Source organism: Salvelinus alpinus, chromosome 10, assembly GCF_045679555.1.
Source record: "Salvelinus alpinus chromosome 10, SLU_Salpinus.1, whole genome shotgun sequence".
In the NCBI taxonomy this organism is placed as follows: domain Eukaryota; kingdom Metazoa; phylum Chordata; class Actinopteri; order Salmoniformes; family Salmonidae; genus Salvelinus; species Salvelinus alpinus.
The window spans coordinates 29,526,531-29,659,849 of NC_092095.1; the positions used below are offsets into that span (position 1 = coordinate 29,526,531).

General features: G+C 41.5%; 2 protein-coding genes across 2 annotated transcripts; both read right to left on the reverse strand.

Annotated features, from left to right (window-relative positions):
• Nucleotides 1–6,608: 6,608 nt before the first annotated feature.
• On the reverse strand, nt 6,609–109,372 carry gpr158a (G protein-coupled receptor 158a). Its single transcript, XM_071328800.1, has 11 exons — nt 107,768–109,372; nt 90,886–90,991; nt 63,374–63,476; nt 60,076–60,302; nt 54,767–54,835; nt 33,461–33,570; nt 31,168–31,412; nt 16,442–16,580; nt 12,907–13,012; nt 12,667–12,813; nt 6,609–11,718 (listed from the first exon to the last, which is right to left on the reverse strand). The coding sequence occupies exons 1-11, from the start codon at nt 108,658–108,660 to the stop codon at nt 9,832–9,834; spliced, it is 4,032 nt and encodes a 1,343-aa protein (XP_071184901.1). The 5' UTR covers nt 108,661–109,372; the 3' UTR covers nt 6,609–9,831.
• Nucleotides 109,373–114,028: 4,656 nt separating this feature from the next.
• On the reverse strand, nt 114,029–121,662 carry LOC139532917 (patched domain-containing protein 3-like). The gene is made up of 4 exons (XM_071331076.1): nt 120,940–121,662; nt 116,160–116,281; nt 115,887–116,032; nt 114,029–115,773 (listed from the first exon to the last, which is right to left on the reverse strand). Exons 1-4 carry the CDS (start codon nt 121,660–121,662, stop codon nt 114,029–114,031), a joined length of 2,736 nt encoding a protein of 911 aa, XP_071187177.1.
• Nucleotides 121,663–133,319: the final 11,657 nt, after the last annotated feature.

Genomic DNA, 133,319 nt, shown 5'->3' on the forward strand with positions numbered 1-133,319 from the left:
AAGTTGAGCACGTCTTTTGACACTGTCAGTTCTGCAAACATTGTAAGAACTTGTGACACTCAAGAGCTGCACTGTGAAAAGGTTACTGTGCATTTTCCAGTAGCTTAACGGCAGCTGGTTCACAGAAAGTTAAAGTTACATTTTCAAAAACTTATTGTCAACTAGCTGCAAGTTGGTTGTACATTCCACAGTAATTTATTGTAGCCAATCTGTCACACTCAGTGACCTGATGATGTGGCAGGGAACTGAGTATAACAATTACATGGTGACTAACTATTAAAACCTCTTAATGGGGAGGGGGGGTTCTACTAAGCTAACATTAGAATTGTTTTAAGATGGTCATACCATGGATAATTAAGCTATTTGATTTTGAATTTTAGGACCCCTGTATGTATAAAAATATCTATAAACATATATTTTGTCTCCAATCTTTATTAAAAACATAAACACATTTGCACAATGAGCAGTTGTCTCTCAAATACATCTTTACACTTGTTGGTTAGCTAGCTAGCTAATGTTAGCCATTTTAACATTGACATGAAATCAGTCAAAACACCTCAAAACAAGACATGGTATCAAGAACATGATGAAACGAGCTTAAACGAGCCACATACGATACCCCACATGGTAGTTTCTTGTCATTCTTGCTAGCAATCTGGTAATCCAGAATCATAGCAGCATGCCCACTTCTGCCCCATGGAAGCGGACACATAGTTTTCGTTACATTGTCAGCTAACCAATCTATATCTAGGAGATACAAAAAAGCTCAGAAAATATATATATTTTTCTTAACACATATTTAACCCCTTTTTTTGTTGGCACAAAACTACCTCCATACTTCCATTCATTTGTATGTTTTACCTTCAGATGAGTCCCATGACACTTGTGTCCCATGACACTTTTTTTTAACACCATCATGTTTGTGGGAGTCTCCCCTTTCCATAGAGTGGTCATATAGTTTGGACGCTACAGACTTTTTCATGAGAACACCGAGTTTTAGGATGTCTCCTGGTCTGACAAACAGTGCTGTAGCTCCGCCACTTTCCACCGCAGATGCGGAAGGCTGACATAGGCGGGTGTGGTGGATTGAGACGCAGCCCATGCAAAAACCTGATATCTGTAGCTTAAACAGAGATGGTAATGGAGATTTTTTTTGTTATGTTAATTAGATTAAGGGCCATACATACTGTTCTAAATTCTTCTGACCAGCACTTGAGTAATTAACATATTTTCAACACAATTGGCTGGAAATGCTCAATGCCTCTGTAAGCTTTGCACGTGCATGTGCATCAATTGACTCTTAAGAATTAATGAAATGTTGTATGGCCCTTCAGTATCACATGCACTGATGTCCGCCTTTAACAGTGCTGGAGAACTGACATTGCACAAGCTTAGTGTTTATGAACAGAATACAACAGATCACATTAACTGGGATGACGTTCCCTCTCATTGGAGACAAATAAGAGCTATCTGAAAGCCATGCCTCCAATAAGCCATGGCTGTAATATTCTACCACTGCTACAGTATGCTGCCAAGTAGCACGTAATGTTACATGTTGTCAACAGAAGAGTCAGTGAAGGCACAGTAGGTTACTGGCATATATTGCTAGTTGCAGCCAGTTGCATGTAAGTTGTTGTGAATTGTACAATACAAATTCACAGTAACAAGTTGCCATTATATTACTGGAAAATGCACAATAAACTCTTTACAGTAGTATTTTCAATTTGATTCCAGAGTGCTGAGGCATGCGTTGAAATCGCTAAGCTGTTTATTTCGAAGCAGTGTGTCGATGCTTGTATTGCTTTATCAGAAGCACGTGAACAATGACGTCCAAAGCTTGGTTTCTTTGAACAACCACCTGATTGGTTTGGTATTGGTAGAAAACAAGAAAGCTACACTGTGTTTGTGCGCTACGGGGTGTGCAATATCATCTGTAATAATTTTGCTGTTCTAAAATCTTCTGACCAGCACTTGAGTAATTAACATATTTTCAACACAATTGGCTGGAAATGCTCAATGCCTCTGTAAGCTTTGTTTCTCCATCACTACTTTAACGTGCAGGTCATTAGTGACCCATGCTCTTACAACATTTGCAGAACAAACAGTGTCAAAGGAGGTGCTCTACTTGAATTGGCATAACCGTCAAACACTTAAACTGCTACAACACTTCCACTGACGGCTGGCACAAATACACATATATTTGACCACGTCCCCAAATATGCTAATGAGCCCCACCTGTACATTGCCCCCATTAATCAAAGCACAGTGATGATCGTACCTCATATTCAATATTATAATATTGCGTAGAAAAATGTCCCATTATACCTATAATGTACCAAATTGTACCATGTGAGTTCATATACTGTATATACCTCTGAAGTGTACCTTTGACTTTTGTAATCCCAGGGAACAACACTGTACCCTAACCATACCTTTATTTTTTAGTGCATTAGTACACAATCCAAGCAATAAGTATGAATCTGGTGGTACTGCAGAAACATTGATGCACTCAACCAAAAGGTTGCAAGTTCAAATCCCCAAAGCATTCATGTATACTCTATGTCCAGTGTGCTTGAGTACTGCTAGTCTTACGTTGATGTAACGTTCGTGGTGATAATTAGACTGTTATTTACTTGATTTTGGGTAGCTTTAAGCAAAGTGCAGGAATGCATTCTTGCCAAAAGTCAGTAGCCTTATCTCTTTGTTTACTCACAGACCTGGTGGTGTAGTAGGACATTTCAAGTTGCTAGCAACCAAGCGGTTTGTAGTTCAAATCCCAGTTGAGTTCCAAGTGTGGTTAGAGTACACTACCACTATTGAGGTTGGAGTACACTATTTTTTACACTATTACATTCACGAAAATGGTTCGCTCCTACAGACAGTGAGTCACGTGGCTTGGCTTGCTATATAAAGCAGACAGAAAGGCATTGAGGCATTTAGTTACTGTTCAATTGAACATTAGAATGGGCAAGATGAGAGACCTAAGCGACTTTGAGCGTGGTATGATCGATGGTGAAAAGCGCGCTGGTTTCAGTATCTCAGAAACGGCCTCCTGAGCTTTTCATAAACGACAGTGTCTAGGGATTACCGAGAATGGTGCGACAAACAAAAAAATCCAATCAGCGGCAGACCTGTGGATGAAAGCAGCTCGTTGACGAGAGGTCGAAGGAGAATTACAAGAATCGAGCAAGCTAACAGTCGGGCCACAAACAGGCAAATAATGAAGCAGTACATCAGTGGTGTGCAGAACCACATCTCGGAACGTACAACTTGTCAGCCCTTGTCACGGATGGGCTATTTCAGCAGACGACCACACCGGTTTCAGCTAAAAACAAGAATGAGCGGCTCCAGTGCGCACGAGATCACCGAAACTGGAGGAGTGGAAAAACATAGCCTGGTCCGACGAATCCCGCTTCCTGTTGCGTCATGCTGATGGCAGAGTCAGGATTTGGCGTTAGCAACATGAGTCCATGGCCCCATCCTTAGGTGTCAACGGTAGAGGCTGGTGGTGTAATGGTGTAGGGAATTTGTTCCTGGCACACGTTAGGTCCCTTGATACCAATTGAGCAATGTTCCAATGCCCCAAAGAATTAAGACTGTTCTGGAGGCAAAGAGGTCCAACCCAGTACTGGATGGGTGTACCTAATAAACTGTCCACTGAGTGTATGTATAGTCAATCTGCATTATGTCCACATTACTGGTGGCGCAGCAGGCACTTCAGATACCTAGCAACCAAGAGGTTGTGAGTTCAAATCTCCAAGCAAGGTTCAGTCCCAAGTTATCCAGGGGATATTGACACAATGTTCTAAAAACATTCTAGGGGATTAACTGGGAACTAGATAGAAACTTGCAAGGGACCATCTGTTTAAATTGAAGTAATATCAATGATGAATTTTAAAGTAAAACATTCTCAATGACATTAGACATTTGGGTTTTCACATGCTCAAATGTTGTCACGTGTAGTTTCATAGTACCATGTCAAAACTTTACACACGCACACACATACTAGACAGGCATAATCACATGTCACAAACAGTTGCCTATGAGCTGTTGTCGTGCAGTAAAAGGTTTACTGTAATAAACAACATTGATGAATTTAATTGGGAAAAGATTCAACATAATATCAATGGTATAATATACAAACCTTCTTATCTACAGATTATGATGCATCTCAGATTAATCCAGCAGATTGATTCAACCTACTCAAACAGTATAATGTAATGATGTTGAATTGAATGTGAATTGCATGACATTTACCTCCATTGACTTTTTTTCTGATCATTCTTTATAGGCCTAATTAATTGCAATGACACTTTGCCATTCCGTCACAGAAACACAACACTGAACATTCATTTTTCCACAACATACAGTAGAATGAATAACCTCGAAGACGACCTATAAGATATTGATAAGAGAAAACCAATAACGTCTACTAGTCACAGGCCATTTCTCATAGTTTACTATTTCTTCAACCAATATTTCTACATTTGAGATCCCTGTAGCCGAGCAGTAAAAACCTCTTCATTGGTCAGGCAGGCACACATAGTGCTCTTGAAAACAGAAAATCAATCCTAAAATGATTTCTTTATATTCTTTCAGGGTGCGTTTAGGTTACATTATAGCTCATCATATTTTGAGATTGACAGGGAGGGGAAGCGCAACTAGGTCTTTAGTCTCTTAATAATACTCCGGCGCTAAAACGCCAGCATACTGATTGATGCTATGAACCTACGGTGAATGGTTCTCAGGAACCTGGACATTTAAATTGAGGCCTTGGGATTCTGTTCAGAGCTCTAGTCAATCTATTGTTGGGTTTGACTTTTTATTTATATATTTTTTCTTTTTAGGGGGTTTGACTTGATGGGTTTGCATTGATTGGCTCTAGACAATCCATTGAGGGTTTTTTGACTGATGTTTGACTATTTTTCTCCTTAATTGTTAAAAGAGAAAAGCATAGTGGCTTGATAGTGAAACGATTGCTTTCATTTCGGTCAGTACAAAGTAATTTGAAATACACACATTCGAGACTGGAAATTCAAATGGCTGTTAGCCTGGGCATCGGGCAATAGTATACTTGATTCAATAGATTTCAAGCTACTGTAAGAGGTGTAATCCAGCCAGAATGTGATGTCATCTTATCCTGCTCTCTCTTTCTGCAGGGGAACTATTGATCTCTGTATAAAGCCCTGTTTATACATGGTCCTAACATGTGTCCTTTGTCCTGATCGTGTCTACATTCTTATTGTGCCCACGTTTTTAGACAGGTGTAGGCAATCAAAAAACACATTTTGATTTGATTGTGATCAGATCTTCGTGCCCACAACTAAAGGTAGTCAGGCATACAAGTGTGGACAGATCTGGACAGTGAAACCATTTAAATCATCATTATTCCACCCTGTAAAATCCTTGACAGTTTGCACCAATGTTCATCAATTATGTGTGAAATAATTGACTTGTGGCATCAATATGTGTGATAATAAATATTATTTTGAAAGAATATATATCAAATTACCTGCATACAGGAAGGGACCAGCAAATCTGGTCACATCGAGGACACAGTGGACAGATAAGAAACACATTTTAATACAATGTGTAGACACGTCTGAAAATGTGTGCACAATCAGTATCTGGACAAGATCAGGATACAGGACACATAATAGAACCAGGTATAAATAAGGCTTAAAAGACCACAACATCCCATAAAAGCATTGCAGGAAAGCAGCCAGGACATGCATACGAATATCCTAAAGTGGTTATGGTGGACAATGCTTTTAAAGGGCTGCATTTCTCAAAGTCGGGATTCAGAGACAGTAAAGTAACCTGAGACAGGGAGGGAAAATTACTGGCCCGGCACAATGCGCCCTGGGAGTGTCCTGTGTCCATCTTAGACTGGAGCCACTGCTAGTGTATTGTATGCACACAATGGTGGTGGGAGGAAAAAGGCTGAGATACTGTAATTATCAAATCCCAGTGTGGCTTCATCATCATACTGTGTGGGGATTTAGCTGAAATAGGTTCTGTGGATGCTTTGAAGGTGGAGCACCTGTTGAAATATTTTGAGAGCTATTGAGAATGTGCGTATAAACTCAAGAATTTGCTTCTATTAATTTCTAACACATTTAAATTATGGCAGCCACCTGTTCAGTCTTAAGAATTAAGCATGCTTCACTCACATTATACAGTTGACAAGTAGCCTATGTCTAATTAGGATCTCCACTCAATTTCTCTAACACAGGTTAAATGCATAATTACATTAACTCAGTATAAAATGGCAGGACATAAGGAACTCTTGATATGTTTGTTTTCCCTCTGGTTTCTTTTCACCCCAGAGACTCCCAATTGGAGATTTTGAATGTCAGTTATTTCACTTCTACATCTTGTTATCTTTGACAAGATTTTGTCATTCAAGATAGGTAAAATACACACTGAGAGCAAAACAAAATGTTTGAAAAATGTCCCTGTTTAGTTGAGAAATACCTTGAAGTTTGCTTTTCAGTCTTCTATTATTCCATCAGAAAATATGGCTTTAGCCTAAGTAAGCTATCAACAGATACACGTATAGCCTACGATATCAGACCATTCTTACCTGTAAAACACCAATCACACAGTTGAGTTTCATATAAATATTTATTGCAGAGGAGGTATTTTTATGTACATGCTATCACAATATAACACAATATAAATCTACCAAATATTCCCATATACGGATGCTATAAGCTTGTCATAGAGCAATAAGTATAACAAGCACATAATACAGTGGGTAATGGTACAGTATCACTCACTAAACAACTTGTAACAGTCCATAAAAGATACCGTTTTTTTTTTGTTCTATCAAGGGCAGTGAAACATTGGTCCTACGAATTTCTTGACATCATGCAGAAGCCACGAGAGCAATAGTTACAACGTTACAGCATTGAGTAGTAGTAGTAGTATTTCCCAATCAGTGACTTGGTTTGGTCACAAGAGAAGTCAGGTTAAATCAAACAAGCTTACGGATGGAAATCACCCATGGTTAAAAAGTAAAATCATGAGATCGAAGAATAGTAACAGGACACAATATTCATGTTGAAAAGGTTACAGGTAACAATGGGTCTTTAGTCATCATTATGTTCAAGAACCAAAGTATGTAGGACATACTGCAATACAATGACCATTTCCAGAGAGACTGACAAAATAGACACAGATTGATACACTTTGTTACAAATCCATGAGCTGATTCGACTGCCACAAGGTACTGATACACATATCATTGAAGGTTATGTGTATCTAATGTGACTGTTAAGACCTGTGTGATGTTCCTTTTTGTTATTGGTACTTAACAGCACTTTCACGCCATTTGAGAGGTATGAAGACACCCAATTATGAATGGTATAAAACATAATATCCTTTTAGCTTCGAGAGTTGTTTGTAGTGATCTTACTATGGCTGAAATGACCAGGTATCATATGCTCAAGAGCCAATGGGTTCATATTATCAGTGTTTGAGGGGATACTGTTGGCTAGGGGCAGGCTAGGTCCCTGGGATTGTCTGAAGTTGGCATTTAAGAGCAGATATTACAATGTATGTGATGGTTGATACGGCTAGTTCATAAATATCATCAAGGTCCATCAAACCATTACAATCAAACTAGGCAGGGTGACATTTCCTTTCAGACACTATTCCAGCTGCCCATTAAGCAAAGCCTGTGACAAATCTCAATCTCATGCTCTAAGGCTGATAGTCTGGGTTTGACATATTTCAGACGTGGCCCCATGAGGTCAATGGTAGATATAATTCTCTGTAGAGGGAGACAGAGATAAGACACAACATCTAAATCATGTTTTAAAGAGTCTGGATGTGGAGTAGCTATATTATGATATGCTGTACCTGTTTGGCTGTTAAACAAAATCAAGTGAAATATTATAAAGAGATAATAAAAGCATTAAAAGTATTGTTTGAGAATTATTTTGCTTTTGAAAACAAGTTAAATCTACTTGTTCGAGTGTTACCGAGCAAAAACAAGATAATGTAATAATTTGAATGAAGCAGAAATTTGTTACCGAGCAAAAACAAGATAATGTAATAATTTGAATGAAGCAGAAATTTGATTACCTAATCACATGATCACATGTACAGGCATCATACCCTACAGTAATCCATGCCAACTGTAACAAACAACTATGATGGCTGTACAGGAATCATTACCAATGACAACATTCAACGCAGTCCAAAATACCATCTAATTTATGAGTACACTGTTACATTAATGTTATATTGATATATTATTTCCATTACATTACTTTTCATCAGATGTTGCTAAGAACCAGAGTGGTTACTAAACTACAAGAAATTATTACTGTGATGTAGCTATTTTGTAACTCAGATATTCCTGTAAACGTTCATCTTTAATTGATGCATGAAAGCAAAATTATTTTTTTGCTTGCTCAAAGAATTGAAGCTTTTGGAAACGTTAGACATAAAGTGTGAATAATGAATAATACTTTTGAGTATGAATAATGAAAACCAGGTGTGAATTTATTCTGCCAAGAATGTGTAGAGACAGTGTTAAGCAAAAGTCCTAAGACAATAAAACGAGCATTATACTTCAAACACTAGAAATATACTGTATGTAAAAAAATGCTAAAACGATCACAAATACAGGTATATATTCTTTCCAGAAAGAGGAACAATTCGACACACATTAATGCCATAATGCCTCTCCCCATTGTATCATTTCAACTCTCAATGTGCTTTTGGGAACGCAAAAGCTTAAAAGGATGAGCTAATGCTTTTCTAAAAGTGAAAAAAACATGCTGAAGTATTAATAACATAAATTAATTATTATTTGCTTCAGTTGACAAACCATTGGGATCCCACCCCTCTCGTTACCTCACTCCGCATGCTGTTTATATAATACACCTTCACAGAATGCTGAAGAACAATCCCTGTTCCTCTCAGGACTTTATACAGACTGAAAGAAGACAGTTCTAGTTAGTTAGGCACATACAGTAATACATTTCTGCAGACTTGGAAGCATTAGACATTGCTGAGAACTAAAGGAAATCTAAAAACTCAGCAATTTATACATGGATGTACACGTGGTGACTTGCTAAAACCATGAGGCTGAATAAAGTATGTGATGAAAAACATTTTCCCTAAGGTTTTCGCTAAAGTGCTATAAGCTGATTCCCTCACTAGCAGCGCCTTGGTCTGGGCACACAAAAGTTATTAAGTTGTTTGTCATGACACGATTCTTGTGAGTTCTTCCACTATTTTGTTAAAGATGTTCCCTATATCTTTGGCATTCTATTATTTGTTCAACAAGCCACTCTGACTTTAAACATAGACATGGTAGTTCATGCTCAACAACTAGTACATTTCAGTTAATAAAACCTGCAGGAGAACATCTATTTACATAATATCGATTAACCTTGTATTCTAAGTGTGCCATGTTAGTGTGTGGAGGGCTTTTTATGACCAAAAAAACAAAATGCAAATGTCCACTGAAATGTCCACTCATAAAGAATATGAGAAATGTCTATTCAACATTGCACATAAAGTGAATTGGAAGTTGCATAATTGTACGACTAAGATTTATCATTCAGAATACTCTGTAAGAATCTGGAATGCTTAATATGATTTTGTTGCTTTGTTTTTGTAAGTTTATACATTTTCACACAAAAAAAGACAAAACGGGGGAAAATATTGGAAAGGAAGGCAACTTGTGCAACTTGATATTTTCGTCGAAGTCACCATATTCATAGTAAAAGTCTATATTTGAGGACTCTAAAGTGGAAAACAATGTATACAACAACAACAACATTTCCAGTTGTCCATAAATGTTGATTTATGTCAGGCCTTTTTCCCTGCAGTACTGTCGTCAAAGTCCCAAGGGCATACATCAGCCTTTTTCCCGCCACTTACAACCCCCCCTTTGGGATTTGGATTACTCTGTTTCGCTGCAGAAGTACCCTTGTCTGTTCCTTTTTTCTCTGATGCATCCTCATAATCCCACGGACAGACTTCAACCGGCTTCCCTTTGACTGCTCCAACATTTGCACTTTTCCGTTTTTCTACCATTGGCACTTCCTGACTACTCTCCACGTCCCAAGGGCACACCTCCGTCATTTTGGATTGGCTCATATGTTTCTCTGTGGATTTACTTTTGTCCTTGGCTTTCGCTCTAAAGTTGTCATCGTCAGTGTATTTTGCCTTCTCTTTCTCCTTCTCAAAAGTTCTTGTGAAAGGTGTGCCCTTCTTTTTGGAGGGGAATTCCTTTGTTTTGGAAACTGTAGTAGGACTAGGAGTTTTCTCAGAATTGGGAGATAGCGCTGGGGTGTCATAATCCCAGGGACAGACGTCAACCTTTGTAACTGGCTGGAGGAGAGAGCTGCCTGGTGATTTGCAGGGTGGTTCTGACAGAGCACCTTTCCCTTTGCTCTCCACTAGAGTAGTGCACTTGTTGTGCCTAGTCTTGTCAGGTGAACAAGCTACCTCAGCCATCTTGGCAGGCTCCTCTTCAAAGACCCAAGGGCATACGTCAACCTTCTTTTTAGAGCTCTCTGCTGCAGGTGGAGGCTGGTTAGACTGGATATTCTTAGCAGGTTGAGGAACCTGACTGGAGAATTGCGGCTTGGATCCCTCCACTGGGGCTTTGCTCTCACCTCCATCCTCCCAAGGGCATATGTCTGCTCGCTGGATGTCTTTAGAATGCCGGGAGCTTGTGGAGGACTGGTCACTACCTTTCTGCTTTTGCTGTTGGGGCTTGACACCCTTGGTTCCATTTCCATGGACTGTGGTGGTTTCCTCGGGTGCTATGGAGACATGCTTCTGGACCTTGTTCTCAGAAGGTGTTGGCAGGTCCTCTACTTCCCAAGGACACACCTCTGTGAGGTCTTGTATTTCCTTGGCCTTCGATGGGTCGGAGCAGATGGATGGCTGGCTGCCACTCACCTGCTGCTTCATGATCCCAGTTTTCGCTGCAGTCTGCTTGTACTCCACGGACTGGCTACTGATCATGTGAGGATAGCAATCGTCTTCTGAATCTGGACTTCCCTTGGTTTCTTTAGCGTTCTGTTGGACCTTCTTGCTGCTGTCTTCAACAGTTTGTGTCTTCCCTCCTGTCAAGCCCAAGGTCTTCTCTTTGGCGCTGGCGATGACGCTCAGTGACTTCTGTAGCATGGACGTTCTTGGGTGGATGGGCTTCTTGTCTTGTGTCAGGTTATGAGCACTGGCCGACTTGCAGACCAAGGGAACGTTCTCAGTCAATTCGCTCACAGCATCTATCTTCTCATTGGACTTCTTCTTAACCAGCTTTTTGCCTATCAGGGTGTCTATAAGGGATCCATCAGTGGTCATAACCTCCATCTTGTCAGTAGCAGAGCTGCTGGAGTCCTCGCTCTGGTCGCGGACATGGTCGTAGCTACTGTGCGACTTCTTCAGGGTGAAGACCTTGCTCTTCAGGGACTCCTCTTTGGCAGGCTTCCCCGGATGAGAGGGGTCGAAGGTGTTCTTCCTCAAGACGCAGATGCTGTTGCGATTGCTCCCATGATCGCCCCCTTCCTTGTCTTCACGGCTGCACTGCCGGTGTACCGTCTCTGGGATCTCCGTAATGCGTCTCATCAAGGAACGACCCAGTCCCTTCCTGGAGCTGCGCTTCTTCTGTAGGTGAGGGTTGTTGGCCAACATCTTCTTCCTCTTGTAGATCTCCAACTGGGAGTACAGTTTCTTCAGCTCCTCCTGGACATTTATGGAAAACACATAATGACAAGAATAAGACAAAAAAATAGAGCTATTAAAATGAATTAATTGTTTTAAGTGTTTTAACGATGCATCAATTGCATACAGAACATGCACATTTGAATTTGAAACACGAACAGTGCTTAAACTGCAAACAGTGCTTCAACGATGTACTACAGTGTATAACATGCTCTTTGACATGAATAAAAGACAGGTTTTGGACAGTATTAAAGATGCAATAGGCAGAAATCGCTCCGCCATTTCCTGGTTGCTAAAACTGTAATAGTTCATCTAATTTCAGTTTATGTGAAAAAACAAGCAGTCATTGTATAGAGAATCATTGTACCATCTAAACTGCTGTGAAACATATTTTCCATAACCATTTTTCCCCAGCTGTTTAAAGTTGGTGTACAAAACCGAAAAGATGCAAAAATTAAACCTAAGCATGGGTAGCATAGAAATAGCGCTATATAAGAGATATACCACTTCTTAGACTTGGTTTCAATGCGAATGACAGATCTATAACTCAACTTCTATGTGCATTTGGTCAGGTCGCCAAAAAAGGTTACATATTGCCGCTTTAAAAAAGGAAACTGGTGTGTGCTTTATTGTTAGGTCTGAACAGCCTTTGAGCATTGGTCTTGAATTTAATGTATTGACTGCTCTCTCAAGCAGGATTTTAGGAGATCTTATCTCTTGCTCTGATAAATAGACTTGGACAATGTGCTCAAGTCTTTGGAAAGAGAATTCTTCAACTCTAACAAACAAACGGAAACCTCTGCTCACGTTGATACGTTTTTCCCAAAGACTGTTGCTAGACCTTACGTCTGCCAAAATCTTTATTTTTGCCACAGTCAGAGGACAAGGATTCAAAACGTACTGTATCAACAAGGTTATGCAATTGAATGAGAGAATTTATTTTAAAAATGGAAAGGGAAAGTTGCTCACCCGGATGTCCTCCGGATCCAGACTGTGTTCGCTCCAGGCTGATGTTATACTGCTGTTGAGGTAAGATCCAGAGCGACCCATGTCCAATTCATCCTCATAGGCCTCAGAGGCAATATCATCTCTCATGTGAGTACCATGAAACAGAAACTGTAGTCGACAAAAGAGAGTGCAATGACTTAGTTTGATTTGGTTTCGATGTATATTAGCAAAGTAATGCTATGCTCAGAATGAGAGGTTTACCTTGGGGACAATCATTAGCCCCAGAGTGACAGTTACAGTCAGGTGGGTGTGAGCAAACCATAGTAGCAGCATCCAGTCTGGGTGGAGCTCAGGTGCAAGAGTAAACCTGTACACACAGAGAGAGAGAGAGAGAGAGAGAGAGAGAGAGAGAGAGAGAGAGAGAGAGAGAGAGAGAGAGAGAGAGAGAGAGAGAGAGAGAGAGAGAGAGAGAGAGAGAGAGAGAGAGAGAGAGAGAGAGAGAGAGAGAGAGAGAGAGAGAGAGAGAGAGAGAGAGAGAGAGAGAGAAATTTAGAAATAGAGAGCAAGAGAAATAGCGAGAGAGAGAACGATAGACAGAGAGAGAGAATGAGAGAGAGTGAATTAGTGAGTGAGATAAAGAGAGATAAAGATAAAGAGAGAGTGAATTAGTGAGTGAGAGAGAGAGAACGACAGAGAGAGCGAGAGAGAGAAAAAGAAAAAGAGAGAGATGGCAAGCAAAGAAAAGTTATTTAATTGAGTGTGAGAATGTACAAAAACATAACTGTAATAAAAAACACATTACAAGACATACAGTAGGACCCGGTTCTATATTTAGCAGAGGTTGTGTTGGGTTACAGATGAGATTCCCATTTGAATAATGCTATGCAGAGTCATTAATCATAGAGCTCATTGAGAAATCCACAGAGGGCTGGCATCTGCCTCACTGACAGTTTGCAGAGAAGAAATTGGGCCTGTTAGCTACAGTACACAATGTCACCGTTAGCATGTTTTTATTCGATAGCTGATCCATACATGTTATATTTAATAGATTGTGGCAGGCAGTGTTATTTCTTTCTAGCTGTAAACCTAACCCGTAACCAAAAATTAATTGGCAGGAACATTATTGCGTGACAGACAAAACTGCTGATTCTAAGCATCACACTAAACACATAATGCATGTTGCAGAATTTAAGTGAATGACAGTGGTTTTTGTGTACTGTATCAATAAGAAATGTATTTTTGTGCTGCAGTAAACCTCTCAGACACAGACAGTGTGAGAGACATAGACAGGATATAAGATGTTCATTTTAAACCAAACTCTGTCTGGGCGTGAACATATTTAATTCCACTGCTTGGAGTGGTTTATCCATGCTGATTACTGCCTCAGTAATCCATTTCCCATCAGGGAGATTGTCTTCACCTTGGATTGTTACAGTATAGGACACTGATTCGCTCTGATTTAGAAGAAGCAGCTTGATAACTTCCCACTGGGCACACACTGGTTGAATCAACGTTGTTTCCATGTCATTTCAATGAAACGACGTGGAACCAACATTGAATAGAGCTTGAAGTTATGTCTGTGCCCAGTGGGTTCCTTGGTGAACTGTACTAAAAAAAGGCATTTTGAGGCAGCAACAACATTGATTACAGATCCAGTGCACATCTATTTTCGACTGACTTCTGGACTGACGATCAAGGAGAAAACATATAAACAGTTTCCAGAGTGATCAAAATGTAATTGTGGAATAGTGCTTTAATTACAGTAGCTACAGTGTTGTAATTCAGCTTGGTCTCATTAGACATAACATAGTACATGTAAATCCGGGACACTGAAATGAGTATGATACTGTATGTTAAGTTTGGTATGGTTACATAAGACAGAAGGTTACTTAAGGCAAAACATTTTTTTTTTTAACTACTTAGCATATTAAATAATCCTTCCCCTAACCCTAACCTTAACCCTTTTAGCTAACCTTCACCTACCCCTAGTCTTAAACATTTAACCAAACTCCTAACCTTAACCCTAACCCCTAACCTAGCTAACGTTAGCCCGCTAGCTAACATTAGTATTAGCCGCCTAGCTAACGTTAGCGTTAGCCACCTAGCTAACATTAGCCACAACAAATTTGAATTCGTAACATATCAAACGTTTTTCAAATTCGTAACATATGGTAAATTTAGCAAATTAGTAACGTATTGTACAGTTAGCAAATTCGTAACATATCATACGAATGGATGATGGATATCCACAAGTTAATACAAATCATACAAAATGTAACATATCACACTAAATGGAGTGTCGCGGATTTACGTACAGAATAATACCAAATGCTCTGAGACCAGGTAGAGTGATTAGGAGGCATGTCCTGTTACACAGTAATTTAACCACTTGAAAGCCTACATCCCAGTAAATGGCATCCAGCAGTATCATTACTTGGCAGGACTTGGTGAATGGTTATTTAATGTACAGTTAAAGTAGTGGTAGCTAAAAACCATGAGGGGAGGCTAAAGTCTAGAGAGAACAGGTGGTACATTTTCAAGAGTGTTTCCCAAAAAACCTCATTAAGAAAACATTCAATAAAATCATCGGTAGAGCTGAGAGTAAATTTGTGGATTATGAAATAATCACAAATAATGATCTGAACACTTAGAACAGAGAGTTCGCTAATTGCCCCTACAGATGCTACAGGAAGTCTCCTTGACTTAACTGGCCACAGTGGGACCACATGCAGGTTCTATGAGTAACAGCCATAGATTGTGTTAGCTCTAACAAACCCATGCGATACTCTCTGGTGACAAGCTCTCAGCATTTCCCAAACAGACAAGACACATTTTTGCATTTTACGTTGGGCCTCGTCTTGCTTTAAGCTGCTGAAACAATCCCAATGCCATAACAGAAGTCGAACGCCGCCATAAACACACGCTGGCTGTCAAATTCCCAGCTACTACAGGTAGCCTAGCTCTTAGAGTGTTGGGCCAGCAACTGAAAGGTCACTAGTTTAAATCCTTGAGCTGACAAGGTGAAAAATATGTTGATGTGCCCTTGAGCAATGCACTTAACCCTAATTGTTTCAGGGTTGCCGTTGATAATGGCTGGCATTGACCGCATTCTACCAGGGTGTCTCAGGGGGAGTTGGGATATGCAAAAAACACATTTCCACAGGACAAATATAACAGACCGGTTAAAAGGTAAACCTCCATGCCTTCCCATCCTATTTGTGGGAAACATTGGCGGGCAATTTTTCTGTCATTTCTGTTAACGTCTAACTGAAATGATGCTGCCAATAGCTCTGAATATCTATGGTGTGTCAAAACATAAATCATGTTGACGTGCCTAATGACTGAATAATCTGATGTAGCTGAGCTCTCAATAAGTAGGATTACAACTGGGAATGGGTTTGGTGGTGTCAGCTGAAACGGTGCGACGTCTAACTTAGGATGTCTAGTACTTGATACATAGGCTACACGGAAAGCAGAGGGCATATTCATAGTCTTGGATACAATAACAAAACTCCCCTTTGAAACGCATAGAGATACTGAAGAGAGATACTTGTGAGAGAGATACTATAGAGGTACTTGTGGCTCATTGAATATCATTGCAAATTGGTGGACAGCAATAGGCAAGCCAACAGTGAGTGACAAGTAAGTGTCAGATTGTTTACATATAAAACATATTAAAGTCCATGATGTATAATATTCAATGCATATACTTATCTCTAAATATAGCTCAATATGAGAAAAATAAATACACATCCATACTGTCATATCTCTCCCCACCACAGGTTGGAATCTTTACCTAATAACGTGGAAGATGGCAGACAGGACGAGCTCGTTGTGGAGGGCGATGGCCATGTAACGGGGCTCATGGAAGGCCGACGGCACCGTCCTCACAGTGTAACACAGATACACTCCCCACAGCAGGAACAGGAACTCCGCTGTGGGACAAACATGAAGAAGGACGTGGAGAACTTCAACACAATGGGAGCTACATAGCTACTGTAGGAGAGGCATTAAAGCGTAAATCGGCAGTAGCAATAATAACAAAGCCCCCTCGCCGCCCCTGTTTCGGTAAAAAGCTGAGTTATGGGGCTGGAGAAATGTAACCACAGTCAAATTCATAGATAGAACTATGGATGCAAGGACTGACATCCATGATATGAAAAGGAAAGTTTTAAGCATTTTTTGACTTTTCTATATAGTGTTTGTTTATATGTACTTTGTTTACAAACATTGGAGTGAAACAAGCTTATCACTTGAGTTCTGGTGGGATACAACAGTTAACTAAACTCATGAGACATTGATAAGGTATATTCTTCAAAACGTAGCAACTGCTGATTGTCCCTTTAAAAATAGATAGATTGAATACTTGATATACCCAGGGGCAAAGACATAAGAGTAACAACAAGCAATACATACAAAGCCTGTGCATCATGCTTGGAATGCAAAGGAATGGGAGGTTTCACCCTTAAATGCTCCCCTCCTCACCTTAGCAGTATTACTATCAACATCGACCACCCATGCACTCCACAGTTGACTGATTTCATGGACTCAGGGCAATATAGATTGTCTAACACTGGCATGTTGAAAAATGACATGTTCAATAAATGCAATGAAAATGCAAACCTGCTCTGACTGTATTCTCTAGACACTCCATGACTTGTCCAAGGTTTTATAAATCTTCCCCAATCCCCTTTGTTTTCTGGGTGTAGCTTAGCCGGCTTGACAGCAATAGACGTCTGCCGTTTCCATGAATAGTTGTCACCATTATTTTAACATTCACGTTGCTTGTCTGCATGAATGGAAGTGCTCCAAGGTCTGACAGAGGCCTACAGTATGTGCCTTACACAGCAGGATAAACACTATTGAGTGCCATAGCTCACTCAAAATGCCATTTGTTATGTTTATCTAAGGACTAAGATCCATCAAGAGCTCTGACAGGCTGTAATCTACCATAGCCCTAGGTAGATATTTAGGTCTACATCAATAAACAACAATACAAAATGGCCGCCCTGTGTGTCCTACTGTATAGTTGAGTCGTTCCGCGAAATCAGTCCCTTTAGGGTAGTGTAACTCACCTTATTTTAACATTCTGTCATAACAAGCACATGTTCAACTTATTAATAAGTAAAATAAAAAAATGACTATAGTAAGTGTCTAATAAGTGCCAAATAAAGTCACAGGGTTGACTGTAACAGGGTTGATGATTTAATCTTAAATCAGCCATGAATCCCCTTGTTATAGAGGGAATGCAAGCTTGTTGTGTGCAACAGGGAGGGGCAATTGAATGTACAGCTTCACAAAAAAATTGATGTGTTAAAACATTTCTAGTCTGTCTATCTATGGGTAACAGGGTTGATGTGTTATGCTCGGCCCGCTCAGTTTTTCACCACAAACACAAGAAAATGTCCATAAAAGAGTTGAATCAACTCACCCGCTTTTAGATTATGCTTTGACTATTACAGTGCCTTCAGAAAGTATTCACACCCCTTAACTGTTTCCACATTTTGTTTTGTTACAAGGTGGGATTAAAATGGATTGAATTGTCATTTTTTTGTCAATGATATACATAAAATACTCTCTAATGTCAAAGTGGAAGAAAAATTAGAACATTTGTAAAAAAAAATATACACTGCTCAAAAAAATAAAGGGAACACTTAAACAACACAATGTAACTCCAAGTCAATCACACTTCTGTGAAATCAAACTGTCCACTTAGGAAGCAACACTGATTGACAATACATTTCACATGCTGTTGTGCAAATGGAATAGACAAAAGGTGGAAATTATAGGCAATTAGCAAGACACCCCCAAAAAAGGAGTGATTCTGCAGGTGGTGACCACAGACCACTTCTCAGTTCCTATGCTTCCTGGCTGATGTTTTGTTCACTTTTGAATGCTGGCGGTGCTCTCACTCTAGTGGTAGCATGAGACGGAGTCTACAACCCACACAAGTGGCTCAGGTAGTGCAGTTCATCCAGGATGGCACATCAATGCGAGCTGTGGCAAAAAGATTTGCTGTGTCTGTCAGCGTAGTGTCCAGAGCATGGAGGCGCTACCAGGAGACAGGCCAGTACATCAGGAGACGTGGAGGAGGCCGTAGGAGGGCAACAACCCAGCAGCAGGACCGCTACCTCCGCCTTTGTGCAAGGAGGTGCACTGCCAGAGCCCTGCAAAATGACCTCCAGCAGGCCACACATGTGCATGTGTCAGCATATGGTCTCACAAGGGGTCTGAGGATCTCATCTCGGTACCTAATGGCAGTCAGGCTACCTCTGGCGAGCACATGGAGGGCTGTGCGGCCCCACAAAGAAATGCCACCCCACACCATGACTGACCCATCACCAAACCGGTCATGCTGGAGGATGTTGCAGGCAGCAGAACGTTCTCCACGGCGTCTCCAGACTCTGTCACGTCTGTCACATGTGCTCATGTGCTCAGTGTGAACCTGCTTTCATCTGTGAAGAGCACAGGGCGCCAGTGGCGAATTTGCCAATATTGGTGTTCTCTGGCAAATGCCAAACGTCCTGCACGGTGTTGGGCTGTAAGCACAACCCCCACCTGTGGACGTCGGGCCCTCATACCACCCTCATGGAGTCTGTTTATGACCGTTTGAGCAGACACATGCACATTTGTGGCCTGCTGGAGGTCATTTTGCAGGGCGCTGGCAGTGCACCTCCTTGCACAAAGGCGGAGGTAGCGGTCCTGCTGCTGGGTTGTTGCCCTCCTACGGCCTCCTCCACGTCTCCTGATGTACTGGCCTGTCTCCTGGTAGCGCCTCCATGCTCTGGACACTACGCTGACAGACACAGCAAACCTTTTTGCCACAGCTCGCATTGATGTGCCATCCTGGATGAACTGCACTACCTGAGCCACTTGTGTGGGTTGTAGACTCCGTCTCATGCTACCACTAGAGTGAGAGCACCGCCAGCATTCAAAAGTGACCAAAACATCAGCCAGGAAGCATAGGAACTGAGAAGTGGTCTGTGGTCACCACCTGCAGAATCACTCCTTTTTTGGGGGTGTCTTGCTAATTGCCTATAATTTCCACCTTTTGTCTATTCCATTTGCACAACAGCATGTGAAATGTATTGTCAATCAGTGTTGCTTCCTAAGTGGACAGTTTGATTTCACAGAAGTGTGATTGACTTGGAGTTACATTGTGTTGTTTAAGTGTTCCCTTTATTTTTTTGAGCAGTGTATATATATATATACACTACCATTCAAAAGTTTGGGGTCACTTAGAAATGTCCTTGTTTTTGAAAGAAAAGCAAATTTTTTGTCCATTAAAATAACATCAAATTGATCCGAAATACAGTGTAGACATTGTTAAAGCTGTAAATGACTATTGTAGCTGGAAACGGCTGATTTTTAATGGAATATCTACATAGGCGTACAGAGGCCCATTATCAGCAACCGTCACTCCTGTGTTCCAATGGCACGTTGTGTTAGCTAATCCAAGTTTATCATTTTAAAAGGCTAATTGATCATTAGAAAACCCTTTTGCAGTTATGTTAGCACAGCTGAAAACTGTTGTACTGAAGCAATACACCTGGCCTTCTTTAGACTAGTTGAGTATCTGGAGCATCAGCATTTGTGGGTTCGATTACAGGCTCAAAATGGGCAGAAACAAATAACTTTCTTCTGAAACTTGTCAGTCTATTCTTGTTCTGAGAAATGAAGGCTATTCCATGTGAGAAATTGCCAAGAAACGGAAGAGCTCGTACAACTCTGTGTTCTACTCCCTTCACAGAACAGTGCAAACTGGCTCTAACTAGAATAGAAAGAGGAGTGGGAGGCCCCGGTGCACAACTGTGCAAGAGGACAAGTACATTAGAGTGTCTAGTTTGAGAAACAGACGCCTCACAAGTCCTCAACTGGTAGCTTCATTAAATATTACCAGCAAACACCAGTCTCAACGTCAACAGTGAAGAGGCGACTCCGGGATGCTGACCTTCTAGGCAGAGTTGCAAAGTAAAAGCCATATCTCAGACTGGCCAATAAAAATAAAAGATTAAGATGGACAAAAGAACACAGCCACTGGACAGAGGAACTCTGCCTAGAAGGCCAGCATCCCGGAGTCGCCTGTTCACTGTTGTCGTTGAGACTATAAAATAAAACACTAATATATCTTGAATATATAAGTATTCAACCCCCTGAGTTAATACATGTTAGAATCACCTTTGGGAGCGATTACAGCTATGAGTCTTTCTGGGTAAGTCTAAGAGCTTTTTACACCTGGATTGTACAATATTTGCACATTATTCTTTTAAACATTCTTCAATCTCTGTCAAGTTCCTCTGGTCAAAAATAATATCCCAAATGCCCCAGGGCAGTCATTGGGGACATTGCCTTGTGTAGGGCGCTTTCTTTTGGATGGGATATTAAACGGGTGTCCTGACTCTCTATGGTCACTAACGATCCCATGGCACTTATCGTAAGAGTAGGGGTGTTAACCCCGGTGACCTGGCTAAATTCCCCCCTCTGGCCCTCATACCATCATGGCCAACTTATCGTCCCCAGCTTCCAATTGGCTCATTCATCCCTCTCCTCTACCCTGTAAGTATTCCCCATTTCGTTGCTATAAAGGAGAATATGTTCACAGTCAATTTACCTGGTAAAATCAAGGTAAAATCAAAATAATAAAGTTGGTTGTTGATCATTTCTAGACACCATTTTCAAGTCCTGCCATAGATTTTCAAGCAGATTTTAGTCAAAACTTTAACTAGGCCACTCAGGAACATCCAATGTCGTCTTGGTAAGCAACTGCAGTGTATATTTGGCCTTTTGTTTAAGGTTATAGTCATGCTGAAATGTGAATTTATCTCCCAATGTCTGTTGGAAAGCAGACTGAACCAGGTTTTTCTTTAGGATTTTGCTGTGCTTAGCTCTATTCTGTTTTTTCCCCCCAAAAAAACTCCCTAGTCCTTGCCATTGACAAGCATACTCATAAAAGCATACCCATAACATGATGCAGCCACCACCATGCTTGAAAATATGAAGAGGGGTACTTACTCAGTGATATGTTGTGTTGGATTTGCCCCAAACATAATGCATTGTATTCGAGACATAAAGTACATTTCTTTGCTATGTTTTTTGCAGTTTTACTTCAGTGCCTTATTGAACACAGAACGTATGTTTTGTATTATTTTTATTCCGTACAAGCTATTTTTATTTTCACTCTGTTGTTTATGGTTAGTATCGTGGAGTAACTTCAATGTTGTTGATCCATCCTCAGCTTTCTCTTATCACAGCCATTAAACTCTGTCACTGTTTTAAAGTCACCATTTGGATCATGGTGAAATCCCTGAGCAGTTTCCTTCCTCTCTGGCAACTGAGGAAGGATGCCTGTATCTTTGTAGTGACTGGGTGTATTGATACACCATCAAAGGGATATTCAATGTCAGTACTTTCTTTTACCCATCTACTAATAGGTGCACATCTTTGTAAGGTATTGGAAAACCTCCCTGGTCGTTGAATTTGTGTTTGAAATTCACTGCTCGACTGAGGGACCTTACAGCTAATTGTATGTTGTATGTTGAAATGCTTACAAGCGCTTAACCAACAATGCAGTTCAAGAAAGAGTGTTAATAAAACATTTATTAAATAAACTAAGGTAAAAAAATCCAAATCAAAAAGTAACACAAGAAATGTACATAACAATAACAAAGCTTTATACAGGGGGTACCGGTAGAGAGGCAATGATCGGGGGTACAGGTTAGTCGAGGTAATTTGTAAAGTGACTATGCGGGGGGGGTCAATGTAAATAGTCTGGTTGGCAATTTGATTAGATGTTCAGCAGTCTTATGGCTTGGAGGTAGAAGCTGCTAAGGAGCCTTTTGGTCCAAGACTTTACAATCCAGTACCGCTTGCTGTGCGGTAGCAGAGAGACAATTTTTGGGCCTTCCTATGACACCGCCTAGTATATATGGCCTAGATGTCAGGAAGCTTGGCCCCAGTGATGTACTGGGCCGTACGCACTACCGTCTGTAGTGCCTTCGGTCAAAGGCCAATGTAATCAATGGCCCATGTCAAATCAAATAACATTTTATTAGTCACATGCGCCGAATACAACAGTGAAATTCTTACTTACGAGCCCCTAACCAACAATGCAGTTTCAAAAAAATATGAATAAGAGTAAGAAATAAAAGTAACAAGTAATAAAAGAGACTAAAGATGCCAAGCTTATAGAGCTTATAGAGACAGGTGAGTGGACCGGATATACGTCATCAGATATCTCATCAGAGCGCGCAACAGAACATTGTACTGTCTACACTCGGTGTGTTGTTTATATTAAAACAAATCCCGAACGAAAGTTTTGTTGCTAAGGATGCCACGACGTGGTTAGCCTTTACGGCTGGGACTGCAAGTTTGTGTTCCTTTTATTGCGTGGATTCCGCGAGTGCTAGCTGGCTGTACTACAGACACCTGTCATCGTCGTGGGAAAGACTCATTGTTATCTTTTCGTAAAACAACTGGTTGCCGTAAAGAGCCGATCTGGATACTAAGGAGATCCTGAGGGAAATCGACGAGTACCAACAGCTTTACGCTATGGAGGAACAACATACTCCATCATGGAAAGATCCGACCACCTCACAAAATAACTTTAACCCGACAAAAAAAAGAAAACCTACTCAGATTTGCTACACACATATCTTGTTTAAATTTTCTAACATCTGTGGCATTGGCTCACAGGCAAACAGGCAAGGGAATAAAACAAATATTGCTAGAACCTATTTCTTGAATTCTAAATATCTGTCATTTGAAAGCTTTAGTTTTGACCTTCATAATACCTCTGATGGCAGTAACTTTACAAGCACTAATTATGGTAAATACGACTGGATTTTATTTATAAATGCCTGGATTTTTTCAATTTCGGTAATTGTCTTATAAAATGGATAAAAAATTTGGTATAGCAACCCCAGGAGTAAAATAGTAAGTAACGGCTACTTCTCAGAGAGTGTTGTATTGTCAAGAGGAGTTAAATAAGGGTGTCCGCTGTCACCATATCTATTCTTTATGGCCATCGAAATGCTAGCTATTATAATCAGATCCAATAACAACATTAGAAGATTAGAAATTCAAGGCTTAAAAACAAAGGTGTCCATGTATGCCGATGACTCAAGTTTTATATTAAGTCCGCAAGCTAGATCCTTGCAATGTCTCATTGAAGATCTAGATAACTTTTCTGTACTCTCTGGACTAAAACCTAATTATGATAAGTGTACAATATTACGTATTGGATCCTTAAAAAATACAACTTTTACATTACCCTGCAGTTTACCTATAAAATGGGCTGATGGTGAAGTAGAGATACTCGGTATTATATTATAAATAAGCTCTCAACAATGAATTTCAATAGAAAACTAGTAAAAATAGACAAGATCCTGAATCCATGGAGAGGTAAATATCTGTCTATTTATGGAAAATTGCCATGATTAACTGTAACGGCTTCCGTTGGTGGAAGGAGAGGAGGACCAAAATGCAGCGTGGTACGTATCCATAATATCATTTAATAGAGAATGAATACAAAAAAACAAGCGAATAAATGAAAACCGAAACAGTACCATATGTTACTAACACAGGAAACAATCACCCACAAAACACAATAGAAAACAGGCTACCTAAATATGGCTCCCAATCAGAGACAACGACTGACACCTGCCTCTGATTGAGAACCATACTAGGCCAAACACATAGAAATATAACATACAGAACAAAACATAGAAAAACAACATAGAATGCCCACCCCAACTCACGCCCTGACCAAACTAAAAAAAAAAGACATAAAAAAGGAACTAAGGTCAGAACGTGACATTAACTTCTTAGTCATATCTCAGTTTACTCGCTGCCTACTCCGGATGATTCGCTTATCAAATCATATGAGCAAAAAATATTTTGCTTTATCTGGGATGCTAAACCAGACAAAATAAAACGTGCCTATCTATATAATGAATATGAATTGGGTGGGTTGAGATTATTAAGTTTAAAAGCACTAAACCTCTCTCTAAAAGCTTCACTCATTCAAAAGTTTTATTTGAACCCTAAATGGTTCTCAAGTAGATTACTAACAAAAGCTCATCCATTGTTTACAAATGGCCTTTTTGCCTTTGTGCAGATTGCCATGTCTCATTTTCGATTAATTGAAAATGATACTTTTTTCAAAGTATCTCTCTTTTTCAAACAAGCATTGCAGAGCTGGCTACAATTTCAATTTCATCCCCCTGAAAAGGTAGAACAATTACTACAACAAATATTATGGCTGAACTCAAATGTGCTGGTTGATATAATACCTGTATTTAAGGGAAAGATGCTTGAAAATGCTATTTTGTTCTTATGATATATTGTAAATTGGAATGGTAGAGTTATGTCCTTCATGGAGTTATCAGAATTGTACGGAAAGGTCTGCTCAATCCAAGAGTGCAACCAATTGATTACAGCATTACCCCAAAAATGGAGGAGGCAGGTGGCAGCGGGAGGAGGTAGGGAACTGGTCTGTCTGCCCAATATAAAGGATCAAAACTGGCAGAGGGATAAACATAGCATAAATAGGAAAGTATACCAGTTTCATTTGAGGACCAGGATGTTGACAACTGTGCCATACAGATTGCAAAATAGTTGGGAAGAGATTTTTGATGTACCTATTCCATGGTTAAGGGTGTATGAGTTAATATATAAAACAACGCAAGATTCAAGACTTCGTGCTTTTCAGTTAAAATTATTAACAAAATGTTGAATATTTGGGGCATAAAATCATCAAAGCTCTGCAGATAGTGTGAGGATACAGAATCAATAGACCATTTGTTTTGGTATTGCCCTCAGGTAGCCTGTTTCTGGTCTCAGGTTCAGGAATGGCTGAAAATGCATAGCATTGATCTAAAATTGACCCTAGAAATAGTACTGTTAGGAGATCTGGAGAGACCGGGTCAGTCAATTACTAATATACTAATACTCTTAGTAAAAGTATTTATCTTCAACTTGCAATCTGTGGATTCTATTCGATTGGATAGATTGAAATTGTACGTTAAACATCACAGCATAGTTGAAAGATATGTGTTGCGTAGAAACCCGAAGTGGGTGGCCAGGAGAGATAGATGGGATAGGCTGAGGGAAAATGAGGGTTGGCATGTGGAAATGGAGACAAGTGGGAGTGGAGTTGCTGTGTGGGAGATGATGATGGTCAAAGATTTAAAAATATATATTTTTAATTAAAATTAATAAGAGCAGCAGTAAAATAACAATAGCGAGACTATATACAGGGGGGTACCGGTACAGAGTCAATGTGCGGGGGCACCGAATAGTCAAATTAATTGAAGTAATATGTACATGTAGGTAGAGTTATTAAAGTGACTATGCATAGATGATAACGTCAGAGAGTAGCAGCGGTGTAAAAGAGAGGTGGGGGGGCAATGCAAATAGTCTGGGTAGCCATTTGATTAGATGCTCAGGAGTCTTATGGCTTGGGGGTAGAAGCTGTTTAGAAACCTCTTGGACCAAGACTTGGCGCTCCGGTACCGCTTGCAGAGAGAATAGTCTATGATTAAAGTGGCTGGAGTCTTTGACAATTTTTAGGGCCTTCCTCTGACACCGCCTTGTATAGTTGTCCTTGATGGCAGGAAGCTTGGCCCCAGTGATGTACTGGAGCGTACGCACTACCCTCTATAGTGCCTTGCGGTTGGAGGCCGAGCAGTTGCCATACCAGGCAGTGATGCAACCAGTCAGGATGCTCTCGATGGTGGAGCTGTAGAACCTTTTGAGGATCTGAGGACCCATGCCAAATCTTTTCAGTTCCCTGAATGACTGTCTTGGTGTGCTTGGACCATGTTAGTTTGTTGGTGATGTGGACACCATGGAACTTGAAGATCTCAACCTGCTCCACTACAGCCCCGTCGATGAGAATGAGGGTGTGCTCGGTCCTCCTTTTCCTGTAGTCCACAATCATCTCCTTTGTCTTGATCACGTTGAGGGAGAGGTTGTAGTCATGGCACCACTTGGCCAGGTCTCTGACCTCCTCCCTATAGGCTGTCTCGTCGTTGTCGGTGATCAGGCCTACCACTGTTGTGTCATCAGCAAACTAAATGATGGTGTTGGAGTCGTGCCTGGCCGTGCAGTCATGAGTGAACAGGGAATACAGGAGGGGACTGAGCACACACCCCTGAGAGGCCCCTGTGTTGAGGATCAGCGTGGCGGATGTGTTGTTACCTACCCTTACCACCTGGGGGCGGCACGTCAGGAAGTCCAGGATCCAGTTGCAGAGGGAGGTGTTAAGTCCCAGGGTCCTTAGCTTATTGATGAGCTTTGAAGGCACTATGGTGTTGAACGCCATGCTGTAGTCAATGAATAGCATTCTCACATACTGTAGGTGTTCCTTTTGTCCAGGTGGGAAAGGGCAGTGTGGAGTTTGCATCATCTATGGATCTGTTAGGGCGGTATGCAAATTGTAGTGGGTCAAGCGTTTCTGGGATAATGGTGTTGATGTGAGCCATGACCAGCCTTTCAAAGCACTTCATTGCTACAGACGTGAGTGCTACGGTTCGGTAGTCATTTAGGCACGTTACCTTAGTGTTCTTGGCCACAGGGACTATGATGGTCTGCTCAAAACATGTTGGTATTACAGACTCGGACAGGGATAGGTTGAAAATGTCAGTGAAGAAACTTGCCAGTAGGTCAGTGCATGCTCGCAGTACATGTCCTGGTAATCCGTCTGGCCCTGCAGCCTTGTGAATGTTGACCTGTTTAAAGGTCTTACTCACATCTGCTGCAGAGAGCGTGATCACACAGTCTTCCAGAACAGCTGGTGCTATCATGCATGTTTCAGTGTTATTTGCCTCGAAGCGAGCATAGAAGTAGTTTAGCTCGTCTGGTAGGCATGTGTCACTTGGCAACTACCGGCTGTGCTTCCCTTTGTAGTCTGTAATGGTTTGCAAGCCCTGCCACAGCCGATGAGCGTCAGAGACGGTGTAGTACGATTCGATCTTAGTCCTGTATTAACGCTTTGCCTGTTTGATGATTCGTCGGATGGCATAGCCAGATTTCTTTTAAGTTTCTGGGTTAGAGTCTCACTCCTTGAACGCGGCAGCTCTAGCATTTAGCTCAGTGCGGATGTTGCCTGTAATCCATGGCTTCTGGTTGGGTTATGTACTTGCGGTCACTGTGGGGATGACGTCATCGATGCACTTATTGATGAAGCCAATGACTGATGTGGTGTAGTCCTCAATGCCATCGTAGGAATCCCGGAACATATTCCAGTCTGTGCTAGCAAAACAGTCCTGTAGCTTAGCATCTGCATCATCTGACCACTTTTTATTGATCGAGTCACTGGTGCTCCCTGCTTTTATTTTTGCTTGTCAGAATTATGGTCAGATTTGCCAAATGGAGGGCGAGGGAGAGCTTTGTATGTGTCTCTGTGTGTGGAGTAAAGGTGGTCCAGAGTTTTTTCCCTCTGGTTGCACATTTAACATTGATAGAAATGATAGAAAGACGGATTTAAGTTTCCGTGCATTAAAGTCCTCTTACACTAGGAGCGCCGCCTCTGGGTGAGCGTTTTGCTGTTTGCTTATGGCAGAATACAGCGCATTGAGTGCAGTCTTTGTGCCAGCATCAGTCTGTGGTGGTATGTAAACAGCTACAAAAAATACAGATGAAAACTCTCTAGGTAGATCGTGTGGTCTACAGCTTATCATGAGATACTCTACCTCAGGCGAGCAAAACCTCGAGACTTCCTTAGATATCGTGCACCAGTTGTTATTTACAAAAATACATAGTCCGCCACCCCTTGTCTTACCAGACACTGCTGTTCTATCCTGCCGATACAGCTTATAACCAGCCAGCTGTATGTTGATAATGTTGTCGTTCAGCCACGACTCCGTGAAGCATAAGATATTACAGTTTTGAATGTTAGTAGTTTAATATTCCACGTCGGTCATCGATTTTATTTTCCAATATTGCACGTTTCCTACCAGAATGGAAGGAAGTGGGGGTTTAATCGATCGCCTACGAATTCTCAGAAGGCAGCCCGCCCTCCGTCCCCTTTTTCTCCGCCTTTTCTTCACGCAATGATGGGGATCTGGGCCTGTTACCGGGAAAGCAGTATGTCATTCACGTCGGGCTCGTCGGACTTGTTAAAGGAAAAAAAGGATTCTGTCAGTCCGTGGTGAGTAATCGCAGTTCTGATGTCCATAAGTTATTTTCGGTCTTAAGAGACGATAGCAGCAACATTATGTACAAAATAAGTTTAAAAATAAGTTACAAACAACACAAAGTAACCAACAAAAAACACAATTGGTTAGGAATACGTAAAACGTCAGCCTTCTTCTCCAGCACCATCTTGTAATGTCAGCCTTCTTCTCCAGCACCATCTTGTAATGTCAGCCTTCTTCTCCGGCACCATCTTGTAATGTTCAATGTTTCTTTCGAATAATAATTAAACAAATAGTTTCACCACATTAAAACAAGAGTTCAGTTCACTTCACAAGGTTGACCTTAAAATTAGGGACAGTTTATTGTTTTTTTCCATTAAAATGAATCGCATGAAATAAAAAATAGTCTTCAGAAATCACTTTGTGAAAGCAACAAAATAACTAGGGCTTTACAATGATGATGAAAACTTTGAGAAATGTTAGGGTTAAATTGGTTAAAATCTTCCTGGAAGTCATGGAGAGTACACAGAGATACATTTCAAAATGCTGCAATTTGGCACTTTAGCAAGTCTTTATTTACAGTATATCTCTATTTAATATAACAGGCTTTTAAATTCCAATATTGATGCACATTTTCTACTTAAAACATCAAACCTTCTTATTGAGGAATTTAACAGTTTTTCTTATTTGTGTTGTGCTGTATTTTACTTGTTTTATGTTGTATTTGATTTTTGATTTTGTCTTATTAAATTGTATATGCAGGACTCCCTTGTGAAAGAGACCCTGGTCTCAGTGGTGACTCACTGTTTGAATAAAGGTTAAATAAAAAAAAATAAAGGGACTCACTTCGTGGAACGACCCAGTTGCTGACACACAGCTTAGTAAGTCAAATTTAGCTGGACTTTTCCTCCAGTTTTTCCCCTCTTGAACACAAAGATGTTTGGCTTCAACACAGCGTGTAATGGTTGCCCTGGGCTACACCTGTTCCACAAATGCAAAGCAGGGCCAGCGTTCTGTTTTCCTGGACCTTGGAGCATTACTTGGACCTTAGTCAGCATATGCTTAAAACGAGTCTGCTTTTCACTCTCAATTTGGGCTGACTTGCAGGCTACCTAAGGAGAGTTCATGTCTGTTGTAGGAGCACAGATAAGCGTGTAGGCCAGGGATTCCCAAACTTTTTTGGCACGCTACCCCACTTTGATATTTAAAAAAAATTGCAACCTCACCATATAAAAATGGTGATGTTATCAAAGGCCAATGTATACTTTTTTAATTGGGGCTATAACAGTCTATTACAAATCAGTCTGGTATGAGTATGGTTTGAATTGACTGAAATGCATCAGAAAGGTATTGGGAAGTTCAGAAGATCATCAGGCAATAGTCTTGTATTACTGTATATTCTGTGTAGAATTCCCCCCCCCCCGTCTGATTTAGTGCCTGGTCTTGTACGCTCTGTACTAATGAGTCCTGTGTGGCTTGAGGGTTATCAGAAGACACATATGTGTTCCTGAGAGTCTTATCTTTCAGTGATGGGGTCATCACTGAAAGATGGGTTGGACAATCCTTTTCTCATCAATCAACTTGAAAAAAACGTATCGTTAAAAACTGGAAATCAACCAATCCTGCATCGTTAACACAATGAGAAGATGAAATGCTTTATTATCTAAATGTTGAAAGTGCGTGGGCGACGGAGAGGAACAAAATGGTGCAGTTTGAGGCCATGTGGTAGAGAGTGATACGGGCGCTGGAGACTGTATGTTGTCGTTTGTATGTTTATGTTTTGTATTATAATAAAACAAATTGAATCAAATCGAACAAAATCTAATAAAATCAAACAAAATTGGAATAAAATTAAATAAAATTCCCCTCCATGACTTCCTCCATGACTCACCTTCTGATTATAAAAAAATTAAATGTTCAAAAGATAGAGCCACATTTGTAGCAAGGAAACCGAAACCGCTGTTTATTACAACCACATCTAGCGGCTGCTGGACGTTACTGACGTGACTTCGGTTCTATGAACCAAGTGCAATTTTCCCCAAAACAACGTGTTCATATAAAATATTTATGTGTTTTCTCTCTCTCCCACCCTCTCTCTCTCTCTCTCTCTCTCTCTCTCTCTCTGGCCCCTCTGTCTCACTCTAAGTGAGGATCTTCACACATTTAAGCCATAAAGTACATGATTGGCCCTCGTATCTTTAACAGGAAGCAGTAAAATCACTATGTTTCTGTCTCAGTTGGTGAGAGAAAGGCGCTGGCAATTCCCGCAAACATCACATACAAAAACTGCACTCGCTTGCAGAGTCTGCTAAGTGGCATATATTATTATCGCCAACACAAAAGAGGTTTCCAGGTTAAATATAGATTTAAAAAAAAAATCACTTACCGACGGCCATCATGTAGTCCCAGCGATCTAGCAGGCACATGCTGAACTGGAGCCCATCGGGGTCGGGGGTGTAGCCCACCTCGATGAGGGCCAGGTTCCTGTCCAGGTTCTGGCAGACGGCCGAGGTCCAGGCCACCAGGAACCAGCAGACGATGAGCAGGATAATGGCCAGGAGACGCAGCACCCGCCAACTGGTCATGTAGGGGATCCGCTGGGCCGTTCGCGACAGGAACACCTTCAGGACCCTGGGGAAATGGGACAGCTCAATGTCAAGACATACAAGGAAAGGTGCTGCTGTGATGCTGCTTGTTGATTTTATTGTTGTGGTTTTATTGTCATCTTCATCTATGAATTACCATAACATTCGTCATTATAGTCACTATCATCATTCTCATGAGCATCGTCATGCAATGATGTCAATGTAATGATGTAATGTAATAGGGGCATTGCTACGTCTCTTAATTCCCTTCCCTTTCCTCAAATGAACATCCATGGGGGCCATCAGAGACAGAGAGGTCCTGTTGAGTGTTTAACATCAGCCCCATCCTCATTATTAGCCCCAAAACTTCCAGACACATTGATGAAGTGTCCTGTGCATCCCCCCTAATGAGCTCCTCTCAAAAATGGATCTGTGCAATGTGCTCACTTTCCCCTCCATGACTTCCTCCACGACTCACCTTCCGATTACTCTCGCCCAAATTCATCTCCCCTCACCATGATTAAGAGCTTCCTTAGGTATTTTTGCCACCTTCACTTGCTGAGAACACTGCCGCTGTCGCCATTTCCGATCACGCTCCTGTATCTATTTAAATACGTCTGCCCCATGTCTCATTATCAACTGTTCACAGGGGCTCACCCTCCACCTCTCCTCCTCTAGACCCCTCCCTCTCTCCCACAGCTAGCTTTGACTAAGGGGTTTCCCTCTTTCTACCAGCATTACTCCCTCTATTTGTTTTCTGCCTCCTGGCCTGTCTCAGCCATTCGATAAAATGTAATAAATTGAGACCATTTGGGCCAAAGTGCTCTCTGTTTGTTTTTTCTCCCCTCTCTTCCTCCCACACTTTAACTGGGCAAACTCTCAGTCTCGCTTAACGAGGTAGTGATTTTTTTCTAAAGTGTGGCCTGATGAACAAGCCAAGAAACGCCACTAGCTGCTCCCCGTACTTCATAAGGGCTCTTACTTTCAGGAAGGAATTAGACATCAGCTGACCTATAATTGCGTTTATTAAAGAGTATCACAGTGGGTCAATAGGGATGAACTGGCTTGTTTAACGCGGTTGAAACAAATGTAGGTGGCTTGTGGATAAAACAAGAGGTTGCACTGTAAATGTGAATGCACTTACAGAACTTAATATAGACTTGAAGTGCCAGAGCACGTATTCCATTAAATTAGTGTAAATTACTGTAATTGTATGTGCCAGACTTTGTCTCATCTGCAGTGAAATATCTTTTTAGTCCAGGAGTAGGCTTAATCTACTGTAGGTCCAGGAAACCGGCCCTTGGGGTATATCCTTTCCATTGTTTTCCCTTTCCTTTAGTTCATTACCATTGTGGATGAGACAGACTTTGAAAGCTGGCAGAATGGCCCTTACAGCATTCCATTTGATACATGTTCAGAGTAAACCAGATCCTTGAGTAACACCCTGAATTCTAAAGCTGGCAGAACACAGGCAGGATGTGATTGGCTATGTTCAACCTTTGCTTCTTTCTTCCAGTACACAATCAACTACAGTAGAATCCTTCCCTTCGTCTCTCAGTGCACGTCTTTCTCTGGTGTTCCCAGGACATTGGTATGGGGTTGTCCCTGTCAAATAGGACAGCCCCAGTCACCTAGAGAGGGATGTGACATTTAATAACATGGCTATCTAGAAACTGCCAGTGAATCACCCTGTTTATTTATGAAAATGAAAAAAAATCATAAACAAACAAGGTGATTCATTGGCAGTTTCTAGATAGCCATATTACAATGTGTGTGTGTGTGTGTGTGTGTGTGTGTGTGTGTGTGTGTGTGTGTGTGTGTGTGTGTGTGTGTGTGTGTGTGTGTGTGTGTGTGTGTGTGTGTGTGTGTGTGTGTGTGTGTGTGTGTGTGTGGAATATACTCTGTTACACGTGCGCATGCATGAGTGTTTTCCACTGCATGCAACCCTGTAAAAAGCCAGCAATCAAGTGCTTTCCAGAGTCCCTTTCTTGGGACATGACTCTCATCCTAAAGTAATTACTCAGCAGGTAGCAATATAACATCATTTATCCCATGCCTGGTTAACGGTAATGATTAAACATGGTAAAAGAGTACCTGTAGAGCTTTAGGGTCACTGTCCCATAGACTGTGGTGAATCCCAACAGGCGAACCCATCTCAACAAGATACAGCGGAATACACTCGGCTGGAAATACAGAATGACCACCTGCATGCAAACAGAGAGAGAACATAAGTGTAAATTACAATAATTTCTGTTGATGTGATTATGCTGCTATGGTGTCCATATTAGGACAGTCACATAAAATAAAATCATACCAAATGGTATTGGTAACAAATCTTGTCGTCCTTGACCTTTAAAGGATGGAAGGACTGCTAAATAACACAAACCTTATTTTCCATGTACTGTACGGGATAGTTTGCAAAATGCCAAAATAAGTTCCTGGAAAACCCCTGCTGTTCCTGTTATGCTTTTGAATGTTAATGTGGTCATAGGTCAAATAAACATAGAGTGAAGTGGTGAGACATGGCCTACATTCAACTTCTAAGGGTGACTTTTAAAGTACAGTCGTGTAATCTGAATTGTGTCCATTCAACCAACAAGCCAACAATTCACCTTCTGTATGAAGTGCCTTCAGAAAATATTCATACCCCTTGACTTATTCCACATTTTATTTTACAGCCTGAATTCAAAATTGATTAAATGTGGGTTTTATCTCACCCATCTACACACAATACCCCATAATGATAACGTGAAAGCAGGTTTTTAGACATTTTAGCAATAAAAAATAAAAAAAATAAATCCAGAAATATCTCATTTACATAAGTATTCACACCACTGAGTCAATACTTTGTAGAAGCCCCTTTGGCGGTGATTACAGCTGTGAGTCTTTTTGGGTAAGTCTCTAAGAGCTTTGCACATCTGGATGGTACACTAATTGCCCATAATTTTTCAAGTTGATTGTTGATCATTGCTAGACAGCCATTTTCAAGTCTTGCCATAGATTTTCAAGCCAATTTAAGTCAACTGCAACTAGGCCACTTAGGAACATCAATGTTGACTTGGTAAGCAACTCCAGTGTAGATTTGGCATAGTGTTTTAGGTTATTGTCCTGCTGAAAGGTGAATTTGTCTGCCAGTGTATGTCGGAAAGCAGACTGAACCAGGTTTTCCTTTAGAATATTGCCTGTGCTTATAGCTGTATTCCGTTTAGTTTTATCCTAAAAAAAACTCCCTAGTCCTTGCCGATGACAAGCATACCCATAACATGATGCAGCCACCACCATGCCTGAAAATATTTAAAGTGATACTCAGTGATGTATTGTGTTGGATTTGCCCCAAACATAATGCTTTGTATTCAGGACATAACATTAATTTCTTTGTTACATTTGATGCAGTTTTACTTTAGAGCCTGGTTGAAAACAGGATACATATTTTGGAATATTTGTATTCTGTACAGCCTTCCTTCTTTTCCCTCTGTCATTTAGTTAGTAACGACATTATCCATCCTCAGTTTTCTCCTATCACAGCCATTAAACTCTTGAACTGTTTTAAAATCACCATTGGCCTCATGTTGGAATCCCTGAGATCCCACTGAAGTCGGTTAGGACCGCGAACTGTAGTCAGGTCAAGACCCTGATGAGGACGACGAGCACGCAGATGAGCTTCCCTTCAACGGTTTCTGACATTTTGAGCAGAAATTCTTCGGTTGTGCAAACCCAGAGATTCATCAGCTTTCTGGGTGGCTGGTCTCAGACAATCTCGCAGGTGAAGAAGCCGGATGTGGAGGTCCTGGGCTGGCATGGTTACGTACTACCAAATTCTCTAAAATTACGAGGGAGGTATGGTAGAGAAATTAACATTCAGTTATCTGGCAACAGCTCTAGTGAACATTCCTGCAGTCAGCATGCCAACAAAACTGAAGACATCTGTGGCATTGTGACAAAACTGCACATTTTAGAGTGGTCATTTATTGAACCCAGCACAAGGTGCACCTGTGTAATGATCATGGTGTTTAAACAGCTTCTTGATATGCCACACCTGTCAGGTGGATGGATTATCTTGGCAAAGGAGAAATGCTCACTAACAGGGATGTAAACAAATTTGTGCGCAACATTTGAGAGGAAGAAGATTTTTCTGCATGTGGAACATTTCTGGGATCTATTATTTCACCTCATGAAACATGGGACCAACACTTTACATGTTGCCTTTATATTTTTGTTCTGTGTATGTAAAGTATGTACAGTGGGGTTTGAAATTATTGACACCCTTGATAAAGATGTGCAATAATGACTCTATAAAATAAATAATTCAAATACTGAGCTATATTGTGTGAAAAAAAGAGAAATTATAATATTTTATACTAAAGAGATTTTGTTTAACAAGTAATACTTTTTTCTCAAAAAGGTAGGGGTCAAAGGGATCCAAATTATTGACACCCCTAAAGATTCTGATAAATAAAGTAGTCAAAAGTGTAGTATTTGGTCCCATATTCCTAGCACGCAATGACTACATCAAGCTTGTGACTCTATAAACTTGTTGGGTGTATTTGCAGTTTGTTTTGGTTGCGTTTCAGATTATTTTGTGCCCAATAGAAAATGAATGACTCCAAAATGTATTGTGTCATTTTGGAGTCACTAAATAAGAATATAATAAGAATTGAATATGTTTCTAAACACTTCTACATTAATGTAGATTCTACCATTATTGCGGATAATCTTGAATGAATCGTGAATAATGATGAGTGAAAAAGTTACAGAGGGTCAAAGATCATACCCCAAAGACACGGGGAGGTTAGCATGTCTTGGTGGTATGATCTTTGACCCTCTGTAACTTTTTCACTTATCATTATTCACGATTCATTCATGATTCATTCAGGATTACAATTGTGTTAGCATCAAATATTAGAATTTCCCTCAAAAGCGTTGCATACAATATTGCTCAGTATTTCAATTATTTATTTCATACAGTCATTATTGCTCAACTTTATCAAGGGTGTCAATAATTTAGAACCCCACTGTATGTATGTATGGCGGGATGGACACACATACGCACACACACAAACTCATCGACACTGTACCCGTAGCTGGATCTGTGTTGACATTCATCTCTCTCATATATTCTGAGGGCGTACACTCTCCCTCTCACCCTCCAAAACAAGGCAGCGGGCACCAGACGAGGGGCTGTAATTGAAAAAGAGGCACAGCTGTGCCTTGGCCTCCTGCGGACCTCCACAAGCATCTGCTGTCGGGAGTCTTCCTGGTTTAGCCCTTAGTAGTGTGTGAACGGGGGAAATGCTCACTCTGTATAATCCAATAAAGCCTGTATGCTCACTGCCAATGTGAGTCCATCGGATTGATTAGCTAAAACTGCTTCCGTGTAGATTAATTACATCTCGGCCGTGTTTGAAGTACTGACTGTTTGGTCGTAATTGAGTGCTATGATGGTTAGGAGAGGAAATGAGAGGAGAGGAGAGAGTGAGAGACGGAGAGTGAGAGACGGAGAGTGAGAGAGAGAGAGAGAGAGAGAGAGAGAGAGAGAGAGAGAGAGAGAGAGAGAGAGAGAGAGAGAGAGAGAGAGAGAGAGAGAGAGAGAGAGAGAGAGAGAGAGAGAGAGAGAGAGAGAGAGAGAGAGAGAGAGAGAGAGAGAGAGAGAGAGAGAGTGAGAGTGAGAGTGAGAGTGAGAGAGAGAGAGAGAGAGAGAGAGAGAGAGAGAGAGAGAGAGAGAGAGTGAGTGAGTGAGAGAGTGAGAGAGTGAGAGAGAGAGAGAGAGAGAGAGAGAGAGAGAGAGAGAGAGAGAGAGAGTGAGAGAGAGAGTCAATACTTTGTAGAAGCACCTTTGGGAGCGATTACAGCTGTGAGTCTTTTTGGGTAAGTCTCTATGAGCTTTGCACAACTCGAATGTACAATATTTGCCCATGAGAGAGTGAGAGAGAGAGAGAAAGAGAGAGAGAGAGCGAGCAAAAGAGAGAGAGAGCAAGAGAGCGAGAGGGGGAGAGAACTAGTACTGGGTAAATACCATTGGTTGTTGATGTATCAGGAAAAGTATGGGGTGTTGTAGTCAAAGTTGAATGTTCTGTAGGGGTTCTATATCGTTGACTCTGTGTTCATTTCCTACCATCGCCCCAGTATAGGTCATCTGGCCATAGCCCTAGACAGTATGTCTGTCTGACTCTATCCCCAAACAAACACAGTGTGTTACCCCAGACACTTGTCTGATGCCCAGTCCCAACAGTCTATACTGTGAGCAGACTTCCCGCTGGTCACACCAAGTCATTCAACGTGGAAATATAGGTAATATTTGGTTGTGACGTTGATCAATGAGATTTCAACCTTTATTTGCTGACTTAAAAAGACAGTCAGAAGTTTGTTGAATGTATGATGTGTTATCACTATGCTTTCAACCATCTAAAAGCACAACCAAATTCCAATGGGAAAACAATGTCAGATTTTTGGTCTAGTTGTCATCTAAATGTGTATCACTGCGCTTTTCAACCATTTAAAAGCAAAGCAAAGTTCAAAGATATTTTGTATTCATACAACAACTTAATGTGTTATCACTGTGCTTCATCTAATGGTCTAACCAAATCACCTGGATTGCAGTTGAGATTACATAAAAAGTACATGGTGCGATTGATTAATGCTTTTTTCTGCTCAGATTATTATAGCAATTGTGAAGATCTCCACAGACCTTTGCATGCTATCTTGACCATGCACACTTTCTATGATTACATAAGAAGACATGTATAGTTACTGTAGGCTAACCTCAAAATGTGGCAATGTATGTGTTACTCATTTTAAGGTTAAATAAATACTTTTACATTAGTTTGTAAAATAGCCTTAACTTAAGGCTATTTACTATATTACAAAAGTGATATTGAGTTGTGTTTGGTTGTCAACGCAACCAAGTATCAACGTTTGAAGGAGATTTATTTTTTGTGACACTGACTTAGTCTGGCTTTAATTCCAGTTTGTCTACAAATGAATCATTGATATGTTGGATTCACGTCTCCATCTCAACCGAGAATCAAAGTAAAGAATGGGACTAAATCAAATCAAACGTAATGTTCAGTGCATTTAGTCCTATTCTTTAACTTACATTTTTGTGGTTGAGATGGAGACGTGAATCCAACAAATCAATTGTAATTTTTTCAAATCCAACGTATTTTCCACGTACGTTCCACATCAAAATTGGTTGAGAAATGACATTGGAACGACATTGATTCAACCAGTTTGCGCCTAGTGTGTTTTAATGAGTGTATGGGGTTTAAGCTTCCTGCACTTCTGTAGGATTTGTACTACACTGTTCTTCAGTGTACTAAATGCATATCTACATTATGGATGTATTGTAAGTCTTTCTCTACAAGCATCATTTATTATGACTCTCTTTAAAGACGTTTATAACAAAACTTAATTTACTGCCCAGTAATCACAAATCGATCATACTAAAACCACGAATCATCGCAACAACCACCAAAATTGCCCTTTAGACAAGGAAAGCGGTCTTTCGTCTATGTTAGCTATAAGCCCCGGAAACCCACTGAAATGATGCCCAGCCTAGCAGACAACAGAAAAAAACACTGATGATTGTCCAAAAAACATCCATAACCTAAAAGAGAGAAAATAAACATTTGAAGCGACATAATTATCTGTGCATTGCAGATGTGGGATAGTTCATGTTAATCCGATTAGCAGAGGCATTAATATTTCCCCCCAGGCAGAGAAGCAGTAGGCTAGTGAAGCTGCACGCAGGCATAGTAACCTTCGTGCTCACTAGGTTTGAGTCAGTCAGAGGACAGCGAAGGACCCCACTGGAGATGGATGAGTCCCACATCATCAGCAGCAGCTCAGAAGCAGAGCGACAACACTGGGCAGACTCAACTGAATTAAACTGGCTAACAACACACAGAACAAAGTAGATTGGCTCCAACCAAAACCTCCACCCCACTAAGTGGGACAACATTAACTACAGTTACTCTTCCTGAAATAGACCTGCTTTGATTGAAGCAATGCAAAGTTGGCCACTTCCTTTAGTTGAGAAAGTCCTTTGGGGACCAGTCTTGTAATTACAGAGCTCCAGGCTCTTAAGTCGAACATAGGCCTACATACTGTCTTAGTGTTGATGGGGGGGAAATCTGTTACATATCGGGATATTATTTTTGACGATAAATCGCAATGTATCATTTTGACAATATCGCAATATTATTTTGGCGCTCGTTGGCTCTGCCTGCTCCAAAACTGCAGTATTTTTCCTTCATAGCTTATTTTTCCATCTTATTTTTAAATAGGGAGCCAATTTGTTTGGGACTCCCGCCCATGGCCGGTTGTGGCACAGCCCGGGAATGAACCCGGGTCTGTAGTTTTCAGCCATTTTATTTCCATGACTGATCAAAAACTGTTCTCATGGCTCTCTCTTGTCCCTCTGCAGCAATATGTTTGGAACATCAAATCGAAATAAAATCACAGTATCCAATCGTAATACATTTGTATTATTTTATGTATTTTCTCCCCAATTTCAATCTTGTCTCATCGCTGCAACTCCCCAACGGGCTCAGGAGAGGTAAAGGTGGAGTCATGCATCCTCCGAAACATGAACCACCTAACCGTGCTCCTTAACACCCACAGCTTAACCCAGAAGCCAGCCGCACCAATGGGTTGGAGGAAAGACCGTTCAGCTGGCGACAGCCTCCAGGCACCAGACCCGCCACAAGGAGTCTCTATGGCGCAATGAGCCAAGTAAAGCACCCCCCGGTCAAACCCTCCCCTAACCCGCAAGTGATAGAAGAGAATGTGCTAATAAACAAGTTCTGAGAGAGAGAGAGAGAGAGAGAGAGAGAGAGAGAGAGAGAGAGAGAGAGAGAGAGAGAGAGAGAGAGAGAGAGAGAGAGAGAGAGAGAGAGAGGGAGAGAGAGAGAGAGAGAGAGAGAGAGAGAGAGAGAGAGAGAGAGAGAGAGAGAGAGAGAGAGAGAGAGAGAGAGAGAGAGAGAGAGAGAGAGAGAGAGAGAGAGAGAGAGGAGAGAGATAGAGAGAGAGAGATAGAGAGAGAGACAGACAGAGAGACAGACAGAGAGACAGAGAGAGAGCGAGGCAGGCACTGAGCAACTTGCTGACGCATGCCCAGGTCCATTGGGAATTAACAAGGCACAAGAGGTCACATGATTTGTAAAATGCACCATGGGAAAACACAGATCATGACACCCTTTTAGATAAACTGCATAAATACCCACTGAATCCGTGATGGCGTGATGTGGCTGTATAAGGTTTGCTTCTGCAGGACGCCACAACTGACACTGCACCGACTTTACTCGTACACTGTAATAGTATTGATGATATGATCAATGATTTACCTTTTTTTCAGCAATGTGACGATGACTACTGTGAGATATATCAGGAGAATGAAGTGTGTGCATACCTACATCTGTCTATGGTATTATTCCCCACAGTATTGCTAGTTGAGAGTTGTTTAATGATCATCATACAGTGAGTGTACATCAAATCAAGAACACCTTTCTAATATTGAGTTTGCCCTCGGAACAGCCTCAATTCGTCAGGGCATGGACTCTACAAGGTGTCGAAAGCATTCCACAGGGATGCTGGCACATGTTGACCCAAATGCTTCCCACGGTTGTGTCAAGTTGGCTGGATATCCTTTGGGTGGTGGACCATTCTTGATCCATACGGGAAACTGTTGAGCGTGAAAAACCCAGTAGTGTTGCAGTTCTTGTCACAAACCGGTGCACCTGGCACCTACTACCATACCCCGTTCAAAAACACTTAAATATTTTGTCTTACCCATTCACCCTCTGAATGGCACACATACACAATCCATGTCTCAATTGTCTCAAGGCTTAAAAAATAATTGCTCATAGTTACTCATACAAGAGAATTTTACAAGGCTCTAATTTCCTATTCCAAAACCATGAGAGGAGATGACTTGGCCGAAACACAAGGTCCAAAATGTCTCCCTCCTGGATTCTCCACTCTACTCTGTAGCTACGTCTCAGATATCTAATATGATATCCTCTACCCCCCACACATCTCTCTCTTACCATCGCCATGCACTGCTACCTACTTACCTACACACACACACACACACCAACACGCATACATACACAAACACACACAATCTCCTATTCAGCAGAGAGCCATTAGACTAGCAACACACTGTTGAACTGCACTTTCCTCAGACTGCATCAGTTCTGGGAAAAGGAAAGCCCTGATGCTTTGACAAGTGGGTGTTAATTCCAGTATGCATAAAGAGGAGCACAATTCCTCTCCCTTCCTCTGTTTTAAAACCTTCTATTAATAATCAATGCTGAGTGCTCGGAACCTTGGACTCCGCTCTGGCGGAAGAGGGAGGGGATCGGGTGTTGTTTGTGTGTGGGAGATGTGTATGGGTGGGGGGAGGGGTAGTCTACCTTATACTTTTCTAACAGACATCAATATCCTGGAGACCATTATCAACATACACTCATCTCTAGAATGTCTACCGTGGCCATCAAGGCTCCATTTACAGTATAGGGCGATTCCATGCCAGCGTGGCCCAGTAATATTATGGGTATCTCAGATTGTTCTGGAAATTCTCACATAGAATTCTCTCATTACGAGACAGGATGTTTGACATGCATTTTACGTTTTTGTCCCAATTTTTGGGGGGAGAAGACCATGATTAAAGTGGCCATATTAGGCCCTTTTTAGACCTATACATGCCTCCTGTAAGACCTGATGATCTGTGAAGCGTACAGGATACAGACACCATCTTCGTGTCATTATACTCCTTTTAGGGTGCTCTAACATATGGAGTAGGTCTACATTCTGAAATGCAATTTTTCACATTAATTTATTCAACAATAAAAATATTCATATGAATATCTCAAAAGTACCTTATTTTATTTAATCTTTATTTAACTAGGCAAGTCAGTTAAGAACAAATTCTTATTTACCATGACGGCCTAGGAACAGTGGGTTAACTGCCTTGTTCAGGAGCAGAACGACAGACTTTTACCATGGCAGCTCAGGGATTTAATCTAGCAACCTTTTGGTTACTGGCCCAACGCTCTAACCACTAGGCTACCCGCCGCCCCTGGATTTTGTAAATGTTTTTGACACAATGTTTCAAACAATATACTCTATAAGTGCATCACATTTCCAGAGTGGGCTCTTTGCTACTTTTCAAGTTCTAATACATGTTATGAGCACCACCAACACAGTGAATGGGAAGATGGATTTAAAGGAAACTCTCTCTGCTGGTGATTGTCTGGATGTGTAATCGTAAAGGAGGGCTGTGATTGTTAATGACCCATAATGTCAATTCTACGACAAAATGGCGCACAAGTAGCAGAGAGCCCACTCTGGAAATGTGACATGTTTGAAGAGTATGTTTTTTCAAACCACATGTCTCAAAATAATCCGAATCAAAAAGGGGTACTTTTGAGATATTCATATTTATAAGTATAATGACGCCAAGTTGTTTTCTGTATCACGTATGGTTCACAGACCATAGGGTCTTACTGGAGGCATGTATAGGCTTGTGGTTTGTGATACAAATGTAAAAAGCGTATCTAACATCCTTCCCTCCCAATTCAATTTCTATGTGAGAATTGCCAGAACAATCGGAGACACAAAAATATTTTCGGGCCTTCCTGGGGCGGAATCTCCCATAAGCTATTAGGATGACTACTAATTGACTATCTACATGTATGACAGGATACATGGTTTGTTCTCATAATTACTCTCATAGCGTTTTCTTAGGAGTTCTTATACTCCGTCCATTGTGATTTCACCATTTCTATACTTTTAAGCACTTATCTACCTTAAGTCTGTCCCTAGAGCACTATTTGTTCTTCTTTCTACAGAACACAACAAGAGCACCGGTGGAGTAGAAAACCTGTCAGTAAGTGTTTGAACACAGACACGAGTGGAGACAGGGATGAGTTTGACAATAACACTTTTGTCAATCGACACAGTCTGAAAGAGCCCACAGCTTTCACTTAACGTGCTAGACATCGACACACGCCAGCTTCGCCCCATTAAACCACCTCAGTCTGTTGCTCAAACATTGTTCAGGGCAATAGAAGCTCGGCAGAGGGAAGTAGAGAGAGAGGCAGCGAGTGAGATGACAGAGTGAGAGGAAGAGAGAGAGAGAAAGAAAGAAAGGAGAGAGAGAGAAAGATCATAATGCACCATACATGAATCATGCTCTCATTCCAGTGTTAATGACCACCTTTCCTGAATGAACACTCCTATTGTTGCTCATCACTGCTCATCACTGCTCATCAGTGCATCATAGTACTGGGATCTCAAAACCAGCCTTTGTCAGTTGAAAGCGTAGTTAGAATGCATTCATATCTTTCTATTCCAGCGGGAGTGATTCGGTTTTTGCACCCGTGTACATTAGCTGGGATTCTTTGACTGCAGTGCTTCCTTCACAAAGGCCTGTTGGTCCTAAGAACGTCATTGTGCTACAGTACAGTAGAGAGCCCTGCTGACGAGCTACCTGTGTCAGATTGTACAACTCGAGGCTTGATACAAATAGATAACAAACGTATTGATGGCAATAAGCCTATAATGCTGACTTTACTGTTGTTGGCCTCCCAAATCCACTCGCTTTTCTCAGCATCCCAGTCACAAAGGTGGGAATGAGCAGACTAAGAAATCTCTATAGAATGAAGCTCATTCAAGCACCCATAACGCTCATCATTGCCAGCTTGTGTCTCAGAAGAGTGTGTCCCTTTTGACACGAGTGACGTCATTCAGCCACAAAGCCGTGGCATAACTGCCATCATGGGTGTTGTTGCTCAAATCAAATCAAAGTTTATTGGTCACCTACACAGTTTAGCAGATGTTTTAGCAGCAAAATGCTTATGTAACTGGCTCCTAGCAATGCAGTAAATGTTAAACAATACACAATAATAAAACAATAAAATGTCTAAACAAATCCAATTTGACATTTTTAGCAAAAGCTCTTATCCAGAGCAACTTACAGGAGCAATTAGGGTTAAGTGCCTTGCTCAAGGGCACACAAACAGATTTTTCACCTAGTCGGCATGGGGATTCGAACCAGCAACATTTCGGTTACTGGCCCAATGTGCTTAGGCTACCTGCCGTCCCAATTAACCACCAACTAGCACTGTAACAGTAATCCAAACGCACCAGGGTAGTTCCCTTCACCTCATTTCTCTCAGTAGTCTACTGAGTAGGACTGTTCCATGTTGTTTTTTAACAGCAATGTGTGAAACCCTGGGTTTGTCCCAAATGACACCATATGCCCTACGAAGTGCACTACTTTTAACCAGGGCCATATTGTACTATATAGGGAATTGGGTGCCATTTAGGACTTAGCCGTGCTACAGTGGGAGGTGAGGAGGGAGCTATTGACCACATGAGACACTGAGATAGAGTTCTGAGATCACAACAACATGGCCTTTGACCACCAGAGAATGGGCCGCTAATAGTTTATCGAATCCCATTGTGACACAAGGGGGGGGGGGGGGACTTTTTGGCAGGACGGACACTATTTGGCATGACAGGCCTTTATGTAATTGACTTATAGTCTGTAGACAATAAACATGTAAATGAGATGGAGAGGTGGTATCGATAGATGCTTGGAGGGGGGTGAGTACCTGAGGGGTCGATCCCCCACATGGACCCCTTCCTTCCTGTCAAGGTCAGGACGTGTGGCCCCGGGTATTGATCTCCCGTCAGCTATTTGATTCCACTGCTATTTAGTTAGATAAAACAACTGAACTGACTGTGTGTGTGTGCGTGCGTGCGTGCGTGCCTGCGTGTGTGTGCGTGCGTGCCTGCGTGTGTGTGCGTGCGTGCGTGCGTGTTGGGGAGGTTGTGTGTGTTTTTTTTATTTTATGTGTTTCTCACAAGAGATTGCAGGTGTGATTACTGACTGCGACCATCACTTAAATCATTCAACTACTGTATGTAATGTCAATACATTTACAATGAAGTTCCGCTTCATCGGTGAACCATTCCAAAAAGCTAATATTTTCATTCAATCTCAACCACTGGTAACTAACCGTTGAACCCCTGAAGGATTTCCTATGTCACAAAGGTCAAATGCCAATAACCTCATCACCATAATACTAACAGGATTAAAACCTTATCAGGTGCTTATCTGAGACCCCATTAGAATGCCTGCATCCCACCCCCACTTATATAGTAGGTACAGTGCCTTTGGAAAGTATTCAGACCCCTTGACTTTTTCCACATTCTGTTACGCTACAGTCGTATTATAAAATGGATTAAATTTTTTTCAATCCTCAGTAATCTACACACATTTTTTTTTGAAATACCTTCTTTAGTATTCAGACCCTTTGGTATGAGACTCGAAATTGAGCTCAGGTGAATCCTGCTTCCATTGATCATCCTTGAGATGTTTCTACAGCTTGATTGGTGTCCACCTGTGGTAAATTCATTTGATTGGACATGATTTGGAAAGGCACATAGCTGGTCTATATAAGGTCCCACAGTTGACAAAAAACAATTTTTGCTTTGTCATTATGGGGTATTATGTGTAGAGTGATGAGGAAAATTTTTCATTTAATACATTTTAGAATAAGGCTGTAACGTAACAAAATGTGGAAAAAGTCAAAGGGTCTGAATACTTTCAAATGCACTGTATGTGACTGTATACAAGGTTTGAAGTGATTATGCTTCAGTCAAATATTATATCTGTTTGGGCAGTCTACAAATTATGTGTAATTATGTTCCAGCCCCCTGACCATCCGTTCAAGAAACAATTGTCCCTTTGACCTCTTATTCACCTTTCCCCCATACACGTAGTAACCCTATAGTAAATTCTCTGGCGTAGAAATACACCAAATAGAACTGTCGCCTGTTCTTTATTCTGCGTAGTAGCTTGATTTGAATGAATACAATACAATACAATGCATTCCATAAAGGATATTGGGAAATACACAGAAGTCCAGCTCTGGAGTTGTGACCTGAGCTCAAAAACAATCTTTTGGTATTTTTTGAATTAGTCCTCTGTTGAAACATACAGTCTCAAAGTATTTTGCATGTCAGCAGTCAAGGTTTCAACATATTGGACTTTCAAGACGCAAAGTGTCACCAGTGACACTTTCCTTCTTTTTTTCCTCCTACAGGGTAGTATCCTTACTTTCAGTTGAAAGGGAGCATGTCTTTAGGGAGCCAGGCAGTGCTTGAAATCAAATCTACTCCCAAAAAATGAAATTTCATAAGCTTCAAATCGCACCTTGGTTCAGCTGCTTTGACTGCCTGTCTCCTCTGCAAGCTTATGACATTTCATGAGTGTGAGTTTTGGTTGAGAAGATTGAATTCAGCCAAGGCAGTGCGTGATGGTGTGTGGTGCCAATAAACAGGCATGGCTAAGGGTCTGAGTGACTGGGTTTACTCAGGTTCACATGGGCGAAAAGGGAAAAAAGCCTCCAGAAGGACGTAATATTGTGGGCTACAATTTTTCTCCACTCTAACATTTTTGTATGGGTTGCATTCAAGACAATATAATTTTTATTGATCTCAGGTTATCAGTGTCAGAGTAGCCTAGTATGTTTGGTCATTTTTGCCTTCTTAAAACAAATGTTGGTAATTTATCGAGTCAAGTAATATGACATAGAATTGCAAGAAATGCATTTATAAAAAGAACATTTTCCTCCTAAAAAAAATAACAATCCTGAATGTGTACAAATCCGAGAAACGTCTCTAGTTGCCAGAATGTTGCTAGAACATTGCCAGAACCATGCTCCAACCAGCAGACATTAACTAGTTAATGCAAGACGGTTCGCTATGTGGGGCATTCCGATCTTTTCATACAACGATAACTGTCAAAAAAACAAAAAAAAATCCCTTTGAGCTATTTAACATGTCTGTCTGTTTCCATCTGAGAAGGAGATAATGTGAGACTGAAGCCTCAGGAAAGTATCATGTCATTACACCCCTTCTACTGCTTTGACATGCCCACTGCCATTCCATCCATCCATCTCTCTCAATCCTCTCTTTTCTGGTCATCATCACCCCTCCTCTGTCTCATCATCTCGTTCCCCTCCTCTGTCTCATCATCTCGTTCCTCTCCTCTGTCTATTCCACTCTAATCAAGTAAATTCCTTAAAGGGAGAGAGGGGTGGGAGGTGGGGTTGGTATGGGATAGGAGCAATGAATCTGTTTTGATATGAAAGCTGACAGCTACTCCCCAATGATATGATATGAGAGGGCCCAGTGGCTATGGGCGAGGTAATGGTTTCTCCCCCTCGTCCCCCTGAGGTTGGCCTTGTGTAAATTACATCCAACTTGGCCTCCCACAATACCTTCTCCTTGTCACCGCTATTTCCTGTGAGATATTCCCTCTCAATGAGACATGGGACATGGGACTGTTTGTGTTTGTATGTGCCGCAATTTACAGTGTGCATACAGGATGTTAATCTGGACATTTTGATATGTGTCACCAACGCAGAGGTCCCCAAGTTACTCAGAACTCAGCTGTGCACACTTCACATGTTGTCACATTACTGTCCGAGAGGTGAAAACTCAACTCAACACTCCAACCCTCCACATTACGAAATCAGCGGATGCATTTTAAACAGCCGCCCTGTATGGCCTCATTGAATATGAAAACTACGCTCAGGAAGAAGAGGAACGAATTGAGAGGGTTGAAAGATGGCGAGTCAAGATAGCGCCGGAGAACAAGGCTGACGTTTTACATATTCCTAACCAATTGTGTTTTTTTTGTTTGTTTCTTTGTGTTGTTTGCAACTTATTTTGTAACTTATTTTGTACATAATGTTGCTGCTACCGTCTCTTATGACCGAAAATAACTTCTGGACATCAGAACGGCGATTACTCACCACGGACTGGCAGAATCCATTAACGAATTCGATGAGCCCAACATGAATGATATACTGCTTTCCCGGGAACAGGCCCAGATCCCCGTCATTTGCGTGAAGAGAAGGTGGAGAAAAAGGTGCCGGAGGGCCTTCTGAGAATTCATAGACGATCGAATGAACCCCCACTTCCTTCCATTCTGCAAGCAAACGTGCAATCTTTGGATTAAATCGATGACCTACGTGGAAGATTAAACTACCAACGGGACATTCAAAACTGTAATATCTTATGCTTCACGGAGTCGTGGCTGAACGACGACATTATCAACATACAGCTGGCTGGTTATAAGCTGTATCGCCAGGATAGAACAGCAGTGTCTGGTAAGTCAAGCGGTGGCGGACTATGTATTTTTGTAAATAACAACTGGTGCACGATATCTAAGGAAGTCTCAAGGTTTTGCTCGCCCGAGGTAGAGTATCTCATGATAAGCCGTAGACCCCACTATCTACCTAGAGAATGTTTCTGTATTTTTAGTAGCTGTCTTACATACCACCACAGACTGATGCTGGCACTGAGACCGCATTGAATGAGCTGTATTCCGCCATAAGCAAACAGGAAAATGCTCACCCAGAGGAGGTGCTCCTAGTAGCCGGGGACTTTAATGCAGGGAAACTTAAATCCGTTTGACCAAATTTCTATCAGCATGTTAGATGTGCAACCAGAGGAAAAATCTCTAGACCACCTTTAACTCCACATACAGAGACACGTACAAAGCTCTCCCTCGCCCTCCATTTGGCAAATCTGACCATAATTATATCCTCCTGATTCCTGCTTACAAGCAAAAATAAAAGCAGGAAACACCAGTGACTAGATGAATAAAAAAGTGGTCAGATGATGCAGATGCTAAGCTACAGAACTGTTTTGCTAGCACAGACTGAAATATGTTGCGGGATTCCTCCGATGGCATTGAGGACTACACCACATCAGTCATTGGCTTCATCAATAAATCCATCGATGACGTTATCCCCACAGTGACCGTACATATATGCCCCAACCAGAAGCCATGGATTACAGGCAACATCCACACTGAGCTAAAGGCTAGAGCTGCCACTGTCAAGGTGCCGGAATCTAACCCGTAAGCTTATAATAAATCCCGTTATGCCCTGCGACGAACCGTCAAACTGGTAAACGTCAATACAGGACTAAGATCAAATCGTACTACACCGGCACTGACACTCGTTGGATGGGGCAGGGCTTGCAAACCATTACAGACTACAAAGGGAAGCACAGCCTAGAACTGCCCAGTGACACGAGCCTACCAGACAAGCTAAACTACTTCTATGCTCGCTTCGAGGCAAAAAACACTGAAACATGCATGAGAGCACCAGCTGTTCTGGAAGACTGTGTGATCACGCTCTCCGCAGCCGATGTGAGTAAGACCTTTAAACAGGTCAACATTCACAAGGCTGCAGGGCCAGATGGATTACCAGGACGTGTACTGCGAGCATGCGCTGACCAACTTTCAAGTGTCTTCACTGACATTTTCAACCTCTCCCTGTCCGATTCTGTAATACCAACATGTTTTAAGCAGACCACCATAGTCCCTGTGCCCAAGAACACTAAGGTAACCTGCCTAAATGACTACCGTAGCATTTATGTCTGTAGCAATGAAGTGCTTTGAAAGGCTGGTCATGGCTCACATCAACACCATTATCCCACAAACCATAGACCCACTCCAATTTGCATACTGCCCCAACAGATACACAGATGATGCAATCTCTATTGCACTCCGCACTGCCCTTTCCCACCTGGACAAAAGTAACACCTACAGTATGTGAGAATGCTATTCATTGACTACAGCATGGCGTTCAACACCATAGTGCCCTCAAAGCTCATCAATAAGCAAAGGCCCTGGGACTAAACACCTCCCTCTGCAACTGGATCCTGGATTTCCTGACGGGCCACCCCCAGGTGGTAAGGGTAGGTAACAACACATCCGTCACGCTGATCCTCAACACAGGGGCCCCTTAGGGGTGTGTGCTCAGTCCCCTCCTGTACTCCCTGTTCACTAATGACTGCACGGCCAGGCACAACTCCAACATCATCATTAAGTTTGCCGATGACACAATTATGGTAGTTCTGATCACCGACAACGACGAGACAGCCTATAGGGAGGAGGTCAGAGACCTGGCCGTGTGGTGTCAGGACAACAACTTCTTCCTCAACGTGATCAAGACAAAGGAGATGATTGTGTACTACAGGAAAAAGAGGACCGAGCACGCCCCCATTCTCATCGACGGGGCTGTAGTGGAGCAGGTTGAGAGCTTCAAGTTCCTTGGTATCCACATCACCAACAAACTAACATGGTCGAAGCACACCAAGACAGTCGTGAAGAGGGCACGACAAAACCTATTCCCCCTCAGGAGACTGAAGAGATTTGGCATGGGTCCTCAGATCATCAAAAGGTTCTACAGCTGCACCTTCGAGAGCATCCTGACTGGTTGCATCACTGCCTGGTATGGCAACTGCTCGGCCTCTGACCGCAAGGCAATACAGAGGGTACATCACTGGGGCCAAGCTTCCTGCCATCCAGGACCTCTATACCAGGCGGTGTCAGAGGAAGGACCTAAAAATTGTCAAAGACTCCAACCACCCTAGTCATAGACGTACGGCAAGAGGTACCGGAGCGCCAAGTCTAGGTCCAAGAGGCTTCTAAACAGCTTCTACCCCCAATCCGTTAGACTCCTGAACATCTAATCAAATGGCCACCCAGACTATTGGCATTGTCCCGCCCCCCACCCTCTTTTCCACCGCAGCTACTCTCTGTTCTTATCATCTTTGCATAGTCACTTTAGTAACTCTACCTACATGTACATATTACCTCAACTTACCGGTGCCTCCGCACATTGACTCTGTATCGGTACCCCCCGTATATAGTCTCGCTATTGTTATTTTACTGCTGCTCATTAATTACTTGTTACTTTTATTTCTTATTCTTATCCATATTTTTTTTAAACTGCATTGTTGGTTAGGGGCTCGTAAGTAAGCATTTCACTGTAAGGTCTACTACAGCTGTTGTATTCGACGCATGTGACTAATACAATATGATTTGATTTTGATTTGATTTGACTGGTCGACCTAAGTCAATGTACTGTGTTTGTCCAACCCTCTTTCATGCTCTTCCATCTATGTTCAATCTCACTCTCTTAAGTTCCTCTTTCTCTGTAAACACACCAAGTACCACAATAGCACAAGTTTACCTACCCCCTAACGTTCTACTCAGAGAGCATCTGTGGGTTTTGGATGAGCCCTACGCCTCAGCACTTTGCAGGGAAGCAGGGAAGCAGGGAGGCACACGATCTGGCGGTGGGGGTGGGCGGGGGGGGGGGGCTCCAAAACACGCCACTTCACCCTCCACCCACAACAGATCCACTTAAGGCAGATTGAAAGTGTCGGAGCAGCTGGGATGGGAAGCAGGAAGGGGGAAGGAGATGCCAGGCGGGCCGTGTTTCATGGCCTGACAGGTCAGGATGCATTATCCCTCAGACATACTGTTTCTCATTAGCCCCCTGATGTGCTGTGACGCTATGTCTGTCTGCCCTGCACTGCATGGGGACTGGGGAAGGCCTGAGATGGAGGAGGAGAGGAGAGACGCAAGCAGACAGGTGGAGGAGGAGGAGAAGGAGGGAGTATGAGGTGGAGTGTGTGTGTGTGTGTGTGTGTGTGTGTGTGTGTGTGTGTGTGTGTGTGTGTGTGTGTGTGTGTGTGTGTGTGTGTGTGTGTGTGTGTGTGTGTGTGTGTGTGTGTGTGTGTGTGTATGAGTGAGAGAGAGAGAGAGAGAGAGAGAGAGAGAGAAAGAGAGGTAGAGAGAGTATATGCATGCATGATGTGGTTGTTGTGGTTGACTGTGTATATGTGAGTGTGTGTGCATGTTTGTGGGCGTATGTGTGTGAAGCAACAGGAAGGCAGCAGAGTAAAAGCCCAGAGTCTCTGATGGGGTACCCAGGCGGGGGGAGAGGGAAAGACGGGGGGTCTCAGTGGCAGCCTGCGCTAGCACACACACAGATGGGCTGGGAGAGGGAGCAGCACAAAACACTGTGGGGGAGGAGAAGACAGGAAACGAAATAAAGAGAGATGGAGCTACCAACAGTGAATAAAGGGAGGAGAGAATGAGTGAGTGAGGTTGTACCGCGATGGACAGCTCCCACAAATTATTCTATCTGAATATATCCCCCCTTGATTGAGAAACTTGGTGGCATTTTGAAAATGATGAGAAATAGCAATCCAAACCGTCACTTTACTCCAATCTCAGGCTTTCGAGCCACCTGAATAAGAGACAAATACATAGCCGGAAAGCTAATGCACAGATCACATGGAGAATCACAAGTTATGTGTCTGTTCCCTCCTCTCTCATCTCCACACAGCCAAACAGAAATAGCCAGCTTTGGCACTCCCGTAATTTCCTTTCTCTCCTTTTTTCCGCTCGCTCCCTGTCTTTCCTCCTGCCTTATTCTGGGCAGCGACTGAAGTTATTGCATGTGACACACTGAGGAGAACGGGGGAAAGGGGGGGAAATTGCATTACTCCAAAGAACGGAATGCCAAGAGAGCACTGGGATGAGATGCATCTCCTTGCTCCTTAATAACACTGGAATTATTTAAAATAGAAGCAGCAGCAGCGGTGGAATATTTCTGAATCTATATTTAGATTGGGAGTGATGCGACTCGCCCTAGCAGGCAGGAAGGAAGGCTCATGTGAGATTCACAAAGGAGACATGCAAAGGGATCAGGCTGGAGATCAATATAGCGTGCTACGTAGACAATGGACTCGTGCAGAAAGGAACAATTTTCATATAAAGGAACTGAAAGACAGCATATCAAAATGAGACAAGGAGGTCTTGTGGTGACTTGGATTTCAATACATAAAATATGGGTATAAATAATTTGCTCAGTCTTCCAATATGTTCAGTATTCAATTGGGATGGCTCATTTTGATAATGGAAGATGTTTGCCAAAATGGTGTTACATAAGAATTGTGGTCCATTCCATTTCAATGGAAACACAAGACATGGAGCAATTTTTCAACCACTATTTTCAATTCATTTGTTGTTGTAATTTCCATATTTTAATTTCCATCTGAGAAATGCCCACTTCCTGCTCGTTCACCAATCCTCCAACAGGACTGACTGTCACGCCCTGACCTTAGAGATCCTTTTAATCCTTTATTTGGTAGGTCAGGGTGTGACTAGGGTGGGAAATCTATGTTTATATTTCTTTGTTGGCCGAGTATGGTTCCCAATCAGAGGCAGCTGTCTATCGTTGTCTCTGATTGGGGATCATACTTAGGCAGCCCTTTTTCCCACCTTCAGTTGTGGGATCTTGTCTTTTTGTGTTGCAGGTGTTGCACTCCTAGCTTTACGTTCGTAGAGTTGTTTATTGTTTTTTGGTGGAACATTTAATACTAAAGAAAATGTACGCCTACCACGCTGCACCTTGGTCTTCATTTAATGACGTACGTTACACTGACGTTGTCCATCCAATCACAGACGACCCCATCCCCATCCAACCAACCCCTGCTTTCGCTCCCTATTTCATTGCAATTTCAAAGATGATTACTTTCCTTGTCACTGGCTAATTGCATTGATTAGCGAGCGGCTCTAAATCAGTTCACTTTAATTTACCCTTCGTGGCTATGCTAAGCCCATAGCTCGCTGCGATCACCACTAAATTGCAATCACCCAGAGGCCCGGGGCACCACTGACTAAGACATAACAATACATCTGCGTAAATCCATGTTATGTGGAGACGCCCTGAGGCTCGGTCATCTGTGGAAATAATCGGACGCTTGAAATAGAAGCTCTGGTTATTTGGTTATTTTCATCTGCCTCTAAATTGTATCGTTTGCTCTTAATGCTACTTAATCTAGTATAGTTGATCGTTTCTATGAGTTTCTACAATTAGAATGGTGTAACGTCTGTTATGAGTGATGTAACACGTGTCAAATAAGGTTATAGACAGTTAATGTCAACCATCCTTATTGTGAAGAAATGTGTTAGCGAATGTAATGTAATTGAATAGGAGACTTGCTAAGGTCTGAATAGGTGCTGCACACATTTAACATGAGTGGCTGGTCAACAGATGGTATATTTCACAGGTTGCTGGGTTCATTGGGCAGATTAGCAGCGTACAGTTAGCAGGAGGTCAGAGGAGAGCCCCAGGATGTTTGTCTCCGCCAAACAAAGTAACACTGTTTAACTCTACTCTGTAGAAACCCTCCAAAACGAGGCACTGTGATTTATGAACGCTTTTCTATTACCTGACCAAGTCAACATTCCACGGCAGCCTTCATGCCACATTAGTCTTGTCATACAAGACGAATGTGTGTTGTTGAATGAATATATAGTCTGGATCAAAGGTTAAACTGAATGGCAACTTTTTGTCACATACAAACTTTGTCGTAAACTTTTAAATAATAAGGGCAGAGGCCAATCATACTAGAGATAGTAAATAACCCCCCTCCCACGCACGCACGCACGCACGCACGCACGCACGCACGCACGCACGCACACACACACACACACACACTGTGACTCACCGGAAAGTAGAGAAGCAGTGCTCCAGTCAGGATGGCCTCCAATAGAACTACCCCAGAGGCTCTGATACTCTGGAACACAGGAGACAGAAACAACATTTAACAAAGGTTTAATTTGAATAATGCTAAAACTACGTATTAGTAGGAGTCAAGACGACCTGAATGAAGCCTACTTTCATAGCTACTTTATTGAGGGAAAAATGTACTCACTATGACTGTGATATGTGGTTGTCTCACCTAGCTACTGTACCTTAAGGTGAATGGACTTATTTTAAGTCGCTCAATAAGAGTGTCTGCTAAATGACTCAAATGTAAATGTACTAGTGCATTCGTAAACAAACAAAATAAATAACAGCTGTATCCTAAGCCTTATCAAACCTCATCAAATAAATGTTTGCCCCACAGAACTAGAACATTCTACGTTTTTCTATGGTTTCCCATTTCATGGATATTTCCAGGCTCCTCTTACAGTACATCAGACATTCAGCCATGCATTCTTTGACAGTAAACGGTGCTTGAGGATGCTTTCAAGGGGCAATGGACAGCTGTGCCATGGGTTTGCAAACATACAGTATAAGTGCCTATACACAGCTTACTGCTCTTGAACCTTGAGCAAATGATAGTGCTGCTACCACGCATAGAGTGGCAACAGAAGTAAAGTCCCTTTTGGAGGATAAATGATGATTACATACAGGGACATTCAATATGACATAACTCCAAATTCTAGAAGTTGTATTCGTGAGAAAAGACATTGTTTCGTCTTAACCCTATTAGAGCTAACTCATCCCAAGGTGTGTGTGATCCAGTAAGGAGATGTTCTCCTGTCAGTGAATCTGTCAACCTACATCCTAATCCAGAGATTTCTCACGCTCAAGACAAAGTCCTAAATGAAGCCAATTAATTGACAGAACCCAACTGAGGGCTTAGGTGTTGTGCTCCAATCCAGAAAGCTAATGCGATTATAGAGCCAAAAGTTCCACAGCCAAAAGTTCACCAGGCTATGAATAATGAACTGGTTCAGGACTACACGGCTCTACTATAAAAAGTAAATGTCATGTTGTAGATGTAGATGTAGAACAGCGAAGTTGCCTTTAATACTGTCAAATCTAAGTAATGGCCTTGCCATACTTTGCCAGTATCAAATCAAATCAAATGTTATTAGTCACATGCGCCGAATACAACAGGTGTAGACCTTACAGTGAAATGCCTACTTACGAGCCCCTAACCAACAACTCAGTTAAAAAAATATATATGGATAAGAATAAGAAATAAAAGTAGCAAGTAAAAGAGCAGCATTAAAACAATAATAGCGAGACTATATACGGGGGGTACCGGTACAGAGTCAATGTGCGGGGGCACCGGTTAGTTGAGGAAATATGTACATGTAGGTAGAGTTATTAAAATGACTATGCATAGACGATAACAACAGAGAGTAGCAGCTGTGTAAAAGAGGGGGGGGGGGGGGGCAATCCAAATAGTCTGGGCAGCCATTTGATTAGATGTTCAGGAGTCTAATGGCTTGGGGGAAGAAGCTGTTTAGAAGCCTCTTGGACCTAGACTTGGCGTTCCGGTACCACTTGCCGTGCGGTAGCAAAGAGAACAGTCTATGAGTAGGGTGGCTGGAGTCTTTGACACTTTTTAGGGCCTTCCTCTGACACCACCTGGTATTGAGGTCCTGGATGCCAGGAAGCTTGGCCCCAGTGATGTACTGGGCCATTTGCACTACACTCTGTAGTGCCTTGCAGTCGGAGGCTAAACAGTTGCCATACCAGGCAGTGATGCAACCAGTCAGGATGCTCTCGATGGTGCAGCTGTAGAACCTTTTGAGGATCTGAGGATCCATGCCAAATCTTTTCAGTCTCCTGAGGGGGAATAGGTTTTGTCGTTCCCTCTTCACGACTGTCTTGGTGTGTTTGGACCATGTTAGTTTGTTAGTGACGTGGTGGAGCTCTCAACCTGCTCCACCACAGCCCCGTCAATGAGAATGGGGGCGTGTTCTGTCCTCTTTTTCCTGTAGTCCACAATCATCTCCTTTGTCTTGATCACGTTGAGGGAGAGGTTGTTGTCCTGGCACCACACGGCCAGGTCTCTGACCTCCCTATAGGCTGTCTCGTCGTTGTTGGTAATCAGAACTACCATCATTGTGTCATCGGCAAACTTAATGATGATGTTGGAGTCGTGCCTGGCCGTCATGAGTGAACAGGGAGTACAGCAGGGGACTGAGCACGCACCCCTGAGGGGCCCCTATGTTGAGGATGAGCGTGGCGGATGTGTTGTTACCTACCCTTACCACCTGTGGGCGGCCCGTCAGGAAGTCCAGGATCCAGTTGCAGAGGGAGGTGTTTAGTCCCAGGGTCCTTAGCTTATTGATGAGCTTTGAGGGCACTATGATGTTAAATGCTGAGCTGTAGTCAATGAATAGCATTCTCACATAGGTGTTCCTTTTGTCCAGGGGAGAAAGGGCAGTGTGGAGTGCAATAGAGATTGCATCATCTGTGTATCTGTTGGGGCGGTATGCAAATTGGAGTGGGTCTAGGGTTTCTGGGATAATGGTGTTGTTGTGAGCCATGACCAGCCTTTCAAAGCACTTCATGGCTACTGACGTGAGTGCTACGGGTCGGTAGTTGTTTAGGCAGGTTACTTTAGTGTTCTTGGGCACAGGCACTATGCTGGCCTGCTTAAAATATGTTGGTATTACAGACTCGGACAGGGAGAGGTTGTAAATGTCAGTGAAGACACTTGCCAGTTGGTCATCGCATGCTCGCAGTACACGTCCTGGTAATCCGTCTGGCCCTGCGGGCTTGTGAATGTTGACCTGTTTAAAGGTCTTACTCACATCGGCTGCAGAGACCGCGATCACACAGTCTTCCAGAACAGCTGGAGCTCTCATGCATGTTTCAGTGTTATTTGCCTCGAAGCGAGCATAGAAGTAGTTTAGCTCGACTGGTAGGCTTGTGTCACTGGGCAGCTCTCGGCTGTGCTTCCCTTTATAGTCTGTAATGGTTTGCAAGCCCTGCCACATCCAACGAGCGTCAGAGCCGGTGTAGTACGATTCGATCTTAGTCCTGTATTGACGCTTTGCATGTTTGATGGTTCGTCGCAGGGCATAGCGGGATTTCTATTAAGCTTCCGGGTTAGAGTCCCGCTCCTTGAAAGCGGCAGCTCTAGCCTTTAGCTCAGTGCGGATGTTGCCTGTAATCCATGGCTTCTGGTTGTGGTATGTACATACGGTCACTGTGGGGATGACGTCATCGATGCACTTATTGATGAAGCCAATGACTGATGTGGTGTAGTCCTCAATGCCATCGGAGGAATGCCGCAACATATTTCAGTCTGTGCTAGCAAAACAGTTCTGTAGCTTAGCATCTGCTTCATCTGACCACTTTTTATTCATCTAGTCACTGGTGCTTCCGGCTTTTATTTTTGCTTGTAAGCAGGAATCAGGAGGATAGAATTATGGTCAGATTTGCCAAATGGAGGGCGAGGGAGAGCTTTGTACGCATCTCTGTATGTGGAGTTAAAGGTGGTCTAGAGATTTTTCCTCTGGTTGCACATCTAACATGCTGATAGAAATTTGGTCAAACGGATTTAAGTTTCCCTGCATTAAAGTCCCCGGCTACTAGGAGTGCCGCCTCTGGGTGAGCATTTTCTTGTTTGCTTATGGCGGAATACAGCTCATTCAATGCTGTCTTAGTGCCAGCCTCTGACTGTGGTGGTATGTAGCCAGCTATGGAAAATACAGATGAAATCTCTCTAGGTAGGTATTGTGGTCTACAGTACACACATTCTTGAGGATTCCACATCCATGGCAAGGAGGTTTCGTAAATGTTTTACTTGTATCAAAGAATATCACTGTACCCAAGATTATTCTATCTCAGAGATGTTATTATTTTCCTGTTAGAAGCCTGGGGGATTTGGAGAGTGTGTGGGCATTGGAGAAGCTAGGCAGATCTATTTATAAGCCCATAGCATCGAGGACAGCCATGGAGAAACTGAATCTTGTTAAGAGAAATCAGATCCCTCCACGTACCAACTCAGTAGCCTTGTGGTTAGAGTGTCTGCCCTGAGATTGAACGGTTTGGGGTTCGATCCCTAGTCAAGTCATACCAAAGACTCTAAAAATGGGACATAATACCCTGCTTGGCACTCAGCATTAAGGAGATGGATCGGCCCAACGAAAGTCTAGCATCCTGTCCAGGGGGTGTACTTGTACAAGCTGCCTCATGCTAGAAAAATAGGTAATAGGCTCCTGCCCTTTAAGCTGTTCTGGCTCTGACAAGGCTTACTTACCAGTGAGGCCTAGACTAAACCCTTGTCTTAGACGCAACATAGTTATTATCATCTACCTAAGGTATGCACCTACAGCACTGTTCTCAATTTCATTGTACTAACATTCTCCCTTCATAACATATGCTGAACATCAGGGCCCATATTCTTAATGCTTGCTGAGTGCTGATCTGATCAGTTTTCCCTTTAAGATCATAATGAATAAGATAATGTCGACAGGGTGGACCTGTTCCTAGATCAGCACTCCTACTCTGAAACATCTCATGGATAGAAGCCCAGCTCTATAGTGAACTTCCCAAAACGTTGTAGCTAAGATCATCTCATAGAGTCTAAGAGTGAGACATTTGGTTGGCAAGGGACGAACGCTGATCTTAGTGCCACGAATGTCTTGGAAAACTCACTCCAGTTCAGTTGAAACTAAAGACACAACTTTTGAACTGGTGCAAATGCCAACTAAACGTGTCAATCGGCATTAAAGCTTAGAGTTGGAACCTTAGTTCTGCCATCAATGTGCCAAACTGTACCAGATTGCGTGTGCCAATGAATCATGTATAATCAGATAGAATCAATTATTATTTGTGGTGCTCTGAACTGTCAGAAGAGGTATCCCCATGAATAATACACTAGTTGAATGTTCCTGAGCTACCCATGGCCAAATGGTCAAAACACGTACAATCTATACAGTAAAATATCCAGCAAATATCATTCTGTTCAAAAAGTACAGTACAGTGTGTGCCCCTGTTCTCATTCAGGTTCAAGAACAAAGAAAAGGAAAAGGATAAGATAGACCCAGTCATCCATTAATGAATAAAACAATGTAGGCTAATAGGATAGAATAACATGTATCAAGTCATCCATGAACAAATACATCAACATAGATGACGAATTAGGATGGAAAATAACATGAATAACATGTATTAAGTCATGAACTATATGTCAATATATCATATATCAATGTAATAGATGATGAATAGTGATTGTGATCAAGGTAAAAGGGGATGAATGACGGCTGAATAGTGCCTCACCTTGTTCCTGCGGAAGTGGTAGATGATCACCATGCTGACAAAGTCCACCAGCATACACAGGACCTGGAAGGAGAGCACGGCCATGCGAAGGGCGCTGTCGCTTCGAGCAACACAGGGCGTGTCATCCTTGCAGTAGGCACAGCCCTCCTGACAGGGCAGGCAGTCGCTGGACGACCCCTCGGCCAGGTTAGGACTCCCGTCTGAAGCTTTTCCCTTTCTGCCCCAACCTGTGACAGAAAGATTTCTTAAAGATTTTTTACCTGGGTCATAAAAACAATTTCCAATAAAATGGCACTTCAACACTCACCTAAATGAGGTACTTTGTAGTACTTTATGGTAGCTTTATTTGGTAAATTACTTAGTGCTATTCTTTAGCTCCTTTGTAGCAATTAGAGGGAGCCAGACTCCTCATGTCAACGTAACCTTTCACCCTGTTCAAGTGGCTCTCCTTAAACGTGTTAAACATAGGCCCTTCTCTCTGATTATGGCTGCTCCTCCTGTGGTTTCCTGTAGGTCTCTACGTGGGTGTTCGCACACCATCTGTGCCAGGCCTTTATATCTCTAATATCTTCTCTGGCTTCGGCATCATCATCATCATCATCATATCATCTCACCTCCATTTATTGGAATTTCACAGCTATTTTTAAGATAAGACCCAGCATGGGCATAAATTGCACCCTATTCGCTACATTGTGCACTACTTTTGACCAGATCCCAGGCCCTGGTCAAAAGTAGTGCCCTCTAAAGGAATAGGGTGCCATTGATTAACTTCCACATCTTCGATCATTGATGACATAATTTTCAGTGTGTAAAAAAATGATTTATGTTGTGTACCATTGTATATAACAAGGAGGGGTGGCATACTGTTTGTTGTAATATAGTGTTTCTGTCAGCAGTACATACACCTACACCTGACATTGCTAAAGCCATAGCTAAGTAACGGACACTTTAAACGTCGCTGAATGTTTGATTGGCTGTATGAATGAGGGCATAGAAACACATCTTGTTTATAATGTTGAATTCATATTGAGTCTAAATGACTCACTCGGCTCTTGTGTTAAAGGTCCAATGCAGCCATTTTTATCTCAATATCAAATCATTTCTGGGTAATAATTAAATACCTTGCTGAGAATGTTTTCAATTAAAATGGTCAAAAAGAAACAAAAATAGCTTCTTAGCAAAGAGCAATTTCTCAAGAAAGAATATTGCTAGGACTGTCTGGGAGTGGTCTGAGTGAGAAGGGGAACACTGAAAACTAGCTATTATTGGCAGAGAGGTTTGGTACTCTCTTTCTTATTGGTCTAATAATGATGTCCCCAGGCAGGCCAAAACTCCATCCGAAGTTTTTCAAACAGCATTTACACTAAAAAGGCATTATCATAATTTTCACAATTATTATTATTATTATTATTATAGTATTATTAAAATATTATTCCAACCTCATAGTATGGAAATATATATATAAAACACAGGAAATCAAGTTTTTGACTGCACTGGGCCTTTAAGTAAACAGCCTTTTTAAAATTATGACAGTATCCTCTGTAGAAAAATAACAAAAAATAGGTGCAGTGAAATGTGTTGTTTTACAGGGTCAGCCATAGCAGTACGGTGCCTCTGGAGCTAGGGTTAAGTGCCTTGCTCAAGGGCACATTGACTGATTTTTCACCTTGTTGGCTCAGGTCTTCGAACCAGCAACCTTTCGGTTAATGACCCAACGCTCTAAACGCTAGGCTACCTGCCACCCTATGACAGAGTGAAAGCCTGGAGGATGAAACCTAAGCTCTCTCTGGTGTCTGTACTGCACCTAAACATCAAAGCATATGTGTGAACATGAAAAGTCAACACAGTTTCCCTGGTTCAACGATTGGCATATCATACCAGTACTCCGCAGAGAATACTCATGGCTAAAGCACAGAGAAATGTGCAAGGCTCACATGGACAAATTCAGGGGACATGGGAAATGCTGGTGGGCTCAGATAATTGTCTCAAGAGGGGTGTCGATGGAGAGAGCGAGAAACCCTTTAGTGATGCCAGTTTGGCAGCGATATTGGGTAAAACTCCAACCATTTCTCCCATTTACTGGGACTTTGCTCTTAACCAAAGACTATTTTAGAAATCTATGACTCTGCACATCCTTGATCTCCTGAAAATACCTACTTATCTCCCATTGGTTTGATGGTATGACTCATAGCTGTCTCTCATTTGGCTCATTGCTTCTCCTGTTGACTCAGTTTCTCACAGTCTGAAAGCGAACCTAACTTCATTGGACGCTAAAGCTATGGAAATGTAAGGAATCGAAAAGGAAAGGTGAACAGTGGCGGTTTCCTCTACAAAGAGTGTTGAGGAAGGAGAATGTTCACTTTGAGATTAAGACAACAGTTGTTGTTGGCCCGGTGGTGGGCAAAACTTCTGAAGAACATGTCTGTAAGGCACGTGCCTCTGTTTGCTCTAATCAAATTACCCCCCCCCCCCTTGCACATAAACGCACATCGACGCACACACGCACAGACACATCCACCCCTCTCTGAATGAGAGAGAGCTTAACTTCGTGGTGGGAGCTCTTGCTGTGCTGTCATATGCAAAAAGGGACGCGTGTGGGTAAGGATGGAGGGATAAAGGGAGGGAGGGAGGGATGGAGGGGGGGACTGATGCAGACACAGAGAGACATGCAGAGGTCTGGGTGGGATGAGAGGAGACTGAGGGAGAGAGCTGGGAGGAGAACACAGGAGTGTGAGTGGGCTTCAAGCCCGACCAACCGAATACCACAGGGGCTTTATGTCTGCAAGGGCCTATTCTAATTAACACAATGGAGGGAAGGAAGGAGGGTCACAAAATGACGATTCCACTGTATCTTGTTCCTTAAATAAAGGATTATAAAGGACCACATGGTGCCAACACCAGGCGAGGTTTAAGATAATGTCGTCATAACAACGGTAATGTCGTCGTAAACAACGGTAATGTCGTCATAGCAACAGTAATGCTAATGCTACTAACACTACTGAACATGTCGCGAGAGAGCGCTCAAAGGGTCAGACAGCTACATCTGCTAAATTCCTCTTCCTGATTAGGAGCCATCATATGCGACTGGAAGGAACAACAGAAAGAAGAAGAACTTGAATACATTTGCATGGTCAACACATCACCGACTTGCAGCTGCTACGAATGAGGATCGTATTTTGTCCGAGTTTTTGAGGACCATGATTCGCCTTCAGTCCTCACCATGCTCCCATCCCAAGTGATGTCACACATCGCAGAGCATGTTTGCAACATGTTGGCAAATATCAGTAATGTTACTTACTTTTGAAGCCATTGACCGCCACTCTGTTGGGGTGGTAGAAGCCTGTCTTGCACTGGCATTTGTATTTGTCGAGCACAAACCCATGGCCTCGGATAGACATGCACTGTGGATAGAAAAAAGGACAATACAGTTTTGGCATTTACTGTAGGAACAGGTGTCGATATATGTTGAATAAAATGGACAATATATGGATTTACTGTATATGTGTTCATCTTGAGAAGCAGTTGCTCTCAATGGTAATTCTATTTACATTTAAAAAACATATGTCAAAGAATCGCACTCAATTCTCTCAGCAATTAACCAATGAAAACACTTACAACAGTGAGCACAAACCTCCAAAGCCTCGTCTTAATCAATGAACATAATGGGAAAACCAGTGAAATGCTCCATATTAAATTAGGCGAGGCTGTTTCATTTGATTGAGCTGATAGGAAACAGAGAGAGGACTGTTAGAGAGAGCTCCAGAGGAGCGTCAAGGGGCATCCTTGGCAGACTTTTCTCGGCATTTGCCAAATTACAAGATGTAATTAATATCTAAATTAAGAACAGGCGTATTTGCAAGGATTAAAAGAGAACTATTAATTCTATGTCTCGGGGGACCTGATTCCATCTTCCATTCCGCTTCTAAAACATCTGGGTCACAGTGAGACAAAATTGTATTTTCTTTTAAGAGTACCGTCTGATTTTCAAACTGAAACAAGATTTTATTTTCTCAGCCCAGATTATTAATATAACTTCAGTTGAGAATCCCAGGATAACAAGAGGGACCCAGACGAAGTATTGGACTCCACCAGATACTTAACATGATGTGAAGTGTTGAAGTGTTGGTGACCTGTGGTTCAAGGCCAATGGCAGTGGCACCGTCTACTCTAAATGAAGCAGCGGCTATTGTGACTGGACTTTGCATTAAGAGGTCGCTATTTCTGGCTGTCTCTCAAGGAGCTCTGAGCCGGGCCATCTGCATTTACAAATCTGAAAACAGTCAACCAAGCCCTCAGACAAATCCTTTGAGACTCTCCTTCCCGACCATCTGCAATCGCAAGGTAATTACAGAGTTACCGCTCAATGGACGCTCTTCTCAGACAAAGCACTGATGTCACCAAGCCACCTAAATCAGCACTACACAGCTTTTTTAAACAAAAGTATTCAGCAGTATGGTGGCATAGTGGTCCTTGATTCAAGCCCTGCCCGAGATGTTTTGTTTATTTTTAATTTAACCTTTATTTAACTAGGCAAATCAGTTAAGAACAAATTCTTGTTTACAATGACAGCCTACCAGGGAACAGTGGGTTAACTGCCTTGTTCAGGGGCAGAACAACAGATGTTTACCCTGTCAGCTCTGGGATTCAATCCAGCAACCTTTCAGTTACTGGCCCAATGCTCTAACCACTAGGCAACCTGCCATCCCAGCTGGCTATCTGCCACCCCAGTAATATGGTGTCAGAAGTGGGAGGTGCATTCAAATCAAATTGGTCATATAGGGTACAATGAGATTCCCTTTACATGGCGTCAAATCCTAACTTCAGTGCAGCGGCATACCCAGTTTGATCTCAGGCCTACCCAAAAAATGTCCCAGAAATTATTCAATATAAATTGTGTTATCATTTATTACATTTTTAAAAGGAACGCATGTGAGATTTATTTTTTATGGGTCATTTTATTATAATGTAACAAAGAAATAGCCCGCGACAATCAAGTTTGCTTCCGACTATTGGTTACATTTAAAATAAAATCATTCCGTGGTTTGCCTCAACAACCTGCCAACGTCACATGGCTAAACTTTGTAGCGCATAAGCTAGCAAGCTCTACAACGCTAGCTTACTCAAATTGACTCACCAGCTAAGGTCATTTAGTAGTTCTAGCAATGGCAAACCAAATGTCGATCGCTATGTTTTTCAAAAAAGGAAAAGGAGTGAGGAAAAGGAGTGTGTGCCAGAAGATAATTTGGATCAATCTACCGATAGCTTCCAGAATGAGACATTAACAGGTGGATAGAAACAACCGTAATCGCCATCACAACCGCCAATGCCACGTTGAGCCAGGCATGCTTGCCTACCCCACGGCCTCCTCTCGTTCTTGATGCTGCGGGCGGGGGTGAACCTTCAGTAGGTCCACCGACATATTTGTTTGCCGTTGATGAACCAGCCCGTCCACCAAAGCTAGCAAAGTTCCCTTCAAGTATGATAAATGGCAAATCACGCTGCTTCTCTTCAAGGTGGTATGACCAGTTCGTGTGGATTGAGTATAGTAAAGCAAAATATGCAATTTATTGTAAGTTTTGTCGGCACTTTCCTGGGGCAAATGTCGAATTCAGATTTATACAAGATTTAAAAATGTAAAAACTGGAAACTCATAAGAAATGCTTGCTGCAAACACGAGAATAGCAAATGACATGCTAGTGCCCTGGCAAAATGTTCATCCTACAAGGCAACCCATGGGCCTAGAAGTCGTGGGACTGTGTTGAACCAAATGCATGGTGATGCAAACATGGATTTTATAGAAAGAAACCGTGCATATATTAAAGTGGTTATAGATATGGTTCTAATGTGTGCAAAGCAGGATATTCCACTCAGAGGGCATAGAGAAACCCAAGAGGCAGTCAACAAAGGTAACTTTTTAGAAATCTTCAATTTCATCTCAGAGTATGACTCAGAAATACAAAACAGGCTTAATGAGCTAACTCGCAATGTCACGCTTATGAGCCCCGAAATTCAGAACGAGTTGCTGGAGTGTGCAGCATCACTGTTACTGTGGAGGATAAAAGACGAAGTTCATTCTGCACCTTCCACGTGTTTTGCCATACTAGCAGATGAACATAAAGATCAATCTAAACGAGAACTTGTAGAAAGAGGAGGAAGGGAAGCGCTACTAAGGTACACTATAGTATATTTTGGTAGATAGAAGGTGCTCTTTGGTAAAAGGTGTAAATTGGTCATCAAAAAGAAAGGAGGACCAAGGCACTCTTCATATAATTAATTAAAATGCCTTTATTAGTATGGCATGTTCAATAGAAACAAAGTTGTTTAAAAACCGACGCGTTTCGGCTGCATGGCCTTCGTCAGGGAGTACAGAAAAAGGAGAATACAATGTCCTCTTTTGAAAGGCTTTTCCAATTAGCCCTAATTAGAAGAGGGAGTGGTTACCAAATTGGACACACCTAGTAAGCAATAATATACACATGAAAAGGTGAAATACTGTAGCTATGTTATCATGAGCATACAACTCCAAGCTAGAAGCATCAGAACACCCAGAGAGGCAGTTCCAACCCTAACCATGACTGGGAGTAGTGTCCAGAACAAGAAAGCAATATATTCCACAGTACTCCAGACCACAGCAAAACATGAACAACAGTCCAAACATAGCTAGAGGGCAATTGAGCAAAATGTCCACTAGATGACAGCAAATGGATCCATCACGACCCTACAGGAAGGGTGAGAAATCCATATCTTCATTTAAACCAGGGTACTTAGTGGCCTGTAGTTTGTAAATCCAAAAACTTTCCCTTTGGTTTAACTGTTTAAGACGGTCCCCTTTTCTAATAGAGGCCGGAACATGATCAATACCCATAGCTTGTAGGGAGGCAGGGTTACCATGGTGTAAGGACTTGTAGTGCCTTGCCATGGGGTAGTCTTCATTGCCTACCCGTATGGCGTACTTGTGTTCCGCCAAGCGATCTTGAAGGCGTCTCTTTGTCCGTCCAATGTAGAACACCTTGCACTGTGGACATTCCAGTCTATAGATGACATGAGTGGTTTTGCAGTTAATAAAATGCTTGAGGTAATACTCCATTTTAGAAGCTGTGTCAACAAAATACTTTTTCTGTGCAATATTACTGCAATGGTTGCACTGGTAACATTTAAAAGAGCCCTTGGGTTTGTGGTCAAGCCAAGTTTTTTGAGAGTCACCCGGAAGATAACTGTGGACTAATTTGTCATTTAGGGTAGGACATCTCTTAAAGCTTATGACTGGTGGTTCAGGAAAGACTTGGCGTAGTAGCGTATCACTTTGGATGATTCCCCAATTATTTTTAATGATTCTTTTAATGTTCTCTGCTTCAGTGCTGTATTTTGTAACAAAATAGACTCTCTCTGATGTATCACGAGGCACTCCTCTTCGTAACAAGTTCTCTCTGTCAAGTAATCCAGCCCTTATACCTGCATCTTTCAGGACCTGAACGCTGTAGCCCCGATCCAAAAAGCGATTCTCCAATTCAGCAGATTTGACACTGTAGTCTGTTTCCTGATCGCAAATTCTACGGACTCTTTGGAATTGGCCATATGGAATATTCTCTTTTAGCCTTTTGGGGTGAAAGCTGTCTGCCCTCAGAATGGTATTCCCATCTGTAGGCTTCCTAAAGATTGATGTGTGCAAATAACCTTTGTCATTTTTACTAATGTCGAGGTCCAAAAAATGAATGTTATCCTTGCTGTATTCCATAGTTAGTTTGATGTAAGGGTTAATGCTGTTAAGGTATTGGTGGAATGAAATAAGTTCATCTTCTGAGCCGGACCAAAACAGGCAAACATCATCAATATGCGTCCCCACCATATAATCCGGTCAAAGAAATGGTTATTAGAAGGATCCAAAATGAAGTCATTTTCCCATTTACCCAAGTACAAACCAGCATAGGAAGGGCTGTAGCAAGCTCCCATGGCACATCCTTTGACCTGTTTGAAAATACGGTCCTGGAAGATAAAGATGTTATGATTAAGAGTCCATTCAGTCAGTGATACAATGAATTCTGTAGGAGGCATCTCAGTTTCAGGCCGGGTACTCAAGAAATGGTGCATCGCTGCCAAACCTTGTTGATGCTCAATGGTGGTGTATAGAGACTCCACATCCATGGTGACTAAAAAGGAAGCTGTACCTATATTCTTCAATTCCTTAATTTTGTTCAACACATCTGTGGTATCTTGAAGATAGGCTGGAAGTGACAACAGAAAAGGCTTAATAAAGTAATCAATGTACTTAGAGATGGGTTCTGTCAGACTTTCATTACCACTAATGACTGGTCTGCCTGGGGGGTTTTCAAGATTTTTGTGGATTTTTGGAAGAAGGTAAAAAGAAGCCATACGCGGACTGCCATTGAAAAGAAATTTGAACTCATTGTCTGAAATGTAACCATTTTCCTTAGCTTCTGTGAGGATCCCTTTCAATTCAGTTTTTAGGTCCTCTGTAGGGTTGAAGGTAAGAGATTGGTAGAATTCGTCATTGTCTAATTGACGGTAGGCTTCTGTCACATATTTGTCTTTACACCACACTACTGTAGCACCACCTTTGTCTGCTTTTTTAATTACAATCCGTTCATTTTTGGACAATGATTCAACTGCATCCCTCTCTGTCTTAGAAAGATTACGTTGTGTTATGTTGGAATCAATTTTACCCTTAAACAGATTCTCCACATCAAAATTAACTTTCTTGGCAAATGTATTTAGTGTGGCATTCTGGACTATGGGACAAAAAGTGGACTTGGGCTTAAAAGGTGTTTTTGAGGGAACAGAAACTGCCTGACCTGAGACACTGGCGTCTGTAGTTGGAGAGATGTTTTGCTTGTACCAGGCCTTCAGATGTAGATTCCTGTAGAAACGAAATAGGTCAATCTTTGTATTAAATTCATTAGTTGAATATGTGGGGGCAAAGGACAGTCCTTTAGACAAGACCCTTATGCAATCATCAGAAAGGGGTTCTCCAGAAATGTTGATCACAGCCTTGTTCTGGTCCTGCTCCGTGTGGTTGGATAGTCTTGAATTCTTCCTCCCCCTCCGTGTTGGCCTCTTCCGCGTCCTCTCCCTCTCTTGTTGAGGAACCTGCGTGGCTCCTCTTCCTGATCTAAAAAATCTTGGGAGGAGCTGGCCTCTGAGCGTCTGGGGTGATCCTCATCGTCACTGCTTGTAAAGTTGAAAGAAACAGATCTAGGCTTCCTTCTCTGCAGATGTGATTCTGAATTCTTGCATGTTGGTCTTCTCCAGGCAAAGACCTTGCCGAGAACTTATTGCTGTGTGCATCCGATACATTCATGCTGGAATGATTAAAGAAAGAGCTGTTGGGTTTATGGAAACTGCTGATTTGTCTGCACAAGGAATGTCTCGGAATATACTTGGAAGTGTTGCAACCCCTGGAGTTGGATCCCACTCTGTGTGTGGGTTTTTGTTTCGATGGCGCATCAGTCATGTCAGGGAACAGAGGAGGGGTACATGTCCTACTAAAGCAAACATTTAAGCAAGCGGTATATGTGCATTGCAACTCCCACTGTCTGAATTCGGTTCTGTGCACCGCAGCAAACGTGTCGGAACACGTCAGTACTTTTTTTAGACACGGTAAATCAGCTACACACATTTATGAGTGGATCCCACAGACATGCTGGACTCATAGAAGTACAGAAAGAGTTGCATCCCGAAAGACCATGCATCGAGCTAGAAAGATCCACGGGTGTACGGTGGAGTTCAAAATCAGTGTCTGTGAGTAAAGTGCTGTTACTGCTAGATGTCATTTTAGAGGTTCTTGCAGAGTTTTCAGAGGCTTGTGGACAAACCAAATTAGAAGCCGATGCCCTCTTACAACAAATCCAGAACAACAAGTGTTTATTCCTTATTCGTGTTACAAAGCTCTACATTATCTGTGACGGACTGTATTGGTTTAACTGAAATCCTTTTCTACGTTCAGAGATAACTCAGGAGGAGACTTCGATAAAATTCTCACGCTAACTGAAGAGATGATGGTTAAGCATGATATTAGTAATTGGGATGTGAGCGCATCACGGCAGCGAAAACTGCCTGTACAATTCGCAGACAAGTGTAGTCACAACTTCATTAGGGAAAACAACAATATTCTAGACAGACAGATTACTGAGTTGAACTCAAGATTTCAACAAGACACATACGGGATCATGCAAGCGGCAGCCTCCTTTTCCAAAGAATCCCAAACCTGCGGCCTTAAAGAGCAGCTGAAGACCACATGCAATCATTCTGCAATATCAATTGAGGATGCTGAATTCACTGTTTTTATTCAGCAGTTGAGTTGCAAAAGTAACATGGGAAAGAGTGACTTTTCCTCCATAATGAGTGTACTTGACAGCTGCCCTGATGATGTTTTCCCTAATATAAACTCTGTTAAGGATCATTGTCACACTTCCAATGTCCTCATGCAGTGTGGAGAGACTTTTCTCAACAACAACAACTAGGATAAAAAATTGTCTTCCCACATCAATGACAAACGCCTGGCTGAACCACTTCAGTTTGCTGTCTTTTGAGAGTGAATTTACAGATACATTGGATTATGATGAAATCATCACCATATTCATCTCAAAACCTCACCGTTTGCGCCTTGTGATGTAGGTCACGCCTTATGATACGTCTACGAAAGGTAAGGTACCATTTTATAGTACTACTGCCCGCCGTGGTATAAATTGTAACATCAAATATAGGCTTGTAAACCCAATGAGATTAAAGTGCGTCTGAAGATGAGTTTTGTGTTGTTGGCAAGTTGGCAACTGGTCTAAAGTTACTGTCTTATTTAATATGCTGGGATAGGTCATTATTTGTAGATGTAACGAGGCTGCTCCAAGTACCATGCACTAGTATAAAATTATTGTATTACGAAAATAATATACGGTGCAATCGCTAAATAAATTAAATAAATAAGTATAAAAAATGTCTATCCAGATTTTTTAGGCCTATCCAAAATATATATATATGCCTACGCCCCTGCTTCAGTGACATTTAACTTGCCATGAAAATCCATGGAAAACTCCATCCAGCAGATCTTGTTTACAATCGGATGCAAATATACTGTTGGGGAAGAGGGCTCCACCCCTCTTCCTCAGAGTGTGCCAGAGAATCCTATAACTGGCTCAGGCTGAAATGACATTAAATACTTTTTTGAAAATGAATGATGCTGCTGAGGTTTTTCATTGATACAGCATATTTCAAATTCCATAGAATAGGATAGTGTAGCACAGTTCCTCCTGAATCTTTGCCATCTCTTTTAGTATTAGTCCTCTGAATTCCCCACTCAGCAGGCATCTTCTCAGACCTTCAGTAAGGTCAACTGGGACCACCATGCTTCCAAACCTTATGAATCATTAAGAATGTGTGTTGGCCTGCTGAACTTTGCTCACCCTGCTTCACAAAGCGGCCAGCAGTGAACAACTCCAGGACAACACGCTACTATAGCGTCATGCAGCTCTCTCTCTCTCTCTGTTGCCTTTAGAACAGAGAACGTTTTATTTTCTGTGAGCTATGGGAGGACTGGCGACCCTTTTTCTGGAGTATCGCAGGCAGGTCAGATTTTGTACGTGTCATGTTCAGTGGCGTGTATTCATGAAGGCCAACGGAAGCCAGCCCCCCCCCCATTTTTTAGCTCTTTTGTCTCTCTGTGTTCCATAATTTTCCTTCAATTGGCAAGAGGCTGAATGTATCTCACAGGAGAAAGCATCCGAACGAGCGAAACAGCACCCCTCTGCCTCTCTACGTGTAGGCCATCTATCTGATGCTGTCTGGTCCAAACAAGTATGACATTGTTGCCGTCCATATCATTGAAGGCATGAGAAGCCAGCGAGCACATGGCCTCCCTTGACAAGAAAAATATACAAAATTTGCCAATCAGCATTGAGCTAAACTGAGCGAGCTCAACTATGAATGGTCCTGGCGAAAGAAAAAAAAAGTGTCAAAGGAAGCCTGCTTGGATTTGGCGTCTCTCCTATCAAGTTGCTTTGAGAGCATACATCATTAACAGAAACAACTTGAATTGTTGCATCTCGTTGTGTTGTTGTCCTCCAGTGGCTATCTAGCTAGTTAAAATTGGCCCCTAAATTCGCCATGGATGGAGAGACGGATTTGGACGGTTTAACTTAATTCTCTGTACTGGCAAATGATTATAACGGTGGTTCTGATCCAACCATGAATTCAAATATTGTTGTGCCCCTAACCTGAGAGGATGGAAGTTCAATATGTACAGTAGCTAGATGTAGAAGGCTAATGGTAACTAGCTAACGTTGCCTGTGAATGGAAGTTAGGCTGGTGAGCAAATATTTTAGCCAGGTAGCCTAGGACAACAAAAAATAAAAGCATGTACTGTATGACAGAGTGACAAACCATTTTGTCAACATGAAAGAGAGGAGGACGGCATTGGCGTTTCTCTACAAGTAGAGTGAGTCAACACGTTTTTCTACTTGCACGAGCACATACACACGCGCGCAAACAGAAATCAGAATCATGGATAGCCACATCATATTCAGCTTATGTTGATTGGACAAACATTTTTGTGGTATCTTTTAGTTGTCACTGCATTAGACTAAACAGAGGTGATTTGATGATGATGAAATGTTGAAGTTGAAATGGTGCTGGAATAGTGGAGGCAGCTCCTGTTTTCTTTGCGACTTGCGGTAACTCTCTGTGGTTTTAAATAAATAGTTGTTTAGTGGACCGAAAATGTCGAAAACATTAACTTGCTTAACCATGCTGTAGGTATTGTAACCGTCTGTTACATGCAATATGCTTCCTGGACTTCACCGGATAGAAGTTGCTATCCGGTTTTGTGATGGAACAAAGTTGTGGTAAAATGTATTCTGACGCTGTCTTCTTATTGTAATGGCCTTTAGGCATATATATATCACAATCGCAAGGCATATGAATTAACAGCAAATAATGCAATAATCCCAACACACTTCTTGGGGGGGGGGCTTGGCTTCCCCAACGATTTTACCCATGCACTGCTGCTGGGTCATGTTTGGGTTTCGACCTGAGAGCACAGGTAGGTGAGATTCTTCCTGAAATCACTGAAATGGATCAATTAGCTCAGTTGATGAAGTGAAATGTCTTGTTGCAGATATTTGCCTACCAATTGAGGCTATACCTTTGTGCAGCTTGGTTTGAAATGCAAGTCATTCCCAATTCTCCATCTGACAGAACAAACCGCTGTTGAAATCTGCTCTGTGTGTGGGGAAGGAAGGTGGGGCGCAGTGGACCTGTCTGCCACTTTCAACACAGTCCCTTTGCATTAGCTTGGGAAATGAGAAGTGTGTATGTGTTTGTTTGTGTGTGTTTGTGTGTGTGTGTTTGTGTGCATGTGTGTGTGTGTGTGTGTGTGTGTGTAAAAGTGTGAGGGGCCGGGAATAGTCACAGTACTCCCCCACCACTCTGACTAGGTGATTGATGCGGGCTGGGCCCGGAGTGTGTTGAGCGGCGAAGGAGGCCAGACGGAGCAGCCTGCTTTCCAGCTACCTGCCATCCGTCACATGTGATCTCAGCAACATCGGCCCATCGGCCAAGCCAGGAGTGGGATTACCTCCAATGGGCCGTAAAATGGTCCGTTTGGACAAGATACATAAACCTTTCCACACAGGGATAAGGAGCTTAAGAAGCACAAGTGACAGAGAGTTGGATGCTAGGTATTATATGGCACAGTATACGGATGTAAACTGATATGTATTCTGTCATACATTCTGTCATACAGTATCATTATAATGATATCCGTTTCTGACCATCTGTTTCCACCTTGCACTTGTGGATGTACAGAGACTCCTACAGTATGCAATGTATTTCTACTATTAATCATAAAAGAAAAGGTATGATACAGTGGTTGCCGTAGGTCTCCCTACGAGCACAACTGCTCTTTGTTTACAACACAGCTGTGGCAGCTGTCAATCACCCACTCTCTGGCACGCTAATTGCCATGGCGACATGTGTGTGACCGGGAGCGAGAGCCTTTTTATTGGAGAGCGTCATGCTGTCACGCCAGAGGGGGGCCGTCGGTACCGAGAGCCTATGACAGGGTAGCTATAGGAGTCAGAAATGAACGGTGGACACACTGGCTCCAGTACAAACACATTATACAATAAGTATTGCCTGCAGGAAAACGTACACATGTGGTTCATGGCATACGGCTCCACAAATATACTGTAGAGCTGGGACGATAAACAGAACATTTTTGACACCAGCCACTTATCGAGGGCATTTTACTAATATAGATAATACACTGCTCAAAAAAATAAAGGGAACACTTAAACAACACAATGTAACTCCAAGTCAATCACACTTCTGTGAAATCAAACTGTCCACTTAGGAAGCAACACTGATTGACAATAAATTTCACATGCTGTTGTGCAAATGGAATAGCCAAAAGGTGGAAATTATAGGCAATTAGCAAGACACCCCCAATAAAGGAGTGGTTCTGCAGGTGGTGACCACAGACCACTTCTCAGTTCCTATGCTTCCTGGCTGATGTTTTGGTCACTTTTGAATGCTGGCGGTGCTTTCACTCTAGTGGTAGCATGAGACGGAGTCTACAACCCACACAAGTGGCTCAGGTAGTGCAGCTCATCCAGGATGGCACATCAATGCGAGCTGTGGCAAGAAGGTTTGCTGTGTCTGTCAGCGTAGTGTCCAGAGCATGGAGCAGGAGACAGGCCAGTACATCAGGAGACGTGGAGGAGGCCGTAGGAGGGCAACAACCCAGCAGTAGGACCGCTACCTCCGCCTTTGTGCAAGGAGCCTGTAGTGTGGTTTTCCACTTTAATTTTGAGTGTGACTCCAAATCCAGACCTCCATGGGTTGATAAATTTGATTTAGATTGATCATTTTGTGTGATTTTGTTGTCAGCACATTCAACTATGTAAAGAAAAAAGTATTTAATAAGAATATTTCATTCATTCAGATCTAGGATGTGTTATTTTAGTGTTCTCTTTATTTTTTTGAGCAGTGTATATAGTTTGAAATTAAATAAGTCTGCTAATATGGGCACAAACACACACACTTTCGCGTTAACATATAAGAGGGTCTCCTCATTCACCTCTCTCTGACATGGAATGGGGGGGAAAAAACATATTGCAATTGGGCTAATTGATACAGAAGCCTTCCCATTTCCACCTGCTCAGTAGGTACACTGCTCGATCAGTAGACCTTTACCCATAAACCCCTTCTCTTTGAATTAAACCCACACTCCTCCGATCCAAAACAGCGCCTCATCAACTCTCTAATAGGTCTCTGGATGTGGACTGAGTGATCCCTCCAAGTCTTAATGCAAAGCACAGAGGAACGAAAGCTCATCATACAGTGGTTACTGCTGAGGAATGTATATGGTATGTATAGCATGTTATTTTGGGAGGAGTTAAAGGGAAATTTCAAAAATGTTCAACATCATATTCATCATCTCCAGCACCACCCCAACATGTGGAAATGTTTCAATGTTTTGTCATAAAAAAGGTAGAGGAAGATGAGTGTTTCCAATGACATCATCAACCAATTAGTAGACAATTAGTAGGCAATGCTTACTCATAATTGGTTAAAATCACACCGATGATGTCATTGGAAACACCTATTTTACTCTATATCTTCTACTACAAAACCTAGACACGCAAAATGTTCACATGTGTTGATGTTGGAGTGGTCCTGGAGTTGATGAATATGAGGTTTCAATATTTTGAATGTTTTCTTTAAGGTAAAGAGGGGCTGTGGGAGTTATCATGGCGAAGGAGAGTGATTATGGACCTCAATATAGTAGACATGCAAATTAACACTGGTAGTTACATGATAATGATCTTCATAGTGATAACCGCTATGATGTCCTGTCATAAACCATTCAGCTTGCTATGGCTACACCAATGACAAGGTGACATTTCAAGATTTGACTTATCCCATAGTTTTCATGAGATACTGAAATAAGATCCAGCATGCTTTAACCTTCATACATGTAGCAGTTTCAGGAGGTGCATGGATTTCTATGACATTTAAAAACGCAACATTTGCAGGCATGATGTCGAAGTGTGTGTGTGTGTGTGTGTGTGTGTGTGTGTGTGTGTGTGTGTGTGTGTGTGTGTGTGTGTGTGTGTGTGTGTGTGTGTGTGTGTGTGTGTGTGAGTCTGTGTGTGTGTGTGAGTCTGTGTGTGTGTGTGAGTCTGTGTGTGAGTGTGTGAGTCTGTGTGTGTGTGTGCTTCAGCTAAGATGCCAGCTCAGACTACAGTACGTGTGAAGGCTCAGGGGAAATAAGAGGATATTAAGCCAGTGCATGTTTTGTTTGACAGAAGAGAAAAACAACAGTTTTGTGAGAATTGCTAAACATAGCACCATCTTGACACCACACGTATTCTCATTAGACACATTCAGATAGACACAAACACACACAATCACACACACACACACACACACCTTTGAGCAGTCTGGTCCGCAAAAGGCAATGCCCTGGGTGATGTCCAATGGCCAGCCTCTAAACGGTACTGAGATAAACACTGAGACCAAACACTGAGCTAAACAGCCTACCAGGCAGGGACTGTGGCGACTAGCACAAGACAGCTTGTGACATATTGCTCTGATCATACACACATATCAACACACACGCGCGCACACACACACTCCTAAAACGTACAGTTGGCGTACACACTCTGATAAGCAAAGGGGCAAGGAGAGCAGAGATGAGGAGAGCATAGGCAGAGGATGGACACCCACTCTCAGCCTTTTGACAGGCCCATAACAGCCCCAGGGGGGAGAAGGCCTAAATAGCTTCATGGCTGATATAATAAAGCTCAGGCCCATCATAATTATGCCGTGTGGTGAGATACTGATCTGTCCTCCACTGATCTGACCCATTACCTCTTATTATAGTTATTGCTTTCCTTTTCTATGTGCTGTATTGCGATGACTTTTTTGCTGAAGCCAACAATGTATAGTTTCTTGTTCAGGTACACCAACAACTTGCATTTAATTACCAGCCAAGGTTTGAGATCAATTCCCATTCGTATTTAAACTCAAGAGCTCTGGATTTACAGTATCTGACAACCCTTCTGTCATCCCATACTTCCCTGACTGAATCTGTTTCCTTGCTGCTTTTGCTTTCTGCCTCATACAGACATGGGAAACTAAAATGTGAAAGAATGCCTTGGGGCATGTGTATTAAAGTCTTCAAAGCATTTTCATGTAAATTCAGAGTTCCAACATTATCCACATGGCCAATTAACGGGACAGTGCTTAAGGAAGGCCCGTACAGACAACGCCGGAGGCTACTGTTAAATCCACACGTGTTCTGTGATCTCTCCACGAACAGTATCACGGACAACAGCCCAAACTTTGCATTTGATGTTCTTAACTGGCTGGCCCTGTGGAGTTATGGCCATGGGAAATTAGATTTCTCAGCAGTGTCCACTTTGGACTTTGGTGCTCTTCGAATACCATTGGGGTGCCATTACATTGCCTGGCTAATTCACGTAATAAGGTCTGATACAAAAGTCTGGTTGCGCTAAAATGAATTATTTTCTATCCCTTCCAACCCAAATCTCTCACACATGATACACCCCAGTGTGGCATAACAGGCAGAGCAAATAATCAGTGTTGTTTGCTTAATCCCAATCCCTTTGCTCAGTGTCATTGTCTGGCCCCTAATCAGTTGTACTGTAGAATGGGGGTGGGGGTGGGCGGAGGAGGAGGAGGAGCAGGGGCCCTCATTCGTTGACATAGGGCCCTACTTGGGATGACACAATGTTTATAACACCGGGGAAATCCCTCAAGGGAACAGGAGAATTCGCTATTTTTATCGAGCAATCTGGAACTATGGCTGGAGATGAAAGAGTAAGCACCTTTTTTTTCCTCCTGTAGAAGGAGAACCAAGCGGAGAAGCTGTCACTGTTAATAACAGATAAATATGTTACTCACTGACGTTCTGCTAAAATATCACCTACTTTCCCAGGGCTGCATGGGGGAGTATATACCTTCCACATCAAAAAAAGACAAAGTAACATCTTTGAGAAAGCATAGTTAGACTCGAAAAACAGACTGATTTTCTTTATCTCAGTTGATCATTGATGACTGTGATTAGCATTTTCCTTTAAATTCCTTGTGCGTGTGTTAAATGTTGATGCTTTGTTATTTAAGTGTTCATACATTGTCATTCAATTTTGTCCTATTTAGTGCTATATCCAACACATTCTATGTACATTATCTGGTGCAAAATGGCTAGCTTCCAGCACCCAAATCACAAGTTTGGCATCATGTAGGCCTATTTGTGTCACAGGAACCCATGGGATCTCAACATAATATTCCACTTCATATTCAGAGAGCGCCAGCCTATCTCAAAGTGTCTTTGGCTGGCTTTTGTGGGAGCTGTCAGTGTAATTGCTAGATAATTGTGGAGAAAAGCTGTTTTCTCCTGCTCTTCGAAAGGTAATTTGTGGGTCTTGCCTGAAGACAAAGTCAACAAAAGCTTGATTAAATTGTTGATGTGTTCAATAGTTTTTGCCATTGTCTGTGTTTGATGCTCATTTTCGGGAGGGCGCGGGTCCCATCACTCACTTATACTAATTCATCCCTTGTTTGCTATTTCAGCACAATCGATTTTGCCTCAACTAAAGTGAAGTCCTTACCATACCCTTGTAGACCTTTAATTGGTTATCTCATTAAAAACACACTCAATTAGAGAGACAATGAATCCGATGTCCAATGATGCTACTCAACTAATGCTAATGCTAACACTGCAAAACCCAACCCTTCGAGCATGCTCAGTGTGTTTCAGAGCTCCCCTTTGGGTGGTCACCCAGACGAGATCCAAACGGCATTAGCCATGTTATTTTGACACCCATTTTGGCTGGGTCTGGTTGCTACACGTTGCTGGTGAGCACACCAGATGAATTGTCCTGCGATGACATGAAGATGGATCACTTCTTTTCACAGCTATCAGTGTAAGGCAGGCCTCCGTCTCATGCTATTACACTGAGGCCATGAGGATGCATACAGCATAAGACATCATCAATGGTTACCACCACTAAACATTATAAATTATCAGGTACCTTGAATTTATAAGTGATTCTTCCCATAAATCCATTATAGCCTAACTAAACATTCAATGGATAGATATCGCTAAAAGCCTGTGTATCCGTATCTATCCATATCCTTTTGTCATCTGTAGCCTGCCTATGAGTCTAAACAGCTTTTCAACATTGGAACTGCGGTGCCATCATACGTTTTCCCAAATGTATCACTGAGAAAGATTAATGGAGCAGACTGAGGCATGTTGGTTTCTCATTCCTCTTCATGGAGTTTGTGTTAGCTCAGGGCAGCAGGTCGCTGGAACACAGATTGCCTTATTAATTCAGAAGCATTAGGGGGACAGGGAACACCACAGCATGATAGAGATGACAGTGTGAGGCAATGATAACCTTGTGAACCAAGGTGAGAATTAACCAAAAAACACATTGAAAGAAAAGACCTGAAATGTCAGAAGCGGCTTACCCACTCAGGAACGATAAAGTTGGTCGTGGCACACTGGAAAAACTAAGCGTGTCTCCCAATATGTTTACTACCATGCTGTACACTGTCATACTCTAAGCTCGTTCTCTGATGACGTTCTCTTGCGCATGTTCTTGTTAAGATGAGAGTGTGGAGGAAGCAACACATTTTACACTTGAGAAGCATTCGCAGATTAAACAAGATAGCTACATAAAGCAAACACAAACGTTTAACTTCAGAATTATCAGCTAGCTATATGTGAATCATTTTAATCTAGCTAGCTAGTTAGTTTTACATGTCAAAAAAAAACAACCTAAAACGAATCCAACTGGGCAAAACCTGGTTGAATCAACGTTGTTTCCACGACATTTCAACAACAAATATTCAATGTGATAACATAGACAGGTTGGTTGTTTAGCAACAAAAACGAGTGGTGCGCAACTATGAGGCAAAACAGACGGGTTGGCTTAGATTGTTGACAACATGCAAGATATATTTTGTCTCTAATGTTTATTGAAAACATAAATACATTTGCACAATGAGCACTTGTTGTCTCTCAAATACATTGTTACAGTTGTTGGTTAGTTAGCTACCACATTTTTTTGCGATATTAGCATTGAGCTGAAATCAGTCAAAACACCTCAAAACAAGACATGGTATCAATAACAAGATGAAACGAGCTGAAATGAGCCTCTTATGATTCCCTTCATGGCAGTTTCTTGTAATTTTGCTAACAATCTGGCCATCCAGAACCACAACAACACGTTGACTTCTGCCCCATGGAAGCACGCATATCGTTTTCATGACATTGTCTATTGAATCAACGTGGAAAACTGATTGGATTTGCAAAAAGTCATCACCATAAGGAAATTTCCTATTTTTTTCACACAATTTTTAACCTATATTCAATGAAATTATTACATTTTTTTGTTGATTTCACATTGAATTCACTTTAATTGACAACTCAACCAAATGTAAATCAAAACAAGATGTTAAATTGACGTATGTTACCAGTGGGATGTTTGTATACAGTATGCACGGTAGATTTTCAACGTTAGCTACACATTTTTCATGGGTAGCTAGCTAGCTACCAATTCTTCGTCAGTTAGCCTACGATCTACGCAGACTACTGTGGATATTTTAGGCAGTTAAACATGTCAAAATGAACACAACATGTATTCATTAACAAATCAAGATAAAATATTGAAGACCGACAACATACTGTACATAAGATGTGAGTGGGCAACTTTTCATTCCGAAGTTGGAGTTAATTTTCTCTCGCTTCATCTAAAAAAAACACCCGCCATAATTTTCAATAAATTTTGCATAATATTTTACGTGGTTGCATCATATTACATTAACAATCCTGGGAATATTTCAGTTGAAGCTTGCTTCGATGCTTGCTTCTTAATGTGTACAAATGGAGTTCACATCTGAGAACTGTCCTCCGTGCTCTGTTTGGACTCCCTGCTCCATTCCCTGCTCCAATTAGCGTGAAGCACGGAAGTATGCATACTGAGAAACACTTGAAGTCTCTGTTACAATATCCACACTAGCATACGACCTGAATGAGACAATGTGTTCGACATTCAATGTGATATCCTAGTATGGACATGAGGATGTAGCCTGAGACTTTATGTTACAAGAACAGCACATATCAGAACTCAAGTTCCATGAAATACTAGGTTAACTCACTGCCAGGTTTGAGGTCAATTCCATTTCAATTCCAGTCAATTAAAAAAGTACACAACTCCAATTCCAAAGTTTCCTCATTGAAAAGCATTGAAAATTGTTTGATTTTGAATTTCAGTGTACTTTCTGAATTGACTGGAATTTAAATGGATTTGACCCCAACCCTGCTCACTGTTGCCTGTTGATTTGAGGCCAGCCAGTGCAGCCAAACACTAGGTACGACCATTTCTCCACAGTCAGTCTCTGTGACTGAGAGCCTTGTGAAGCCTGCAGTCACTGTTATTCTGCTGGGTCAATCATTCAAGCTATGTGTCACCACATCCACTGGGCTCCAGCAGCCAGTCCCTGTGGGATTCACCACTTGTTCTGTGCAATAAGCTAAGTGATTGAGACATTCATCATCATTTTTATGTACTTGCATGAAAGGTGCCCCCGGGGCAAAGTTCAAGACTTTTGAAGAACACTGAAGCACAAGAATGAAAGGGCCATTAGTGGGAGATGAAGAAAAAGGGAAAAAGGAAAATGTCAAGTATGACAGGTTTGACTCCTATTTGCTTCCCGATTGAAGGCCCATCTTGTTTGTAAATGTTTCTGCAGCGATAGCAAGTACATTATGGCTTACTAGTATGGCTGCAAACATTGTGTATCCATTAGAATATATATATATATATATATATATATATATACAGTGGGGAGAACAAGTATTTGATACACTGCCGATTTTGCAGGTTTTCCTACTTACAAAGCATGTAGAGGTCTGTAATTTTTATCATAGGTACACTTCAACTGTGAGAGACGGAATCTAAAACAAAAATCCAGAAAATCACATTGTATGATTTTTAAGTAATTAATTTGCATTTTATTGCATGACATAAGTATTTGATACATCAGAAAAGCAGAACTTAATATTTGGTACAGAAACCTTTGTTTGCAATTACAGAGATCATACGTTTCCTGTAGTTCTTGACCAGGTTTGCACACACTGCAGCAGGGATTTTGGCCCACTCCTCCATGCAGACCTTCTCCAGATCCTTCAGGTTTCGGGGCTGTCGCTGGGCAATACGGACTTTCAGCTCCCTCCAAAGATTTTCTATTGGGTTCAGGTCTGGAGACTGGCTAGGCCACTCCAGGACCTTGAGATGCTTCTTACGGAGCCACTCCTTAGTTGCCCTGGCTGTGTGTTTCGGGTCGTTGTCATGCTGGAAGACCCAGCCACGACCCATCTTCAATGCTCTTACTGAGGGAAGGAGGTTGTTGGCCAAGATCTCGCGATACATGGCCCCATCCATCCTCCCCTCAATACGGTGCAGTCGTCCTGTCCCCTTTACAGAAAAGCATCCCCAAAGAATGATGTTTCCACCTCCATGCTTCACGGTTGGGATGGTGATCTTGGGGTTGTACTCATCCTTCTTCTTCCTCCAAACACGGCGAGTGGAGTTTAGACCAAAAAGCTCTATTTTTGTCTCAACAGACCACATGACCTTCTCCCATTCCTCCTCTGGATCATCCAGATGGTCATTGGCAAACTTCAGACGGGCCTGGACATGCGCTGGCTTGAGCAGGGGGACCTTGCGTGCGCTGCAGGATTTTAATCCATGACGGCGTAGTGTGTTACTAATGGTTTTCTTAGAGACTGTGGTCCCAGCTCTCTTCAGGTCATTGACCAGGTCCTGCCGTGTAGTTCTGGCTGATCCCTCACCTTCCTCATGATCATTGATGCCCCACGAGGTGAGATCTTGCATGGAGCCCCAGACCGAGGGTGATTGACCATCATCTTGAACTTCTTCCATTTTCTAATAATTGCGCCAACAGTTGTTGCCTTTTCACCAAGCTGCTTGCCTATTGTCCTGTAGCCCATCCCAGCCTTGTGCAGGTCTACAATTTTATCCCTGATATCCTTACACAGCTCTCTGGTCTTGGCCATTGTGGAGAGGTTGGAGTCTGTTTGATTGAGGTTGTGGACAGGTGTCTTTTATACAGGTAACGAGTTCAAACAGGTGCAGTTAATACAGGTAATGAGTGGAGAACAGGAGGGCTTCTTAAAGAAAAACTAACAGGTCTGTGAGAGACGGAATTCTTACTGGTTGGTAGGTGATCAAATACTTATGTCATGCAATAAAATGCAAATTAATTACTTAAAAATCATACTATGTGATTTTCTGGATTTTTGTTTTAGTTTCCGTCTCTCACAGTTGAAGTGTACCTATGATAAAAATTACAGACCTCTACATGCTTTGTAAGTAGGAAAACCTGCAATATCGGCAGTGTATCCAGGTGTATCCTGGCTCCAGGTCATCTACAAGGCTATGCTAGGTAAAGTGCCGCCTTATCTCAGTTCACTGGTCACGATGGCTACACCCACCCGCAGCACGCTCTCCAGCAGGTGTATCTCACTGATCATCCCTAAAGCCAAAACCTCATTTGGACGCCTTTCCTTCCAGTTCTCTGCTGCCTGCGACTGGAACGAATTGCAAAAATCTCTGAAGTTGGAGACTTTTATCTCCCTCAACAACTTTAAAAATCTGCTATCCGAGCAGCTAACCGATCGCTGCAGCTGTACATAGTCCATCTGTAAACTACCCACCCAATTTACCTACCTCACCCCCCATACTGCTTTTATTTATTTACTTTTCTGCTCTTTTGCACACCAGTATCTCTTCTTGCACATGATCATCTGATGATTTATCACTCCAGTGTTAATCTGCTAAATTGTAATTATTCGATTTATTGCCTACCTCATGCCTTTTGCACACATTGTATATAGATTCTCTTTTTTTTCTACCATGTTATTGACTTGTTTATTGTTTACTCCATGTGTAACTCTGTGTTGTCTGTTCACACTGCTATGCTTTATCTTGGCCAGGTCGCAGTTGCAAATGAGAACTTGTTCTCAACTAGCCTACCTGGTTAAATAAAGGTGAAATAAAAAATAAAATAAAAAGTATCAAATACTTGTTCTCCCCACTGTATATATGCTGTATTTAATACATTTCATATGCATTGAGTCTTTACAACATTACTGATACAGTTATATAGAGATCCAATCGGTCCAAGCAGCCTGGCTGTTAAGCTAATGGATGGTTGGTTCACAGCCTAGAATCCATGACCAAATTGATTGTCATATATTGTCCTTGACAGGCCAAGTAGCATTGGCATTGGCCTAAGCAGATTGATGCCTCCACCCTGTAGGCATTGGCCTTCTTGTATTCAACGGTGATATACATTTATTTACAAATGTTAACTGAATATAGCTTGGTCACCCCTTTTCCTAGCCTGATGTACCAGCCGGTGATAGCTAGCTACAGATAAAGTTTGAGCAAGTTTGCTAAAGCAGGAAAAGAATCCTCCAGCAACAGGAAATGTGAATTATTATGTGGATTATAATTAATGGACATTTCTGAATGGATTGATACATTTTTCATACGGGAAAATCAAGTCTGAGATTCCAAAGTGGAATCTACAAACTTCAGAAGCCTTTTTTAACCTCAAAGAAACTACAAGTTTTGCATTTCCTGCATTACAGGAGAGTTCTCCTGCTACAGGGTGATCAAATTAAGATCCTACATCTCTAATGCACCCTCTGGTAGAATGGAATGTAATTATTTGGAAAGGGTCCTCCTAAGGACCGCTGCGAGTCGGAATGTTGAATAAAATTACATTTGAACTTACTAACATTTGAACTTACTTACTGATTGTCTGGGTGTTGGTCCTTATGCTGCTTGAAATGTGAGACAATATATGCACAGGAAAGTATTATTAAAGCAACTTTTAAAACCGCTGGTAGTGCGGTCAGATTTCTATCATCTGAAGTATGAGTAAAACGAGCTAGCTATCACTGGCTGGTCCACCAGACTACCCTTCTCCCAATATTACTTCCTCATGCCTTGCTGTAATTTTCATTGCAAAGGAAAAGGTGCAAGACTCGCTCACCTTCATCAGAGTTCCTACATTTTCATAATCAGACCATATGCAGAAATGTAAGCCGGAAGAGGTCAAAAGAAATCTAACATCTGACATTAACTCGGGTGGATCTCAGAATTCAGAATGTGCAGGATGATTGTACAAGGACACTTGGTGGATGCAAACAATTCCATACAGATTTATGCATGTTGATGTTGGAAGGAGAAGACAGTGTACTTTAACTGATCATCGTGGTTGTTTTCTGATTCTAAGAGGCCTCAGAGAAACTGTTCCTGAGCCACCATGCAGCGAAGCCCCTTTCATTACCACCACTTCTCTTTGAAGACATGTATCTCCTTCATGACACATCTAAAAGACAGGCAAGGAGAAAAGGCTCACTAAATATGTACTTTTAGCAAACTTCACGATAGAGAACAAAACTGTGCATGCACGCACACAGACACACATACACAACCACTGATTATTTCAGATATTACAAAGGTAAAACATATTACGGCTTATGCAATCCACTGTATTTGTTTGGCAGTCAGTTATGTTACAAAACAGCTCCTTCAAATGCTCATATTTTCCCAGTCTACTTTACGTAAAGGTTGGCAAAAAATTGAAGACAGTGAAAATGATCAATAAGGACAAAAGCTGGATGAGTCAGTGGGAATAGATCGATTCAAACGGATATGGGGGTTGGATCTTAAAATAGCGATGTCTGGCAGAAAATAAACATTGGTTGTTGTTGTTGGGTTGTTTCTGTTTCTTTGGGTCTTCTTTTTCAGACAAAGAGACAGACTGGGCCTCATTTTGTTTTTTCTCTCTGTGATGAATCAGACATCCGTCTGCCTCCATCTCAGTTTGGGCTAGTTGCATGGTTGGCTGGCCAAACAGCAGCTTGAACAGTGGGGTAAGATATGGGTGGGGTACTGTATTAACCCCTTACATTGTCAAACATTCAATGAAGGGAAACAATCAATTACATTGGCACTATTGTAGTAGGAAAGGAGGAAAATAGCTAACAGAGAAATACCATTATTTGGATAGAGGGGGATACATTGATGATAATTGGGAAATAAGACACTTCAGTCGAAAAACTACCCTTTGTCAAACAATCAATCAATAGCAAATATAACTGCAAGCAGCAATGAATGGGGTTCACAGGATGACGGAAAGGACAGAATAGGAATTCTTTGACAAAGCAAGCACTCTATAATGTAGGGACTATCTTCCTTTATGTGCAATCATCTCTCAATACCATTTTGAAAAACAGAAATACCGTATTTACATAAGTATTCAAACCTTTTGCTATGAGATTCAAAATTGAGCTCAGTTGCATCCTGTTTCCATTGATCATCCTTGAGATATTTCTACAACTTGAAGTCCACCTGAAGTCCACCTGTGGTAAATTCAATTGATTGGACATGATTTGGAAAGGCACACATGTCTATATAAGGTCCCACAGTTGACAGTGCATGTCAGAGCAAAAACCAAACCATGGGGTAGAAGGAATTGTCCGTAGAGCTCCGAGGCAAGATTGTGTCGAGGCACAGATCAAGGGAAAGGGTACCAAAACATTTCTGCAGCACTGAAGGTCCTCAGAACACAGTGGCCTTACATCCTTCTGGAAGAAGTTTGGAATCACCAAGACCCTTCCTAGAGCTGGCCGCCCAGCCAAACTGAGCAATTGGGGGAAGGGGTCTTGGTCAGGGAGGTGACCAAGAACCCGATGGTCACTCTGACAGAGCTCCAGAGTTCCAATGTGGAGATGGGAGAACCTTCCAGAAGGACAACCATCTCTGCAGCACTCCACCAATCAGGCCTTTATGGTAGTGTGGCCAGACGGAAGCCACTTCTCAGTAAAAGGCACACGAAGGCCCGCTTGGAGTTTGTTAAAAGGCACCTAAAGACTCTCAGACCATGAGAAACAAGATTCTCTGGTCTGATGAAACCAAGATTGAACTCTTTGGCCTGAATGCCAAGCATCATCCTGGAGGAAACCTGGCACCATAACTACGGTGAAGCATGGTGGTGGCAGCATCATGCTGTGGGGATGTTTTTCAGTGGCATGGACTGGGAGGATCAAGGGAAAGAAGAACAGAGCAAAGTAAAGAGAGATCCTTGATGAAAACCTGCTCCAGAGCACTCAGGACTTCAGACTGCGGTGAAGTTTCACCTTCCAACATGACAATGACCCTAAGCACACAGCCAAGACAATGCAGGAGTGGCTATGGGACAAGTCTCTGAATGTCCTTGAGTGGCCAAACCAGAACCAGGACTTGAACCCAATCGAACTTCTCTGGAGAGACCTGAAAATAGCTGTGCAGCGACGCTCCCCATTTAACTTGACAGAGCTTGAGAGGATCTGCAGAGAAGAATGGTAGAAACACCCCAAATCCATGTGTGCCAAGCTTGTAGCATCATACCCAAGAAGACTCGAGACTGTAATCGCTGCCAAACGTGCTTCAACAAAGTACTGAGTAAAGGGTCTGCATACTTATGTAAATGTGATATATTTCAGTTTTTTATTTGTAAAAAATCTGCAAATATTTATAAAAAAATGTTTTTTTTGTCATTATGGGGTATTGTGTGTAGATTGATGAGGAAAAAAATGATTTAATTAATTTTAGAAGATGGCTGTAACGTAACAAAATGTGGAAAAGTCAAGTGGTCTGAATACTTTCCAAATGCACTGTATACATAATGTTAATATACCAAATTTCATGGCCCCATGTCCATCTATTCAGCCCTTATAGTCCTGTATTTTGCCATCTAGTAGGGTAGCGTGGCCGACTTTGAATGCAGCAACTAATCATTCTCAAATTCATTAGATGGGTACCCATAGAATTCCAGGCATTGTGCTAATGCTAGTTAGCATCGGCTCGCAAAACTACAGTACCTCGAACTTCCTTCATACTGGACACAGAGACATAAATCACGAAGTATCCCTTTTAACATGTCCCATTGAGTCCCATTGAGACCAATGTCTCTTTTTCGAAGGAGCCCTGCATTACAAGAGCATCAAGCAATTACACAAGTTAGACACAAATACTTCAATTAAGACTGTGTTTTAAAAGACAATTTATCATTGATCCAAATGTCCAGGTATCTATAAGAAAGGACATGCTCCTAGTTATCCAGCAGGTATAATTAAAATATAATTACAATTAAAATGCTCTATGTTGAGGGGTATTTTCCCCAATATCATTATTTGTTGAATGTTTGTGATATTATGTTCGGATATGTTGAAATGCATATGAAATGTGTATGTATTAGCCATTGATATTGAAACTGGTGAAAAGGACTGATTGTTAATTTGTATTAATTGTTCATAGATTAAATACCTATTTAGGTGCTTTTTGGATTACCACAGTGTTTAGGGTTGGGCTTTTAACCTGTTCATGTGAAAACGTGTTTTTGGAACACTTCATATGTGATCAGGTTTTTACATGTATAGTCTCATATTATCACGTTTCTTTACATGTTGTCACATGTTATCACATTAACTTCATATGTACGATCACATAACAAAAATGTTTTTTGGAACACTTCACGTGAAATTCGTGTTTTTTCCGTAAGGGTAAGGCTGAAGTGTAAACTCAGCTGTGTGAGGAAGTTATAGGAACTTATATGCACAATACCTAGTTTGAAGGTACTCTGCCTATTAAGTTTATCTGCTTGTAATCTTGAAAGTCTATACAGTATGTCAGTGTTGTCAATGTCTTGTAAATACTAATGGATCCAGCTCACCATCTATAAATAAATACCACCATTTGCACCTGAATCCTACCTGACTCCTGATTCTTCACACCCCCCTGACAAGACCTACACACCTCAAAACCCTTTTTATTTAGGGTAACAGTGGGATAGTTTCCGTGGAGGATTGTACAGTTTCTGTGTGAAACAGAAGCACGGTAATACAACAAAATGTGTCCTTGTTTTTTATCACATTACAGCACTGTTGAGTACGTCTTGATTACATTGCAGTCCAATGTGCTATTTATAGAGGTAGTCTCCATCACTAGAGAAGCCCCACTCCCCCCTCACCTCTACTTTACCTCATACTGTAGCAGGATCCTATAGAAAAAGCAAGCTGTTAACTGTAACAGATACATTGCTGACATCGACTCATTGATGGCACTACAGTACGTTCAGATGAGTACAGCAGCTGCAGGCAGCAACACAAGGTCTGAGGATAGAGGTGAGTGTCTGTTCTGGAGAAAAATACTGTACCGTCAAGGGTTTATTTCATACGGATTACTATCACATTCACAAAGCTGTCATATAGTTGTCAAGCTCCTATTACATACAGTATGCAAGGCCAGATATATTACAGGGCCAAGGCCAGATATATTACAGGCCCAAGGCCAGATATATTACAGGGCCAAGGCCAGATATATTACAGGGCCAAGGCCAGATATATTACAGGGCCAAGGCCAGATATATTACAGGGCCAAGGCCAGATATATTACAGGGCCAAGGCCAGATATATTACAGGGCCAAGGCCAGATATATTTCAGGGCCAAGGCCAGATATATTACAGGGTCAAGGCCAGATATATTACAGGGCCAAGGCCAGATATATTACAGGGCCAAGGCCAGATATATTTCAGGGCCAAGGCCAGATATATTACAGGGCCAAGGCCAGATATATTACAGGGCCAAGGCCAGATATATTTCAGGGCCAAGGCCAGATATATTACAGGGCCAAGGCCAGATATAGTACAGGGTCAAGGCCAGATATATTACAGGGCATACAAACACAGAGAGAGAAACCAGTTGCACTAACACACATAGACCTATTATTGTGCGCACACACACACACACACACACACACACACACACACACACACACACACACACTGCCAGTCTCCTACTCCAGCCAACTGTCCATGGAGAGATGGAAGTGCTCAGACAAAGAGACAAATTAATTATTCAAGGAGCTCCCTGCAATCCATTACATCACATGTATTATGAAGGAGTCTGATCTACAGTGCCTCTTAAAAATCTATCATTCCCAATGATGATCCTAAAACAGCAGGTTAAAGCATTATGACCATCGACAAAGACTAGCTGATAGCTACAAAAACCTATTAAGTACAGTAGGTGCAAAAATATAACAGTAAAGACAGTCAGTGTACCGTATTGTTGTAGTGTAAAATGAGAAATTTGTTTATATGTTTCTGTACATGATCCAACTCTGGGATTATTGAATTTACTTAATAAAAATGTATGGGTGAAATGAGTAAGCCTCTATTAAAAAAATAGGACAAAATATAGCCAATCCAACAATACAATGACAGGCAACATAATGTGACTATCAAGTGCTGTGATCCATGTACAACATCAATAAAATACAAGAAGTATACTATCTGCCATTGATCAAGTGGTGCAATGATTCAGCATTTACCCATTCATGGCATTCAAGACATTGTAATGTGACTTGCCATCGGCCAGTGTACAGGTTTATGGAAGGCATGAATCATAAAACACACACACGCACACACACACACACATATAGACATACACACACATACGCACATATACACACACACACACACACACACACACACACACACACACACACACACACACACACACACACACACACACACACACACACACGAACACATCAACACACCCACACGCATACACGCACACACACACAAATCAATCAGTCATTCATGCATCCATTAGACATAGCTACCTCCATAGTAGTCAGGTTGCATCGATGGGTCCCAGCAAACCAGCCGTCCGCAGAGCACTGGTCGATGTCAACATCCTGCAGATTGACATCCACTCGAACCACACCCCTAAAAACAGAGGAAGAAACAAGGAAGAACTTTTGTATATCAGAGCGGTGGTAACTCACCAGCACTACCAGCATTACGACCAGGAATACAACTTTCCCGAATCGTATCCTTGTTTGTACCCCCCAGGGCAATTGAACTGATTCCAGAGGCTGAATCAAAACAGCGCCGGCGGAGGAGAGGTACCTGGAGTGGTCTTCTAGTCCAACTTAGGAGGCGCACACACCACCCACCGCTTCCGAGTATATTACTCACCAATTATTTTCAGGATAATAAAGTTGATGAGCTCAGGGCAAGGATTTATTTCCAGAGAGACATCAGGGAATGTAAAATACTCTGTTTCACGGAAACATGGCTCTTTCGGGATATACTGTCTGTGTCCGTCCAGCCAGTTAGGTTCTCAGTTCATCGAGATAGGAATAAATATCTCTCCGGGAAGAAGAAGGGCAGGAGTGCATGTTTCATGATTAACGATTCATGGTGTGATTGTGATAACATACAGTATTACCTCCCAAGATAATTATCTTCGGTTATAGTCACATATATGTATATCCCCCCTCAAGCCGATACCACGACGGCTCTCAAAGAACTTCACTGGACTTTATGCAAACTGGGAACCACATATCCTGAGAACGCATTTATCATAGCTGGGGATTTTAACAAAGCAAATTTGAAAACATTGACTGTGGTACTCGCGCTGCTAAAACACTCGACCACTGCTACTCCAACTTCCGGGATGCCTACAAGGCCCTCCCCTGCCCTCCTTTTGGGAAATCTGATCACGACTCCATTTTGCTCCTCCCTTCCTATAGGCAGAAACTCAAACAGGAAGTACCGGTGCTAAGGACTATTCAACGCTGGTCGGACCAATTGGAATCCATGCTTCAAGATTGTTTTGATCACAAGGACTGGGATATGTTCCGGGTAGCCTCTAAGAATAATATCTACGCATATACTGATACGGCGACTGAGTTTATCAGGAACTGTATATGTTGTACCCACTGTGCCTATTAAAACCTACCAGAAACCAGAAACCGTGGATAGATGGAAGCGTACGTGCAAAACTGAAAGTGCCAACCATTGCATTCAACCATGGCAAGGTTACTGGGAATATGACCGAATACAAACAGTGTAGTTATTCCCTCCATTAAGGTAATCAAACAGATAAAACGTCAGTATAGAGACAAAGTGGAGTCGCAATTCAACGGCTCAGACACGAGACGTATGTGGCAGGGTCTACAGACAATCACAGACTACAAAGGGAAAACGAGCCACGTCGCGGACACGATGTCTTGCTTCCGGACAAGCTAAACACCTTCTTCGCCTGCTTTGAGGACAACACAATGCCACTGATGCGGCCCGCTACCAAGGACTGTGGGCTCTCCTTCTCCGTGGCCGACGTGAATAAGACATTTAAACGTGTTAACCCTCGCAAGGTGGCATCCCTAGCCGTGTCCTCAGAGGATGCACAGACCAGCTGGCTGGAGTGTTTACGGACATATTCACTCTCTCAGTCTACTATCCCAGTCTACTGTCCCCACATGTTTCTAGATGTCCACCATTGTTCCTCTACCCAAGAAAGCAAACGTTTCTGAACTAAACTATCGCCCCGTAGCACTCACTTCTGTCATCATAAAGTGCTTCGAGAGACTAGTCAAGGATCATATCACCTCTACCTTACCTGACACACTAGACCCACTTTCATTTGCTTACCGCCCCAATAGATCCACAGACGATGCAATCGCCATCGCACTGCACACTGTTCTATACCATCTGGACAAGAGGAATACCTATATAAGAATGCTGTTCATTGACTATAGCTAAGCATTCAACACCATAGTATCCTCCAAGCTCATCATTAAGCTTGAGGCCATGGGTCTGAACCCCACCCTGTTCAATTGGGTCCTGGACTTCCTGACGGGCCGCCCCCAGGTGGTGAAGTTAGGAAAAAACACCTCCACTTTGCTGATACTCAACACTGGGGCTTGCTCAGCCCCATCCTGTACTCCCTGTTCACCCATGACTGTGTGGCCTCACACGCCTCCAACTCAATCATCAAGTTTGCAGACGACACAACAGTAGTAGCCCTGACTACGAACAAACGAGATAGCCTACAGGGAGGAGGTGAGGGCACTGGAAGTATGGTGCCAGGAAAATAAGCTCTCACAAAAACTCTACAAAACAAAGGAGTTGATCGTGGACTTCAGGAAACAACAGCGGGAGCATCCCCTTATCCATTTAGACAGGACCGCAATGGAGAAGGTGGAAAGCTTCAAGTTTCTCAGTGCAACAGCGCCTTCTTCACCACGCTGTCTTTGTGGGTGGACCATTTCAGTTTGTCAATGACATGTACGCTGAGAAACTTGAAGCAACAGCGCCTCTTCAACCTTAGGAGCCTGAAGAATTTTGTCTTGGCACCTAAAACCCTCACAAACTTTTACAGATGCACAATTGAGAGCATCCTGTCGGGCTGTATCACCGCCCGGTATGGCAACTACACTGCCCGCAACCGCAAGACTCTCCAAAGGGTGGTGCGGTCTGCCCAACGCATCACCGGGGGCAAACTACCTGCCCTCCAGGACACCTACAGCACCCGATGTCACAGGAAGGCCAAAAAGATCATCAAGGACAATAACCACCCGAGCCACTACCTGTTCACCCCGCTTCCATCCAGAAGGCTAGGTCAGTACATGTGCATCAAAGCTGGGACAGAGAGATTGAAAAACAGCTTCTATCTCAAGGCCATTAGATTGTTAAACAGCCACCACTAGCACAGAGAGGCGGCTGCCTCCCTACAGACTTGATATCATTGGCCACTTTAAAACATGGAACACTAGTCACTTTAATAGTGCCACTTTAAGAATGTTTACATACCTCACATTATTCATCTCATATGTATATACTGTATCCTACACTATATGTATATAATGTCTACTATATCCTTCAATATCTATTCTTTACTATCTATTGCATCTTAGCCGCTCTGTTACTGCTCATCCATATATTTTAAACGTATATATTCTTATTCCATTCCTTTACTAGATTGTGTGTATTAGGTTTTGTTGTGGAATTGTTTGATATTACCTGTTAGATACTGCTGCACTGTCGGATCTAGAAGCATAAGCATTTTGCTACACTCGCAATAACATCTGCTAACCATGTGTATGTGACCAATACATTTTGATTTGATTTGATGTTACGAATTTGCAAAACGTATGATATGTTACAAATTCAACTTTGTTGTGGTAAACCATACCAAACGTAACATAGCATACTAATTTCAGTGTCCCGGATTTAGCTTTACTATGTTACGTCTAGTCTATGAGACCAAGCTGGTCTATATGTAAGACAAAAAATGGACACCACTATCCATGTACCATTATCTTGTGATTTTTTTGACCGAGAAAAAAACGAACAAGGTCCCTACACCTGCAGATTTGTTAACTAGGCTTTACCGTGCTTATGATTTCTAATGTTTTTTTTGCCCCCAGTGCCATAGAATAATGCTCCTGTGCAATACACTTTTAGAAAAAAGGAGAACCCTTTGAATAACCATTTTTGGTTCCAGGTAGAATATTTTGGTTCCAGGTAGAACCCTTTTGGGTTCCATGTAAAATCCTTTACACAGGCGGTTCTACATGGAACCCAAAATAGTTTTAACTGGAAGCAAAAAAGGTTGTCCTACGGGAACAGCCAAATAACCCTTTTGTAACCCTTTTTTCTAAGAGTGTGTCAACAACAGATAACAATTTCCAACCCAGCACTCATTCCTAATGACAAGTCATCCTTATACCTCCCTCCTCAACAATAAGAGCTGAGGAAATTAGTATATTTTTCTCATTTGTGGTAATGAAGAGGAGCTATTCCAGTAGACTTCCAGTCATTGCGCTAACGCTAGATAGCAATGGGTTGGGAAACTACCTTCAACTTCCTTCAAACTGCACGCAGAGACATAAAAAGGGATTGATTGACAAAATCTCATACTATCCCTTTAACATGGGAGAATCTCATGAAATAGTGTTTGACCTGTAGTTGGTTAGATCCATGAGGCTTATGAGGACGGTGAGTTCCGATGGGAGAAAGGATATAGGAGGTTGACTGCGCTATTCAGTCACAGTACGCTGCTATCTTTTCACCTTGTTTATTTTTACTCTAGGTGCAGCAGGTGTTTGCACCTGATTTACCTGCACCTGCTGTTGGCAACCTCACTGTGATTTGGAGAACAGCTTGGCACAAGCAGATACCGACAGAGATGAGAAAAGAAAAAAGGTGCAATTTCTCCATCCTCCTATGATGCTACCAGCTGCTGCCAAAACTAGATACCGGTAAACGATATTTTGAAAATAATGCATTTCAATGTTCTGCCTCTGACACAATCATACAATCATTCAGTCTCAACTACCTAAAAAGTAATATTTGGATGTGTACATAAATTGATACTATGTACTAGGACATTAATATTACTCCTAGTACTTCTTCCAGTCACACACACAAGCACGTACACATGTTGCTATGAATGTTGCTGGTGAAGCACCTTCTCCAGGTACAAGTGAACTGGTTTATAGTGTGGACATAATGTGATGTGTGGACAAACACTACCTACCTACAGTATGCCGTTATTTATAACTCTTGCTACGACCTCGCCTGACCCACACCCCCAGCCAGTGCTCAGATAACAAGACATTGCTTTCCCACCAAACAAAAAATTATGTTCTGCCCTCTGGATCCTGAGATAACACACTGTCTGCTCGTCACATCTTGTCCAAAATACCCTGAAAAGCTTCATTTGGATTTTTTCTTCCGAATTTATCCATCTCTTTTTGAGCCTAAGAGAAATACCCCAGGCAATTTTCAGCAGCCGAGCCAAAGCGGCCATATGGTACGCAAAAAGTCTCAAGCACGTGCAGTTTTCCGAAGCGTCCAAATGCCTAGAACCATGGCTCTATCCGACAGAGGCAGTGAATGAATAAAAATGACACCGTTGGAGTGCAATTTAATCTGGGCAGCCACAAGGAGCAGGCTCCAAAGGCATCATAGTGGTCATTGGGCCCTCAGGCACAAAGGCTGAAAGATCACAGGGAACAGGAAAGAGTCTTGTCCCAGGAATCAGAGAGCTCTCTTTTTTCCTCCATCTCCATTCATTGCGGGTTCTAAAGAACAGTGGGAGAAAGGATGAGCATCGGACAGGGGGGTTCCACTTCCTCTAATGGACCAGTCAGCCACAATGCCGTGCTAATATTAGCCTACGTATGCGAGGATATTGGAAATGTTATCAAAGCCTATTTGTTGATAACTTGTTTATAACTAGGACAGGGGAATTTATAACAGAATTTTTCCGACAAAACATAGGTACAGCACATCCCCTTATTGTATAGGATACTTTTAAATGTGCCTTTAGAGGCCATTCAATTCAGTACTCATCAATAAAACAAATGCATTTTTTGTCAAAAGAGTCCATATTAACAAAGGAAATAGAAGGTCTAACAGAACAGATAGATAGCGATAAAAACTATACCATAGAGGCTCAGAATAAGTTAGAGGAAAAACTAAAAGAAATGCAGGAACTTATTCAAGAAAGAAAGTATAATATATTATAAAAAATAAAACAAACTTGATGGAATATACCAAATACTTTTTTCATCTTCAACATATAAATGCTACCAAAAATAATTTACTGAAACTTGTCACCCATGATTCACCAAATTAGATTTTGAAAGAGGAAGCAATTTGTTTTCGTTTCAGTCTCCTCCATCTCCTCTAACTGAAGCTAATTGTATGGATTTTTGTTCTATTAATAATGTAAAATTAACAGCTGTACAGAAAGACTCATGTGAAGGCAGAGGAGGAACTTCTTGATGCTATTAAAGCCTTTAAGACTGGGAAAACTCCAGGGCTGGAAGGCATACCAGTTGAGGTATACCAAACTTTGATATACTCAGAGGACCATTACTAGCATGTTTAACCTCTCCGATGTAAATGGTAGATTATCAGACACTCAACAAGAAGGTCTGATTTAATTATTACTGAGGCAGGATACAATTGGTAAATATAAAGATCCAGTCCATTTAAAAAATTGGAAACCCCTTACACTTCAGTGTTGTGATGGAAAAATTCTAGCAAAATGTATAGCGCATAGAATTGAAAAGGTATTGTCAGATAATATTCATTCTAATCTGACAGTTTTTTTTACATGGATGATACATTGGAGATAATATAAGACAAGTACTGGAAACAATAGAACACTATGAAAAATCTGGGAAACCAGGTCTGCTATTCATAACTGACTTTGAAAAAGCTTTTGATAAAGTACGACTGGAGTTTATACATCAATGCCTGGAATATTTCAATTTTGGAGAATCTCTTATAAAATGGGTTGAAGTCATGTATAGTAGCCCTAGGTGTAAAATATTAAATAATGGCTACTTCCCAGAAAGTTTTAAACTGTGAAGAGGAGTAAAACAAGGTGGTCCACTATTGGCATTTCTATTTATTATGGCCATTGAAATGTTAGCTATTAAAATCAGATCCAACAATAATATCAAGGGGTTAGAAACACAGGGCTTAAAAACAAAGGTGTCATTGTACGCTGAAATCCACTATTTGGATCCCTCCACAGCCTCATAGAGGATCTAGATACTTTTTCTAACCTCTCTGGATTACAACCAAATTATGTGTACTAAATTATTTATTGGATCACAAAAAAATGCTACTTTTACATTGCTGTCTAGTTTACCAGTAAAATGGTCTGAGGTGGACATACTCTGGATACATATTCCAAAATAAATAAATAATCTCATTCCAATACATTTTTAAAGAAAGTTAGCAAAAATAGACAAGATCTTACTACCATGGAAAGGAAAATACCTGTCTATTTGTGGAAAAATCACCCTGACTCTTTAGTCATATCCCAGTTTACCTACAGTACATGGGGGAATACAACCTTCCCAGCTCTGCAGATTTTGCTGCGAAGAGACAGAATCATTAGATCATTTATTTTGGTACCGTCCATATGTAGCTTGTTTTTGGTCACAGGTCCAGGAATGGCTGAAGAATTGCAACATTTACCTGGAGCTGACTCTGCAGATAGCTACTGGGTGATCTGAAAAGTCAATCGATCAATAATATGATCCCGTGTGGCTCAGTTGGTAGAGCATGGCGCTTGCAACGCCAGGGTTGTGGGTTCATTCCCCACGGGGGGACCAGGATGAATATGTATGAACTTTCCAATTTGTAAGTCGCTCTGGATAAGAGCGTCTGCTAAATGACTTAAATGTTAAATGTAAAATATAATAATACTTTTAGCAAAAAAAATTATTTTTAATTTTACAATCTGTAGAAATTATGAGAGTAGAAAGGTTCAGAAAATATATAGCAAATAGAAATCCAATATCAATGGTGTACAGAGATAGATGGGAGGGGTTGAATGGATCTGAAGGTTGGGACTAATAACAACTAATAACAACAAGATAACTAATGTAAAACATACTGTGTCCGTAAAACGTATATACACTGTAGGTTCAAGACTTTTGTGAAATAAATAGATGGGAGAGGTTGAGGTTAGAGGAAGGACAGGAGTGAAAACAAACAAAATATAATTATTTTAAAATAGACTGTGCCTATAAAATGTATATAGTATGAAACAAAAATAGAACTGTTTGGCCATAATGACCATTGTTATGTTTGGAGGAAAAAGGGGGAGGCTTGCAAGCCGAAGAACACCATCCCAACTGTGAAGCACGGGGGTGGCAGCAACATGTTGTGGGGGTGCTTTGCTGCAGGAGGGACTGGTGCACTTCACAAAATAGATGGCCTCATGAGGAAAGAAAATTATGTGGATATATTGAAGCAGCATCTCAAGACATTAGTCAGGAAGTTAAAGCTTGGTCGCAAATGGGTCTTCCAAATGGACAATGACTCCGAGCATACTTCCAAAGTTGTGGCAAAATGGCTTAAGGACAACAAAGTCAAGGTATTGGAGTGGCCATCACAAAACCCTGAACTCAATCCCATATAAAATTTGTGGGCAGAACTGAAAAAGCGTGTGTGAGCAAGGATGCCTACAATCCTGACTCAGTTACACCAGCTCTGTCAGGAGGAATGGGCCAAAATTCACCCAACTTATTGTGGGAAGCTTGTGGAAGGCTACCCAAAACATTTGACCCAAGTTAAACATTTTAAAGGCAATGCTACCAAATACTAATTGAGTGTACGTAAACTTCTGATCTGGGAATGTGATGAAAGAAATCAAAGCTGAAATAAATCATCCTCTCTACTATTATTCTGACATTTTACATTCTTAAAATAAAGTGGTGATCCTAACTGACCTAAGACAGGAAATTTTTTACTAGGAGTAAATGTCAGGAATTGTGAAAAACTGAGTTTAAATGTATTTGGCTGAGGTGTATGTAAACTTCTGACTTCAACAGTATGTATGTATTTAACCTTTATTTAACTAGGCAAGTCAGTTAAGAACAAATTCTAATTTTCAATGACGGCCTAGGAACAGTGGGTTAACTGCCTTGTTCGGGGGCAGAACAACAGATTTTTGCCTTGTCAGCTCAGGGATTCGATCTTGCATTTCGGTTGCAAGTCCAACGCTCTAACCACTAGGCTACCGGCCAACCCATACATATGTGTACGTATGTATATGTATTGGCATATTTTTTTTTGCAAATATATATATATATATATTATACTTGCAAAACAATATATGGGGGATTGGATGGAAGATACAATCTCTCTGCAATATTAAAACTGATCTACCCCCTAAAAAATATAATATATAATATTAGCCCACGTACTTTGAAGTCTCTTCCACATGTTTCAAAGTCAATATGCTAATATGTGTAGTGATTTGCAGAAATGCTGAGACCTAATGCTAAATGGATCAGAATAGTCATCAAAAAGAAAGGAGGACCAAAGCACTCTTCATATAATTAATTAAAATGCCTTTATTTGTATGGCATGTTCTATGGAAACCAAGTTTAAAAACTCCAACGGGTTTCAGCTGCATGGCCTTCGTCAGAGAGTACAAAGATATGATAATACAATGTCCTCTTTAGAACAGCTTTTTTCAATCAACCCTGATTTGAAGAGGGAGTGGTTAAAGAATCCATTGGACAACACCTAGCAAGCAATACTATACACATTAAAAAGTGAAATACTGTATACTGTAAAGTAAATTAAAATACTGAAATACTGTGCAACTCAAGGCTAGAAGCATCAGAACCCCATGAAAGGTAGTTCTAACCTTGAATATGACTGGGCCAAGTGCTACGAATAGGAGAGCCATCTATTTTATAGTACACTAGATCACAGCAGACATGGACCACAACAGTCTAAACATAGCTGAGGGCAATAGAGCAAAATGTCCACTAGATGACAGCAAATGGACCCATCACGACCCTACAGGAAAGTTAAGATATCCATATCTTCATTTAAACCAGGGTACTTAGTGGCCTGTAGTTTGTAAATCCCAAAACTCCCTTTGGTTTAGCTGTTTAAGATGACCCCTTTTTCTAATTGAGGCCAGAACATGATCAATACCCATAGCTTGTAGGGAGGCAGGATCGCCATGGTGTAAGGACTTGTAGTGCCTTGCCATGGGGTAGTCTTCATTGCCTACCCGTATGGCGTACTTGTGGTCCACTAAGTGGTCTTGAAGGCGCCTCTTTGTCAGTCCAATGTAGAACACCTTGCACTGTGGACGTTCAAATTGGAGATGACATGAGTGGTTTTGGGGGCAGAATAGTCGTTCAGAATTGTCTTTAAAATCCTAAAGCTTATACTAACTAGAAAGACCAAGAGCAAAAAAATTGTTATGTTCTCCAATGGTCAAATGGTTTCCAGTAGAGAACTATGTAGCCAGCTTTCAGTTTGGCTTAGCAGCTGACTGCTATCTGGACAGCTTGACTGCTACGGGACATCCCACTGTCCTCCAGAGTGGGAGCACAGTGAGGTGCCAATAGCATCTGCTGAGATGGTGGCCTTCCAGAAACAGCTAGTAAGGAAGCCCCAGTATGCCTCTAGCTAAGTGGAATAATATGCTAGTAAGCTGTGAAGATCAGAGAGGACAGAAAATTATCATTTTGACAGCCATACTCCCTGGGATCAGGGACTTCAAAATGCAACAAACACAAAACCTACCGTAATGTTGCAATAACGTTATGCCAGGGTATATTATATGGTTTACAGTGCTGTAGCAACGTTGTATTTGACATGTGCAATGGCTCGCTAACAATCCCTAGGATTTACCTACATTTTCCATTGATGTCATGGGACTCCAGTGTTCAGTAAGGTTACTTGTCAATACTCTGTTGCCAATCAGGTAAATGTGAACAGTGAGTAAACGGCTGAGGCTCATTGGACACACAAAAACACGACTTCCCCTACATAGAGAGAGAAAGCAATTAATAATAACCATTTCATTAATAATAACCATCTCAGTGGTTTTATTCATGATAATCAAATCACCATCTGTTGTTGCATGACAGATCGCCTACAGGGATTTTAATCCTGTAATGTCTTTAGATTTATCCCCATGTAATCTTTTGCAGAGAGCTAGAGCTGTAATACAGTAGAGAAGGCCTAATGAGAGATGTGTTTGGGCTGGCTAGTTAGGGGTAAAGATACATGCTGTAAACAATATAGGGCGTAATAAAGGCTAAACAATTCAGCTATGGCCATGTCTCTGCATGTTTAGCTGAACTAAAAGTAATGGTGAGATTATCTTAAATTTGATCTTCTCAATACTATGGATACTTTCACTTTTCATTAATTTGATAAAGATGGGGGTATTGCTCAATCATCTCAATCATCTCTGGGTTACGGTCTAAAGAAAAGAGGGTTGACGTGAGGGTGTTTAAAGTGCAGTGCCGCTATGACAGAAAAGCGAGAGCACTCAAGAGAATGGCGTTCAGTGCTTTCTGTGACATTAAAGTCGCCATGGGCGTTCCGTCTGCTTTGATGACCAGCGACAGAACTCTATAAAATGACCCCGGTTGCGTTGCTTCATGGAGGCAGCAGCGGCGGAGCCCGGCCAGCGGCTAGCTGGTCACATTAGTCTCTGCTTGTCCTGTCAGGTTAATAGATTTCCATCACATTGGAGACATTTTCCCAGAGAAAATCAGACATTGTGATCATTCTTTGACATAATGCATAAGGTGTTGTGCTCTTCTGAAAGATATGATATATTTGGTTATATGTGGGCAAGCATGTGACTTGGGCTGGCTAAACAAATTACTTTTGGTCAGAGGAGCTTTGATTGAATACAGCACATGAAGAAGTGACCATGTATATTATGCCTGGCTTAGTGTATTGTCATCATGGCAGTGCCAAGATATTACCACTGCATACTGTATATAACTATATTAAATGGTTGTCCTTGTCCCCTCTCTACACTTAGAAAAAAAGGTGCTATCTAGAACCTAAAAGGGTTCTTCGGCTGTCGCCATAGGAGAACCTTTGAAGAACCATTTTTGGTTCCAGATAGAACCTTTTACACAGGGGGTTCTACATGGAACCCAAAAGAGTTCTACCTTGAACCAAAAAACGGTTCTAACTGGATCCAAAAACGGTTCTCCTATGGGGACAGCCGAAGAAGCCTTTCGGAACCCTTTTTTCCCAAGAGTACCTCATCCATTCTCTAACACTCATTTTCTAGTCTACAGTACATTTGTATCTTGAATAGAGTAATAAACGTGTAGATAGTATATCGGTCATGATCCTTCTTGTTCTTTTCTTTGTATTACTACAGTAGTGTGCATAATGAATGGATTTGCAATCACATTAACAGAGTAGAGAATCTATGTTTTCATGGGGTCTTTTCAACTCAAAGCTCCTCTGAATGTCTATTCAAACTGATGTAATCGAGACACCGCATTGTGAAACTAGATGGACTAATGTATCCAACCGTGCAATCACGGCTTGAATATTGGCCTGTCAATATTCAAGGAAAGTTGTTCCTAGTACCTGCGATAATGTGCACAAATGAAAACAAATCTTATTTTAAAGGACTCCAAATGTCAAGGATTTATAACATTATATGTTATCCTCTAACACTGAGTTCAGTTGCTTACTGGGAATAAAGTCAATCCAAGTACATGAGATGAAAACTATTTGTTTAGAAGGTGCTAATTATATGATCAAAAGGGAAGGACACTTTTCCTTGCTGGGTTCTTACCAGCTTGATCAGAATGGGAGTGTGAGCTCCCTTACAAAGAAAAACATGAAAAAATCCTGGTGTACCAGTCAAAATTTTGGACACACCTACTCATTCAGGGGCGGCAGGTAGCCTAGTGGTGAGAGCGTTGGGCCAGTAAATAGAAGGTTGCTAGATCAAATCCCTGAGCTGCCTAGATAAAAATCTGTCGTTCTGCCCTTGATCAAGGCAGTTAACCTAATGTTCCTAGGCCGTCATTGTAAATAAGAATTTGTTCTTAACTGACTTGCCTGGTTAAATAAAAATCCTGGGTTTTAATTTATTTTTATTATTTTCTACATTGTAGAATAATAGTGAAGACATCAAAACTATGAAATAACACATATGGAATCATCTAGTAACCAAAAAAGTATTAAACATATTTTATATTTGAGATTCTTCAAAGTAGCCACCCTTTGCCTTGATGACAGCTTTGCACACTCTTGGCATTCTCTCAACCAGCTTCACCTGGAATGCTTTTACAACTGCCTTGAAGGAGTTCCCACATATGCTGAGCACTTGTTGGCTGCTTTTCCTTCACTCTGCGGTCCAACTCATCCCAAACTTGGGATGAGGTCGGGGGATTGTGGAGGCCAGGTCATCTGATGCAGCCCAAACTATGAAAAACAACCCCAGACCATTATTTCTCCTCAACCAAACTTTACAGTTGGCACTATGCATTTGGGCAGGTAGAGTTCTCCTGGCATCCGCCAAATCCAAATTTGTCCATTGGACTGCCAGATGGTGAAGCATGATTCATCACTCCAGAGAACGTGTTTCCACTGCTCAAGAGTCCAATGGCAGCGAGTCCACTCCAGCCGACGCTTGGCATTGTGCATGGTGATCATAGGCTTGTGTGCGGCTGCTCGGCCATGGAAACCCATTTCATGAAGCTCCCGAGAAAACAGTTATTGTGATGACGTTGCTTCCAGAGGCAGTTTGGAACTTGGTAGTGAGTGTTGCAACCGAGGACAGACGATTTTGTTATTTTGTTATTGTTATGCGCTTCAGCTCTCGGAGGTCCCGTTCTATGAGCTTGTGTGGCCTACCACTTTGCGGCTGAGCCGTTGTTGCTCCTAGACATTTCCACTTCCCAATAACAGCACTTAGAGTTGACTGGGGCACCTCTAGCAGAGCAGAAATTTGAGGAACTGACTTGTTGGAAAGGTGGCATCCTATTGAAATGACATTGAAAGTCACTGAGCTCTTCAGTCAGGCCATTTTACTGCCACTGTTTGTCTATGGAGATTTCATGGCTGTGTGCTCGATTTTATGCACCTGTCAGCAACTGGTGTGGCTGAAATAGGAAAATCCACTAATTTGAAAGGGGTGTTTAAGACACAGATCTCCAGTGTTAATCTGCTAAATTGTAATTATTCGCTCCTATGGCCTATTTATTGCCTACCTCCTCATCCCTTTTGCACACACTGTATATAGACTTTCTTTTTTCTACTGTGTTATTGGTTTGTTTATTGTTTACTCCATGTGTAACTCTGTGTTGTTGTCTGTGTCACACTACTTTGCGTTTATCTTGGCCAGGTCGCAGTTGTAAATGAGAACTTGTTCTCAACTAGCTTACCTGGTTAAATAAAGGTGAAATATATATATATATTTTTTTTTAAATACATCTTTCACAACTTCCAGCTACATCTTGTCCCCCATCCAGGGACAGACCCTGCTTAGCTTCAGAGGCAAACCAGCAGTGCTATGCCGTGTGCTATGTTGCTGGAATGAACGTGCCAAAACTTGCAAATGGAAAAAAGGCAGCGAAAGCTAAGGTCAGTGTAACATAACCAAAGATAGGGAATATTGCAGGGAAAAGGGAGGTGTTTTATTTCACCCAAACAATGGTACAACCTAATTAACATAATAAAAACATCCCCATCAAAATCTGTCCGTTTAAGCTAGAGATATATTTTTTTGCATGGGCTGCGTCTCAATCCACCGCATCCGCCGATATCACCCTTGGGCATCTGTGGTGAAAGGTGACACAGCTAGAGCTGTGTTTGTCAGACCATGAGACATCCCGAAAATCGGTCTTGTCGCATGAAAGTCTGTAGCATCCAAACGGTTTCGCCTACAAAGCACGCTACTGAAAGCTGAGACTCTCACTAACATGAGGGTTTTCTCCATTTTGCTCTAGGATGCCCAGAAACCTCACAAGACTCCTCTTCTGCCAACTTCTGTCTGTAGTTTCCGCACAGTTTAGGCTACAAACTTATATGAATGGAAGTATATATGGAGATCGTTTAGTGCCTAAAATAAGCGGAAAAATACATGTACAAATACACTACTTTCTCTCTCTCTCTCTCTGTCTCTCTTACACACACACTCATCCCCGATGGGTATAGCTAAGGGCCAGAACTGTACAGATAGCATGTCTCTACACACTCTTCTAACTACACCCTGTGGCCTCCCTCTTGTCCCCTGTGGCAAATGTTGATGAATTGAGAGGATGTTCAAAGTGTGAGCTCACACACCTCCATGTGAGCAGGTTGATCTGCCACACACACATCCACCCGTGTTCATATAGACACACACTCATTCTACTGTACCAATCTGCTGTACCGTATAGGGACAGATTAGTAAGTGTTTGCACCACTACAAAGTTTACTCAAATCTACTTTGAATAACTGTAGAAAGACATTGACTTATTCACAGTTTCCCTCTCCGTGTTGTGGGCAACAATTTTAACATGAGGCACAATTCCCAAATTCAGAATGAGTGCATTATTAGTAAAAACTAAAAGTAGCTGTTGAAGAATTAAAGGACGGGAATCAAGATGGCCCAGGGTTGTTGTTGAACATCTTTCATTATTAATTCATCATTGTATTGATTGCGTATTGATCTGGATAGGGGACTGAGAAGTGATGTCTGACGCAGTATATTGGCAAACATTTCCCCCTTTGTATCTGTGTACGGGGGAGGTAAGGGACAGACAGGTTTTAAGAGAATATATATAGAGGTAATTGAACATCACACAATTCAAAGAGAAAGTGGAGGGAAGGGGGTCACAAAACAAAATGTTGACTAAGTAAAAACCTGATGAACCACATGTCATCTTATAACCAGATAGGCCTATCCTCTGTGTTAAACAAAAGGTAACACAGCAGTCTTAATGGCTGGGCATATGACAGCATCACAATATGTTCTCATGTAGTTTGAATGTGGGGGTAAGAAAAGACCAGACTGATACAAGCTGTTATTTAACTAATCATTGAGGTGAAACACAAATGTTTTCTGTACGGATACTGATTCACAATAATGATTTTCAGAAGAGAATGTATAATGCTGACTGGTGAGACATTTCCCAAGTACCTGTGGGATCAATTGGATTGAAAAGATGCACCATTGGTTGCTGTTGTTGTGGCCACTCCCTAAGGACCTGAGACAATACATAACATCCACTATTTAACCAGTATGATGTTGTTATTGAGTTTACACAGTTAATGGGGTAAAAATGCATTGTAACATTCTTATTGTACGTTGTTGTTACATTGAAGTAACATTGGTATCACAAATGGACATGATGCTGCATCTGCAGTGAGGAAAGAGAAACTGAATAGAAAATGAATTTGATTCCAAAGCTTAATGTAACCTAGCTATAGTAAGCCTATATACAATGTTCAGCACTATATGTCTCATTTGCAATCCATGCCTTTCCGTGAGCAACCCTGGTGTGTATCAATTAAAGATTAATTGAACGCAGTGCACACAACTATCTATCTGAATAAAAAATGTATCACGAAGATGTCGGTCAAAATTCTATTGAGCCTCACTTAGGCTAGGCTACCTATTTCACTGTTGTCGTAAACATGGTAATACCACACTTACAGGAGAGCTATTAGACAGTAGTGGTGGTAAACATATTGGAGCATGAATAATAGATAAAACACTCATATTCAAGAATATATATTTCAACATTCCTCGTTACAGCTGAGACGCAAACTGGCCACCCTGGAGCTTGCGTGAGACTGTGTCTCGCATTTCAATTGGATGCAGTTTTACTCGAAATACCAGGATATTATGTTTGTTATGCACATTTGAGTGATATGAAAATATAAGGGTTTCTTTTCGGATAAGGGAAAAGCACGCACCCAACACTGTATGAGTCGTAAAGGAGATGTACGAGTTTGAAAAAATAATTAGCCAGAGGTTTCCATCGTTGCAACGGAATAACATCGGGAGTTATTTTTAGCATCATCCTCTGCACCTGCAGTGACGCTTTCCCAACGCGCGTTGTTAGACGAGAGAAGGAGCGACACCCGTTGGAAATAACGGCGGCGGTAGATAACTTGAAATGAATCATTAGCTTTCACGCAAAAGTACGGAGTACCAGTAGACCTACCACACCAACTGAAATGTATTATATTGCGTTGTTCATTGGGGTGTTTTAAGAAAGGTGACTTAAACAAAAAAGTATAGGCTACACAAAGACACCAGCATGCCGCTGCCTCACTACTTTACTCATGTGCCAAAAGTAACGTTACCTTACAGCAGCATAGGCCTACTATTCTGGTTTCCCCTGGGTGCAATGCTTATGAATAATGACTGAAACAACAGTAGTAGTTCAACCATACCTGAACTCTGGAGCCAGGTTGGGTTTGAGGCCATAGAAACCAGCTGATAGGGTCAAAAGCCACCGCGGGATGAAATTCCCGTGTTCACACTCCAGGTATGGTGCTGACCATTTGATATGGGATTTGTCAGGTATGAAACTCTCTCCTCTTTTCAGAGAAGCGTCAACTGATGTAATGTCTTGGCTCAACACCCTTTTGTGGAAGTGGGGCTTCTTCTTGTCTTTGATGTCGTGGTACCACTCTGTCTCGGACGTTCTGTTTTTGAGGTGATGGTGGGCCGTGCTGGAGAGATCCTGGAGAACTATCTCGCCTCCTGCTCTCGTAGCTTGGAGAAAGACAGAGGGCCCTTGGGAAGACGACTCAGTGTTGAATATGACCACGGCCCTGTGGATCTTGGAGTCCCCCTCCAATATACTCCTGACCAGCGCGTGGTACCACTCAATGTCTCGTCGGAGACTCTGCTCCCTTGACCTGTTGGCTTGCAGGATCATGTTTAGGAAGTTAGTAGCGTGCATCACAGTGTCCAGCACGCTGTGCATGGTATAATGCGGGGCCGTATGAGACCTTCCTCGCAGAGCACTGAGCTCGTATCTCCGTGAGCAGTTGGCATGTTTTAAGGTAGTAGAATCCCCTGTGTGTAAAAACGCCGTAACGACCCGAGGAAGATGCTCCTCAATAGTCTGCGGCAAGACAGAGCGCTCTGTCGCGCCTTTTGGCGGATGAGACGCACGAAGATGTGCTTGTTGGTACTTGATATGAGTGTTGTAGATCGGCTGCTGTGCTCTGATATCTCGCTCGTGCTCTGGCCACTCCACATGTCTATAATTTGATCCAATAACAAATCCCACTTGCAACAGTATTGATAACCGGAAAACAGCCATATCCCCAATCATTTTACAGATGTTTGGCGACTGGGTTGATGCTCAGCAAATGATTGCGTTGGGTACCATAGAGCGAACCAATTTCTCAGTTACAAAATCTTTTTTTTTTCACCTGTAGATATTCACGCGACTTCCACACTTGGCTCCTGAAAATAAGAGAACTATTTTGAAATCTCTAGTCAAATCCCTTATTTTGTCTCCAAACATATGTCACGTTTGGCTTGTTATTGTGTCTCCCGCTTGCAGCTGCTTTATCCTCTCTGATTCCGTTTGGTAAACCAATCTAAATAACATCCAAGACGGGCTTGGGTGTTGCTTGGCGTCCTCCTTAGACTGTGATGTTTGTGCACAGCCTGAATTGAAACGGGGGAAAAATCCTCCGATTTTTGGAAGCACCGAGTCAGTACTTCACACTTGGGTGACAAACACACTCCGCCCTCTTCCGTCCACAACAAGCAGTAACTAAACCGTGGGGACATCGGGAACCATTCGTTCTTAAAGCCCGTCTCCTTCATTATCTTATAGGATTTCTAAAGTGCCCTTGATTCGCGTATGGCCGTTTCCTCTGTCAATCATTGCAATGGGAACGCGGGTTAGGTGGAGCGGCGAAGGAGCTGTCCAGTCCTGAAAGCTGCGCTCGAGAAAAACAGGCAAGGAAAGGAGTCGCTCGCTCAGCAACCTGTGATCTCTCTCAGATGATGATTTTTAGACGGAGACTTTCGGTTATTCTAATCTATAATAACGTTCTAAAGATAGGTTTACATTATTTGGGGATTTTATTGATAAAGGTATTTTGTCGTAAAATACGCTGTGTTTATTTATTTAGGCTAAGTGTTATAAAAGACGCCGTCCATAGGCTAGTCAACAGGGATTACATCAGAATTGACTACAAATTGAAAATGTAGACGTTGTAGGAGGAGTAGATTGTCAGTTGTGGGTTAAGATTGTGCATAGTCAATCTGTTGAGGCGCTAAAGCCTACTCTATAATAGGTATAGGCTACAAATGGATTGATGATTAATGCTAAAAATATGCCACAGCGCAGATTACGTTGCTTTCGTCTTTATTAATAAATCCGTTAGTGACTACCGGCCTAGGTGGCAACCGCAATGTAGACTAAATACAAAACCATTCATCACAAATTGATTATTCACATTTGAATACATCTTGAAAGATGTCACAATGGCTGCGTTTACACAGGCAACCGAATTCTGATATTTTTCCACTAATTGGTCTTTCGACCAATCACATCAGATATTTTCAAATCAGATCTTTTTCAGAACTGATGTGATTGGTCAAAAGACCAATTAGTGAAAAAAAGGATCAGAATTGGGCTGCCTGTAGACGCAGCCAAAGTAGGCTATATGGCATCGAAATTGTATTGTATCCTTTCTGCCTCGCAGACAAATATGGTCCAAGAATAGGCGATGAGGGACCACCGGAAAATAGAACAGGCTGAATGTAAAACGTTTTAAGTTGTGAATCATGGTGCAATGAGTCATTGTAGCTGCATGACCGCTTAATCCGTTGGCTCATGTCTGTAAACAAGGTAATATCAAATAACAAACGACTTCATCTTTCTTTGGACTTGCGTCACTGGGTCATGTGGCACAAAAACAGATTTTTCTCGTTTTAGACATCCTAAATTAATTCTAGGGCGTGGCTTGAGTTGCACAAGTACACACTGTCATATTATGCAATGTCAGTTTCCCTCGTCTTTATAAATGAAACGATATGTGAGACGCAATTTGCAGTGAAACACTGTCACACACACAATGGCCAACATTCTTACTCAATTCCATATCCAGTTTATATTATATGGTTATGGATTGTGTACTACAATCAATGCATTCTGTGCCAATAGTAGTTGTTTCTGTGTGCCTAATATATACCTAGATCGTCTGGAGCCTATGCGGGAGCTGTGTGCTTAAATACAGGATGAGGGGAGATGAAGTCAGGCTACTAGTAAAAAATAACGTTTCTCCAAGGACGTCAAGAAATGACGTGAGTCTGTGATATCTTGTTGACCATAGGGTGTCACTATAACCCTCATAAATGTTTATGGGCATGAATATTTAAAGTCCATTTTTCGCTTCATCAACAACATTCTTTACAACCAAGACCATCAATACAAGAGTCAGGCATTCACAACACATTTCCTGTCACCTTTGCATCTTAGTCTTTTGACACCTTTTCAATGGGTCCCGCTATCCTCACAATCAATCAAGTTGTCAATCAAGCTATAACTCTCTAACCTCATGGGTGTACAGTATTCTCAACAAGAGAATAAATAAAGAAAACATTCAAAGAATGAAGCCATTTCTATGAATTTGCTAATGTAGCCGCACACCTTATTGATTCCAAACTAATCCGACTAATAGAATAGAATAGAATATGGACTTCAGTTCTACTTTAGACCTCTTGTGAGGCATAAAATGAGGTGAAGCGTGCCTTGAAGCCTGTTATATTATATCCTGCCAACAGCACCTTGCAAATTCAGGCGTGTATTTCCCCTACAATCTACTATAGACCTGTGCACCTTCCAATCAATAAACTCATCTAAAGTATTCTGTGGGTCCCTCATTTGTGTTACTCAAGTAAGCATCATTGAAAGATCATGGCTTCATTAACTCATGTGGACCCTGTATCTATCTCATTGCATGTCTTTCACCCCCCCCCCCCCCCCCCCCCCACACACACACACACACACACACCTCTATCTCCATCTCTCGCTCTATCTCTCTCCACCCCCTCCTTCCTTCTTTCTATCCATCCCCCTCTCAACCTCCCCCTCTACCTCTCTCTCTCCACTATCTCTCTCTGGGGTGTAGGGGCATGTCAAGTCACGCTGTTTGGGCTGGAGGCATCTCATCCAGGGAGGAGGCTGAGGCTGGGGGAATACAGCCGTGACGGAGGGGAGGGAGGGTGTGTGACAGCTGGGTGCTGGGGTGCCTCCTGAGGGCCACTAGGGAACTAAACCCAACATCCAAGACAGACTTATGGATCAGCAGAAGCAGGTGCACCCATCGTTATCAGCCACATCTCAAACCTCTGCTTTTCCAATATATTGGTTGAGGAATTGCATAAATTGTGTTTCAGTTCAAAATAACAACACTATTCACATGAGGGATGCAATGTAAATGGCACAGATAAGCAATTTGATACATAAGCAAACACATATACTGATAAATTCATTTTGAAAGAGGTCACCATTATGCCATTATATTTAAGCAATCAGGCACCATAGGCAGTGCTGTATCATGAATACAGTCACAGGTAAATGGAATTGTTCTGCTCTGGGCCAGTCAACCCATTTACCTGTGACTGTATTCATGATACAGCACTGCCTCGTGTGCCTTATTGATTTTATAAAACTGTTACCATGTTTAAAATAACAATGAATTAGATGTTTTAATTAAACCGTTATTTTTGATAAGTAATTTCATACAATTTCATTCTTCCAACAGAATATGTAGCCCGAACAAAAATCTGGTAGTAAATTATTTTGGTTTAACGACTTTAATTATTTTTACATAATTACTATGCAAAAATAATACAATCCGTTCTAAACAAAATTGTTGCTATGCAGGCTGGACAGCTAATGTTTTTGTCACTTGCTATTAAGCTAGCTAGCCAACTTTAGCTAACTGAGTCACTCAAACACTGAACCTGGAATGACAGTACACTAGCTGCATTTTCGTTTGTCTGAGCTTTTTTTAAATTGGCATTTACTTGGATATGTCCATGATAATGACGTTGATGCGTGATATCCACTGGCTCAGAAAAAGTTATCTCGTCTTGTCTCTTCTGGGTACTGTTCACTCTGGACGTTAGTGCGGGGAGATCGAAAAGTGAAACATTGTTTCCGAGGCTTATATTAACCCCCGCTGTGCCAAACTAAATGCAAGCCTGGAAGTAAGGGGAAATAATGTGCGAATTGGGATAAACACAAGAGATGATTCGAACAGCAATATGAACCTGATATTCTTCTTGCGGAGCAGTGATACTTTTCAGATGGAACCGTTATCAGGCATAGGTGTCTGTGGCGGCCTATACAGCACAGTTTGGAACGCTGCTCGTCCAATCACCATCCAGGATCCAAGCAACCAGTTTTATAACAGTAGCTATTAGAAATTATAAACTGTGTGGTTCGAGCCCTGAATGCCAACGGGTATGACAAAACGTATTTTTACTGCTCTAATTACGTTGGTAATCGCGTAGTGCCTAAGAACAGCCCTTAGCCGTGGTATATTGGCCATATACCACACCTCCTTGGGCCTTATTGCTTAAGTATGGTGTACATTTTCCAGACAGATTGCTCAATATCTTCACACCCAGACAATCAAATGTAAACAATTTCAAATTATTTATTCTAGACAGACAAACTTAAGTTTTTTTTTTAAGTCTCTTAAAAAGACATGCCAGTGTTCAAAGTACACTATAATTTATCAGAGGACCTTAATATAGAGTAATTGGCACTTTGAGAGACATTTAAGTCCAGATCTCTCTGACAGTTTAGAGATGGAAGTAATGTATTTAGCCATTTCTCCTGGAATTGAAAAAGCTGTAAGACTTGTATTGATAGGTAATTTAGCTGATTTAGTGATCTAAGACGTCAGGTAATTGTTGTAAATGTCACACCAGCCTTCACTTTGGCTCCCTCTCCTGTCCAGCTCATGCGTTCGGCATTGCCCTCCTTCTAGCTGCTGCCGAACCTACTGCTGGCAAACGCCCTTCATTACACACACCTGGTTCCAATTACCCACTCTATCACTGTATATATACTCCCTCTGCCATTTGTCTTTGTCGGTCATTGTAAGTGTTACTTGTTATCCTGAGAGGAATCTCTCCTACTATTTCCTGAGTACTTTATATATTTGCACTTTGGGTTCGCCCTATGCCTTTTTGATTATGAAGATATATTTTGAGCGCAACAGTGTTTGGGTTTCGTCCTGCTTTGTTCTAGGGTGCTTAATAAATTCAGTAGTTCTAAACCTGCGACTGCCTACTCCTCTCTACACCAGTGACAGTAAAATAACCTTTTAAAGTTTAAATAAAAATGTCAACAAAAAAAATGCAAGATTGTTAGGATTTCTACTTGTGATACAATTGGATACCCATTGGATATCATTTAAACGGGGCATATGAAGCAACCTTTATTTGACATTTAAAAAGGACACAAGTCAACAGATACAGTCAAAGTACAAAATAAGCAGATTTTGTATACCATATTAAAAGGTTAAAAAAAACAGACAAACCAAAGAAATACAACTGTTGACAGCACCTTAACTGACACACGTGGTAAATAATAACTTCAGTGACAGATCTATTGAAACTGTACAGTACATGAAGACATCCTGGGCTAGTATCACCATCATGCTTCATGGGCAGTCAGGGTCTGTGGCCCAAATTGTGTGAGACAAATTGTTTTTGTTTTGTATCACACAAATGTGGGTTTTCTGTGTACATATTGTGTGTTTGTCATTGCAAAAATTATCGGTAACAAATACTTTGTTGTCACAGGCTACACACTTCTTGTCAAGTTTCATTTCAGGCATAACCCCACTCTTAAAATCTTTTTTCAGATCACTTTTTGGTTTTTCTGAGTTGGATGTGAATAAAGTTAGAAACACTGGGAGGAAAGTGATGCCATGAATGAGCCCAAAAAGCATTACCAAGAACATAATCTTAAAAAAAGTCCTGAAAATATGATTCTTGGAAGCAGCCAAAACCACCACACCTAAAATGGTCGAACTAGCCCCTTGTACTATGGGATAGCCCAAAGTAAAGAGAGCATCAACAACTCTTTCATTGACACTCGATTTTTTGCACGAGACAAAGGCGTAGGATATATGAGCAGAGAAGTCAACGGTGAAACCAATGCAGACAACAAGAATGATCATGGATATAGAGTCTAGATTGACGTCCCACAATGCCATGAAACCAGTGACGCCCACAATGACAGAAACGATAGAGAATGTCACCCACAGAGAACAGAGAGGGTTTGGAATCAGTAAAAGGGCGATAATCAACATGACTGCTGTCGTGACTCCAATATTCTGGAGGGTGCCACTCACTATAACAGCATACTGGTCATAGTAGATGAATGCCGGGTGGTAAACCATCAATGGGACAACACTACAACTTTCTGCTGTTTCTTTAAGGCTGTTCACCATTTCAATTTCCATACTGGCATTGACTATATTAACAGTTTGGATGAAGAATCGAGAAGCATGGATAGCATTACTGGTGAAGTTCACATCTTGCTTAAAATCAGGGTACAAATTCAGAAATAAAAATAAATTTGCACTGAATACAATTTCATCATCAATGTTTAAATGTGTACTTCGTGCATACCCTTCATAGTAATCTAGCCAGGATGTATACAAATCATCCGTAATAAATTGAAGCTTCTTAAAGTCATCCATGCAGGAGTGGAGTTCAGATCGTTTGTTCTTATCCCAATATGGAAATTTCTCACTGACAATTACCATGACATTAGGACCATAAGTAGAGAAGTATTGCCTGTCATTGTCATAATACGGAATAACATAAGAGTCATCAGCCGCCAAATCACGGAGATCAATTCCTTGCTGTATTTGAAAACACCCATAGATACTTGCGGCCAAATACCCAGCATAAATAAAGATTACAATTACTTTGGTCCATGGTTTTGTCAGAAAAGGACCATAGTATTTCTTAAAGAAATGATTGATTGGTTGTTCTTTCTCTGTCCCAGTGGCTTTATCATAGTTCCCTCCCACACAACACATACTATACCCATTAGAACATTCTTTGGGATTCTCAGATGGAATCTTTATGCAAGTCAACCAGTGTCTGTTGCTTCTTTCTCTCCTCCCATTCAATGCCAGGAAAGCTCCAAAGAATGTGACATTGTAAATGTAGCAAAATATAATGGCAGTGCTTGTATACAGGCAGAAATATTGTACTGACAGAAAGTCGGACATGAGTCCAATGTAAAACCCAAGGACGTCAGTCAAGGTGGTGATGGTTATAGACATGGCAGCTTCTTTGTAGGTGTGTGCCATGCGTTTCTCCACGGGGTCTTTGACATTGGTCTGCTGCCAGTTTGACACCATAATGAACATGTCATCGACACCAATTCCTGTAAAGTATACATGCTGTTGTCATCTTGTGAACAGAGTCAGTTGGAGCTTTGAAATGCATTTAACCTGACATTGAAAATTGACTTATTATTGACTCCATAAATGATCTTACCAAGTATAAGGAAAGGACAGTTTGCCACAGTAATGACAAAGGGCATTCCAATGTAAAACATCAATCCAAATGAGGACAGCACAGCCAGGCCAGCAGAGAGGACACCAATAGCAGCCACCCACACTTTGTTCCTCACATTGTCCAGCCTAAGACAAAATGGTTGTCATCCACAAACAACCAAATTTAATGGAATGATCAACAGTTGAATGACAATTTACCATACTTTGACAGCGACTGGTCAATTTGGTCAACAACAACAACAAATCTGCTTACCTTAGGCAAGATATGACTGAAAAGGCGATGGCAAGGGCATATGTGGCTGAGAACAATGGAATCCCGTCTGTGGTGTGTTTTTCTATCTCCTCCTGCTTCGATTGTGATGTATAGTAAGACACCTACACAATGAAATGTTCCACGGAGAAGCAATTGTTAAACAAAATATATTTATTTCAATATAGGGCCTACTTAAAAGTCAATAATCCATAAGAGCAGTATCGTAACTGTGGTATAGAAGATTCCTCTGGTTTGTAAAGGACAGAGAATGTTATATTTCAAGTGCTGTAGCCATGCCACTACTGTACTTGGTAACACTTGAGAATATGGTTACATACATTTGCATTAATTTATGTTTTAGCATGAGAAAATGATTAACAAATACATTGAAGAAGCAATGTTCTGAAAATATCGTCCATAGTTTATATTCTATTCAATTTGTCATATACAGTGTCTTCAGGAAGTATTCAGAACCCTTGACTTTTCAAAATGTTGTTACGTTATAGCTTTATTCTAAAATTAATCAAATAAAACAAAATCCTTAGCAATCTACACACAATACCCCGAAATGACAAAGTGAAAACTGGTTTTATACATTTTTGCAATACCGTATTTACATACGTTTTCTGACCATTTGCTATGAGACTTGAAATTGAGCTCAGGTGCATCCTGTTTCCATTGATCATCCTTGAGATGTTTCTACAACTTGATTGGAGTCCACCTGTGGTAAATTCAATTGATTAGACATGATTTAGAAAGGCACACAACTGTCTATAAAAGGTCCCACAGTTGACAATGCATGTCAGAGCAAAAACCAAGCCATGAGGTCAAAAGAATTGACCGTAGTGCTCCAAGACAGAGTTCTGTCAAGGCACAGATCTGGGGAAGGGTACCAAAAAATGTCTGCAGCATTGAAGGCCTCATTGAAGGATTTTAAATCTGTCCGCCCGGCCAAACTGAGCAATCGGGGGAAAGGGCCTCGGTCAGGGAGGTGACCAAGAACCCGATGGTCACTCTGACAGAGCTCTAGAGTTGGAGATGGGAGAACCTTCCAGAAGGACAACCATCTCTGTAGCACTCCACTAATCAGACCTTTATGGTAGAGTGGCCAGACGGAAGCCACTCCTCAGTAAAAGGCACATGACATCCCACTTGCAGTTTGCACCAAATGCACCTAAAGTACTCTGACCATGAGAAACAAGATTCTCTGGTCTGATGAAACCAAGATTGAACTCTTTGGCCTGAATGCCAAGTGTCATGTCTGCAGAAAACCTTGCACCAACCCTACGGTGAAGCATGGTGGTGGCAGCATCATTCTGTGGTGATGTTTTTCAGCGGCAGGGACTGGGAGACTAGTCAGGATTGCGGCAAAGATGAACGAAGCAAAGTACAGAAAGATCCTTGATGAAAACCTGCTCCAGAGTGCTCAGGACCTTAGACTGTGGTGAAGGTTCACCTTCCAACAGGACAATGACCCTAAGCACACAGCCAAGACCATGCAGGAGTGGCTTCGGGACAAGTCTCTGAATGTCCTTGAGTGGCACAGCCAGAGCCTGGACTTGAACCTGATCGAACATCTCTGGAGAGACCTGAAAATAGCTGTGCAGCTACTCTCCCCATCCAACCTGACAGAGGTTGAGTGGATCTGCAGAGAAGAATGGGAGAAACTCCCCAAATACATGTGTGCCAAGTTTGTAGCGTCATACCCAAGAAGACTCTAAGCTGTAGTCGATGCCAAAGGTGCTTCAACAAAGTACTGAGTAAAGGGTCTGAATACTTATGCAAATGTGATATTTCAATAATTTTTTTATTATAAATTAGTAATAATGTCTGTTTTTGCTTTGTCTTTATGGGGTATTGTGTGTAGATTGATGAGAAAACAATAACAATGTAATCAATTTTAGAATAAGGCTGTAACATTACAAAATGTGGTAAAAGTCAAAGGGTCTGAATAGTTTCTGAAGGTACTGCAGCTAGCTAGCTTGCTGCAGTTCTCCAGTCAATGTTTAGCTGCCTAGCAAAGTACATAGAGTGCTATATTTCAAGTGCTGTAGCCATGCCATTACCGTACTTGTTAATGCTTTAAAATAAGGTTACCGGTACATACAGTACCAGTCAAAAGTTTGGAGACACCGACTCGTTCCAGGGTTTTTCTTTATTTTTACTAATTTCTACATTATAAAATGCATTTTATATTTATATTTTATATTTATATATTGCCTTGATGACAGCTTTGCAGACTCTTGGCATTTTCTCAGCCAGCTTTATGAGGTAGTCACCTGAAATGCATTTCAATTAACAGGTGTGCCTTGTTAAAAGTTAATTTGTGGAATTACTTAATGCATTTGAGCCAATCAGTTGTGTTGTGACAAGGTATGGGTGGTATACAGCAGATAGCCCTATTTGGTAAAATCCCAAGTCCATATTATGGCAAGAACAGATCAAATAAGCAAAGAGAAGTGACAGTTCCATGTTTCTTTCTGTAAAGGCGGCTGCAAAATGCTTCTACACCTGCATTGCTTGCTGTTTGAGGTTTTAGGCTGGGTTTCTGTACAGCACTTTGTGACTTTGTTACATCAGCTGATGTAAGAAGGGCTTTATAAATACATTTGATTGATTGATTGATAATAGGTTTGGTTTGCTCCTAGAAGAAATCCGTCTAGGCGATACGAATGTCTGTGCCTCCAATATTCCCTTAAAGGTCTTCGCCTGAAAAACGAGAAAAAAGCAGCAAAGTTACTGTTTGTCCCTTTTGAGGCAAGGTAGCTACAACATAGTCAGTACACACTTTCTCAATATATTCTGTAATAATCTAAGATAAATCAATGAATCTGTAATTAATTTAGACTTTTTTTGCAGAGGAAGTCTTAGTCGCGCAATTTTACATCTAACTAGGATGTTTGGTGCTGTATTTCTCAAGTGAAATTTTTTTGCATGAAAACTAGTCGCATTTCATTAAATGACAACAAACACTTTATTGAAGAATTCCGTCCATAGTTCCCACTCCTTTTAACAGTAGTACTGTTGACGAATCACCGATGAAGGGGCGTAGACTTCGGCTACCGAACCTTGACTTGACTCAGTAAAAACACCAACTAAAAATTAGAAGTGCTCAGGGACACTTGACATACATTTTAAATTGAAATTGCGACTGTTTGGTCTGGAATGCATTAGGGGGTTTCCGTTCACCCCCTTAGTTCGATTGTTTGAACGGGTGTGCATTCTGGAGCGCACTAAACAGCACACCGTGGTTCGCTCAAACAGGGTGGTCTCGGTCATATTCAGTTCATACTATGGTTCGGTTAGCTGTAGGTGAGAATGCAGTCCGGACCAAACACAGGAAAATAATCAGAAGCGCACATTATTATTGGTTGTTTGACTAGGAGCATTTTATTAAATACACGCAGCATCATAACTTGATATCTCTGAAACATTCAGTGAGTAGGAGCGCATTTATGAGCGCATCCAATGCAGATTAAGGGATATGGGGGCTATACCGGGATAAAGGCTACTGAATATAACCTATTCACCTTGCAGTAAGAGCGGCTTTTGCGCTCCCGCACTTTGTTGAAAGACCAGAGCGAAAGTAATATGAAGATTGGAAGACAAGTGATGCTTCATGATAATCATAAATGGATTTAACGTGATTATGTCTGTCCAATAAACAAACATATTGCATGAACACGTGGTTTTATTTAGGACTTTTTGTTCGTTTGACATTTTGGGAATATGAAACCAACCAGTTTAAAAATCACAAAAATACAACGTAACAAATAGTCAAACTCTGATTCGAACTATAGCTCAGAAAATGCCCTTAATGTCCCATTCGTGCCACCAGATACTTACTTGTTACCAAGAACATACATTCACCTGCCAGTTTATTAGGTGCACCCATCTAGGACTCCCCTTTGCCTACAGAACAACCTGTATTCTTCGGGGCGTGGATTCTACAAGTCGGAAACGTTCCACATGGATGTTGGTCCATGCTGACGGATGGCACTTTCCTCTTTTGCTCTCTTTTGCTCCTCTATTGTTTCTCAAGCAAGGGGGAGGCCGATGACATCACAAATGCCCATCAGACCTACTCCTTGATGTTTGCATCTATTTTTCTCAAAACATTTTTTTTTACCCTTTTGTGTGTGCACTTTCCTGTATTTTTACTTGGGATATAGCTTGTCAACAGTAAAAGTAAAACAAATATAACAAATATAAAATAAGTTTTGTCCATGTTTTGTGAATCAAATTGATAATTGTTAGCTTATAATGGCGCAGTTGGTAGAGCATGGTGCTTGCAACGCCAGGGTTGTGGGTTTGATTCCCGTGGGGGACAAGTACATAAACCTTTGCACTCACTACAGTAAGTCACTCTGGATAAGAGCATCTGCTAAATGTAAAATGATTAGTTAATGTTGATTTGTGTAACCTTCTTGTGAAGTGGTACACCAGTACTTTAAGTTTGTTTTCTTGATAACACTTTCTTTCAATGTTTCGTAGTCAGAGTTGAGGAGCAACTGATTACATGTAAGTTACATGTTACATGTAATCTGATTTATAAAAAACTAACTGTAATCGGTTATGTTACCAGCAAAAATATTGTAATCAGATTACAGATACTTTTGAAAAACTAGATGATTACTTCTTGGATTACTTTTAAATTCAGAAAGGATGTTTGCGGATTACATCTAGAAAGTAACCTACCCAACCCTGTCCGTCGTAATGCTCTCATAAGGTTGGCTAAAGCTATAGTACATATATGCTATTATTTCAATGACATACATACCTTCATATTTTCATTGTCTCTCTCATCTGATAGGATCCTTTGGAATTCTTTTAACCATGCCTCAGCTCTGGTGGTGTGACTTTCCAAGAAGTAGAAAAGCTTTACAGCTTTGGCACTTTTGACTTCACTTTTGACATTTGCTTGAACCCCACCTATTGCAGATCCCAGAAAGAGTTGTCTTGATTTGTGTGTATATAGAGGGAAAGTAATGTTTGTCTGCTCAATTCTGCTTGCATTGAAGTCAATAATTTCTAAAATCTCATTTGACACACAATGTCCATTTGTCTTTGCACATAAATGGCTGAACCTCAACTCCCTTTGGTCTACATCAACCGAGATATCTTTAACTTTATTGTTCACTTTGATAATGTTCTTCAAATTTTCTGTGCTTAGAATATTTGATTTGTCATTGGATACCATGATGATTGATGCGTAATTCCCTTCTTCATAGAGCCTCTGGCTTGAGAACTCTGTGTCGTCATTTGGAAAGTTCTCTTTGACAAAGGCCCGAGCAATCTTTGAGGGTCCACTCCTTGGTGTAAATTGTCGTTCAATGTCATTATCCACCCTGTCTTTCAGAAAATAAAACCCTCCTCCCAGAATTCCGGATACTATTAGAGTTATAACAAAAAACCAGACCGGGTAGGTGCCAACAATTCGTCCAAATTTCTCAAAGAGATTTGACAAGGGCTTCTCAATGCAGTCTGTACGTTGACAGCCCATCCTATGACTTGAGCTTGTTCTTCATTCAGGTACAGTAGAAAGCTGAGACCGCTGGTGGCCTTTCTATAACTTAGAGACGGGTTAAAGACTGACAGCCATATTTATTCATAAACTGTACTCCTCCAGTACACCTGACCTTTCAGAACAAGAAGGGTTGGGTTGTTTGCAAATTTAGATAAAAGAATAAAAGGCTTTTATAAAAATAATACAATTGTGGAAAGTCAAACAACTTCCCTAAACAAATAAGAAAACTATACAAATATCCCCCTAAGGAAGTTGATCATAAGGCTTGGGTTACTACAGGTTAGACTTGAGAAAGAACACAACAGAGTCAATATTTTGGCAACGTAACCACAGAGATTACATGAACGTCAAATACATTATTTCACTTTTTTTGTATTTTATTTAACTTCTTTGATTAAAAAAAAGTAGTCCAAAGGTTGTACTGGGAGTTTTCTTGAGGTACAATTGTGTAAGAAGTTCACAACTAAATATCAACTGATACCTATAACCTATTTAACATTAAATGGGTCATTTCACTGATTCATAGACTGTTCTCTCTGCTACCGCATGGCAAGCGGTACCGGAACGCCAAGTCTGGGACCAAAAGGCTCATAAATAGCTTCTACCCCCAAGCCATAAGACTCCTGAACAGTTAATCAAATGGCTACCCTGACTATTTGCACTGACTCTCTGGCTTTATGCACACACACTGGACTCTACCTGCACACTCACGCATACAACACTGACCCTCCAACACACACACACACACACACACACACACACACACACACACACACACACACACACACACACACACACACACACTACATACGCTCACACACATAAAACACACACATGCATAGTGACACCGCACACTCACACACTTTCACACTCTTCACTGTTGCTACTCTGTTTATTATCTATCCTGATTGCCTAGTCACTTTTACCCGTACCTACATGTACATACTACCTCAAGCACCTCAACTACCTCGTACTCCTGCACATTGACTCTGTACCGGTATACTCTTTGTATATAGTCTTGTTATTGCTATTTTATTGTGTTACTTTGTATTATTTGTTAGGACATTTTTCTTGCTTTTTAACTCTGCATTGTTGGGAAAGGCCTCGTAAGTAAACATTTCAAGATAAAGTCTGTTGTTTTCAGCTTATTTTTGTGTGTGGATTTGATTTGATTCGGTGCCTTTTGAGAATGCAACTTGGTTAAAAAAAATAGAATTACATTCTGTCATAAAGAGCACATGTTCAACTTCAAAACATGTTTTCCCATCTCAAAAGGTTTTATTAAAAAAAAGACTGTAGTAAGTGGCTATTAAGTGTCTACAAAGTGCCTATTTAGGTCCTAAGGTAGAGCATGTAATGCCAAGGTAGTGGGTTTGATTGACTGTAAGTCACTTTGGATAAAAGAGTTTGCTAAATGGCATATATCATTAAGCTCCAAATAAAGTAACAGGGTTGATCATTTCATTTTAAGTAAGCCATGAATCCCCTCGTGACAGTGGGAATGGAAGCTGGTTGTATGCAACAGCCAGTTTGCTACAGCAGGAAAATAATCCCGCAGCAACAGGAAATGTGAATTATTATGTGGATTATAATTAATGGACTTTTGATACCATGTACATTTTTCATAACAGAAAATCAAGCCTGAAAAGTCAAAGTGGAAATTACAAACTATAGAAGCCTTTTTAAACCTCACTACAAGGCTCTTTTGCGCAGGGAGGTTACTATAGGTCAGTGGTAGTCATTGCGCGGCCCGTAGGCCGCAAGCGGCCGCAAGCCCTTAATTTGCAGTTTGCAGTCATTTTCCTATTTTCCATTCATAATACATAACAATGATATAATTTCAATTCAATGTGTTTAATGCAGGCCTGAGTCACTTCATTGAGTATATCTATTGTTCTCTGGACAGCAGATAGATGGCAGTATATCGCAGCTGTTGAATAGAAAGGCCGAAATAGAACGTTTGCCGAAATAGAACGCAACTGCTCAGCTATAGCGACTGACACATATCAGTTTGCTATCAGCTCATTTTGCAGTCTAGTCGACGGGGATCAATTTTTTGTAAAAAATAAACGTAAATCTATTGACTATGAAAATGAGGGGGAAGAGCTGGAGAACAACGTGACAGCTATGAACGAACAACCACCGGAGAACCAGGAAAATCAGGAAAATGTCGGCGGGGAAATGCAGCTAGCTAACATAGCTAATGTGGCTCCGGTGGCTAAGAGAAGGATACGGTCAATTCAAGAAGAACACAGAAAGTTCCAATAGAAATGGACAGACAAGTATTTGTTTGTACTGCATGATGGGACTAGCTCACTTGGTCTTATTTGCCAGAAGGCAGTCAATTGTTTTAAACGGGCAAATTTAGAGCGACATTTGCAGTCACACCATGCCCACTTTGACAAAACATATCCGCCACAAAGCAACCTCAGAAACAACAAAATAGCACAACCCCAATAGTTCAATGTTTCATCAGCTTTTAATTATACTGGAATTATTCAATGAATTGTGCTGTACTGTATTCCCATGATTTATATTGTTCATGAATTATCGTTCGTGTATATCAATGCACTGTTTTCGGGACACCATCATTCAGGCAGTTGAACAGAACTGATCTTATTATGCAAATATGAAGGTATAAACAGACTAATATACAATAAGATGCCATATATCAATACCATCAACATGATCAAGTAGAAAATCCAACAGAGCAAAGACCAGAACGTCCGAAGCTCAGCCGTGGTCATCCTCTGTGTATCTACCCTGCCCTGTGCACACAACCACCCACACGTTTCAATTTCCAATTCCTTGGCATGGTCGAGTGCCAGTCTGAGGAGGACTGTTTTACACCTCTCAACCAGCCTGTCTCTATGTGGCAGTTAACCCCTGTCAGTCACCTGTCAGTCACCTGTCAGTCAGGCAGACACCACGTTCACCGAGACAGAGCTCATATTGCATTTCACACCGATCCATCTCGCAATCATTGATTTCCCAGACTCCATATGAGAAATGGATTCTTCTTTCCCTCGTCACAAAGAGAGAGCGAGAGGACTGACCACCCTCAACGCTCGCCGACAGACAGCTCGGCCTCGTCGGGGGAGGTTGAAGTTAGATGGAATCCATTTTGAAACCATTCTCAGGTGCCTGGCTCTAATTTTGTTCATCGTTAATTGGAATGTTGCTATCATGGCTGTTGCTGAGTGTGTCTGAATGATCCATGATGATTGTGTATGTAGGTGTGCATTTACATGTGTCTGTGGGGTGTGTTTGTCTTTGTGTGGGCCTGTTTGTTTAAAGGTGCAGTTGTACTGTATGTCTGTAGTTGGGCTTGCCATGTTCATATAAGCAGAAAGGGTGAGTAGAGCTACTCAAATGAAGGAAGGAAACAGGGATATTTTTCACCCAATGATCACTGGGAGCGTCCGGAAGATGTACCGGAACAGCCACATAGCACATCTGAACATCTTGTTCACCTAAGGCTTCTCTACTAATTAGCAAAGACATTGATTCTCACCTGAAAATATCCCTTTGAAGTAGGTGGGAGAGCGAGAGAAAGAGAGAGAATCCAGATCTAAATAAAGACTTAACAAGCCTTCTCCTCCAAAAGATAATTTTTATAAACTAGTGATCATAGGAAGGTTAATGTCAGCAATTATTGTTATTTAGATTGTGGTGACATGTAGTTTAATTTAGCCGTTCATTTAGACATTGTTTGCCTACTGGATCAGTCTGGAATAACAAGAATTGGGACCTATCCTAGATCAGATAGAATCTGCAAACAGGAGATGTCCGCAGTGACCGGATCACATACACACTAATATAGCCTATAAGGTCAAAAGGTCATCAATCCAAAAAGCATGAAGTATGGTCTTGGGCTCATTGTTGGCGGTCCTTCCCCTGCATAATATTTGAAGTAATTTGGAGCACTTAATAAAGTTGGTGACATTAAACCAAATTATATTAAATAAGTAAAGTTTAATCTCCTGTGTATTTTCTGAAATTCCTGAGATAACAGAAGTGAGATTAAAAAAATTAGAGCAGGAAGTCCTTGTTTTTTTCCTCACTCTGCCAAGATGAGTAAGTCATCGTAACTCTTGGTGTCAAAGTCCCAGGTTTTTAATTACAAAGATAACACAGTTTAATAGATCTGCAAGGCCCTAACGAGGGATCAGAGTGGCTCTTTGAGTATGCCAAAGACTATTTTGATGGTGAACTTCCCTTTGAAGTGGAACTGATAGCAGTGTCTCATAGAACCCACATAATGATGAACCCCATGACCTTGAAGCTTCAAGTACATAGTATGTAGAATAATGTTGTGAAGAAAACTTAATCTGTCTAAGTAAATTAAGTTAGTAACTGAAGTTACAGTGGGGTCTGAAATGATTGACACCATTGATAAAGATTAGCAAAAATGACAGTATAAAATAATTAAAATACTGAGCTACAGTATATTGTATGCTCACGTTTTGGGGGAAATTATATTATTTTATACTAGTACAATTGTTCGGAGAAAAATATATATATTTTTTTCTACAAAAAGGTAGGGGTCAAAATTATTGACACTCCTGTTTTCAATACCTTTCAATACCTCCCCTTGCGAGAATAACAGCACTGAGCCTTTTTCTAAAATGTTTTATGAGCTGGAAAGCACATTAGAACATTCTTCTATACAGAATCCTTCGAGATCCTTGATATACTTTGTCTGTGCTTATACACTGCCATCTTCAATTGAAACCATGTGTTTTCAATGGGTTTGAAGTCCGGAGACTGAGATGGCCATTGCAAAATGTTGAATTTGTGGCCAATTAACCATTTCTTTGTGTATTTTGATGTGTGCTTGAAGTTATTGTCTCAGCCAAGTTTCAACTTCCTAGCAGAAGCAACCAAGTTTTGAGCATAAATGTCCTGGTACTGGGCAAAATGCATGATGCCGTTGACCTTAACGAAGGGCGCTAGGACCAGTGGAAGCAAAATAGCCCCATAACATCAAAGATCCACCACCAAATTTTACAGTAGTGTCGTGTCTTTGCTATCATTAAATTGAAGACTTATAGTTTTTATCAAAGATTCCTGTAATTAGGGATTACGCGATCACTTGAGTAATAACGTAACTAATTAACTATGAATTCGAGGGCACCAGGGAAAGTTATTAGATTACAAAGTTATAATTTCCCAATATAACCTTTCAGATATTTTCATATCTGATCAATAGTCTTCTGATTAATGATTTATTTACTTTACCTCACGTTAGTCTCATTCCAAACGTCGTAAATTGTTGATTATCTGCACGAACCCAGTCTTCACTATGAGTCATCCATACATCAATTGTCTTAAATCATTTATTTATTACTAACTAATTAATTCACAGAAATGCATAAACAAACAAACAAACTTAAAATAGTTACATGAAATGATGGGAGAAATATGCCCTAGTGGGCTGAACCGGCATAGCGGCTTGTTAGACAAAGGGAAAGTGGCGTTCGACTAAGAATTCACTACAGAGTACATAATTATAACAATTGACATGCTAATCCTTACACATGAACGCTCACTCATTCGGGAACAATTGCAATCAATATATATATAGTTACGCTCCGTGTGTATCGTCTTGATCGTTGGAGAGAAGTTCGTTTTGGTTGGAGTTCCTTCTGTCTCGGTTAATGTGGATAGTTCAGAGTGACATTCGTTATAGAATGGATGTTTCGGCGGTTGTCTTTCTTCGCGTTCAATGATACCGAATTCCTAGCTGCAGACTAGTAGTCAATATCAAAAACTTGTTCTTATTCGTATAAGAGTTTAACCACGTGGTATGGTTAAAGATTCAGCAATGTTACCTTAACCTTCGTTCTCCCCATGGAGAGAAAACATGGTCTAATGGTAATTTCTCAGAGTCGACTTTTATTCAGATAGCAGGAAGGGGTTGTCCTTGGATGTCTGACCCAACTGGCTCTGGTTTAGTTCTCGGGTTTAGTTCAAATCAAAAAGGGATTTGTATTTTTCTTAATTAAACAGTCCAAAATCATATTACACAATTATACAAACAGTATCATACTCACTCATTCATTTTATACAACAAACAGATGTAAACCTCATATCTGAGGTTATTATATAAACAGCGGTATGGTAATGTAGTCCCACAGTCTCTCATGAGTTTCCCACGTGGTGGCCAATGGGCATGTTAATAGCTGGACTCTCCACCGATATTTTATACTTTGGCAGGAACATGAAATATGTTCGTACCTCAAGTTCTGTGAGGTGGGAGAAAATTCCTTTGTCCTGAAAGTTTACCCTCTGTCTAATACTGTTGGGCCATGAGGAGATTCTCAGGAATTTACGACGTCCCTCTGTGACCACAGCATGGGTTGAAGGGGCAGGGAAAGGCAGGGAGAGGGGGATGGGGTTTGCAATACCCAAGCAGGCGACGTCATGACAGTAGGTATGGAGTTCTTTTCTGCTCATGCATTCTCATTTAGCCCGCCAAAACCACCACTTGTGTGCATGGCCAAAGACCGCTATTTTCATATCATCTGATCAAAGCACTGGTTCCAATCCAAGTGTCAATGCCGTTTTGCAAACTCCAGGCCTTTACATCTGCTGGATGGCATGTAAATAGAGCTCTTTGGCCACACACACCAGTGGTGGGTTTGGAGTCAAATGAGAATACGTGAGCAGAAAATAACCTCATACCTGTAAAATACTGTAAAATATGGTGGTGGATCTTTGATGTTATGGGGCTATTTTGCTTCCACTAGTCCTGGGGCCCTGTATAACTTAAAGAGGTTCTACTAAAATTGTGTATACTTTTAAGCCAGTAGTTTTGAAAGCAGTGCTCAATAGCCAAAATGGTCCCCGAAAATTGTGCATGAGCCCTGCAGTGTGTGCACAAATACTGCAAAAAAAATACTATCTAGTGTGCATGTGCTCTGTGATGTACTGAGCAGACTTGGCCCCGCCCTGCAACCTCATTGGAAATAATGGGCCAACCCGATCCCGCCTCCCCCTTTTACCTTGCAACCTCATTCCATGTGACAGCAAAAACTGGTTGTCAATTACGGTTCCAAAATGGCAGCGTCCATGGAAATGTTACTTGAATCTGGAAGTGTGGTAAGTGAAGTGTGTGACAATGAATGGAAAATTGTGAAATCAAAGAGTGGAACAAAACCAGCAAAAGTTGCAGTGGAAGACAAGCATTGCTCCAATAATGCATTTGTTGTTGGACTGCGTTATTTGGACAAGGATGTTCATTTGGGAGATCCATTTGTACTATGTAGGACTGTGAGGAGAGCAGTGGGAAAGGTGGATTCAATCAAGGTGACTAGAAGCGGCCTTGTTTTGATTAATTGTGTAGATGAAGGACAGAAGAAGCGTGCACTGGATATGGCAAAATTGCCCACGTCGGAAATAACCTGTATTGATCTTCAGAGCAGGGTGCCTGCCAAAGGAATGTTGTGACGTGACTATCATTAATCTGATGACTGTTAGTTGATAAAATAAATAACTATGTTTAATTGTTACTCGATTCAACTAATCACAATTAACTTATTAGGAATTTGGGGCACCACGGAATACGTTTTTTAACAAGTTACCATCTCCCGGATTGAACTCGAAAGATATATAGATATCTCTAACATCAATAACAGTCAATTATTAATTAATACCTCATCAGTCTCATTCTGAACATCGCAGAACCCTAGCCCATATGAAAATATTCAGTACTACACAAATTGATTTAATTATTTATTTACTAACAAACTAAATAATAACACAGAATACACATACACACTTACATGAGATAAAAGTCCCTAGTGGACTGACAAGATATGACAGCTTGTTGCATATATGGAGAGGGAAGGGTCAATAAAAAGAGAGGGAAAGACAAAGAGAGTCAACTTATCGTTGTTACATTTGGAACCTACACTCAAAGGAATAGTAATACTTTGCACATGAACCACCACTCATTAGGATAAGAAGTGTAATATATATATATATATTTACGCGTAGCTGTCCTTGATCGTCATCTATCTCTGTTGAACTCGATGACTCCTAGGATGAAGTTGTCGATGGATGTAAGGCTCTGGTTTGTCCCGTTCGGTGTAAGGCTCGGCTTGTCCACCAGAGGTCACAATGTCCTTTGTAGAGCTTTTCTGGTAGTGGAGTGGTTGTTAGAAGAGATACTTCAGATGTACCAATGGTTGTCTGTGGGGATTCTCCTTCCCACCTTGTGTCTTTAGTCAAAGTTCTAGGACCACTTTAACATGCACAGCTGCAGACTGTGAATGTTTCTGGTCTCATAGGTGATTTTCTTCACTTGTGTTGAGGTTGAGAGCTTCAGAGTTTCTAACCATTTCAACGTGTAGACCACCGTCTCACGTCTTTTGGTATCAATGGTTGATTATTCAGGGTTCAGCTCCTGACCACTTTACATGCCAGTAGTAAGCCGGCAATATATGGGTCTCACCATTTTCAGCCGTGTAGCCACCGCTCCACGCTGTCTGGTCTTGTAGTTTTAACCATTTTGTAACTCCCAGCTCGTGCTGTACGTCGGCTGGTCTAATGTACATTTCGTTACCAAGGTTTTAATCCTTGGGTAAAAAGGGGCGTTCCATCACGCCGACACAATGTCTGTGCTCACTTGGGCGTGGTTACTGACTGGCCACAAGTTTATATGAAAAACAATTATCATTTAGAAGGCTAAAATCACATTGCTATCTTCACAAAAGTATTCTCATATTTAATAATATATTTCATACAACATTTAGGTGTAAACTTGATAAATAGGATGTGTACACTTTCAGAGTTACAGTTACTTTGTTATACCATCCTTAATGACATCACAAAATAATAAACAATGTGACAGAATGATTCTTTAGACCAAAGTTCATTCTCTTGGAGAAAAAGGTTTTGGTGGCAAAATTCTCTCTGTAACAAAGAGATATCAGTCTTCCCATACTAGAGAGCCAGAGGGAGAGTTTCTGCAAACTATTTACGACTGGCTGTTAAGTCATCAAACCAGCCCAAATCCCCCTTCTCCTCTCCTGTGGGAGAGGCAGCGTCTGGCTATCTGTCAGCCATTGTCAGCTGATCTGTCACCTTTGATTCTCACAAAGGAGAGAGATTCATGACAGGAGGTACATCTGAAGTGTCGTTAGATCTAGATGACGGGTACCTTATTCAGAAAATCCCTGGAGTGGACCGTTCATGTCGCCTGACCCATATGGTAAATGGAAAGAAGGAGAAAAACCTATCGACACTATTGTTGTTTGAGGAGACTACCTGCACATGTGAAGCTTGGAAATGTGAGGTATGCGGTGAAAGCATTTGTATCCAAACCACTACAGTATGGGAATTGCAAAATATATCATGGCCACGTGTCAAATGTTTGCAAACAGGAGAAGTATGTTATTGAATCTGTGAATGGAAAATGTTGCAACTGTGGTGGGGATCATATTTTGGACTTCCTTGAGTGTCCTATTAGGATGAAAGAGATTGAGGAGTCAAGGATCAGGGCTGTACAGCAGATCTCCTATGTGCAGGCAGGGAATAGAGTCGAAGGGCCAAGAGACCACAATGCTGAAGAAGATATGGCTATGGATGCATCGCAACCAGCTGCAAATGTTTTAACGCAATCAAGTGATCGGGATACACTCATTGTGAAGAAGATCGATTTCATAGCCACAGATATTAATTGTACTGCACAAGTTTCCAAGAAGTCCAAGAACCTGGACATCATTATATCTGCAGCTGAGTAGTTTTTGTGGCTCCAAGACTACCCGGCAGAAGCACTGTTGCCAGTAAATGTCCCGCTCTCACAGGATCCTTCTGAGCCTGTGTAGGGACCTGATTAGAATTTTGGATTTAAAAAAAACAGGTAGATTTGGTTTAGTTTAAATGTATTTTTGATAGTTTATATGAATCGTTTTTAGCCCGCATTATTTCCTTTTTGGGATCTTTATTATCCACCAGCACAGTAGATGGCGGAATGCACATCCAAATGTAGCGAACGCCATTATAACAGAGAAGAAGAAGACATCATTCCACTTGCCAATCAACATTGTCCATCATGTTCCGTTGGTGTAGGCACTGCAGCGTTCAAATGCTAGTCGGAACTAGAAAACTCAGACATTTTCGACCTGCTAACTGGTTGAACACAGCAAGTGTATAACTACAACCTGTTAGCAAGTCGAAAATGTAGGAGTTTCCTAGTTCTGACTTGCACGTGAACGTAGAATACTTCCTGTTGTTGCATGCATGGTCTCATCAGACTAGTATGGCAAAATTTAATTAGATCAGATAGGGATGTGCAACATAACGTCCACTTCATAGGATGACACATAAGTATAGGCTAAAGGGATTTCCTACAGAAAAAAATCTATTAGCCTTATTTTTGATTAGTCTAACTTTCCCACTGCAAGGGAACTTCTGGAAGCTATCAGACCCTCGGAAAATAACTTCCCCGTTCCAAATGATCCCATGCAACTATAGAAATGCGATTTGTGCTCCTTGACCAATTTGTGATTGGGATAGGCATAATGTTCTAATATAACATTTTTATTTTCCAAATTAGAAATGTGTTAGACTAAATTTGTAACCGTTTTTATCTTTTTACAAGCTGCCTTCGAGCAAGCAAGCCAAGCCTTCTCCAGCGAGCTAGCAGGACTGAACTGTCAAAGTCTAATGTGATTTAAGACAATAGAAAAGTTATACTTATAAGTTTGCATCAAATGTCTTGTCTACTCCTAATTTTGTATGCCTATTCATATAGATTATATATTATCATAACGCATTGTAAAGAGACTGCTTTTTAAACAACTAATTGGAAAACATCAGTTAAATTATTTGAATTCCATTTTGTTTGTTTTTTCTTCTTCTGTGAACTCAATGTGCACATTGCACAGTTTCTCTACAGATAAATCAGATCCAGCCTGAAATGTGCTGTCAATCCGGAAAATGTGAAGAACTTTGTGTGAAATGTGAAAACCATAAAGCACTATGATGAAACCGGCTCTCATTAGAGTTACCAGCCACCGAAATTGCAGCTCAAATAAATGCTTCACAGAGTTCAAGTAACAGACACATCTCAACATCAACTGTTCAGAGGAGACTGCGTGAATCAGGCCTTCATGATTGAATTGCAAAGAAACCTATAGTAAAGGACACCAATAAGAAGAAGAGACTTGCCTGGGCCAAGAAACACGAGCAATGGACATTAGACCGGTGGAAATCTGCCCTTTGGGCCGATGAGTCCAAATGTGAGATTTTTGGTTCCAATCGCCGTGTCTTTGTGAGATGCAGAGTAGATGAACGGATGATCTCCGCATGTGTGGTTTCCACCGTGAAGCATGGAGGCGTGATGGTGTGGGGGTGCTTTGCTGGTGACACTGTCAGTGATTTATTTCAATCAATCAAATTTATTTATGAAGCCCTTTTAACATCAGCAGATGTCACAAAGTGCTACACAGAACCCAGCCTAAAACCCTAAACAGCAAGCAATACAGATGTAGAAGCACGGTGTCTAGGAAAAACTCCCTAGATAGCCTAGAGAGGAACCAGGTTCTGAGGGGTGGCCAGTCCTCTTCTGGCTGTGCCGGGTGGACAGAGAAGGCCAGATAGAATTCAGTGCAAATATAACTAAC

Bases quoted from the DNA above. Each gene is read 5' to 3' on its own strand.
- gpr158a (XM_071328800.1), bottom strand. From the start codon at position 108,660: ATGATTGGGGATATGGCTGTTTTCCGGTTATCAATACTGTTGCAAGTG. The intron at 63,477-90,885 runs GTAGCTATGTCT...TTCTATCCACAG, and splicing joins GCAACCTGACTACTATGGAG to TGCATGTCTATCCGAGGCCA. The intron at 31,413-33,460 runs GTACTCTTTTAC...CCATTTCCCCAG, and splicing joins GTGACCCTAAAGCTCTACAG to GGTCCTGAAGGTGTTCCTGT.
- LOC139532917 (XM_071331076.1), bottom strand. From the start codon at position 121,662: ATGGGCTGTCAACGTACAGACTGCATTGAGAAGCCCTTGTCAAATCTC. The intron at 116,282-120,939 runs GTATGTATGTCA...TTCATTGTGTAG, and splicing joins GAGACAATGAAAATATGAAG to GTGTCTTACTATACATCACA. The intron at 115,774-115,886 runs GTAAGATCATTT...TATACTTTACAG, and splicing joins CTGTCCTTTCCTTATACTTG to GAATTGGTGTCGATGACATG.